At 48.1% G+C, this 137687-nt stretch overlaps 13 protein-coding genes, 2 long non-coding RNA genes and 2 pseudogenes across 62 annotated transcripts; 10 read left to right on the top strand and 7 right to left on the bottom strand.

Moving 5' to 3' along the window:
• The first annotated feature begins 38310 nt into the window (after positions 1-38310).
• LOC120702387 lies at positions 38311-39234 on the top strand. Of its 2 annotated transcripts, none has more exons than XR_005686392.1 (2): positions 38311-38485; positions 39213-39234. It is a non-coding gene; the product is annotated as an uncharacterized LOC120702387 (long non-coding RNA). The 2 variants fall into 2 exon arrangements; XR_005686391.1 differs by lacking the exon at positions 39213-39234 and adding an exon at positions 38777-39096.
• A 1103-nt stretch (positions 39235-40337) lies between these two features.
• On the bottom strand, positions 40338-42438 carry LOC120704707. Its single transcript, XM_039989190.1, has 2 exons — positions 40778-42438; positions 40338-40704 (listed from the first exon to the last, which is right to left on the bottom strand). Exons 1-2 carry the CDS (start codon positions 42253-42255, stop codon positions 40338-40340), a joined length of 1845 nt encoding a protein of 614 aa, XP_039845124.1. The 5' UTR covers positions 42256-42438.
• Positions 42439-42465: 27 nt separating this feature from the next.
• Positions 42466-48465, bottom strand: LOC120702386. Its single transcript, XR_005686390.1, has 2 exons — positions 47491-48465; positions 42466-43865 (listed from the first exon to the last, which is right to left on the bottom strand). It is a non-coding gene; the product is annotated as an uncharacterized LOC120702386 (long non-coding RNA).
• LOC120702385 lies at positions 43327-46773 on the top strand. The gene is made up of 2 exons (XM_039986171.1): positions 43327-43479; positions 45315-46773. Exon 2 carries the CDS (start codon positions 45334-45336, stop codon positions 46537-46539), a length of 1206 nt encoding a protein of 401 aa, XP_039842105.1. The 5' UTR covers positions 43327-43479; positions 45315-45333; the 3' UTR covers positions 46540-46773.
• Positions 48466-52933: 4468 nt separating the features above from the next.
• On the top strand, positions 52934-54150 carry LOC120704975 (putative protein phosphatase 2C 23). Its single transcript, XM_039989524.1, has one exon. The coding sequence runs from the start codon at positions 53089-53091 to the stop codon at positions 54004-54006; it is 918 nt and encodes a 305-aa protein (XP_039845458.1). The 5' UTR covers positions 52934-53088; the 3' UTR covers positions 54007-54150.
• Positions 54151-62033: 7883 nt separating this feature from the next.
• LOC120704974 lies at positions 62034-63689 on the top strand. The gene has a single exon (XM_039989523.1). It carries the CDS (start codon positions 62775-62777, stop codon positions 63546-63548), a length of 774 nt encoding a protein of 257 aa, XP_039845457.1. The 5' UTR covers positions 62034-62774; the 3' UTR covers positions 63549-63689.
• A 5628-nt stretch (positions 63690-69317) lies between these two features.
• On the bottom strand, positions 69318-72508 carry LOC120702383. 23 transcript variants are annotated; one of them, XR_005686386.1, is made up of 4 exons: positions 71832-72508; positions 71658-71755; positions 71425-71503; positions 69318-70392 (listed from the first exon to the last, which is right to left on the bottom strand). XR_005686386.1 is itself a non-coding variant. In XM_039986168.1 (4 exons), the coding sequence occupies exons 1-4, from the start codon at positions 72072-72074 to the stop codon at positions 70339-70341; spliced, it is 432 nt and encodes a 143-aa protein (XP_039842102.1). In that variant the 5' UTR covers positions 72075-72508; the 3' UTR covers positions 69318-70338. The 23 variants fall into 23 exon arrangements, 5 of the variants coding, with proteins under 5 accessions (XP_039842102.1, XP_039842099.1, XP_039842100.1 ...); XR_005686388.1 differs by having other exon boundaries at positions 71436-71503; XM_039986168.1 differs by having other exon boundaries at positions 71700-71755.
• A 778-nt stretch (positions 72509-73286) lies between these two features.
• On the bottom strand, positions 73287-80367 carry LOC120702382. 6 transcript variants are annotated; one of them, XR_005686369.1, is made up of 13 exons: positions 79994-80326; positions 79788-79853; positions 78710-79075; positions 78529-78618; positions 77406-77659; positions 76750-76838; positions 76556-76659; positions 76234-76339; positions 76065-76140; positions 75854-75965; positions 74738-75269; positions 73905-74083; positions 73288-73797 (listed from the first exon to the last, which is right to left on the bottom strand). XR_005686369.1 is itself a non-coding variant. In XM_039986164.1 (12 exons), the coding sequence occupies exons 3-12, from the start codon at positions 78945-78947 to the stop codon at positions 73975-73977; spliced, it is 1710 nt and encodes a 569-aa protein (XP_039842098.1). In that variant the 5' UTR covers positions 78948-79075; positions 79788-79865; positions 79994-80253; the 3' UTR covers positions 73287-73974. The 6 variants fall into 6 exon arrangements, 1 of the variants encoding a protein (XP_039842098.1); XR_005686367.1 differs by having other exon boundaries at positions 79788-79865; positions 79994-80266; XR_005686370.1 differs by having other exon boundaries at positions 73288-73822; positions 79788-79865; positions 79994-80258.
• Positions 80368-83440: 3073 nt separating this feature from the next.
• LOC120702380 (pentatricopeptide repeat-containing protein At5g27270-like) lies at positions 83441-87461 on the bottom strand. 2 transcript variants are annotated; one of them, XM_039986158.1, is made up of 8 exons: positions 86956-87461; positions 85502-86864; positions 85093-85404; positions 84895-84999; positions 84715-84802; positions 84468-84589; positions 84300-84364; positions 83441-84183 (listed from the first exon to the last, which is right to left on the bottom strand). In XM_039986158.1, exons 1-8 carry the CDS (start codon positions 87424-87426, stop codon positions 83629-83631), a joined length of 3081 nt encoding a protein of 1026 aa, XP_039842092.1. In that variant the 5' UTR covers positions 87427-87461; the 3' UTR covers positions 83441-83628. The 2 variants fall into 2 exon arrangements, with proteins under 2 accessions (XP_039842092.1, XP_039842093.1); XM_039986159.1 differs by having other exon boundaries at positions 84463-84589; positions 86956-87436.
• Positions 87462-87599: 138 nt separating this feature from the next.
• LOC120702381 (extra-large guanine nucleotide-binding protein 3-like) lies at positions 87600-93089 on the bottom strand. Of its 3 annotated transcripts, XM_039986160.1 has the most exons (11): positions 92890-93089; positions 92288-92778; positions 90916-91943; positions 90682-90819; positions 90453-90557; positions 90172-90354; positions 89602-89779; positions 89278-89522; positions 88709-88881; positions 88411-88608; positions 87600-88184 (listed from the first exon to the last, which is right to left on the bottom strand). In XM_039986160.1, exons 3-11 carry the CDS (start codon positions 91840-91842, stop codon positions 87791-87793), a joined length of 2541 nt encoding a protein of 846 aa, XP_039842094.1. In that variant the 5' UTR covers positions 91843-91943; positions 92288-92778; positions 92890-93089; the 3' UTR covers positions 87600-87790. The 3 variants fall into 3 exon arrangements, with proteins under 3 accessions (XP_039842094.1, XP_039842096.1, XP_039842095.1); XM_039986162.1 differs by lacking the exon at positions 92890-93089 and having other exon boundaries at positions 87613-88184; positions 90916-91892; positions 92288-92865; XM_039986161.1 differs by lacking the exon at positions 92890-93089 and having other exon boundaries at positions 87613-88184; positions 90916-91968; positions 92228-92835.
• Positions 93090-94584: 1495 nt separating this feature from the next.
• LOC120702378 (6-phosphogluconate dehydrogenase, decarboxylating 1-like) lies at positions 94585-102925 on the top strand. Its single transcript, XM_039986156.1, has 2 exons — positions 94585-94791; positions 101179-102925. The coding sequence occupies exon 2, from the start codon at positions 101182-101184 to the stop codon at positions 102625-102627; it is 1446 nt and encodes a 481-aa protein (XP_039842090.1). The 5' UTR covers positions 94585-94791; positions 101179-101181; the 3' UTR covers positions 102628-102925.
• Positions 102926-103017: 92 nt separating this feature from the next.
• On the top strand, positions 103018-106408 carry LOC120702379. The gene is made up of 8 exons (XM_039986157.1): positions 103018-103780; positions 103900-103980; positions 104058-104117; positions 104583-104626; positions 104761-104803; positions 105685-105756; positions 105848-105949; positions 106025-106408. The coding sequence occupies exons 1-8, from the start codon at positions 103439-103441 to the stop codon at positions 106142-106144; spliced, it is 864 nt and encodes a 287-aa protein (XP_039842091.1). The 5' UTR covers positions 103018-103438; the 3' UTR covers positions 106145-106408.
• A 261-nt stretch (positions 106409-106669) lies between these two features.
• On the top strand, positions 106670-119974 carry LOC120702377 (putative acyl-activating enzyme 19). Of its 17 annotated transcripts, none has more exons than XM_039986151.1 (18): positions 106671-106968; positions 107069-107467; positions 107920-108116; positions 108587-108787; positions 109148-109550; positions 109752-109858; positions 110004-110731; positions 110920-110995; positions 111080-111166; positions 111432-111475; positions 116652-116760; positions 116843-116902; positions 117095-117179; positions 117681-117745; positions 118055-118114; positions 118344-118388; positions 118771-118874; positions 118963-119974. In XM_039986151.1, exons 1-18 carry the CDS (start codon positions 106719-106721, stop codon positions 119186-119188), a joined length of 3246 nt encoding a protein of 1081 aa, XP_039842085.1. In that variant the 5' UTR covers positions 106671-106718; the 3' UTR covers positions 119189-119974. The 17 variants fall into 17 exon arrangements, 8 of the variants coding, with proteins under 8 accessions (XP_039842082.1, XP_039842084.1, XP_039842086.1 ...); XM_039986147.1 differs by having other exon boundaries at positions 109148-109858; positions 118963-119217; positions 119300-119974; XR_005686358.1 differs by having other exon boundaries at positions 106670-106968; positions 109148-109858; positions 117512-117745.
• A 2040-nt stretch (positions 119975-122014) lies between these two features.
• LOC120702372 lies at positions 122015-123777 on the top strand. The gene has a single exon (XM_039986144.1). It carries the CDS (start codon positions 122054-122056, stop codon positions 123473-123475), a length of 1422 nt encoding a protein of 473 aa, XP_039842078.1. The 5' UTR covers positions 122015-122053; the 3' UTR covers positions 123476-123777.
• A 278-nt stretch (positions 123778-124055) lies between these two features.
• On the top strand, positions 124056-126901 carry LOC120702373 (annotated as a pseudogene).
• Positions 126902-127144: 243 nt separating this feature from the next.
• Positions 127145-128571, top strand: LOC120702374 (annotated as a pseudogene).
• Positions 128572-129282: 711 nt separating this feature from the next.
• On the bottom strand, positions 129283-131270 carry LOC120702376 (dolichyl-diphosphooligosaccharide--protein glycosyltransferase subunit DAD1-like). The gene is made up of 6 exons (XM_039986145.1): positions 131116-131270; positions 130933-131026; positions 130792-130839; positions 129851-129938; positions 129709-129752; positions 129283-129619 (listed from the first exon to the last, which is right to left on the bottom strand). The coding sequence occupies exons 2-6, from the start codon at positions 131011-131013 to the stop codon at positions 129536-129538; spliced, it is 345 nt and encodes a 114-aa protein (XP_039842079.1). The 5' UTR covers positions 131014-131026; positions 131116-131270; the 3' UTR covers positions 129283-129535.
• Between the last annotated feature and the right edge of the window lie 6417 nt (positions 131271-137687).

The following is a 137687-nucleotide window of genomic DNA, read 5'->3' as shown; positions in this document are numbered from 1 at the left end:
TGGGCCGAGTCAGAGGTGCCAGGGCCACCAGGGCCACTACACAGCAGACTGAGGGTGATACATCTGAGGGGGAGCCGACAGCTGCAGAGTCAGATCACTCAGCTTCAGATTTAGATGCAGCGTAGTCTGAGCAGTCGCAGGGGCAGGGCACACAGGAGTCACCGACTCTACGACGGTCTAGCCGCACTCGACAGATGTCCCCAGCAGCAGAGACTTCGCCAGCGACCGAGCGTCGCACTGGACCGAGGACGCGAGGAGGTCACCAGCCACAGGAGCCTCGCAGGTCCGCAGCAGCAGCAGCAGCTCGTAGAGCCAAGGCCCTAGAGGCCGAGCGCGCATTGTTCCGTATGGACACTGTTGTGCGTCTGGAGCCAGGTGTGCTGCTCCAGAACTTGACCAAGGCCAATGCGGCGAAGGTCAAGAGGCTCAGGTGGAGTGTTCAGGAGGAGGACTGGTTCCCCGTGACTCATGACAGCAGGGTCGACCGTAGGTTCTGGACGCTTCTTCAGGCCAGTTTCTACGAGACCTACCAGAGGCGGGGCCACAGGATCTTCCCGCACAGAGTATTTGACTGGGTGTCTCTGAGGACAGCCGCAGGGGGAGCAGATGTCAGAGAGCACTTCGCTCACTTCAGGGGCCTGCCCAGGTTACTCCAGATTGAGCAGAACAGATATATCGAGGACTGGGTCAGAGTCTTCTATGCCACGGCCTGGATTGCTCCCGAGCGTCGAGCAGTACACTTTGTTTTTGGAGGCCAGGTCTTTGGTTTGTCGAGAGCGACGATAGCAGGGATACTTGGAGTTGACTTGGTTGACATATCCTTGCACGAGATGGTTTACGGAGATGCAGATCCACCGCGCAGAGCCATGATTGGCGGGATTGCACCTTCTCACGAGGCGATCTCTAAGTGCTTCCGCCAGCCGTTCCCAGCTTCCTATGCCAGAGTGCCCAGCTTGCTGACCCCGGAGGCGTACGCAGTTCACATGGCCCTCCGAAGGACTTTGCTACCGAGGAGTGGCTACCCAGAGGGGTTTACAGGTTTGCAGCAGCTGCTACTACTTCACATCCTCACTCACGAGCCGTTCGATATTGTTGACTTTTTACTGGCTGAGATCGAGGATGTGATCACTGACGGGATGGGGGTCGTGAGGCAGTTCCCCTATGCACACTGGATCAGCTATATCTGCTCGATGATTGTACCAGCAGAGTCACCCGTCAGCAGTGTGTACCGTCAGGACGAGGCTCCCCGGTTCCCAGTTTACCGTCCGACAGCACCACAGGACCGGAGGAGGGGCAGACAGGCAGAGAGAGCTGCCATGGCACAGTTGTCACCAGAGGCACAGGCCCGTGTGGCATAGGAGGACGAGGCACTGCTTGCCGCCGAGGCACAGCTTCCCGGAGGAGAGGATGAGATACACTAGTCTGAGCTTGAGTCAGACTCCTCCGAGGACGTAGAGTACTTCCCTGCAGTAGCCCCAGCTAGTCACGACCACGAGGCAGGGGGGTCTAGAGAGCCAGCTCCAGAGTCACCAGCACCTGCTACAGTATCTGAGTCCCAGGTGTCTCAGCCGTCCGAGCTCACCGCACTTCTACAGCAGCTCGTGACTCAGCAGAGAGAAGACCGGCTCGCACAGGAGGAGGCCAGGAGAGCCCATGAGGCTTAGCTTGCTGCTATACAGAGGGAGGCTGCCCGAGAGAGGGCTGCGACGGAGGAGCGTTTTGTCGGGCTTATTGATAGAGTCTCTCAGAGGACAGACGCTCAGTTCCAGCAGATGCAGCAGGGCAAGATGGCGATGTTCGGGATGATCTCACAGCTTTACTCTCACACCGGACTCGCCCCGCAGCAGCCAGGACAGCCAGGCCTTCAGGGTGTTGGAGCACCTCAGCTTGCCGTTACACCAGCTCCAGCTCCTACTGCAGCTCCAGCCACCTCAGCGACACCGGAGACCACGTTCTCGATGTCCGCACTACTTGGGTCTGCCGGTCGTCCACTGTTCTCACCACTGCCAGCAACTTCACTCTTCCAGGAGTCTCCTTCAGCAGTCCAGTCAGTCGCCCTCCCCGTCGTACTACAGACACTACCTTTAGGGGGAGGAGGAGAGGGGTCCTTACTTCAGCAGTCGACACAGCCGGCAGCTTCAGCACTCACTACGTCAGACGTTGACACTTCTTCTGCTGAGCCGGTTACTACGTCTACGGATCCTCTCCCAGGCAGTGCTAGCAAGAGAGCCTCTACCACAGCTACACCCCCAGTCAGTTCAGATCCAGGAGGCAGTACTGACCAGCAGCTCCCGTCTGTTACCGAGGGTACACCGTCCGACGACGACGACGACGATGATGACCCGGACCGCTTCCTCGCAGTGCCACGACAGCCGGACCAGTAGCTCACCTTTTTGGTGCTTTGACGCCAAAGGGGGAGAGAGTTAGGGGGAGGGTAGAGTTAGAGAGAGCTCGTAGTTATCAGGACCTTGATGTTTTATTATCTCATTTGGTGTTAGTTCATGGATATGTACATTTGTCATTTGAGTATGCTGTGGTTTGAGACATATCTATGGATTTCGTTTGAGCCGTTGAGCTCTTTGGTCCTTTTTCGAGTTTGCTTGTGTTAATCTTGCTTTATCTTTCTCGCTCTCTCGTTATTTATGTTTGTGTTGTCATCAATCAACAAAAAGGGGGAGATTGTAAGCATCTAGGCCCTCAAGGTATGTTTCGGTGATTAATGACAACTATTATTGTGACTAATGAGTTTGTGCAGTTTAATAGATCATTATCGCTCATTTGGTCATATGTCAAAACAGGCCCCTCAATTTCATTATTCAAAAAGGCGATCTAGGTATTCAACTCAAGATTATGTCAAGACTAAGGATCTTTCTAGTCCTAAGTGTCATAAGGTTGAGAAGGACACTTAGGTTAGTATAGGTTTTTTAGTTTTATAGTGATCGCACTATTAAGAGGGGTTAAGGCTAAGTAACTTGAGCATGGACATGGTCATTTAAAAATAGATGCACACTATGGTCACTCAGGTTTCTAGAAGTTCAAATAAGTGGTTCTCAACTTATATCTCAAGAATATTTGGATTTCATTCAAGACTCAAATCAGAAAAGGCAAAATCAGAAAAAGTCTTTAACACCGGTTTAACCGACGACCTCAATTTTCTATACGTCGGTTAAACGAAGTCAGCAGAGTCTGGACAAGTCAATACATCGGTTAAACCGACGTGTTTGAATTTAACGTCGGTGCATTAGTCCAGAGTTGGTTTTTCCAGGGTATTTCAAGTTCTATACACCGGTTAAACCGACGATGTTTGAAATGGGACGTCGGTGCAATTGACCAGTGAGATGGTTTTTCCAAGGACTTCCGAAGTTGTACTCACCGGTTAAACCGACGATAGGTTTGAGTTAACGTCGGTGCAGTTGTCCAGAGACTTGGTTTTTCAGTTGATCAGTGGACAACTACACTCACCGGTTAAACCGATGATACGTCGGTTAATCTGCCCAAGTTGTAACGGCTAGTTTTCAGAAGGGGCAGTTTACATTCATCGGTTAAACCGACGATGACTATTGGAGGTACGTCGGATTAACCGGCGCTATGCAGTTTTCTGGCAGCTTTTCTCCAACGGCTCTATTCGTGTGAGCTGCCTATATATACCCCTCCAATGGGTCATTTTGCCACTCTTGACACCAGGCAACATCCAAACACTCATACTAGGCGATGTTACTCTTGGTGATTGGCATCACCTAGGCGATCTTGGTGATCGAGGTGTTTCTCGCGGAGCTTGCCAAGGATTGTGGGAGCCCGGAGAAGAAGATTGTACGTGGCTTGATCTCCACCACGCCGGGATGGTGAACGGAGACTCTTAGTGAGCGCCCTCGTCTCGGTGACTTGGGAGGTGACAAGACTCTTTATGAGTGTCACAACGTGGATTAGGGGTGTGTGCCAACACATCGATACCACGGGAAAAAATCCGGTCGTCTCTTGTCCACTCTCTTTATTCAAGCATTTTCTTTCATGCAATTTATTCATGTGCTTGACTTAGAGATCATAACTTAGCTCTACCTTGCTAGGCTTTACTTATCGCTTTATCTCTTATAGCTTGTGTAGGTAGCTTAGTTATTCGGTAGGTGAATTGGTGCCTTACTAGCATTGCATAGGTTAAGTTTGCTTAATTGTGTTTTAGAAATTGAAAAAGGCCCAATTCACCCCGCTCTTGGTCCATCGATCCTTTCAGCGCCGCCATGGGAAAGGTTTCCCCGGCGAGCTCCGCCGCCGCCCTCACGCAGATCTGATCTGGGACGTCAGATCTGAGTTGAATGGCCCTGATTAGATCCGGATCCCACCAAACCAGAGCCACGCGATCGAGATCCAACGACCGACATGCAAAGATACCGGTTCGGCCTGGTTCATTTGCTAAAGAGCCCCTGCACTTTAGTAGATTCAACCCGCACTCCAAGTCTGTTCAGAAGTATTTACAGTTCGGCCCAGAAACTTGCACGGACCCCCCTGGCTTTTCTCAGAATAGAACCCGCCATCCAGGCTTAGTCTTTTTGCGAGTTAGACCCTAGAGTTTTGGTTTAATTACGTTTTAGTCCTCAGTTTAGCCCAGAAACCCCCCTGGAACTTAGTTTTTCTCGCAGATAAGCCCCTAGAACTTGTTTTTGGCCTAGATTATGCGTTTTAGCTCCGTTTTATGCGTTCTTTAGATCCACAAGATCATTGTAACGCGTAGAATAGTTTTAGACTAGTTTAGTGTGCTGTTTTTTATGTATTGATGTACTGTTTCTTAGTGTTAGCATTTGTTTGCATGTATGTTTATATTGTTGCCTTGTTTTTGGCCATGTGTTCGTGAGTAGACGTTGAGCTACCGGAGGAGCCCCAGTACCAGTACCCAGAGCAGCCGTCTTCCGACTAGTTTGAGTAGCAGCAGGAGCAGTACGAGGAAGGAAAGTATAACATGAACAACCTATCACTTTTAAATACACTTTCATACTGTATTTTAATACTGTATGCCTATAAGGACTTTCCTAGCCACTTTATACCCTTTATATATATCCTTTGGGTTGTATTTTGGTTAGATGTGCTAGGTGCCGCGTTATAACACGCTTGGTCCTTTTTAATTAATTTGATTAATGGTATATGCAACTTAATTCTGAGAGTGGCCCTCTGTGTGGCTTGAGTGGCTCACGTCTCGTTAAAATTGGTTTTTGTTAGAAACATGGTTTAGGGGGCCAGCACGGTGCTTACTGCCTAGTTGGTCACTCTCCATAAGGACCAGTTCATAGAGCGACAACCTGGGACAACAGCGCTACCACAAGACTGGAATGGGACGGTCTTGTCTTACTAATTAGGTCTTTTTGGTTTGGAGTAACTTACCTACGGATCAAAGGGTGGTAAGCTTCAATGGTCCCTGCTCCTCCGGCTTGGTCTGTGCTTGGTTTGCGCACCTGTGCCCAGAGATGGGCCCCATCGTCGCCGATCTATCTCTTCGTGGTTACGCCTTACCAACGAGATTCTTTGTAATGGCCTCGTAGTGTGTTTGCTAGTCATCTCACCTAAGGAAGTGTGATGAACAACTAGCGTAGCCCACGACTTGTGGGTAAAGAAGTGCAACCTCTGTAGAGTGTAAAATTGGTATACTAGCCATGCTCACGGTCATGAGCGGCCCAGATCCTCCTTTTGATTAGTGGGTTTATCTCCTTCCGACGAGGGGGGTGCCTCTCGGGGTTACCTTGGTGGTTTCGGTTTGGTTCTCAGTAGTAACATGATTAGTTTTGATTAATTACTATGTAACTGGGTTTATGGTAATTCAACAACTTGTAGTAAATAGCTTTAATAAAATTTTGCCAAGACTTAAAAGCTAATGCAGTTGAGTCAGCCAACCTTAGAGCCTCATAGTTTGTGTTATACTTGTTGAGTACAAGTTGTGTACTCACCCTTGCCTACTCTACTCTTTTTCCTCTTGGGGATACTCTACTGCTGCTCAGTTCCTGCCGACACGAGGGAGTTCGCTCAGCGCTACCAGGACTACGAGGACTTCTAGGTGTTCGTCTCCCAGTCGACGTCCCTGTGGCCCCCAGCTTCCGAGAGACTTCGTATTTGTACTTCGCTTCCGCTGTATCAGACATTTTTTCATTAATATAATAAATAATATCCGTACTCGCTTTATTATATCTTTTTACGTGATATGTGCTGTGATACACTGTTCATTCTGTTGTATATAAATGTGACTTGATCCTGGCACGTATATAATTGCTCGGTTTATGTCCTTTTATAAACCGGGTGTTACAGAGTGGTATCAGAGCCGTATCGACTGTAGGACGAAGCCTAGATAAAACTGGTCGAGTTTTAGGACTTGTTTTCTCCAATCCTTGTCTGCTGAAACTATTTTACTATTATACCCCTTGAATTCTATGACTTTTACCCGTCTTGCCTTGATTTCTCTCTCTAAAGAATAGTTTTCGTAGATTTTGGCCTGAACCAGTCATCTGACCACCATGAGTATAAGCTAGATTACCCCTTTATAATAATACAATAGCATGTTCCGCGATGCGTTGTGGTTAGTCGAGTCGGATGTTAAACTCGGCTAAGTTGTGAAAATTGTCTACTTGTTATTATGCCACATGTTTGATTTGGATTTTTGGATGATTGCATAGCTTAGTAGATTAAATTTGTTTAATGAAAATCAGTTTTAAGTTAAAGTTAAAATAATTAATAAACCAAGTTAGATCGTTGGGGGTAAAACCGTCCACTCTATCCTGTCTACTTTATCATGTCTAAGTCTTTCTTGCAGAAAATATCGTATCCATCTGAATTTATTTCTGCAATATCCTTACTCATGAAATCTTTTGTCCAAATCAGATGGTGAACACCAGGCGCGGTTCTGACCAGCAGGGGCAGAACAACCAGGGTACTGGGATCCCGATGCCTCCGCCTCTGACCCCGGAGCAGTACTTCCAGCTCCAGATGCAGATGATGGCTACCCTGAACAACACTGTTCAGGCACTTCAGCAGGCTCACACTCAGCCCCCGCCTCCTCCACCCCCGCAGCCCCGCGACAGGCGTGCCGAGTTCCTGAGGGGTCACCCGCCGACGTTCTCTCACACGTCCGACCCTCTTCAGGCTGACGACTGGCTCCGTGCAGTGGAGCGCCAGCTGGACATCGCCCAGTGCGATGATCGTGAGCGCGTCTTGTATGCAGCAGGACAGCTGCGAGGGGCAGCTTTGGACTGGTGGGAGTCCGACCCAGTTCAGGACCGCGAGGCTCTTACCTGGCTCCAGTTCCGGGAGCGGTTCCGCAGCCACAATGTCCTCGCGGGCGTTATGAAGATGAAGCAGAAGGAGTTCCTTGCACTGAAGTAGGTAATCTCAGAAATAATCATTCAGTGTTTCCTTTTGAGCTAATACCCCCCTTGTTCTATCTTTCTGAGTTATGAATTAATCCTTCGATATGTATATCTGTCTTTTTCACTTCAGGGGACTATGACGGTCACGGAGTATCGTGATCGTTTTCTGCAGCTTGCTCGCTACGCCCCTGCCGATGTTGCGGATGACCGCAAGAAGCAGGAGCACTTCATGGAGGGTCTTGAGGACTACCTCTAGTACGCGCTGCTCAACCTCCGCTTCGACGACTTCAACCATCTGGTTGACAGCGCGCTCAACACTGAGCGCAAGCAGTTGGAGATGGAGGACAAGAAGAGGAAGATTGTCCCCGTTGCTTCCGGCAGCAACACTCGTCCTCGCCTCCAGCCGCCTCAGCAGAGGCCGCAGCAGTACCCGCCTCGACAGCAGCAGAAGGCAGGTTAGGGCCCGAGGTTACCGGCACCTCCGGCTCGTACTGCTCCACCAGCTCCGCCGGCACCTCAGGCTCCACAGCAGGCAGCTCCTCCTGCCGGACAGCAGGCTCAGGGACCCCCTCGCACTTGCTATCACTGCGGCCAGCCGGGGCACTACGCCAACTCTTGCCCCCGGAAGGCGCAGGCGGGACAGCAGGGGCGCCCAGCTCAGCCCAGGGCGCCACTTCAGGGCAGAGTGAACCACGTGACGGCCGAGTCAGCGGCCGAGGCTCCCAACGTGGTTATTGGTACGTTCATGGTCAATTCATATCCAGCTACAGTGCTTTTCGATACTGGTGCTACGCATTCCTTCATTACTCAGTCTTTTGTCGAGCAACATGGTATTCGTACTAGCACATTAAAGAGGTGCCTATTAGTATCTTCGCCGGGAGGACAGATGAGATCTCATACTTTCTGCCCCAGAGTTAGTGTATCCTTGAAGGGAGTGGAGTTCAGTACAGATCTGATGGTGCTAGACACCAAGGGCATTGATGTCATTCTGGGGATGGAGACTCTTGCTAAGTGGGGAGTCCGGATAGATTGTGCTCAGAGGATAGTCTTATTGTCAGCTTCCAGTGGTCAGGAGGTTACTATCAGCGCAGTGGAACCTTCTAGATTTCTTCATCAGATGGAGGCTAGACCCACGGATGGTATTCGCGTGGTGTCTGAATTCCCGGATGTCTTTCCGGATGATTTACCAGGTATGCCGCCTGAACGCGACATCGAGTTTTCTATTGATCTCTTGCCTGGCACAGCTCCTATTGCAAAGCGGCCCTACCGCATGGCACCTATAGAGCATGAGGAAGTCAAGAAGACTATTGATGAGTTGCTAGCCAAGGGCTATATCCGTCGCAGCTTCTCTCCTTAGGCTTTTCCATTGTTGCTAGTAGATAAGAAGGATGGCTCGAAGAGGATGTGTGTCGATTATCGGGAGCTGAATGCAGTTACCATCAAGAACAAGCATCCACTGCCCCGTATTGAGGATCTCTTTGATTTGCTTCGAGGTGCTCGTATATTCTCGAAGATTGATCTTCGCTCGGGTTATTTTCAGCTGAGGATCCGTCCTAGGGATATTCCAAAGACGGCATTCACCTGCAAGTATGGGCTATATGAGTACACGGTCATGTCCTTCGGCTTGACTAATGCCCCGGCTTTCTTCATGCACTTGATGAACATGGTTTTCATGGATTATCTGGATGTCTTCGTGGTGATCTTCATTGATGATATTCTGATCTTCTCCAAGACAGAGGAAGAGCATGAAGAGCATCTGAGACTCGTGTTGCAGAGATTGAGAGAGCATCAGCTGTATGCTAAGTTCAGCAAGTGCGAGTTCTGGATTGACGAGGTTCCATTCCTCGGTCATATCATCTCCAAGGGGGTATTGCAGTTGATCCGAGCAAGGTGAAGGATGTGCTCGAGTGGGAGACACCGCAGACAGTAAAGGAAGTCAGGTCATTCTTGGGCTTAGCTGGATATTATCGGAGGTTCATTGAGAATTTCTCCAAGATCGCGAAGCCTTTGACTTCCTTGCTAGAGAAGAATGTGGCATTCATATGGACAGATGAGCGTCAGATGGCCTTTGATGAGCTGAAGAAGAGGTTGACTACGGCGCCAGTCCTTACTCTGCCAGACTAGAGCAAGAGGTTCACGGTGTACTGTGATGCTTCGAAGGATGGTCTTGGGTGTGTTCTGATGCAGGAGGGCAGAGTGATTGCTTATGCTTCACGGCAGTTGCGTCGGCATGAGCTGAATTATCCCACTCATGATCTTGAGTTAGCCGCAGTCGTGCATGCTCTGAAGATTTGGAGCCATTACTTGTATGGGCAGCAGTGTGATATCTACACTGATCACAAGAGCCTCAAGTACATTTTCACGCAGAATGAGCTGAACATGCGGCAGAGGAGATGGTTAGAGTTGGTCAAGGATTATGACCTGGAGATTCACTATCATCCGGGTAAGGCCAATGTTATAGCAGATGCTTTGAGCAGGAGAAGTTATGTCAACATGGCCGTGGCTTTCCAGATGCCTCCAGAGTTATGCGAGGAGTTCGAGCAGTTGAGTCTGGGCTTCTTGCATCATACCTCTAGTGTAGCATTTGAGGCAGTACCGACTCTAGAGTCAGAGATCAGACAGCATCAGAAAGAAGATGAGAAGCTGCAGGAGATCCGTGAGTTGCTCAAGAAGGGCAAGGCCCCACACTTCAGAGAGGATGATCAGGGTACTTTGTGGTACAAGAACCGGATCTGTGTGCCAGATGTGAATGATCTCCGGAAGTTGATTCTGAGTGAGGCCCATGATACAGCTTACTCTATTCATCCGGGCAGCACGAAGATGTATTATGATCTGAAGGAACATTTCTGGTGGTATGGGATGAAGCGTTCAGTGGCAGAGTACGTGGCTATTTGTGACACCTGTCAGCGTGTCAAGGCTGAGCATTAGAGGCCAGCAGGTCTGTTACAGCCTTTGAAGATTCCAGAGTGGAAATGGGAGGAAATCACTATGGACTTCATTGTTGGATTGCCTCGTACTCAGAAAGGGTACAACTCTATATGGGTAATAGTGGATTGTCTGACGAAGGTTGCTCACTTCATTCCAGTGAACACTACTTACTCCAGTGCTAGACTTGCAGAGTTGTACATCTCTCGGATTGTCTACTTGCATGGTGTGCCCAAGAAGATTATATCTGACAGAGGATCTCAGTTCACTTCACGGTTCTGGGAGCAGCTTCATGATTCGCTGGATACGAAGCTTCGTTTCAGTACGGCTTATCACCCTCAAACAGATGGGCAGACAGAGAGAACCAACCAAGTATTGGAGGATATGCTGAGAGCTTGTGCCATTCAGTACGGTACTAGTTGGTATAAGTGCATGTCTTATGCTGAGTTCTCATATAACAACAGCTATCAGCCCAGTCTGAAGAAGTCCCCCTTCGAGGCATTGTATGGCAGAAAGTGCAGAACTCCTCTCTATTGGGATCAGATTGGTGAGAAGCAGCTCTTTGGCCCTGAGATCATAGATGATGCAGAGCAGATGGTTCAGGCTGTGCGAGAAAATCTGAGGATTGCACAGAGCAGACAGAAGAGCTATGCTGATGGCAAACGGAGAAACCTGACTTTCAGTGTTGATGATCATGTATACCTGAAGGTGTCTCCGATGAGAGGAATACGCGGGTTTAATGTCAAGGGGAAGTTAGCACCTCGGTATGTTGGACCATTCAAGGTGCTAGAGAGGAAGGGCGAAGTTGCTTATCGCCTGGAGTTACCTCTCAGCCTCTCAGGAGTTCACGATGTCTTCCATATATCTCAGCTGAAGAGGTGTCTGCGAGTACCCGAGGAGCAGGCACCACTGGATGGAGTAGATGTGCAGGAAGATCTGACTTATACTGAGCATCCGGTGAAAATCCTGGAGACATCAGAAAGGGTTACCCGGAACAAGCGCATCAAGATGTGCAGAGTTCAGTGGAGTCACCACAGTGAAGCTGAGGGTACTTGGGAGCGAGAAGATGAGTTGAAGAAGACATATCCAGATCTCTTTGCTAGCCAGCCCAGCTAAATCTCGAGGACGAGATTTCTTTAAGGGGTAGGGTCTGTAACACCCTAGTTTAAATTTCAGCATTTAATAATAAATTTAATTGGCTTTATTTAAATTTCTAAGGTTTATTGTGTTTAGCATGGCATATAATCCCTTTTTGTTTCTCAAGTAATTAAAATTTTATCTAGGTTTAAATCTTGTCGTTGCATTCATGCTGATGCATAGTTTTTAATTGAGTGAGTGTGGTTTGAATTCAAACTTGTATTTGAATTCAAACATGTTTGTTTGTTTTAGAATTAGAAAGAGAGAAATAGAAAGAAAAACCAAGAGAAGAAACCAGACCCAACCCAGAAAACCAGCCCTTCAGCCCAAACCGGCCCAACCCAAGCCCCCACACGGCCCAGGCCATTTTCCCCTTCTTTCCTTCCCGCACGGCCCAGCGCGGCCCAGCTTTTTCCCACCTCCCCGCGGCCAGGCTCGCTTCGGCCCAGCAGACCCAACCCGAGCGCAGCGCGCTAGCAGCCCAGCCAGCTTCTCCCCCGCGCCCCGCTCTCCACGCGCATCCCAGCCAGCGCCGCACGCCACGTCTCGCTGACAGCCGCGACCGCACTCGTCAGTTTCCCCTTCCTCCTCACGCCCGCGCTCAACGACCCCCGGATCACGCCCGGGAATCTCACCGGGATCCCTATCCGGGGCGGACGCCGAGATCTCTGGCGCCCCTCCTTTTAAACCACCCTGCGCCCCCCCCTTGCATCCTATCTTTTCCGTAGCCGCCGTCTCTAGCCCTAACCGCAGCCTCCGCGCCGCCCTGCCTCGCCGCGCCTCTGCTCCGCCGCGAGCACACCGCCCCGCTGCACCGAGAGCCCCCACAGCCCGCGCAGCGTCTTCGCCGTGTGCCCAGGGACCAAACCCGAGCACGCTACCCTCGATCCCGGCCTGCACTTCCCGAATTTTGAGCCCGGACGCCATCTCAGGTAGGATCGTTTGCCGCCACAATTTCACGCCGCCGGCGCGTTTCAGCACTCCCTAACCTCCGTGAGATCTTCGCAGGAGCACCACTAGCCGATCCGTGCAGCCTGGAAGCCTGGATCAGCGCTGCGTCGACCTCCTCCGCGAACTCCACTCCACCTCCGCCGCCGGTCTTTGCCGTCGGTGCCTCTGCGCCGGTCCTCCCTTCGAACCCGAGCCTAGGTGAGCACCCGAATCTTCTCCTGGCCCCTCTACGCTAGCTAGCTTAGGCTGTAGCCCAACTCCGAGGCCAAGACATCGTCGCTGGTGTTCTGCCGCCATTGCTCTGCCATGGCGAAACCCTCCTGCACAGCACAGCTGCGCGCGACCCCGGTGTAGTCTTGCCTTAGCCTCGCACACGCATGCGCAACCAAATGCCACATTCCAGTGCCCAGAACTGAGCGAACGCGAGCTCATCGGCGTTCCCTGCCGCCGCAGCGCCGCCGCCACCGCCACACACGCTGCCCCGAGCCTCCCCGCCCCGCGCACGAGGTCCAGGTGGATTACGCATGCCGCGTACCCCATCCCAGGCCAAAGCCCCGCTCGGATTGACCCCCGGAGTGCCGGATTGAGCATCTCCGGCGAGCTCCCAAGCCGCGCCGCGCCGCCGCGGGAAAGGTTTCCCCGGTGAGCTCCGCCGCCGCCCTCACGTAGATCTGATCTGGGCCGTCAGAGTGAAAAGGAAGGGAGTCAGCCAAAAGCACAAGGTTGTATGGACCGATTTAGGGAGGCTCTTGATGATTGTTCTCTCACGGATTTAGGTTTCGTCGGGGACCCTTTAACCTGGCGGAATAATTGTCACAATAGCGACAATTATATTAGGGAGTGTCTGGATCGGGCAGTGATGGATGATGCTTGGTGCAGCAGGTTCTCACAATCGTCCTATTATTGTGGAGGTGAATTTGGAGATGCGAAGCAATGTGCGGCCAGGTGGGAAAGCTTTCCGGTTCGAGGCAGGTTGGATACAGGAGGAGCATTGCAAAACTATTATGGAAAATGCTTGGAACCTGACGATGGGTGTGCGGGCGGGCAGTGTCATTGAGGCTGTTCGAGAAGTGGGAGAAGATCTGTTGGATTGGAGCCGGAATATCCTGGGTGACTTGGAAAAGAATATAAAATGTGAAAAAAGAATCTGGAGGCGTGCAGAAAGCTGGAGATAAATAGGAGGAATATTGCTCGAGAGGAAATTCTAAAGTACAAATTGGAGAAGTTAGAGGCCCGAAGGGAGTTTTATTGGCGCCAGAGAGCGCAAACCCATTGGCTAAAAAATGGGGATCGAAACATAAAGTTCTATCATGCTTTTGCATCGGAGAGAAGGAGAAGAAATGGAATTAAAAAACTTGTGAGGGATGATGGGGGAACCGTGGAGGATGAGCAGGGGATCCACAACCTTATAACTAACTTTTATAAAGATTTATTTTGCAGTTGTGCTGGGAACCGATATGATGAATTGTTGTCCCAAGTTGAACCTAAAGTCGCTCCTCTGATGAACCAGATTCTGATGAAGGATTTCACTAATGATGAGATCAAAGCAGCCCTGGACAGCATGGGGGACCTTAAGGCGCCGGGCATGGATGGCACGCCGGCCCTTTTTTTCAAGCAATACTGGGACACGATTGGTGATGATGTAACACGTGAGGTAAAGAAATTGTTGCTAGGAGGAGAGATGCAGAAGGGCTGGAATGAAACTGTGGTGGTGCTGATCCCAAAGGTCTCAAATCCTGAGCGATTGAAGGACATCCGCCCAATCAGTTTATGCAATGTTGTTGTCGGTACACTTAGACAGGGGTGCCCTCTCCTAAAAGACAAGGACGAAGGCGCTCAGGAGTGGCAACCACGGACCACGGGTCCGGACCCCCGCGGACAGGTCCTGAACCTCCGCGGGCCGGACATGGGCCTCTACAAGTGGAAGACGGACCTCCGCTCCCCGCTCGGGCAAGGGTCCGGAGCCGCCACATGCCCCTGTGGGCGCGGCCGCCGACCCCCGGGCCCGGTGCCGCCACGTGTCCCATAGGCGCGGACCTCCGCTCCCCGCTCGGGCAGGGGTCCGGAGCCGCCATGTCCCCCTGTGGGCGCGGCGGCCGACCCCCGGGTCCGGTGCCGCCACGTGTCCCACAGGCGTGAGTCTTCTGCCAGAAGCCAGCCCTCCTGCCGCATTAAATGCTGGTGATTGAGGCGTACGCTGCCAGAGCAGGGCATCGGTTGCCCTCTCGCGGGTTGGACAGGCGTGACATGACAAAATGGCAAGCCCTCCTGTTTCCAAGGCGGCTCGTCTGTTACCGAGGCACGCAACAGTGTCTCAGCGCCACGCGCGTGGGCGACGAGTCATGATGACCAGCTACTAACTGGAGCAACAGTGCACGCTGGTACAGCGGACTGAGTCAGTAGTTCGGCGCTTCATCATGACCTCAACGCGCGGCTGCAGAGGCTAGACTCTACTCCGGCAGGACAGCTCAAGACCATCCCTGGTTAGAAGCTACGCACGGAGGCCGATGACAAGATCTCCGAATCTGAGGCATTGAAGGCCGAAGTGTAGTTTATTATACATCGCCGGGCCCACCTGTCGAGGTCCCTCTCAGTGTACTGCTCCCCTTGGGCTTATAAAAGGGATAGCATGCACGGTAGAAAGACAAGTTCACACAGACACAAGTTCTCGGGACTTCTTCCAGGTCTCTCTCCTCCTCCACACTCTCGCTCAAGCCCAGGGCTCTAGCAAGCTCTCATACAGCACTCTCTAAGCTCTGACAATACAACTCATAGTGGACATAGGGTATTACGCTCCGGCGGCCCGAACCACTCTAAATCCTTTTGTGCTTTTCCTGTTCATACGCCTCTAGATCGAGCATTCCTTGGCTATCCCCAAGCTCATCCTGCACTTAGGATTAGGAGGGTGTAATCCGCCACCCGGCTGGAGAAATCCTCAGACATTAGGCCCCCGGGCCCACCTGCGGGTGACGTATGAACCCGCAGGTGGGGACAAATCCATATCATGGTTGACGCCTGCTTGGACAGACCGCGCCGGTGTTCTTTGCGGGGGAATTCGTCCCCTTCAACACTTGCAACGCCAGTAGCTGGCGCTGTCGGTCTCCAGGTACTCTGGCCCCCCGTCATGTACACAACTTAGGACTGGCGTTTAATAACTTGCTCACGTGGTCCCGGATCCCGTTGGCAGAGGTCCTTTGAGATACGCAGCCGGACCTGCGGAACAGAGCTTAGGAGGCCAGACCTCAAGCTAGAATGAGGTCCGGACCTCTAGGTACACAGTTCCGGGTACTATGGCACCTGTTACAGAGTGGTGGAGTGCGCGAGCTTTGGGTACGGAACCAGGCTAAGCGGCTACATGGCTCCTGACCTCCCCGGAGGGTGAGTATGCTTCCGTGAACCTAGTTTGCCGAGGTCCGGACCCCTCCATGGGGGAGGCTCACCGGACTGGACCACACGGAAGTACTACCTAGTTACAAAGGAAAAGGTTTTATTCCCTGCTAGGCCTCTAAGGGTAGGACTTACAGAGATGTAGAGCCGGGGGTGCGACCGGAGTCGGATTGCTGCCGGAGCGAGCTTGGTACGACCGGAGTCGGCTTTCCGCCAGAGCGGGCTTCCTCACATGAGTGAGGTATGCTGCGAGCTGGGATTTGTTGAAGCTGTGCTCCCCCCAGACCTGCTTGATGACGAGCTAGGAGAGCATGACCCGCTGTCGCCGTCCTGCTGATGCGGGCGCTTGCCGCGCGAGTTCTGGCCACCGGGCGCTCGCCACCTGGAAGATGGTGATGACGAGCCGATGATCAAGCGAAAGCCAAGCAGTCCCCTACCTGGCGCGCCAAATGTCGGAGGATTTCTCCAGCCGGGTGGCGGATTGCACCCGCCTAATCCTAAGTGCAGGATGAGCTTGGGGACAGCCAAGGAATGCTCGATCTAGAGGCGTATGAACACGAACAGCACACAAGGATTTAGAGTGGTTCGGGCCGCCGGAGCGTAATACCCTACGTCCACTGTGAGTTGTATTGCCAGAGCTTAGAGAGTGTTGTATGAGAGCTTGCTAGAGCCCTGGGCCTGAGCGAGAGTGTGGAGGAGGAGAGAGACCTGGAAGAAGTCCTGAGAACTTGTGTCTATGTGAACTTGAACTTGTCTTTTTACCGTGCGTGCTCTCCCTTTTATAAGCCCAAGGGGAGCAGTACACTGAGCGGGACCCCGACAGGTGGGCCCGGCGATGTATTCTAAACAACACTTTGGCCTTCAATGTCTCAGATTCGGAGATCTTGTCATCGGCCTCCGTGCGTAGCTTCTGACCAGGGATGGTCTTGAGCTGTCCTGTCGGAGTAGAGTCTAGCCTCTGCAGCCGCACGTCGAGGTCATGATGAAGCGCCGAACTACTGACTCAGTCCGCTGTAGCAGCATGCACTGTTGCTCCAGTTAGTAGCTGGTCATCATGACTCGTCGCCCACGCGCGCGGCGCTGAGACACTACTGCGTGCCTCGGTAACAGACGAGCCGCCTTGGAAATAGGCGGGCTTACTGTATTGTCATGTCACCCCTATCCAACCCGTGAGAGAGCATCCGATGCCCTGCTCTGGCAGCGCACACCTCAACCACTAGCATTTAATGCGGCAGGAGGGCTGGCTTTAGGCAGAAGACTCACGCCTGTGGGACACGTGGCGGCACCGGACCCGGGGGTCGGCGGCCGCGCCCACAGGGGGACGTGGCGGCTCCGGACCCCTACCTGAGCAGGGAGCGGAGGTCCGGAGGTCCGCGCCTGTGGGACACGTGGCGGCACCGGACCCAGGGGTCAGCGGCCGCGCCCACAGGGGCACGTGGCAGCTCCGGACCCCTGTCCGAGCAGGGAGCGGAGGTCCTGAGGCTTGATGACTCAGGCCTCCTGGAGATCCAGCTTCCACTTGTAGAGGCCCAGGTCCGGCCCGCGGAGGTTCGGGACCTGTCCGCGGGGGTCCGGACCCGTGGTCCATGGTTGCCGCTCCTGAGCGCCTTCGTCCTTGTCTTGTAAGAGAGGGCACCCTGTCTAAGTGTACCGACAGAGGCCACCGGGCCCACCTGCGGGTGAGGTATGAACCCGCAGGTGGGGCAAAATCCATGTCGTGGTTGACACCTGCTTGGACAGACCGCGCCGGTGTTCTCCGCGGGGGAATTCATCCCCATCAACACCTGCAACGCCAGTAGTTGGCACTGTCGGTCTCCAGGTACTCTGGACCCCCATCCTGTACACAACTTAGGACTGGCATTTAATAACTTGCCCACGTGGTCCCAGATCCCGTTGGCAGAGGTCCTTTGAGATACGCAGCCGGACCTGCAGAACAGAGCTTAGGAGGCCAGGCCTCAAGCTAGAATGAGGTCCGGACCTCTAGGTACGCAGTTCCGGGTACTAGGGCACATGTTATAGAGTGGTGGAGTGCGCAGGCTTAGGGTACGGAACCAGGCTAAGCGGCTGCACAGGGCTCCGGACCATCCCCGGGAACAAGTACCTCTTCCCCGAAGCAGGTTCCTAAGGACCCGGACCCCCCTCTAGCAGTGAGGGGGTCCCCATCTGAACCACATGCCGGCCAACTCAATTCGGACACAGGAGTGGGAACCACGCGGGGGTTAGCACAAACAGAATGCATAGATTGAAATTGGAATGTAACATCCTTAGAGGCGAACTGAGATTAAACTTTTCCTTTATTACTAGATGTACATGAGATGTGCGATGTAAGCCAGAACACGGGTTTACGAGGCCGGAGCTATCCGGACCTCCGGGCCCCCAGTCTTAGCTACTACGGTACTCGCCCTAGGGAGGAAGAGTATGCAGGCTTAGGGTACGGAACCAGGCTAAGCGGCTGCACGGCTCCGGACCTCCCCGGAGGGTGAGTACGCTTCCCTGAACCTAGTTTGCAGAGGTTCGGACCCCTCTATGGGGAGGCTCACCGGACTGGACCACACAGAAGTACTACCTAGTTACAAAGGAAAATGTTTTATTCCCTGCTGAGCCTCTAAGGGTAGGACTTACAGAGATGTAGAGTCGAGGGTGCGACCGGAGTCGGCTTAACGTCGGAGAGAGTCACCAGAGTCGGCTTAGTGCGACCGCAGTGGGCTTTCCGCCGGAGCGGGCTTGGTGCGACCGGAGTTGGCTTTCCGCCGGAGCGGACTTCCTCACATCAGTGAGGTATGCTACGAGCTGGGATTTGTTGAAGCTGTGCTCCCCCCAGACCTGCTTCATGACGAGCTGGGAGAGCAGGACCCGTTGTCGCCGTCCTGCTGACGCGGGCGCTTGCCGCGCGAGTTCTGGCCTCCGGGCGCTCACCACCTGAAACATGGTGATGCCGAGCTGATGATCAAGTGAAAGCCAAGCAGTCCCCTACCTGGCACACCAAATGTCGGAGGATTTCTCCAGCCGGGTGGCGGATTGCACCCGCCTAATCCTAAGTGCAGGATGAGCTTGGGGATAGCCAAGGAATGCTCGATCTAGAGGCGTATGAACACGAACAACACACAAGGATTTAGAGTGGTTCGGACCGCCGGAGCGTAATACCCTACGTCCACTGTGAGTTGTATTGCCAGAGCTTAGAGAGTGCTGTATGAGAGCTTGCTAGAGCCCTGGGCTTGAGCCAGAGTGTGGAGGAGGAGAGAGACTTGGAAGAAGTCCCGAGAACTTGTGTCTATGTGAACTTGAACTTCTTCCGTGCGTGCTCTCCCTTTTATATGACCAAGGGGAGCACGTACACTGAGCGGGGCCCCGACATATGGACCCGGCGATATATTATCTTACAACATACGAATCTTCTGACCAGGCATGGTCTTGAGCTGTCCTGTCGGAGTAGAGCCTAGCCTCTGCAGCCTCGCGTCGAGGTCATGATATAGCGTCGAACTACTGACTCAGTCGGCTGTAGAAGCGTGCATTGTTGCTCTAGTTAGTAGCTGGTCATCATGACTCGTCGCCCACACGCGCGGCGCTGAGACACTATTGCATGCCTCGGTAACAGACGAGCCGCCTTGGAAACAGGCGGGCTTACCGTGTTGTCATGTCACGCCCGTCCAACCCGCGAGAGGGCATCCGATGCCCTGCTCTGGCAGCGCACGCCTCAACCACCAGCATTTAATGCGGTAGGAGGGCTGGCTTCAGGCAGAAGACTGGCGCATGTGGGACACGTGGCGGCACCAGACCCAGGGGTTGGCGGCCGCGCCCACAGGGGGGCGTGGCGGCTCCGGACCCCTACCCGAGCGGGGATCGGAGGTCCGGAGGTCCGCGCCTGTGGGACACGAGGCGGCACCGGACCCGGGGGTCGGCATCCGCGCCCACAAGGGCACGTGGCGGCTTCGGACCCCTGCCCAAGCGGGGAGCGGAGGTCCTAAGGCTTGATGACTCAGGCCTCCTGGATGTCCGGCTTCCACTTGTAGAGGCCCAGGTCCGGCCCGCGGAGGTTCGGGACCTGTCCGCGGGGGTCCGGACCCGTGCTCCGTAGTCGCCGCTCCTGAGCGCCTTCGTCCTTGTCTTGTAGGAGAGGGCACCCCTGTCTGAGTGTACCGACATCTGTATACAAGATCGCATCCAAGGTACTATCAAATCGTCTAAAGTTTATTCTACCAGAGATTATTGCATTGAATCAGAGTGCCTTTGTCCCTGGGCGTATGATTACGGACAATGTTCTACTTGCCTATGAAATGACACACTATATGCAGACAAAAAGAAGTGGAAAACAAAGCTATGCTGCTGTCAAACTAGATATGAGCAAAGCTTATGATCGCGTGGAGTGGTCTTTCCTTGAGAAGATGATGATCAAGCTGGGTTTTCATGAACGATGGGTTGATACGATTATGAAATGCGTGACCACAGTGACATATCTCATTAAAGTGAATGGCCAGCTCACTGATGAGATTGCGCCGTAGCGTGGTTTGCGACAGGGGGATCCCCTTTCTCCATATTTATTTTTGCTGTGTACAGAGGCTTTCTCGTGTTTACTCCTTGCTACAGAAAGATGGGGAGAATTAGAAGGAGTGAAATTGTGCCAAGATGCACCGAGCATTAACCACCTTTTGTTTGCTGATGACTCATTGCTACTCCTGAAAAATGATGTGAGGAGTGCAAATCATCTGCAAGATATACTTCCATTGTATGAGAATTGCTCGGGGCAAACGATAAATAAAGTCCTCAATTATGTTCAGTCAAAATGCAAAGACTGTTGATAAGGAGCAAATGATGACTGCTCTGGATATTAGAGTTGAAGCACGAAATGATAAATACTTGGGCCTACCAGTATATATGGGGAAATAAAAAGAGAAGACTTTTGCTTACCTGAAGGACAGGGTTTGGAAACGAGTGCAAGGGTGGAAAGAAAAATTACTCTCCAGGGTAGGAAAGGAGATCCTTATTAAAGCAGTAGCCCAAACAATTCCTAGCTACGCTATGTCCTATTTTGATCTTACAAAGAGTTTGTGTGATGACATTAGCAGAATGATCTGCCGATTCTGGTGAGCTCAGCAGAGTAATGAGCATAAGATGCATTGGCTTTCCAAGGAGACACTGTTGAAAGTGATCTAGGCCCCTAAGTGGGTTTTGGTGGTTAATGACAAAACACATGTGCATTTAATCGTGTAATTTAGCATGTGTGCAGGTGGTGAATTTGTATAAGTGAATCAAGTGACGATGTACGACCCCTCAAAAAGGAAATGAAAAAGCGGAGTTCAAGTTTACTCAAGAAATTAGATTTTATATTTGAAATTTGAGTATAGGAACGCCGTACTATGAAGAGGGACTTGATTCAAAGGTGTTGACTTAAAACTAGTGCTCAAGAGAACCTAGACAAACCTTTGTAAGACACAAATACCACTCAAAAGAGCGAAATGAGAAATTGTATCCTGCCTAACCTGGATACTCCGGACCCCTTTGCCCGGAGTGTCCGGGTGATTGTTCCCGGGCTGAAATTTAGGTTTGCCCGGAGTCTCCGGGCTTATACCCGGAGTCTCCGGGTAACCTTTCGCCCAACGGCTATTTTCTGGCTGAGGAGTATAAATACCCCCTCTATACCCCTTCAGCACTCTCTCTTGCACATTTGACGAGCTGAACTCATTCCAAAGCCAAAAAGAGCTCTCTCACTCCCCTCTCTCCATTCTTGAGTGATTCCATTGAGGGATTTGAGTGAGAAGCAAGCAAGAGCAAGGATTCGTGCTAGTGAGCCTCATTCCCACCTCTTGAGCACTTGGTTTTGGTCAAGCCCGCAGATTCAAGTTTGTTACTCTTGGAGCCTCGTGCTCCTAGACGGCTAGGCGTTCTTGTGACTGCTCAATCAAGATTGTGAGCTGCACAAAAAGTTTGTAAGCTCCATTCCTCGCCGAGGAATCCATAGTAAGTGATCTTGGGCTTGATAGGTGATCTCGCCCTTGGGAGAGGAGTATAGGGGTTCTTGAGCACCGTCTCTTGAATCCTTCCTCAACGGAGACGTAGCACCTTCGGGTGTGAACTTCGGGAAACAAATCACTGTCTCTTTCTTGTTGTATTACTTGCCTTCTTTCTATTTGGTTGTGTGACTTCATTTCTAGGGTTTGAGTTCGATCTACTCACATACTAGTTTCTAGTGAGATTTGTCTGTTGGATATCAACCTTAAGGAACTCCTAGTACTCATTCTATAGCTCGATCTATTTTTCATACACTGATTCCTGCAGTTTTCATTCACGTTGTTTCATACCCGGAGACTCTGGATATATCTCCGGATACTCCGGATACAAAACCCGGAGTATCCGGGCTTATACCCGGAGTATCCGGGCTAAGTCTGCGTCTGACAAGTTTTAAGTGTTTTTAAGCTGCAGATTGCCTATTCACACCCCCCTCTAGGCATCTTAAGGTTCTTTCAATTGGTATCAGAGCTTGGCTCTCCATTCAAAGGACTTAACCGTCCGGAGAGGTCAAGATGTCAAGTGATGAGAAGGAACCCAAGAATCCGGTTGATGAAGGCAGAAAAGGAGATTCGGGTGATGAAAAAGGAAATGACAAGAATACAGGGCCATCCAACAAAGATACGAAAGAAAATAACAAAAATGATGGAGAAGAGAGTGAAGTAGAGACATCCGATGATGAGATGTCTTATGAGAAGTGGAAGGCTTGGAAGAAGAAGAAGAAGAAGAAGGAGCAAAAGAAGAAAAAGTCTAGCTCCCGTATTATCATTGATTCAAGTGATGACTCCGGTACCGACTCCAAGAGAAGAGCCTCACGCTCCTCTAACAAAGGAAGTTCATCAAAATCTAAAGGAAAAGGTGATTATCGAAGAGTTGCTCATGACTATACCTTTTCTTTACCTAGTGAGCATAATGCATCAATTCACATGGGCAAGCCACCCTTCTTTGATGGCACCGGATATAATTAATGGAAGACAAAGATGTTCGATTACATGAATGCAATCCACAAGGATCTTTGGAAGATTGTGGAAGTTGGGTGTGAAATTCCGGATGAAGATGAAACTCTAACACTGGTTCAAGCATATGTGCTACAAAGAAACTTTGAAGCTTTGAATATCCTACACACATCCGTGAGTCCCGAAGAGTTTGACGAGATAGAGGATGCACCAACCGCCGAAGATGCTTGGGACACTCTCCAAGTAAATCATCAAGGATCAAGGAAAGTCTGTGAATCAAGAATCAAGACATTGGAAGATGAATTGAGCCTATTGTCTATGAAGAAAGATGAAAGTGTCAAAGAAATGTACAACCGCATGAAGAAGATCACAAATCAAATAAAATCACTTGGTGGTGACAAGTGGGGTGACCGTGAGATCGTGGACAAGCTCTTGACCGTGTATATGGCTAGGGATGTTACTCTACCTAGTTTGATTAGAGCCGAAAGAGGATTCAAGCACTTCACCGCCGAGAATGTCCTTGGAAGAATTGAGGCTCACCATGGTCAATTGAAGAGAGTCAAGATTAACTAAGATCTAGCCGAGCTTCAAGAACAAGCGGCCAAGAACAATGAGTTGGCACTTCAACCTAAGTCAAAAGGCAAAGAAAAGGCAAACCAATCCTCAAAGAATGAAGGCACTAGTAGTGATGATGACGATGAGCTTGATGATGAGCAAATGGTCTTCTTTATCAAGAACTTCACAAGAGTATTGAAGAAAAGCAACTTTAGAAACTTTGACAAAACAAGAAGTATGAGCCAAGAAGAAGATCTAATAGGCCATGCTTTGGGTGTAACAAAGTTGGGCATTTCATTGCGGATTGTCCGGAAGAGAAGAAGAACAAAAACACCAAAGAAAGCACATCTAAGAGAGATAGATCAAGATACAAGAAGCAAGCTAGAGAAGCTCATCTTGTTCAAGAATGGGATTCACAATAAGAAAGTGAGTCCGAGAAGGAGGATGTTGCAACAATGGCATTCAAAGCATAATCTCCACATTCTACAAGCTTATTTGAAGATCTCACCGACGATGAGGATGAAGACTCTATCATGTGCTTCATGGCTAAAAATTCCAAGGTAACATCTCCAAACTCATCGGACGATGAAATAGATAATGAAGTAGTAGCTACCAAGTTAGTCAAGAAATATGGAAAAGGATCCGCAACTAAAATGATGGAATTAATAATGAAACTAGATGAAGCGGATGAGACACTTGAAACACAAGAAGAGTTGCTTAGACTTGAGAGAGAAAAATTCAAGGCTCTTGAAAAGGACCTAGCCAAGAAAAGGGAGGAAAACAAGATGCTTGTGAACTCAATCAAACTAAAATATGGCACTCTCCTTGAGTTGAAAGAGTCACTCTCTAGTGAAAAAGAAAAAGTGGATGACTTGACTAGGAAATTTTCTTTTGTCAATGACACTAACACTTTCTTGAGTAAGGATAATGAGAAACTTCAAGAAAGCATGACAAGCTTGCGAGCTAATCACACGGCACTTGAAGTTCAATTTAATACTCTTTGGGAAAGTACTTCTAAGACATTGATAGTCAAACTTGTGCTACTAACCATACTGAGATGAATGCAATGAAGAAAGAAATCAATAGACTCACTCAATTGTTGCAAGAAGAAGCTCCATCTCATATGCAAGTCCCAAAGAAAAATCCCTCAATAAGGGTAGGTGAGTTTGAGAAGCATACCAAAGGATTTGGGTCAAAATACATGAGCAAATTTGGGTTTGAAAAAGGTAAGGGACTTGGTAGGAATGGGCAAGGTACTCCACATGCCATTCCATTTGTCAAGAACAAGAAGAAGACCGCCTTGGGTGCTCAAGGCGGTCTAGTGAATATGACCACTCCCATCCACAAGACAAATGATGGGATTCAAGAAAGTGATCATGTCAAATTTATCAAGAGAGGCACAACATGTGATGAGGGTGCTAAGATTGTTGCATCCTCATTCAAAAAAGATAAGTTCAAGGCCTCAAACCCAACCAAGATCAAGGCACAAGAATCACCTCATGTATCCTTTTATGCAGATTATGTTTTGACAAGGAACCACCATGGTAAAGTGGTTGCCAAGTTTGTAGGACACCGTACATGGAACACGAAAGTGAAAAGCCATGTATGGGTGGCCAAAGTGCTTGTGACTAACATTAGAGGACCCAAGTATTGTTGGGTACCTAAAAGAAAAGAGTAACATTGTTTTGTAGGGATACTCCTCCGGTGGCTCAACATGGGTGATTGATAGTGGATGTACAAATTCTATGACTGGAGAATGGAGTATGTTCGAAATAATAACCGCATCAAGTGGAGATCATTTCATTACCTTTGCGGAAAATCAAAAGGGAAAAGTGCTTGGTACTGGTAACATCAATCTAAACTCAAAGTTCACTCTCTCAAAAGTTCTTTTAGTTGAGTCACTTGGTTACAATTTGTTGTCCATCTAACAACTTTGTGATTCGGGCTTCAATTGTTTGTTCACTAACGAGGGTGTGACCGTCATTAGAAGAAGCGATGACCCCGTTGCTTTCAAGGGGGTGCTCAAGGGAAAGCTCTATCTTGTGGATTTCTCTCAAGAGAGGGCTCAACTTGACGCTTGCTTGATAGCAAAGTCTAGCTTGGGTTGGCTATGGCATCGCCGACTAGCTCACATTGGGATGAGAAATCTCAACAAGCTTCTAAATGGTGATCACATCCTAGGACTAACAAATGTTTCTTTTGAGAAAAATCGTGTTTGTAGTGCATGCCAAGCCGGAAAGCATGTTGGTGTTCCACATCCATCAAAGAGCATTGTCACCACCGTCAAGCCATTTGAACTTCTACATATGGATCTTTTTGGCCCGATGGCGTATATTAGCATTGGTGGTAATAAATATGGTCTTGTCATTGTTGATGATTATTCTCGTTTCACTTGGGTATTCTTTTTGCATGACAAAAGTGAAGTGCAAGAAACTTTCAAGAAGTTTGCAAAAAGAGCTCAAAAAGAATTTGAGACCAAGATCAAGAAAGTGAGAAGTGACAATGATACCGAATTCAAGAACACCAATATAGAAGAATATCTTGATGAAGAAGGAATTGGTCACGGGTTCTCAGTTCCATATACTCCTCAACAAAATGGAATTGTTGAGAGGAAGAATAGAACTCTCATTGAAGTCGTAAGAATAATGCTTGATGAGTACAAGATCTCGGATCAATTTTGGGCGGAAGCAATCAACACGGCATGTCATGCTATCAACCGCTTATATCTTCACAAGATCTTGAACAAGACGGCATATGAACTCCTACTCGGTAAAAAGCCTAACGTGTCTTACTTTAGAGTTTTTGGAAGTAAGTGCTTCATCCTAAACAAGAAGCCCAAGAACTCTAAGTTTGCACCTAAAGTTGATGAAGGTTTCCTTCTTGGTTATGCCTCAAATGCTCATGGCTATCGTGTTTTCAACAAAACCTCCGGTTGTGTTGAAATAGCGTGTGACGTGACATTTGATGAATCTAATGGCTCTCAAGGGGAGCAAGTTGGTAATGTTGTAGGAATGGATGAATCGTCAAGTCAAGCTATCAAAAAGTTGGCAATTGGTGAAATAAAGCCTAAAAAACAAGTGGAAAATGAAGATGATGATGAGTTGATATTTCAAGGGCCATCTACATCCACATCCGCTGCACAATTCGGAAACTCCGGATATGAAGCCGGAGACTCCGGACATCATGACCGGAGTATCCGGACTCCAGGCCGGAGTATCCGGGAAACTCAAGCTGAAATGACAACTCAACATCAAGATCAACCCCATGATGATAGACAAGCTGAACCAATCCAACGTCAATCTTCCATTCCACATCCAAGAGTTCATCACATAATTCAAAAGGATCATCCCGTGGATAATATCCTTGGAAGCATAAGTAAAGGGGTAACCACTCGATCTCGTTTGGCTACCTTTTGTGAACATTACTCATTTATTTCTTCCTTGGAATCTTTAAAGGTAGATGAAGCATTGGATGATCCGGATTGGGTGATGGCAATACAAGAAGAATTGAACAACTTCACTCGGAATGAAGTCTGGTCCTTGGTGGAAAGACCCAAACAAAATGTTATAGGCACGAAATGGGTCTTTCGAAACAAACAAGATGAACATGGCGTGGTGACAAGAAACAAAGCTAGGTTGGTTGCTTAAGGCTACACACAAATTAAAGGTTTGGATTTTAGTGAGACTTATGCACCCGTAGCTAGGCTTGAATCAATTCGTATTTTGCTTGCCTATGCTACTCACCATGATTTCAAGCTATATCGAATGGACGTGAAGAGTGCTTTTCTTAATGGACAATCTCCGAATTGGTATATGTTGAGCAACCACCGGGTTTTGATGACCCCAAGTTTCCAAACCACGTCTACAAGCTCCATAAGGTGCTCTATGGGCTCAAGCAAGCCCCTAGAGCATGGTACGAATGTCTTAAGGATTTTCTCTTAAGGAAAGGCTTTGAAATAGGCAAAGCTGATCCTACTCTCTTCACTCGCAAAGTTGATAAAGATATATTTGTGTGCCAAATATATGTCGATGACATTATATTTGGATCTACTAACAAAACTTGGTGTGATGAGTTTAGCAAGATTATAACAAAGAGATTTAAGATGTCGATGATGGGTGAGTTGACCTTCTTTCTCGGATTTCAAATCAAGCAACTCAAGGATGGCACTTTCATTAGTCAAACCAAGTACATTAAGGATATGCTCAAGAAGTTTGACATGGAAAATGCCAAGCCCATCAAGACTCCAATGCCAACAAATGGGCATCTCGATCTCAATGAAGATGGCATGGCCGTGGATCAAAAGGTATATCGCTCCATGATCGGATCCCTTCTTTACCTTTGTGCAGCTAGGCCCGATATCATGCTTAGTGTGTGCATGTGTGCAAGATTTCAAGCTAATCCGAAAGAATGTCATTTGATGGCGGTTAAGAGAATCCTAAGATATTTAGTCTTCACTCCTAACTTTGGTTTATGGTATCCCAAGGGATTTCGACTTACTTGGCTATTCCGATTCGGATTATGCCGGTTGCAAAGTAGATCGAAAGAGCACTACGGGGACTTGTCAATTCCTTGGTCGGTCCTTAGTAGCTTGGAGCTCTAAGAAGCAAAATTCGGTTGGCTTGTCCACGGCGGAGGCCGAGTATGTCGCCGCTGGTGCGTGTTGTGCACAACTCTTGTGGATGAGACAAATGTTGAGTGACTTTGGTTGTCATTTTGATGCAATTCCTCTATTTTGTGACAATGAGAGTGCAATCAAGCTAGCAAACAACCCGGTACAACACTCCCGAACAAAGCACATAGATATTCGTCATCACTTCTTATAGGATCATGAGGCTAAGGGAGATATTGCTTTACAACATATAAGCACCGATGGGCAACTTGCCGATATCTTTACTAAGCCTCTAGATGAGTCAAGGTTTTGTGCTTTGAGAAGTGAACTAAACGTATTGGATTCTCGTAACCTAGCTTGAATTATTGCATACACTTGGATGATTATAGATTAAATGTTTCTCAAAATAAAAGGATCTTGAAAACTTTCAAAAAATGTGATATTTGTTTTATGAAAGGTTTGGATCTTGACTTTACTTGCTTGAGATCATTGTTCTCCTTGATTGATTGTTGGCTGATCTCAAGTCAAGTAATGTCTCTCACACCATTAGATCTCTCTATATCTATTCTTTTCATTTCATCTAGATCAAGCTCAAAGTCTGCCATATCTTTTCTGAGTCAGGGGGAGCCGGAGTCTCCGGCCCAGGGCCTGGATTCTCCGGACTGTCTGGATACTCTGGTCCTGAGGCCGGATACTCCGGGTGGTAATGTTTTGGCATATATACCGCGAAGGGGGTCGGGTAAACGGTTACTTCTTCTCTTTTCACTGCCGCCGCCGCCTCTTCTCTCCTCCTCATCTCCTCTCACGCCCTAGGGGCGATTTCAACCTTCCCTCCACTCAAATCTCACAAAACTTTGAAGGAAGGTCGATCTCCCCTCCAAAAACTCCGAGAAGGCTTTGGATTCGAAGTTCCCGTGCTCTCAACGGTCACAAAGGTACTTTGAACTTCGGATCGCCCGATCTCCCAATGCCGTAGGTTTCTTTGAAAGATCTTTAGGGCATCTCTTCCTAGCATGTGTAGGAACCTTTGGCTCAAGTTTCATGCAATCCCCATGGCTAAATCCTCAGTTTTTGAAACCTAGGGTTTCGGGTGCTCGAGCCCGGATACTCCGGATATACACCCGGATACTCCGGACCCTCTGGGTCAGATTCTCCGGGGGTATACCCGGAGTCTCCGGACTGAACCACCCCATGCACATCTCTCCTTCCAAATCCTATCTAGCTTTGGTCTTAATCTTGTACACCTTTATCTAGGCATGGTGAGACAACGTCCCGGAGAGACTATGGATGATGTGGTGCAAAGGAGGCAAAAGCGCCGCCATGACCCTCGCAATCAAAGAGAGGTTCCTCCTCCAAATCCATCAAGGGAACTTCGTCCTCGTCAATGTGCCGGCAAGGAACCTGCTGGAAGCAGCTCACGAAAGGAGCCAAGGAAAGCTCCTTACATCATGCAAGGCCAACCCATGCATCCTCCATCTCGTGCGAATCCAACGAGGAGGGGCATTGCTCATGACATATGTCCTCATACACCCCCTCGACTGCAAGTTGAATACTCTTCTGAGCAGCGCACCTATCCACACATTCCAAGGCTTAAGAGACCCGGAATTGTTCATGGATTCGAGATTGAGATGGGAAGAAACTATAATAAGCAGGATGTGGCTCTTAGGGAGGCTCGCAAGGAAGAAGTATACAAATATCAGAATAGTGAGGGGCTTGAGAAACGCTTTTGGTGCAAGCTTCATGAAGACTTTTATTCATCCGTTGTGATGCGTAAGTCTCGTGCACCTATTGTCCCTTGTAAGTATGTGGATTGGACGTACTATGAGAATATGAATGATCCATTCTTCAATGAAGCCATGAACAAGTGCAAGGAGATGGGATTATATGACATCATGGGTTTTAGATATGATTGGAATGAGGAGATCTTAGGCCAGTTTCATTGCTCTCTTTACTATGATGAAAAAGAGATTGCCTTCTATTGGTCCACCGAGTAGATTACATGACCTTCTCTCGGATTCTTGGACTTGGCTCTGAGGATGAGAAACGAGATCCCATTCATATTGAGGAACAACTCAATCCATATCAAGTGCCTACCTTGTTTTTCAATCCTATTTGCACTCAGGAAGGAAAGGCAAACTATCTCCTACCGGTCTACTATGTTTTGAATCAATTCATTAGAGCCACCATTGATGCAAAGGATGGTGATTCGGCGGCACTTCGATACTATGCCGTCAATCTTCTAGCCCGCACCTTGCCCGGTGGGAAACCTTTTTGTATCATGGACTTCATTTGGAATGAGCTGAGAAGGACCATGAGTGAGGCCAAGAAGTCACTCCCTGCTGCTCCATACATCATGTATATGATTGAGAGGGTGACAAAGGTCACATTTCCTAAGACCGTCAAGCATGAGCCTCTTCATTTGCGTGCCCGCTCTGGAGATGCACCACCACCTCCTCCATCTCATGCCGAGGCAACAAGAAACCCAAGATTTGATCCTGCTCCAACTTCTTTGGGTGCCTCTTCATCGTCTCGTCACCATCATCATGACTCATTTGTGAAGAGAGCTCTCCGCAGCTTGTTTGGGATGTGCAGGAACATTGCACAGGATGTCCATGAGAATGCTAGATCAATTAATGAGATTCGGGGTCATATGGGGCTTCCTTTGGATCCACACCGCGAGTTACCAGCTTTTGATGATCCTTTCGCCGAGTGGGATGCTGCCGATGAGGCCGCTATTGCTGCTGCTCATGCTCCACTTCCTCGTGCTCGTCGTCAAACTCGTTCTCCTCGTCGCCGTGCTTCTACTTCCTCTCGCCGTGCCCCTCCACGTGGCCAAGAGATCTTTGATGAGGATGAAGAGACCGAGGAAGACGCACCCCTCGACTACCGCGAGCACCCCGACTCCGCTGAAGATGAGAACACCTCCGAGGACGCCGCCCAAGATGAAGATGATGAGTAAATGGACTTCATGCTTCTTTTCATTCCCTTTTTGGCACTTGATGACAAAGGGGGAGTGAAAATGCCATTTATGTACTCATTTGGGCATGTATCAACTTGTATCGAACTTATGTCGTTTCTAGGCGCTTGTAAGGACTATGTGGTGTGAGAACTCATGTATTGTATGCTACTCTGTGCTTAGATGTTGAACTTAATGTTTTTCTAAGAAAGTTGTGCTAGTTTGTGATATATTTGACTTGTTGTGATGGTTGTTTTATGTGTTCTGGCATGGGGAAGCCGGATGCTCCGGGATACAGGCCGAATTCTCCGGATTTTCTGTCCGGAGTCTCCGGGCTTCTACCCGAAGTATCCGGGTCCTGCTGCCAAAATATATTTTTATTGAGTGGATAACATGTCAGCATCACACATGTTTTGCACACACCTACTCACCCCACTGTAAAAGATATAAGGGCTTATGTGGTTCTCTTGTGTATTTTGCCATTTTTGACGTTTGTAAAGTCAAATTTGAAATTCAAATTCATGACATACATTTAGGAGGAGCTCTTATGTGCTAGCTGTTTATCGCTTTATGATTATCAAATGAGCTACATGTGAGTTGCCATCTGTGCGATTGTATCAGGCCAGGGCTGTCACAGCAGCAACTGAAAACTGCAGAGGGCCTGCCACGGTTCCCTTCTGATGCACACCACAACTAAGACCAAAGACATTTTAGACCTGTTGCAATATGCATTTGGCCTCATGGTAAGGAAACTTCTTATGCTAATTCTTCTTTGATTTGACCATATTATGTCGTATCTTCTGCTAATATCTCTGCTGCATTCTTCTTGTTGTTTTAAAGAAAATGCAGCATTAACGGTGGCACATCATCATACTCTTGCTTAGCCTACGATGCATGTTCCCATTCGTATGGACATTTCAGCAACGCACCTGTTCAATCAAGCTCCCAGCCGAGGCCTGAAGATCTCTCCCTCATCCTGGCTGGAAACAAAGCAAATAAGCAGACATGGAAGGCCTCATATATATCCGCATCAATTATACGTCATTCCTTGGATTAGTGAGGGTTGTTGCTTACTTTATCTGAACGAGTTAGCAAGGATTATTCGGTTTGAGCAGGAAACAGCCTATGTACATGATTGCCTCGATTATTTGGACACCAATCATGTGGACAATGAAAGAGGTACGTACACTGTGCAGTATAGACGTGCCAACGTAGTAACCTGATGGAACATGGGCACATGTTGAGCTGCTGGTAGTGCTATCTATCTATCATGCACAAATTAATAAAAATTTCTACTCTAACAGGTAGATCATGATTTTAGAAGAATTATAAAACTGATTTCATAATTTTTTGAGCTACGGTTGATTAATTATAATTTTTTATAATATTAAAAGCATTTCTAAAATTAATAAAAGTATTTTGAAAACAGAAATAAAAAATTAGTGACACGTGGCGGCCACTGGACGTGTCACATGGCATGCTGACGTCAGCGTTGAATAGGTCAACGGTCCATGGTCAAACGAGCCCACGTGTCAGCCTCTGTCAGATGTAGGCCCAGGCCGACTAACACCTGTGTTAGTGATGGGCGCAGGGGTACTCGTATCCCACAAGATAGATTTGAAAGTTTTTTCTAGAGATGATTATATATTAGGAAAAAGTTCAAATTACTCCTCTCAACTATAGTCAAAGTCTGGATAAGCTCTTAAACTATTGTTTGATTTATTTTTACCCTTCAAACCTTTGGTTCAAATTACCCCTAATATAATTTTTATTTTTCATTTCTCCATGCATAGGTAGAGTTTGAATTTAAAAATTTTCAAGTTAACAGTACACATCATAATGCATGTTTAAAAAATATATCATAATTTTTTAATCATTATTTTGATAGATTATGATATTTAATAATAAACTAATCATTGAAGTTTAAAATTATATGAAAATTAATGAAGAAAAATTATAATATTTTTATAAATATGCATTTTGATTTCGGCTACTGCTCTGCAAAATTTGAAACTAAAATTCAATTTGTGTACGAAGAAACAAAAAAGACAGATTGTATTGTGGGATAAAGTGAACAAATGGCATAGTTTATGGGGGTAAATTGAAACAAGTTATAGTTTATAGGGTTATCCATAGTTTGTCTATAGTTGAGGGGAGTAAATTGAATTTTTTTATATATATTAAAAAGAAAGAGTACACAAATCACCGGATAAATATAGAAATAAAAAAATCGATGGAAAATAAAAGATTCACGGGCCTCGGCCCGTTGTGCCGGATGGGCCTTAGGTTTACTCGCCGCAAGTTAAGTCTGTTCAAGGGAAGTTTGGTTGGCGTGTAGTCCAGTCCAGTTCCCTAGTCCTAAAGATCTCGTCGAACAATACATGCTTTCTTCCAAAGAATATCCCACTTTATTGGCTGGCCTAGAAAATCTTCTTAGCCCTGATTGTCGTTGCGTTTAACAAGCTTAACATCCAACCAACACCTACCGGGCGCATGGAGACGGTTCAGATACCTACGTCTGTTCGTCTGGCCCCTGGAGGCGATTCAAGAATTTTATCCACCAATCGACAAAATCCATCCCTAGAAACCCGATGAAGCTGATGGGGTCATTTTTAAAGCTCGGTCGTTAACTCAACATGTTCAGCAAGATGAAGCTGGCAGAAGCGCGATGGTTGTAAGGGCAAATGATCAGAGATGGGTTCCACCACTGCCTGATGTTTGGAAGATTAATGTTGATGCTGCGTTTTGGGAGAAGGAGGCGTTGGGAACCTGGGGTTTTGTCGTCCGCGATGATCAGTGTGCTGCGGTGATGGCAGGTGCAGGAAAGTTGGCAGTGGTGACAGACGCGTTATGCGCAGAGGCCCACGCCTGTGTTGCAGCGCTCCAAGCAGCAGCAGCCCAGGGAATGCAAAAAATTGTTCTGGAGTCTGACTCTCAGACTTTGGTTAAAGCTTTGCAGACGACGGGGTATGATATGATTTGGCGCCGGGAGGTGTGCTCTTCAGGGAGGCTAAGTTCATGCTGGCAACTATGTTTAGTTCGACGTCGATTGTCCATGCTTATCGCTCTTGTAATTCTGTGGCACATGCACTAGCTCGTTTTGGTCGTGAACGGGACCCGGATCATCCAATCATTTGGATGCATCCCCTCCCAAGTATTGTAAACAATCTTTTGGTCTGTGATTCCACAGCAGGTTAAATAAAGTAGCGAGCATTGCCATAAAAAAAACACCTACCGGGCGCTGCTCGGGGGTCACCGTGTGACCCCACACCAAACCTGTCACAATAACCTCATTCACCTCAGATTTTATATCTTCGGTCTAAAGTAGCCTAACAAATCGGCCCATATGTGTGATCCATTCAAATTTGTTGCAGGATAATTTTTTTGTTCCGATACAATTTTTAAATTGTTCCAGCAATACAACAAATTTGTTCGAGAAAAAAATTATTCTGAAACAAAAAAGTAGTTATTAGACCTTATGTGATGGTATGACTGCCCGAACAACTTCTAATATTTGCGCACCTACCTGGGTCTGCAAGCAAGGATTGGTTGGGCTGCAAGGAAGAGAGTGCCAGCCCAACAAATACTCACGCCGGACCCAAGGCCCCAAGCCCATTTTGTGGCCCAGACCGAGCCAAACTCCCTTTCATCTTTGGGCCGTCAGCCAGTGATCAGCTCCCGCCTTTTTTCATTTTTATATTTAAAAAAACAAAATTTCAAAAATATATGTTGAATAAGAAAATTTTTAAAAATAAGTGACTGTCGCCCCCCTAATGGGCTCGCCGGGGGAGCAAACCGGCGGCGCGCGCGGCGTGTCCGGGTGCGGAGGTGAGCTGCATGAGCAGCGCATGGAGAGAAGGTTGAAGGAGGAAGGAGGTTGAAGAAGAAGCTGACATATGGGGCCCACACGTCAGTGAGTGTAGGGAGAAAAGCAGCAGGGGTATTTTGGGCCATACGAAAATACGAGGGTCTGCAAGTGGGTCCAAGGGCATCAAAGACGTATAAAATGGCAGGATTCAAAGAAACGAAGAATTGTAATGACAAGTTTCAAAATAAGTGAATTGTAATGGCATATTTCAGAAGTTGGAAAATTGTAATGGCATGAATAAAAAAATCCAATTTCAAAACCGAGACTCCGCCGCGGCGACAACCCATGCTCCGGCGAGCCGCCGCCGCGGCGCGGGAGATGCGCCGCCGCCGATTCCTCCCCGCCCCTTCGCCGGCAGTTACGACTTCTCGCCGCTACCTCGGTTCACCTCGGCCTCCGTAACGAAAAACCCTAATCCCTTCCGCCTCGCCGCCCCCTCCTCGACGACTGACCTGTGTGCTCTCTCTCTTAGGGAGTACGGCGCCGGCCGGCGTGGTCCGGGAGGACAATGTCGCCAACATGCGGCCGCCGACATCCGCGTCTAGAACAGCATCCCCGCCCCCAACCTCCACTTCCTCCACGGCGTCCCCCGCCTCTCTCTCAGCGTGCGACTCGATCGCATCACGCCCGGCGTCCTGCGCCGTCTGGGTGCCCTTCCAATCCATTCAAAGCTGCTCTCCAAGGTATATCCTGTTTTGGAGCATCCCTGTGTGTTCATTTCGTAGCTGCTGCTTGTTATGCCTGTTTGGGAGCGAAGGTGTTGGTATCCTTTGGATTGAAAGTAACCTGCATCACATAGTGTGATTGTCCCTCAAAGATTTGAGTGCACATCCACCCTTTATCCCAGTCCCACAGTTTTATCAACATGTCATCAGATGATGACAGCACATACGGTAGAGTTGGATGGACAGCAACACATCTGATGTAATCAGACTTTAACTTTGTCCATGGTATTGTAGTTGTAGACACGAATGAACATGACATCTGCACCAGCTACAACCCATTGTTTTCTTGATACAGATTTTGCTGACCGCACTGAAATAAGTTCAAACATACACTAGCATCATGCCCATACACCATATAAGCTCTCTTTCATGTGAACATAAGAGGTCTGCATACCTGGCAGTTCTGAAACTTCAAATGATTTCACCATAGCCTGCAAAGATATGCATAAAACATATTATGTGTTCAATTCGTAGCTGTTGCTTGTTATGCCTGTTTGGGAGCATCTTGTGTGTTCAATTCGTAGCTTAATTCTGACCTGCAGATCCTCAAGCCACATCTTTCAAGTTACAAAAAGGAGCTGCGTAAGATCGTCGATGAAGAGCTCAAGCCATATCGGGACAATGTCTCCATCATTGATCGTGCTATTAGATGGGTCAGGTTTATCTCAGATCTTGCTATCATCACGGTATCCACGTGTGTAGTCGCCATTGTCTTCTACAGTCAAATGTACCCACTGAAATGGCGGGCACGCGTGGATGGCCTCGTTGATGATCTGGCGCATAGTCACAGGATTCGGGGTCGATGCCTCGTCCCTCGACCCGGGAACGTCGTTCCGATTCGAGGGTCGGGGTCGAAGAGGGTCAGTGTCCCATTCAAGGTTGGATCGTGTCCCGGTTTGAAAGGGGTCGCAGCCCCATTGCTAGCTGATTTAATTGGGATAAGGAGGTTAAGGACAGTGGATTGGTGTGGTTTTTGTTAGACAGTGAGCTGAGTACGTGTAGCATGGTCTAAATGTATTCTTTTATATGTTTCTTATATGCTTGTGCAGATTAGTTTCTTCATTATTAGCATATATATAGTTTTTGTCTTTATCGACCCGAAGATATCGACCCCGATGAATCAGGGTCGCGTCCCACATAATAATTTATCGTTCCATAGATGTATACCCCCTTCGTACCATAATTTTATAAAGTGACGACCCTCGACCCTCGACCCCGTTCCTCGACCCAATCGACCCAGGAACTTTGTGACTATGATTTGGCGCAGAGTATCAAATATAAGACTTTTGACGGATGGCTCGGGGGGGGGGGGGGGACGCTCGTCGCCAGGTATTTGAAGATCAAGGCCGAGGAGGAGGAGAAGATCAAGAAAGTTGAGGAGGAGATCAAGAAGAAGGCCGAGGAGGAGAAGAAGATGAGAGCCGAGGAGAGGCACCGGCCAGCTACACGGAGGTTGACAGTGGCAGACCTTAAGCTTGCAGGATACATTACCGCCAGGGATCCCCACAAGCTCTCGCCTCCCAAGGACGCTCGGGACAGCGCTCACGTCGGTCATTGGGATAGAAGCAACAAACTGCTTATGACTTCGCTTACCAACAGGGTCTTCTGGGGTGGCCGCCGGTTCTGATGTGCAAATTCCCGGCATTGCTAATACTGATGTTTCATTCTGCGCATTACCTTTTCCTTTAGATGTTCCGGTTGAACTGCTCTATCGAGATGTATGTCAGCTTGTATGGATGTAATGGCGCAACAAAATATGCAGCACAGACAGTACCACAAACTGATCTTTGGTCTTTGCTGTCTTCTTTTTCTCGCTGAAGATGTGGGCTGCAGTGTGTAGCCTGTTATTTTACCCCTCGTATTTAGTTTTTTTTTTCTGGATAATATTCGTATTCATGCAAATGCAAGGATTGGCGTGATCAGTGAAGATTTGAGTAATACAATAGAGCTGAAATATTGGTCCATGATCTGCGTTTTCTGCCATGGTTTGCTGGACTGATTGTGCACTCTTTTCATTTTGCCATGGTCTGCCATTCAACACCTGAAGCTATCCATGATTGTGTGAGGCAGGCCAAGTCATCAGATCATATTTAACTCCTACTGTGATTTTTTAACTGTCAGCTTTATCATATCACATCCAAAACAGCAGCTTCATCATATTGCATCCGAAACAGCATGTTCGTACTAGCAGGCCGACGTGGGAGGACAGCGATTTCTTCAAAAGAGATTGATGGTTCAATTGACAGAATAGTGGCTGGCATGGAAGGAACTGTGATGACAGATGGGAAGAGCAAAAGTCTTGTTGCTTACCATGAAGTTGGGCATGCGATTTGCGGGTAAGAGATGGCACTTTCTTTGAATCTGCCTCTTTGCATATATTTTCTCCTTTATCTTAAGTATTGGATTGGAATTGAGTTACTTTAGGTTGGTAGGTTTCGTAGATAACCTGTTGTTCATTTGAAGTATTTCAATTACTCTAGGTAGTATGCGTGTTAATGTGGTTTGTAAAGCTGGCTAGCTAATTTTCTTGTTTTAAATGGTCTGGTACTTAGAAGAACGATAGGGCAGTTATTTGGTGTTGGAATAGAGTACAACTTCTACTTGTTATTTAACTAATGGCCCGTTCCTGCTGTGTATGTACTAAGTGGCTCCTTTCCTATTTCTGTTTTTGTCCTCTGAGAAGCACAGGGTATCTTTGTGGTTTCAGTTTTGAGTTATTTGTGTGCCTTTTTTCTGTTATTTTTTTTGGTAACGTTCCATGTCAAATTTCTATGCAATCTCATTCATTTATGGAAATCTCTTTGCTGAACTTTGACACCTGGCCATGATCCTGTCAAAAAGGTTACCTTAGTTCCAAAGGGTAAGCTTACATGGTCTATCTCGATGGATGACCCGACACTTATCTCCTGGCAGCAACTCTTTGCTCCAGGAGAGCACTCCCCTCCCCCTCAAAAAAAAAAAAAGGAGAGCACTCCCCTCCCTCAATGGCGGGAAGAAGGGATCGCCGACGGAGTTGCCGGCAGGCGGGATCCACCTCCGCGGCGGCGTCGGAACGCTCCTCCTGCTGCTCCAGGTCCGTGCCCAATCAATCCCTCCTCCCGCAGTTTAAATCCTCCCGTCGAAGCTAGTAGATTGATCGATTTCCCCATAGTTTCCATCGGTGTAGGGCGTAGGTCGGATTAATCCAAGGGCCAAATCAACTGCGCCTGTTGTTGTTTCTTTTTTCTCGCTAGCTAGTTTCAGTGAAATCCGCATCCAGTCTCTTGTTTGTATGTAACGCATGAAGCCAGTTTCAGTTAAGATCCACTACGCTGTTATTTTGGCCCGTCTAGAGCCTTGATAGGGTAATACCGTCATCCTGCAGTGAGTTTTGTTGGAACTGCATGCTAATTGACATGGACAACTCAAGCCAGTTTGCAACTTGTGTATCTGTGGGCATATGTGCCATTCAACACCTGAAGCTAGCCATGATTGTGTGAGGCAGGCCAAGTCATGCTCCCCGACGGTAGAGAGTGTGGTAGAACTCTTAATTCTGGTGCTCCCTTGTTATGCTGCAGCAGCTGGTTGTTTAGTTACCTCCCTTATAAAAATTCAGGTTGCTCTTCCCATTAGTTGGAATCAGTTTTATCATGACAAGTTTATGACTGTTCAAAAAATGACAAGTTTATGAATACCCCATCATTTTATCATGATATTGAGGATGTACAGAGTCATCGTCTCACACGAAATGTTTGAAAAAATATTGCCAGCAGGCACCTAATTGTGTACAAGTGAAATGATGCAAGCAAATTAAACTGCAGGGGCATGGTGTGTGGCGCAAAATGAAGCTGTAGGTCTGATTGATAGCAAGGGAAATTTAACCACATTAGTTTTGTTCTACTCTTTTTTGATTGACCTTTGCATCTAATCTTTTGTTTAGATTGATAGACGTAGTCACCTTTCAGTTGAGATTCACTGCATTGTTATTTTGGTCCATCTAGTGCCTACCTGTATAGGGTATCAACAGCCTGCTGGAAGGTTTTATGAACCCTGCTCCCCGACGGTAGCATCTATCCTGAGTTCTTCATCGATCTTATGAACCCTGCTGCCCCACTCCGGTGTAAGTTTCCATGGGGAACTGTGGACAAGATGGACTATATAGGATACTCCCACAGCAATCTGAATAAGAAGAAGTGCCACTTGTTTGATGCTTTCACTGGTACCAGGACTAAATCTCCCCGGCTAATTATCGACAAGCGTGATCGGCCTATCTTTGGGGCACTCACGGCTCCTCTTGCATCACCTGACTCAAGTCTCCTCGTCCAAGCTGGACGCTCCCTGTATGAGTGGAAGGTTGGCAGTGAATCATGGTTGAACCAGTATCAGGTTGACCGGCCCATCGTTCAGGTTGTAAGCTTCAAAGGTGAGATAATGGCAATGAATTGTTGTGGGGATCTCTTCAGAATACGTTTGGAGCCCAGGTTCACAGTGCAGAAAATAGATGCTGTATTTGAATGGCCCATTCTGAACGCGACATGGTTGGTGGTGTGCGATGACGACACGCTTCTCTTGGTTGGCTACTGGAAAAGTTTCCAAGCCGTCCGGCTCGACCTGTCATCTGGACCGAAATGGATCAAGGTAGATAGGCTGGAGAACTGGGCTGTGTTTGTTGCCCCTGAAGTTAGGAGCCAAGCATTTGCCTGCAAGAACCCGGAAAGGTGCTGTGGAATCAGCGAAAATGTGATGCAAAGCTTGTGTACGTAGTGAAATGGCATAGAGCCTGCGAGAATAACTGGATGTTGTAATGGGTTTTATTATTACAAAACGCTGAAGCAATCGCTAGCTGACACTGAACTGCATGCAAGCAAACTGGTGCAAACACAAGGAATTCAGAGCTCCGGCATCTGAAGCTTGTCCGCAAGCAAACTGGTGCAAACACAAGGAATTCAGAGCTCCGGCATCTGAAGCTTGTCCGCCAAGCTCTTGGTGGTCCCCTTGAGCGAGAGGACGAGCCAGACGAGGGTGAGGAACTCGCCGCCTTGGTCCAGGCTCTTGGCGTGCAGGCACCCCCTGCACATGGCGGCGGAGTAGCAGAGCATGCCCACCCAGACGCGGTACATCACCTCCCAGCGCGTCTCCTCCGGCTGCACCCCCATCAGCTCGTCGGAGAGCCTGCACGCGTCGTGGATGAGAGGGCACGCCGACGACCTGCCTGCCTCCTGGACGGTCGTCGCCAGCAGGGCCGCGCCGTCGAGCCCCGGCCGCCGGACGAGGAGCTCGACGTCTTCCATGGCTTCGGTGAGCAGGTGCCGCCTGCTGCCGGTCATCAGCATCTCGGGCCGGGAGCGGAGGAGGTGGGCCATGTAGTCGGAGATCGCGCGCGCACCTCACGCCCACGTTCCCCGGCGGGCGGAAGCAGAGGTCGGTGGCGACGTGCCAGACGACGACGCTCTCGTCGAACGGCTCGCGCAGGCTGCTCTCGATCGTGCCGCCAGCGCCGCATCGCCGTTGCAGCTCCACGGCGAGGATCCAGTTGTTGGCGCCGAAGCACCGGTAGGTGGCGAGGTCGAGGCCTCCGGCAGAGGCGGCGGCGGCGCGCGCTACCGCCACGTCGAGGATGACGGATCCCGCGACGTCACCGTCCACCATGACCATGCCCTCGCCGCGCCCGCGTCTGCACTTGCGCAGCCAGCCGGCCTGCACTCTCCGGCGAGCCGAGCGCAGGAGGTTGTACTGGGGGAGGGTCTCGCACAGCGCCGGGACGCCGGCCGCGGACATGAGCTCGGGCAGCGGCCGGCGGATGACCGCGGCAAGGGCGTCGAGCCCGACCGCGGCAAGGGCGTCGAGCCCGACCGCGGCGGTCAAGACGACAAGGACGTACGTCGTGGCGACGTCCATGGCGTCGTACCGTTGCTTGTCGCTCGTTGCGAAGAGCGCGATGGCGGCGACGTGCAGGGACGGGAGGAGGAGCAGGTGGTAGGCCATGGACGCCGGAGTGGCGAGGAGCCGGGTGGCGTAGACGAGCCCGAATGCGCGGCGCAGCCATGGCTTCATCTCTGCTCCTGCGTTCGGGCTCAGAGGAGGCCTCAGGACCCCGTCTTCGTCCTCGACGTCAACCTCTCCTTGCCGCCGCCGTCTCTTCAGATGGGAGGAAGCGGCAAGCAGAGACATGTCCGAGAGTAGCATGCGGACTTTGTCCCCGTCGGACAGCACACCCGCCGCCGCCGGCGTCCTTCTCCAGCACTTGAGGAATCCATATCCATGCGCCGGCGGCCTGCTGCTGGTCGACACGGCGGCTGCGGCTCCCAGCTTGTCGATGCTGGCTCGGCGCCTGAGAGCCCGCCATGGCTTATCGCCGAGAGTGAGGATCCCGACGACGAAGAGCAGAACCCACGACGCCGTCAGCCGCCCGTCGGCGGAGCTGGGCCACGACTGGAGGAAGGTGCACAGGGCAATCGCGACCTGAGACACCATGACCATGGCGTGCCGTATCCACACCTCGCTGTCGCTGCTGTCTTGTTCGACGTTGCAGGCCGTCATGTCCAGCTGCCGGCCGCCGAGGTGGGCGAGGAGGACAGGTGCCCACAGCACCTCCAGCAGGCGGCCGCTTGAAGGCCACTGCGCCGGCCAGCTGCCGCCGCCGGTGTGGCGAAGGAAGACGACGGCGAGCACGTAGATGGCGAGAGGGTCGCTGCCGCGGCGCGCCAGCCAGATGCAGGCTCTGAACCAGAGCGGGATGGCGTACCGGCGCATGGGGCCGGCGACGAGGAGCCACTGCACGCCGAGGCTACCGAGGACGAGGACGCGAAGCTGCCACTCCTCCCACCATTGCAGCAGTGATGAAGCACCCCACACATCAGCCATCTTCAACCTCTCGATCTCCGTCCTGGGTCGGTGTTATATTTGCCGAAACGAGAAGATTATATTAAAAAGGACCGTACCGTTCGTGATTCGCTGCTGCGTTTGCGTGTCCGTGCTAACATTCCATGTCCTTAGCTTTGCGTGTTTCGTGCCATTTCGTGATGATCTCTAGCTCTCTCTCTCTCTCTCTCTCTCTCTCTCTCTCTCTCTCTCTCTCTCTCTCTCTCTCTCTCTCTCTCTCTCTCTCTCTCTCTCTCTCTCTCTCTCTCTCTCTGTATGTTCATCATGGTAAAAGCAAAAAATTAAAGACACTGGGCTGCTGATATATATCTAAACGACCAGTATCTACTTTGAACGTACGGTTCATCCAGGCTTTCAGAGATCTAATAATGCTTACGATGCATATAATTTTATAATGAAACAATAGTAATAAAAAGTAGTGTAAATAAAGATAAAATGATATGAAGAAACAAAAAAAATCCAATTCAATCTTGAAACTACATACCGAGTTGATTGAATTTATTTTTAGTTTTTGGAAGAAATCAGCTTGGTCGATCTTTTAGCTGGAAGAGAATTCAAGTCCATTCAATAAAAAAAAACACTATACGATATAGCTAGCATGGTCAAAAAAATGAAGCAGGATGCTTTGACAGTGTACCACTACTCTAACGCTATGTATCTCGTGCATGGCTGTATGTATCTACCCTTGAACACCTTTTTTAAAGAAAGAATTGGATACTTTACCGTACGTACAGATCGATAAGCACGCAGTAGTAACACACAACAGCATTCAAAAGTCAAATAAAGATCGTGGCAATGAAACCAGGTATCAAACTCTTAAAATTAGCTCCTTCCAAAATTTATCAAATAAATAGGAGTGGTATTTTTTTTAGAAACCGGGTTGCATTTTATTTATTCATCCGAAGGATTACAAGTACATCCTTACAAATACACTTCTGAGGAAGATATTTTAAAAAAATCCAATACGGAAGTGTGTTAGTTGTTGAGCGATAGCCCACGAGGCCCAAACTTGGCCCACAACGGAGATCATAACGAACAGCAGCAGAGAAGAAAACCCCTAAAAAAAAGCAGCAGAGAAGAAAAGGGTGCAACGACGAGAGGAGGAAGGCGAGAAGCGGCGGTTCCGGAAGCCGAAACGGACTCGACATCGCCGGCACCAGCCACCACCGCGGCATCCACTCCGAGGCCTCCGGATTCGGCTGCAAGGTCTCCGCTCTCCCTCTCTCTCTTGTTCTCTCACTCCAGCACCCAAATCCTTGTTTCTTTTCTTTTGTCGGCCCATTTTGCACCTGCGTTTCCTCTCCTTATCCTCGGTTTCTGAAGCCAAAGCCGAAAATTTGCGTGGCGCATTTGTTCTTCTGGTCTAGGGTGATATCGACAAGACCTATTACGGTTAGATTTCCTTTGGATTTTGGTGTATTTGTGAGATGTACGGAACGGAAGAACCCTAGAATCGATGGACCAGTGATCAAGTAGATTTAAATGGAATTACTGACCTTCCTACTGATGTGGGTAGAATAAAAGACCCGACTTTGATGGTGCGTGGTGGTCTCGAACGGGAATTTTGATGTTGTGTGTATGTCCCGGTTGATCTGCAAACGGCAAGAAATATCAATTAAATGCATTAGTGTTTCGTTTTGGTCTAATTTGGCTTTGGATCTTAATCATGCTTTATTTATTGCAAAGTAGTCTGTGGTTTCTTTTCATGTAAAGTGGGCTTTCCCACCCCATAAACCCTGTAAACGCAAAAAAAAACGTCACATCGAATGTTTCCACACATGCATGAAGTATTAAATAAAGTCTATTTACAAAACTTTTTGCATAGATGGGTTGTAAATCGCGAGACGAATCTAATGAGCCTACTTAATCTATGATTTGCAACAGTGATACTACAGTAACCATCCGCTAATTATTGATTAATCATGGATTAATTAGCATCATTAGATTCGTCTCGCGATTTACAACCCATCTGTGCAAAAAGTTTTGTAAATAGACTTCATTTAGTACTTCAAATTAGTAAGATTCCATCGCAAAATTTTTTTGCAAAACATCTAAACACGGCCTAAATGTTTTAGCTTCCTGGATGGGCCTTAACTTTGGATTTTCATTTCCATAGTCCACTTGACCCTTGCTTCTTATCTTTAATGTGGCATTCGTGTATGTTACCAGGCAGGTAAGTAGAACTGGGTACTTCAATCTTCTTTGCATTCAATCAAATTCCAATTTATATCAGTGTATATTGCGGTTTCAGATACCTGTGGCATATGGCATATATATACTAATATCAAGTAGGCACTTAGTGCCTAGATTCTTTTTTTTTTACTTTGTTCATTTCACACGACTGCGTCTTCTCTGAAGTGTTGTTTTCTTAATTCAAACCAAGACTAGCAAATTGTGTCACATAATTGTTCTTGGGGTGGGATCGAGTTTGTATGGTTGAGTTCCACTGCATCTGTTGTAACTGTATGGTATAGAGAAGAATCATAGAATAGATGCACCTGATTCAAACAGATGTATGAAGTATGCACAACTAATGTGGCTTGGATGAAAGGCCCCACTTTATGTTAGGTGGTGGTTGTGATCAGAATTTTACTTTATCTTTCTGCTTGCCATGGTTGACGTGCAAATGGTAGGACAAATAACAAAGCAATTTTCAGCAATTGATTGGACATTTGTGCGATTACAATAACAGTTTTCACCTTTGTTTCACATGTCAATTATGTGTACTGCTGGGAACACTAAATATCATGTTCTGAAAATAGGCTATAGGCTAAGGAAGTTTCAAGTAAAAGTTTAAATTGAAACTAGGCACTTGGATTAAAAGAAAAACTGTTTTTTCCTGTGACTAACTGTCTTATCCCATCTGTTCAGCCGCATTGAATTCCTTATTTGTAACAGAGTATGATAACTTAATTAAAAAGTGGCTTTGAATATGTACAGCAAATATAAATTTTTTTGTAGGGTACCTATGTCTCCTGAAATTAATCTGCCTGTTTCAAGTCATGCTTCTAATTTGTTCATCGAATTTTACATTTTTGCAGAGACTCTGTCACTGTCATCATGCAAAGCCCTAGCAAAATCTCTGGCACCTTTGCCTCCACCACAACTACTCCTGCTGTTTGTGGGGTTCAAGGGTGGGCAGATCTCCCAGAGGGCCTGCTCCAGTCTATCGTTACTCTGTTGGGTTCCTTCCTGGACCTCCTTGCATTTGCCGGCACTTGCCGTTCTTGGCGTGCCGCCTTCTCCTCATACCCTTCCAAATCTACATTCTGTGCCTTGCTCCCGCCTCTCCTCATCCAACCCAATATCCGTGTGCCAGCTCCTCATCTCCCTTCCAAAGGTGATGATGGTCGCAAGCTACGCACATGCCAGGTCACTGATCTGGCCAACCCAAACACCCCTCTTCGCTGCCAGATTCCTCAAGAGACATTTCAGAAGCTGTGTTTTGCAGGCTCTTCCTATGGTCAACTGATTTGTGGCAGTCGCAGAAATTGTCTTGTTGTCGATGTGTTCACTGGCGCCAAAGTCTCACCACCACAGCTCCCATTCAGCGAGGACACTTATTTCAACTCTGGCATGCTGACAGCTCCCATGGCATCACCAGATTCACACCTCCTTGTTTGTGTAGAATCCAACGAGGACTGCACTCAACGCTCCCTGCTTGATTGGCCGGTTGGAAGCAATTCCTGGTCAGAACTGCAGCTCAATGATTCATGGATAGGGCAGATTGTGGAGTTCAAGGGCCAGTTCATCGCGATGGACTTCCGCTACAGGCTCTACACTCTGTCCTTGGCCCCCCAGCTTAGCCTGCAGGAGATTATAACTGTGTGGTGGGATGACATGGATGAATGCCCATTTCTAAGGCCATGGCTGGTGGTATGTGGCGACATGCTTCTGATTGTTGATCACTACATCAGCCTCTTGTTTGGAGCACCTGTCAACTACAGAGCCTACCGCCTAGACATGTCAACTGAACCTGCAATTTGGGTGGAGGCAGGGAAACTAGAGAATCACGCTCTCTTTATTGGTGGTGATGTGAGGAGCCCGGCATTTTCTTGCACAAGCCCTGGACGATGGAGCGGTAGGAGCAACTGCTTGTACTATGCCCATGACACTCAACCTTGGAGCTTGCATGGGCTGGGTGATGATGCAGACGCCGTGTGGGATGATTCCACTAACCCTGACCTTGTGTTCAAGAGGAACTGGTACAGACAGCTGCAGCCGTTCTGGGTGTACCCAAGCATGCTCTACTCAGATGGCCAGTGATTGATGCCCAGCTGCTGCAAAATGCCAGCTGTCGCTTGCTGCTCCTGCGTTGCTGAAATTTCGTGTTCAAGTTCTTAAGAAACAGAGACTTTTTGCTTTCACATAGATGATGTTATTATGGTATCTAGCACTTTTAAAATGGAAGACCTTATTTAGCGTGTGCATGCTTGCCAGTTTCACCGTTGAGATCTTAGGTGCACTCTATCTGAATTAGCAGTAAACATTTTATACGCATTTGAGGTTTCGTTTGTGTGTGATTGTCATGTGTTTTCTTTACTATGATCTGCAATATGTGTGCTTTGAATAAAATATTGATCTGCTTTTGAAATATGATGCAGAAGTCTACAATGCGTATAATCAGGGGTCAGCGTTCTTTTATTTCTTCCCTTTTTCCTTCAAAATTCTAGAATTCAGATTTGTAAAGCTGGAGTGTGGAAAGTGTGTGATTCCGACTTGACCCCAAGCAAAATTTCCTCTAGGCTCTAGGCCCCGCAATGGAGTCCGAAACAACGAGCCATTGAGGCTAAGTTTAGATTCAGAAAATTTACACCAAAAAACATCACATCAAATATTTGGACACATGCATGAAGTACTAAATAAAATTTATTTATAAAACTTTTTGTATGGGTGGGTTGTAAATCGCGAGACGAATCTAATGAGCCTGTGATGCTGCAGTAATCATTCGCTAATTATGAATTAATCATAAATTAATTAGACTCATTAGATTCATCTCGCGATTTACAACCCATTCGGGTAAAAAAATTATAAATAGATTTTATTTAGTACTCCGAAATAGTAAGATTTATTTTAAAAATTTTTGCCAAATGATCTAATCATTACCTGAATAGCTGTTGGAAAATTGTTTGGACCCATGTTCACAAAGCCCAAACTGAGCCCACAACAGGAAGCATAACAAAGGAAGGGAACAGAGCGAGAGGAAGGGAACCAAACCAGAGAGGCAAGCGGCGGTTGTGGAAGAGGGAAGCGGAGGCGATCTCGCCGTCATTGCCGGCGAAGGCGCCGGCACCAACCGAAGCAGAACAGAGCCCTCCTCCAAATTCCTCTTTGATTTCTTCTCCACCGAACCAAGCAAGTCCGAGCAAGATTTCTCTTTTCCTTTTCAAGCGACGGCCACCAGAATCAGCTCTCTCTGCTCTAGATCCCCCCACGCCACCAGCACACCTCCTGCCAGAGCTTGCTGGAGTGTCGACGCCGCCAACGCGCCGCCGGCGAGATCACTGGCCGACTTGCAGCTTTTCTGAACTCTGTTGCCACCGAATATGAAGATAATTACAACCGGCTGTTGAGCTGAGATACGCGCCACAATCCTTTGACGAAGCCTGCCATCCCAAGCTTGAGAATTGCAGTAACCCGCTGAGTGCACGTTCGCGGCGAGTCATTTTTGGAATCGCAGTGCGCGAGGCGCGCTCCCGTCCGAGCGTGCGCACGTCACAGCTCCCAAACGTACGGCCAGCTAACTTAGCCATGCACATTGAACAGAATCAAAACCGAAAAAGACTCTGAAACTAGTAACTACCTGCACAAGAATTATTCAACACCTCCATCCATCCATTCTCCAATGGAATAGCAGAACACCACAGCACCTGACGCCATCTACCTGCTTATCCCATCGCTCTCTCCCTCCTCTATTCAAGCAAGCAGCAATGTTCATTCCCCTCTCCTGTGCTCTTCTCCCCCCAATCGAAGCAAACCAGATAGCGAAGCAGCACCTGCTGCTCTCTTACTCTTATACTTCTAGGGTTCAGGGGAACATTGCTGCTTTGCTTCCATTGTTCCCCACCAATACATAGGCGAAAAGACTTGGTGCTCTCTAGCATTGTTCCCCACCGGTCATCGAGCTAGAAGGAGAAGGAGCACCATGTATTGGGATAAGGCAGGGGAAATGGGTCTTTTCGCGTGCCCCTTCCATACGCCAGCTGACTTGCGTGTCATGTCGGCAAAATTAGTATTTATTAGCTTCAGGTGTAGAGAGGTGACAAAAATATAGGAGCCAAAATAAGGATGACAATTGAACGGTTGCCATCCGAAAAAATGAATAATAGTTAAATAACCCTGATTATTTAGATCTGGGAACCAAATTTAGGACTGAAAATATCGGTTTCGGTCTTGGTTATTTTGATTTGGTTTTTTATCATCGGTTAATTATACCCACCTCTAGTCGCGAGGAGCAAGAAAACTACAATAGATGCGTCGCACGGGCCGAACCATATCGACCAATTTCGTGGGAGAGGTGCGGGGGCAAGGCTCCATAATCTAAAATAAATTAATATTTCAACATAACAATACAACTTTAAAAAAAATTAGACTAACATTTGGAAATAACATAATCATCATTTTTCAAAACATATATCAATAGATTGTAGAAAGTAGTACTGTCAACATTTTCTATAGGCTACAAATGAGTAGAACAAATTCAACATTTTACAAAGCAAAGATCAAATTTTTTGGGATGCTAGTTTTTTTATTTTTTCTGCTTCCCCAAAGTTGATAGTTGTAGGGCCACCGTGGCAAGCACTAGCAGCGCGTGGTGGAGATAAACGACATCAATAGGCCACAATAATGGGCGTGGTGGGGATGAGCTCTCACAACGAGCTAGGGGAGGGGTGGCAAAGGGCTCTAAATTTTGGCCTAAAAATTTAAGGGTCGGGACCCAAAAGGGTCTTATACAATTTTTAATTAAAAAATTTAAATGCCTTGTTGGGTTGTGAAGAGGTCAGTAAGGCCATGACTCATTACTGCCCGGGATGCTGCAACAGGCATGGGTTGGTGTAGGGCGGAGGCATCGCCAATGGATGGCAACAAGGGTGGGGCATGCAACATGCACGAACGGTCCAGAAATATTTAGTCTTTTATTCTTTTAGAGTATTACCTTAACATAATATTATTGAATTATGCACAATAAGGGTGGACAATGCACAATAACATTGTCTTTCACCTCTAAAACTTTTTACCTTATAAAGAATACTTTTATAATATTATTGAAATTAAATAGATATATACTTCTTTCAAGATGGTTCTAGATAAAAATATTTTTTTCCCTTAATGATGGTTCTAGATAAAAGATTTTTAACAAAAATATCACCATTGCTATTTAAAGAAGAAAGTGAAAAAAAATTTAATATGTCATTATAAAAAACTGGTGATTTTTGTAATTTGGCTATTACAACAACACTGTGATCTATTAAATTTTCTTTCATTTATACACATATTATTTCATTTATTAAGAAAATGTAATGTTCTAAAAATGTAAGAGTCAAAAGCAGGAATAAATTTCACTCGGGAAGGCATTTCTATTTGATTCATTTATTAAGTTGATTCCATTGCTTTGCTCATTTTGGGGTTCCGAAACAAGAACAAAATTGAATGTCCATAAAAGGGACATAAATATCACTTATTCCTTGCATGAAAGAAAGAGCAACTCTTAAATGTAGGTTAGTAAGTACATGTTTAATTTAGAATTTGTCCAGATAAAAGTTATTATTTTTATTTTTACCATTTCTATGATTTTTGAATGAAACCATCACTTGTGCATTACGGTGTAATAGAGTCATCACTTGTGTATTCAACAACTCGGTGCTCATAAAACCATGGTCCTAACAACTATTCTCTTTATTGCCCAAGAAGCCTTTCTATCTGGTACATCTATTTGTTGCCTGGTACTTATTATCGTGATCCAAATCAATTTGGGAGTCACAAGGTAGCGAGTGAATCTATCTTTGATTTATGTTGTGCTTTAGAATGCTCAAGGGCGCATGTCAACATTCATGCTGCATGCAAAGGCTTATTTGCTGGGAATATTATACTAAAAATTGAAAGTGATGATATACATGGTAGATCATGCGCAAAGCTAGTGGTGAAAATACTAGATCACATTGGAAAAGTTAACAAAATATTTGGTAAAGTCAACTATATTATTGGTGTTGAGAAGCAGATTGTGTTTAACTGTGTGATACTTCCTCCATCCAACTATCCAAGGCCCATTACAAAATCTAAAAATTCCATCTATATAAGGCTTCGTTTGATCACTAGCGCAGTTACTCCCTCCCACGCGCGCCTTGGCTTCTATTCCTCAAGGATCCGATGCTCCGACCCTTGCCATATACTCCCCGTGTGTATCTATCGTTCCCACACATCCTTCCCACCAATCCTTGTTCCTTTGCTGCTCACCATCCTGAGCCCGCCCCGCGCGACGGCGACGAGGAACGGCGCGCCAGCCTTGGCGATGACAAGACCAAGGGCAATAGGGCATGGAGGAGGCCATCAGCGAGCAGCTAGTGTTCGTGCAAGATTCTGATGAAGTTGAGGAATCCATGTGCATGGACGATCCCAGCAGCGAGCAGGAGATGGCCGTTCAAGATTCAGATGAAGTTCAGTTTGTTACTCAGGTTGTTACAGGCGCATGATTTGGGAGATGTTTAGCGCTGTTTTTTGGCGACGCCGTGTGCAGCGGATCCGTGGAGAGTACTGATTAATGACGAGTTAATGATGTTTTGTGATTCACGAGGACTAGACTAAATGCCAAGTTTGCTTTGTTAATTCCTCCTTGGTCTCTGAGTCACCAAAAAATAGGCCTTGGATAGTTGGATGGAGGGAGTAGTTACTAGTTTTGGATAACCAGACGTTGCAACAAAAGTATTTACTTACAAGCTGTGGAGAAATTTTGAAGTACTTGTATACAGACTTATGGATGCGGACCCATATCTTGCTCAAATTTTCTACACATATAAGTTTGGATTAGCAAATATATCATTCGATAACCTAGAACTAGCAACTCCTGCAATGACATGGATTGGAGTAAACCTATCATTGTTGATTCCCCTGACAGATTCTGACATTTAAGAACTTGATAGTTTAAAGGACAAAAGCTATATCGAAGATTATGCTTATCTATTTACGCATATTACAAGTATGATTTCATTTAAGATGAAAGACGAGATAGAAGGCATGTATAATGAAGGGTTGAAAGCACGGTTACATCTGCAGTGGAATTGACGAATGTATAGCAAAGGCAAACTCTACAGCTTAAGGGAAGTCATGTACATAAAAAACTTGGGAAGTTGCCCAGTTCATGCACTTGTTTCTTGTATGTTCCCTAATATTTTAATCAGGTTGACAATACATGCTATGTATTCTGCATTATATTTATGCATACTTTTGTTCTTCCACCTATCTAAAATGTACAACACCTGTGATGATATTGTAATGCTTGAAAATATTGAAAATCATAATGCTTGAAAATGTGTGTTATCAATGGGAGCATGCGCCGCGAAGGCCCATCCGCGGCCCATCGCCTGGGCTCCCGGGGCGGGCGAGGGGTGGTGGGAGGTGGGCTGAGCGGCCGCCGGTGAGGCCGTTGCCGGCTGGGGTGGAGGTCGAGGCGGTGGTTAGGGTTAGAGTTTTGAGTTTCCGAAGGTGGATGATTCCATAGCCGATAGCTATAAAAGGGAGGTTGGGGCGGTGGCGGCTCGGCTGGTGCAGGAGGCGAGGCGCCGCGAGAGCGCAGCCGGCCGGCCGGAGCAAGACCCCCGGTGGGTGGTGGCCAACAGCGGGGGCAAGAAGAAGGCCAGCGGCACGCTGCGGGAGTTTCAAGCCGGGGCTGTGGATGAGGGGTCGGAGGTCGAAGGAGGAAGAAAAGGAGCGACTGGGGAGGCTTCTGTGACCCCTCAACTCCCAGCCGCACCTGCGACTGGGAATAGCGCCCGACAGCTTGAAGCCGTGGATCTTGGATACGAGCCAAGAGCCAGAACTCTAATGCTTCAGCCTAGTCCTTTCTTCACAATGCACGAGGCAGGCCCTTTCTCACGGTCTAGAAGCTGACATGGGCTGTCTAGAATCCTGCCTATCCGTCCGTGCCCAGCTCAATCTAGCCTTGTTTTTTAGGGAGTCCATATTAGGCCCGTACATACCAGCCCTTTAGCTCAAGCACCCTTATGGGCCGCAGATTTTCATGGCCCTAGCGGTGATGTCTGGCGCTGTTGCGCGCTTTGGTGCTGCCGCGTTGCTCACCAACGCTCGAGAAGAAGCTTTCAAAAGATATTGGCTGTAACTTTTTTTTAAAAAAAATGTTGGTTGATCTTTTGTAAACTGTCGGTTCATTTTTTTTTGGGAAAAATGTTGGTTCATTTTTTTTAAATACATTGTTGGTTCAACTTTTCTTGAAAAATTGTTGGTTCAACATTTTCCAAAAATGTTAGATTCAACTATTTCTTGAAAAATTGTTGGTTCAACATTTTCCAAAAATGTTAGGTTCAATATATATGTTGTATCATCTCTACAGACCAAACTCGAATTCCTTAGCATTCCTGAAGTTGAGGCTGATGCCAATCTAGACATCTGAACGTACAGTCTGAGAGTTGGTCTTGTGCATCAGAATAGTCCTCTTCTCCGAGCCTAGTAATGCTTTGCTTGGAATCCGATCCGATTGTTGCTAGCGTTGGACTAACTTTTGGCCCTACATTATCCAGTCGATCGCCGGGCCGGGACAAGAACCTATACCAGGGACACGACACGAGATAATCCTATCTATCCATGGAGAAGCTGCAACAGATCCAGCAAACCCTCGGCGAGATCGAAAGCCGCGTCCCCGCCGCCCTACGCGTTGTCTTGCGCATTGGCTACCATCTCTCTCCCGCGCCAGCTGACATCGCCAGCTTTGCCGCCTCCCTACTGCAGCCGGCGGCGGCGGAGGACGTGGTCACGGTCACCACCGGCGCCGATGAGGAGCAGCAGCTCAGCACCGCGGCGCCGCCGGCCCTGAGTCTCCGCTACGGGTCATGCTACGTGCCGCTGCGCGACCACGACGCGCACTTCGGGCGCGCCGACGCCGGCGTCCTCGGCGTGGCGGACGGCGTCGGCGCGTACGCGCGGCTGGGCGTGGACGCCGGCGCGTTCGCCCGCGGCCTCATGGCAAGCGCGAGCGCGAGCGCGCTCGCGGCCGTAGAGCCCGGCGTCTGCCCCTGCGCGCTGCTGGAGGCGGCGTACACGCGGGCAGCCGCGTCGGGCGCGCCCGGGGCGTCCACCGCGGTCATCGTCTCGCTCGCCGGCAGGGCCCTGAGGTGGGCGTACGTCGGCAACAGCGGGTTCGCCGTGCTCCGGGGCGGCAGGATCGTGTGCCGCTCCAAGCCGCAGCAGCGCTCCCTGAACTCGCCGCTCCGGCTGAGCGGCGGCGGGCCCGAGGACAGCGACGGCGTCGCGGCGGCGCGGGCGGGGCAGGCGGCGGCGAGGGACGGCGACGTCGTGGTGGTCGGAACGGACGGGCTGTTCGACAACGTCCGCGACGAGCAGCTGGAGCAGGTGGTGCGGATGGGCGCGCGGCTGGGGTTCTCGGCCAAGAACATGGCGGACGTGGTTGCCGGAGTTGCGGACGAGGCGTCAAGACGGACTCTCATGGGGAAGCCCGACGACATTACAGTCCTCGTCGCCTTCGTTGTCGACTCCGATTCATGATCCAACTGATATCCAGTCCTCGGCTTTAATTTTAATTTTAGGGAAAGCTCCATTTTTGTGTGCGTCATCTTATTCAGGGTCCAATGGAACAATCCGTACGTCTAGGGAAAATGCAACCTTGCTTCATGCCACTTCTGCACTGGAATCTTGCCGAGTCTCTTGATCACTCTGTTCTGCTGGTTGTGGCCGGTGCTAATTTGTTGTGAGAAAAAAATACAACTGACTGGCTGATAACTAGTGGATAGTGCTAATTTGATGTGAGAGAAAAGTACCAAGGCTGGTAGTTAGGAGAGGGTGAATTTAAGTCGCCATGCTAACCACAGAACAGCTAGAAGAAGAGACACGCAATCCACTGTTTTTTTTAAACGAACCGCACAAGATAGTGCGAGTTTCTATTGATATTGAAGAAAAATACAAGACTACGATCCTGGAAGACCGTAGGAAAAAAAAAGACTCACCTAGTTGGATTGGGACGTCAACATGGGTAACTCTGCAACTCAACTCTCCTAGAGAACCCACACCTCCACTCTCATCGGTTGGATTGGAGCATTAATACGGGTAAACTCTCAAAATTGCAGGGCCATGATTGCCAAGCAGGCCTTCCCCCTCCTAGTTGGCCAAGCTGCCGCGGCTACTAACTTTCTCCTATCTAGAAAGTCGTCGTCGAAACTCACGCGTCAATAAGAAATCGAGAAAAACAGACCACACCACACCGAGGAGGCCACTGTGTGTACAATGATCACTCTGCTGTCCGTCAGTTCATCTTCTACGTAACAAAATGGGGTGCCGAATTCCTGCAGAAATGTACCGCTGGAAACTGAACCTCAAAATAGCTACTGGCTGTCAGCCTTTTATTTTGTTTTTTCCCTTAAAAAGTGTACAGACAGGTCACAGGTAGTTAATTCAGCGTATAAACAGTGGATTCGGTCGTGCAGTTTATTATGTTTTTCCCAAGTCGCGTAGTCTATGAAAATTTTGCCACTTCTGATGGTAGTAGATCATACATGCAAAAACACAAGGCGAAAAAAAAAGTCTGAGCAAATCAAATGACAGGGCCCAAAGGCGCCTATGCCCATTCTGTTATAAAAAAAATTGATAGGTAGCCCAAGCCCAACACACTAGTCAGCCCATTCTGTTACCGATTGATAGGTAGCCCAAGCCAACACACTCGGAAGCGTGTTTTTTTATTTTTGTATTTTTCAAAAAAAAATTTACAGAAATATATTTTTGGTTTCAGGTTTTACAGTTCTGTACCCCTACCGCCCGGAGGGGGGGCGGTAGGGGGCCTACCGCCCGGCGGGGAGGCGGTAGAGACCTATATGTAAATAAAAATAAATTTATTTTGCGCAGAGGTCCTTGGAGGGAGCCTGCCGCCCCCCTGCCGGGCGGCAGGCCCCCTGCCGCCCCACCAGTTGGCAGCAGGGGGCCTGCCGCCCGGCAGGGGGGCGGCAGGCTCCCTCCTCAAATATAAAACTCCGCCCCTTTCCTCTGCGCCCTCATTTTCTGCCCACGAGATCCAGAGAGGGGAGAGGGAGAGAGGAGGGGTGAGGGAGGTAAAAAAACCGGCGAAGCCCTGCAGAATTTTGGATCCGAACCGCAGGTAACTAATATTTCTCAACTATTATAGACTTGTTTCTAAAATAATTATGAATTAGAATAGATTTAGTTTTTGGATAGTGAAATATAGAATAGTAAACTTAGAATGACAGTACCTTATTATTATTGCAGCATAAGGCAATGGCTGACTCCAATTCTGTTGGATTTTCATGGACTGAAGAAAAATCTAGTATATTTCTTGACATCATGACACATCTTGTAATCAGTAAGAAGTTGGATCCATTAGCGGATGGTACGATAGAGATGGTGTGGTCCAAATTAGTTGAGTTTAAAGATTTGACATTGTTTCGAAGTATTACAATGCAAGATTTAAAGAAACACCTGCTATAACGTCGGAAGATATATATGAGGGTATGTGAACTAGCGAATCATCCTTATGTTATTGGATTTTTACAAACTAATTGTAAGATATGGATGCGGCCAGAAGTGTATGAGATGCACATTAAGGTAACTCTTATTTAGTTCTAATCACGTCCGTTATTTGTAATCCATATTTATGAAATAGTAAAATTATTGCGTAATTATATGCTAGGATTACCCCGAGGACACGGAGTTGATTAACAAATCGATACCAAATTTCCGTAAATTGGTATGTATCTTTGGTGGACTTATGCCGCAAACTAGACGAAGGAGATCGATAAGATCTTCGGGTGATAGTACTTGGGATGCGCAAGAACAAATGCCCAGAGGTTCGTCGAGTCATGATGTAGCACCTCAACCACCAACTTGTGTTAACTGGGATGACGACATGGATGACTTCATGCCCCCGAAATCATGGCCTCCAACACATGATGTTCCTCCCCCTTTACATGAACCTAGAATTAGAAAAGAGACAAAGGGAAAGACAAGAGGTTCATCAAGTCATGTTGCACCACCTGCAGCACAAACTTGTGTTAACTGGGATGACGACATGGATGACTTCATGCCCCCCCAAACCATGGCCTTCAACACATGATGTTCCTCCCCCTGTACATGAACGTAAATCCAAAAAAGAGAGAAAGGGAAAGCAAGAGGTTCGTCGAGCCATACTACACCACCTGCAGCACCACCATCTGTCAACTGGGATGACGACCTAGATGATTTTATGTCATGATCTATAACATATGATGTTCATCGGTTTAAGATGTATGCGCATTTAGTATTGTTAATGTTGTATTATGCTTGTATGTATGTCTCGTACCTAACTTTGCATTCACTGGACATGTACATAATGTCGAGTTTGAATCGTACTTAGTCGTAATGGAGCATCGAAGTATAAACATATCATCTATTGTATGTAATGGAAAATACGAGAGTGATAAGAGGCGAACGTTGAAGTATATAAATAAGCGGTCCACAGCTATCTCATTACAAATAAACATCAGAGATACAAACATCAGATACAAACATCATAATACAACGATAATGAAACAGACATCACACATGCAGTGGCATGGCAGAACCCGTTGCAAACTACGGTAAACAGATTCCGGACTAACCTAACATGCCTTAGGTAATTAAAAAAAACAGAACAAACACAATGATGCAGCATGTCACTAGCACTAGGGTAGTCCTAGTAGCCGTACCCCCACGTAGCAAACTGCGTTGAGCCTTCTCCGCAGTATCCACTCATTACAGGTGGTGCAGGCGGTGGTGCCGGAGGCGTAGGGCCCTTCTTCTTGTGACAAGGGCAGTTGCAGTAAGGAATAGTGCATGGTTCCTCCTGTGAGCCGGCAGCATTGCTGGTATCATCAACTTCGTCGTCTTTGTTACCCTCGCTCACTTCCTCATAATGGTTCACCTTGCATTCCAGATCAAAGATCTTTATCTGGAGGTACTCGATGAACTCCTGAACAGAATCAATTGGTGCATGATCGACCCACCTAGTAAAACCACAGTTTTCTGGAGCATCGGAAGACTGCAAAATAAATTTCATGTAAGGTGTCTCATTGAAGAAAAAGAAATGAAACAGCCGAGTATTACCCATGCGTGTGGACATTTAAAGAAACGTCAACCGCCATCCATCCCGTCGGTGCACATCTGCACTAAGCAGTCCTCACCATGTCTGCATTTTGGCCACGGTTCTCTACGGTTATCGTATTGTCGAAGAGGAGTTTCATTGGTAAATTCACTCTTTTGCTGTGGCGGAAACTCAAACACTGGTTCCGGAAAGGAATCAAGTCCAAGAGGCCCCTCCCATATTATGGGGTCTCCCTTTCTTCCCCCTTTTCCTTTCCCAAAACTGTAGTAATTCTTCCCGCTAGACCCACCTCCAGACATTGGGTATACAATGAGTTTTGGTGTTTGAGTGGTGCTGGGAGTTCACAAACTTCGGAGTATTTATAGGCGCACAATGGTCTGATGACTACTCGATGCATCTCTGTGCATGCTGACTCACAGCACTGCATTGCTGCCGCTCGGTCGATCGCACCTAGATGCCGCCTTCCCCACTACACGCCACAGACCTTCGCTGTAGAATGACAGGTCCGTCGTCCTCGCCAGAGAGACTGCTTTGAAGGTGAGCTGGTGTGGTTGCCGTGTTGTCACATCTTTTTGAAATGGTGGAAGGGCACTGCTATTGGGTTGTCGTCTTTTGTCACGTATGTTTGGGCAAAGAATTCGACATTTGGGAAACCCGTGATCGCCGTGCTGAGCAGTGGCAACCTGTGATCTCGTACTCGCAGCTAGATACACTATGGTTCCTATTTTGAGCTATTCGAGCGTGTAGTCATCATCATCGTCGGCAGGATCTCGGCCGCTAACTCCTACCGCACCTAACTTGTCCTTCATTAAACCACATAACATATTGCATTGAAGATTTCATTCGTTACAACCAAATTCGAGACAAATACATAATATACTTAGTTTCGTACACACAAATACATTGCAAGCTGTTACGTGCACAACTAGATGCGGCGAATTCTTGTAGGTGGAGCCGATCCATCCATCGGATTCCCGGAAGGTCCAGCCTCGGCAGCAGCAGTGGGTACTGAAAGCTGTGGGCACTTCTTGTAAGTGTGACCGTCCGCTCCACACAAGTTGCAACGTTTTTTCTTCTTTCCAGCCTCGGACTCGTCCATTCCGTTCCGGATCCGACGTGTCTGCCGTCGGCCTATGCCCCGCTTCGTAGCTGCATCAGGGATGAACATTGGATGGGGATTTTTTTGAGTGAATGGGCCTAGAATACCGATGCCGTATATCTCATGACACCAAGTCTGTGCTGCGGCTTCTTTTGTGAAATATTGAGAAACATAGGACGCAGCATCTAACCCAGATACAGAACAAGCCGCGATGACATGGGAGCATGGTAAGTGATGCACCTTTGCCTTCTGACATCGGCAGAATACCCTCCCATTAATGGTTATCAAAACTTCTTGAATTACCCTTTGTCTGCGGACACCCTGTCCAGTCCTGTCCCTGCATGATACCTCAAATCTTTGCTCCTTTGTGCCCATCGATATGACTGAGTGAAATCGAGCCTTTTCAAATTTTTTCTCCATGTACTCATTGACCCTTCTGCAAAAATGCACTCCTGGATCATTAAGTAAGGGAGCGGCTGATGCGTATCGCTCCCGAAAATACCTTATACATCCATACATGATGAACTCAACAATGCCAACAAGAGGAAATACACGAACACGACGCATTACCATATTGTAACATTCAGCATGGTTGGTCGTCTCGATTCCATAACGTCTCCCATCTGTGTCATACAGAAGTGACCACTTCTCTTTAGGCGCACCATCAATCCACTGTGAAAATAGCTTAGCATGTCCAACTAATGAATCTGTAGAACGTCTCCTGCTGGATGATGAGGCCTGGCTCTTAAGCAATTCAGCGCTCATGTCATCAATTATACCCCACAAAGCATCAAACTTCCTCTGCTGATTCTGAGTGCACAATCGCTTGAACAAATTCATCGGATCCTTATTCTTGAACCGCTCATAAAAGTTAGCCTTCTCATTCTCAACAAAGGCAAAGGCGATGGGAACTATCTGCTTGTTGCAATCAATTCCGATTGCCGTCAATATTGTTCCCTTATATTTCCCTGTCAGGAAAGTGCCGTCAATACACAGAACAGGAAGGCAGTAAATGAATGCCCTCACACATGCTCCAATGCAGAAGAAAGCTCGTAGCAGAATGCTTGGCCCCCCTGACAAGCTCGGTACACTGTATGTATCAAAAGCACTTTCAGGATTTCTGTGCACAATAGCTTCAAGCATACGAGGTAGGTTGTCATATGATGCTTCATAAGTGCCAAACCTCATCTCAAATACTTTTTGTTTAGCCCGCCAAGTCTTTGCATAGCTGATCACATACTGGAAATTATGTTCAATGTCCCTAATTATCAATGCAGACTCATAATTCATTTTGTCAAGAATCACCCCATACATCTTCTTAGCCACGAAAGTTGATGTGATATTACGATGATGTCCCACAACACCTGTCAATCTACAAGTATGTGGTGTAACAATTGAACATTCCCAGTGTGTCTTGAACTTTCCCTTGTATGCATGCACTCGCCATGTACAGTCTCTATCTGCACACCTCACCTCGTATTCTTTGCTGCTAGACTTCAGTACTCTGAATTTCTTCCTCAGAGATACAGCCCAGAGCTTCACAGCATCCTTCACATCCTCAATGGTACGATACTTTGCCCCTTATATGACCTCATTCACTCTGTATTCAAACTCCGGACATCTAATATCTTGTACCACTGGATTACCAAAACCCTCTTTGCGCCATTCACCTAACACTGGGAAGCGCTCATCGTCCTCATCGTCCGATGAGTCCCCATATTGCTCTATTATTTGTGCATCCTGGTCTTCTTTCTCCATGTCCTCCACAATTCCAGGTATCCGCTCGCCTTCATCTGCTAAACCTTGTGGTTCTGGTTCTGGTTCTGGAGCTTGCATGTTCTCTTCTTCTTTATCCTCTTCCATCTCTTCATTGCAGTCAGCTGTTGTGTGTTTTGATCCTTCACCTAAATCAGCGGTCTTCTGGTGAATCTGAATTACCATTGCGAGATGCCACCCACTTTCAAGAGCTACGTGAATGTAATGTTGCCATTCTTCCGTACTACTTATATGCGTCAACTCCCATAAATCCCCATTAGCTTCCCAGTAAGTCAAGGTATGAACCGTAAGCAAATGGGTCTTTGGATTCACATTGAACATCTTGTGAAGACATTTCTGTATGGACTCAAAACTCATCTCTAGGGGTTTATCTAGACTGCACTGTCTTCTTTCCAATGCTGATAGATTTACTCCATAGGAATCATGAGTAATTCTATAGAAGTCACTGTAATGAACTTGAAATGCCACTTTGCTCGACATATCTGGCCATACAAAGACTTCATTTTAATTAATCTAATATCTACAAATATACTATGCCTTCAATTATAACCACTAATCCGAACCCTAAATGCTTACAATAATAAAAAATACTAATCATAAAATTAAACATACAAAAAAAATCTGAAATGACAAAGTTGAGAAATATTGGTTATCTACGGTTCGGATCCAAAATCCTGCAGGGCTTCGCCGGTTTTTTTACCTCCCTCACCCCTCCTCTCTCCCTCTCCCCTCTCTGGATCTCGTGGACAGAAAATGAGGGCACAGAGAAAAGGGGCGGAGTTTTATATTTAAGGAGGGAGCCTGCCGCCCCCCTGCCGCTCCCTTCAAGGACCTCTGCACAAAATAAATTTATTTTTATTTACATATAGATCCCTACCGCCTCCCCGCCGGGCGATAGGCCCCTGCCGCCCCCTACCGGGCGGTAGGGGTACAAAACTGTAAAACCTGAAACCAAAAATATATTTCTGTAAATTTTTTTTTTTGAAAAATACAAAAAAAAAACGCCTCGGAAGCTTCCAGTTTCAGTACGCAGAGGAACCACCGCCTGGAGTCATCAGACTCGAGGTCGGCGCCGGAGGAGCTCCCGCCTCCCGCCCCGCCGCTGCCACCGCCAACTACCGGTGTACCTCCGCTCCCGGTCAGCTGATCAGGCATGCACACTCGCTTCTCATCCGAACTGTTCCTTCTCCCATCCTCCCGGACTACGCCTCCATTGTTTTGTGCGGATCGCCGGATCCCCAATGCATGAACTGACTTCTGACTTGAAACATTATTAAGGGCGTCTCATGGTGACGTAGTTGATATTTTTGTGGAAAAATGGTAGTTAATCTGAGCTGAAAAGATTATCCATTAAACCGCTGGTGCCAAACGTACCAGTTTTACTGTTTGAACGGTTCTAAAATGGGTACTGTGTCCCCAATAGAGTGAGCTTTTGTCCATTAAATTATAAGTATGCCATGTTTTTGTTACTTTTCTGTGATAGAGTAATAGGGTAGCAATGATGAAAAATATTATCATGTTTTTATCCTGGCCTGTCTCTTTGATTTCTTCTCTCTGAAAAACCTGTCTCTGAAATTATTGATCAGTTTACAAAGGGGCAGTACTCAACAAGATTTTAGACTGAAAGAAGGCTGCACACATTTGTAAGCATTACTGCAATTATTAGCTAAAGCACCATAATCCATATAATCCAACCATGCCAAGATCACACTGGTTTGTTTTGCAACAAGTATTATTGTGCATGTTCTGTTCTGTTGCATTATTTGCTTACTACTGGCATTTGAGGAACCATACACTACACACTATCCACATTTCTAACAAATTTTTCAGCTTTGCAGTTTGTATGGTTCATTCTATCCACTTCAACCTGCTAATGTTGCCTTTGGGTTTACAATTTGTCACAGAGAGCTTCTTTCACCTGCAAGTTATGTCCGAGCTTCGAAATTGGGCAGACCTCCCAGATGGCTTGCTGCACACATCATTTCTTTGTTGGGCTCGTTCCGTGACCTTCTTGCCTTTGCAGCCACCTGCCACCCGTGGCGCTCCGCCTTCTCCTCTCACCCATCCAAATCTATCTTGTACACACTCTTCCCACCTCTTCTCCTCCAGCCTAATGTCCCTTTCTGCTCCCCTCGCCCTTTACCAAATGTTGCCAGAAACACTTTTATACCCAAACGGCCATGTTATGTCGCTGATTTAGCCAGCCAAGACAAGTCACTTCTTTCTCAGATTCCTGTGCTTTCTATTGATTATGGAAACAACTGCCCACCAAGTGCTTTGGATAAATTTGCCTTTCGGGGTGCTTCCTTTGGCCATATGATCTTCTCCAGCAACAGATCCTGTTTTCTTATTGATGTGTTCACTGGTATTGATGTTTCACCTCCACTACTGCCTATTGATCAGTACACTGAGATCTACTACGGTGCTGCCCTCACAGCTCCACTAGCATCTCCAAACTCACATCTCATTGTCTCCATTGGGTCGTCCAACTTCTTTTGGCGTGTTGGTAGTAACTTTTGGTTGAAACGCTCTCCTCGCAATGGAACACTCACTAAATTTGTAGGCTTCAAAGGCCAGGTCTTTGGCATGGGTTCTGATCGTAGGCTGTTCATGGTGCACTTGACGCCCCGGATCCACTTAGAGAAAATACCAGTTTCCTGGGGTGGGAGAAATAGCATGACTAAATGGCATCTTAGCACCGCTTGGCTGGTGGCATGCGGCCACATGCTTCTCATGATCGGCTGCCAAAGTTGTTATCCAGGAACAGGAAGTGTCTTTGAAGCCTACCGTCTTGACACTTCAACTGAACCTGCAAAGTGGGTGAAAGTGGAAAAGTTGGAGAATTGGGCGATATTCATCAGCAACGACAAGAGAGTCCAGCCACTATCATGCATGAACCCAGAGAGATGGGGAGGGAGGAGCAACTGTGTATACTGCTATGATTTTGGCCATTGGGTTGTGTTTGAGTTCGGCAAAAGCAAACCGCTGCATGGAGATGACGCCAAACCTGATGTCTTTATTTTCATATGTTGTGGCAGCATGGTGCAACCTATATGGCTTGTCCCCAGTATGTTTTCTTTTTGTTCTTGACGGTTGATGATTCCGCTGTGAGAAGTTTCAATAGACTTGTCTAAACTGTTGGAACTTGGATATGTTGAATTATGTTGTGGTTTCTCTAAGATTTAATTGGAGTATGATGACTTTGTGCTTTATATCTTGACCCAGCATTCATGTTCTGGGCCAGTTTTATGCTTGCCGCTCTTGTGCCGGTGTGTATGAACTAAGTAATGGAAGCACTGCTATTTCAGATCTTGATCAGAGTGTGTGATGACTTTGAGCTTGATTTATCTTTTCAGCACTGATGTGCAAGCCAGTTTTATGCTTAAAGTTCTCAAGGTTTGAAAAGTAAAAAAAAGGTATATGCAGTTATAAAATTTATGGTCAGTTTTATTCTTGAAGTTAGTTCTCAAGGACAACTCTAGTTTGAAAGTTAAGAAACTATATCTACAGCTATAAATTTACCACATCACTCACTGTCGAAGCTACTCACACATGATGTGCCACAATCTAAATGGGTTACTGTGTTTGTCATCTCTAGACTGAACTCGAATTTTCTGAGCAACTTGAAACAATATGTACTTCCCTGGTGTCCGCTGATCAATCTCCAGGACTAATTCATGTTCATTACCTGAAGTAGAAAGTTCAAAAGGCAGGTCAAAGAAGCTAGGACACGAGGACATCTAACGTCAAATTTGCTATGATGCATAGGTTAGCAAGTGAAACGTAAATCCGAAGGATTGATTTCTGGATCAGTTATGGAACAACCGATCGAATTGTTTCTCATTTCGGCTTGCTAACCTATGCATAATCTTAAGTTCTTCCAACAAATTAGATGACCAGCGAGTCAAAATGCCCCAAAACGCATACAAATAGTATTTCCGTAATACAGGAAACAGAAGAAGAAAAAAACTGTTACAAGAGCAGTTTAGGTACTGGGCGTTGGGAACTGCTTAAGCGGAAGCATTCATCCTCCAATCCCAAAAAAAAAATAAGCGTGTTCAGAGATAGTACTGTCAGACTCTCGGTGATTTGTTTCCATCCGATCCAAATGAAAATCATTCAGTCGGTGATGATACAAGCCTGCAATGCTCGCTGCTCGGCATGGCATCGGAGAGGACACTACTGGCGGCGTTGGAGAGGAGGATCTCTGCGCCTTCCGCCATATGCGTCCACGCAACACCGTCCCCAACGTCACCGCCCTCACTCAAATTCTCCATCCAGAACGTACGGCGCCTCCGGCCACCGCGGCGATGCCGGCAACTCGCTCGGAGCGAGGTCGGAGCTGTGGGCGATGCGCCTCCTGGGCTCCTGGCCTGCCGCGAGAGATGCATCGTCCTCGCACCGCGCCCGGTGGTGCCGGTGCCGCCGCCGCCACCAGGTACCTATGCTGTCGGCTCCGCCTCTTTCTGGCCTCCCTGGCCACCTCCTGCTCACCGGCGGGTGGCGCTGGCCGCCGTTCGCCGGCGCAGGGGGTGGACGCTATCTGATTTACCGTCCGGGGTGGACGGTATTTCATTTACCGTCCACCCCCTGGGCGCCTCAAAGCCGTCCGATTTAGATCCTGCGGTCGGGATTAAACAGGGGAGCCTCCACGCAAACGTTATTTCTCGAACCAGCAGGCAACAGCCGATGCAAGCGTGATGCCAGAGGCGCGCCATGGCCGGCCGGAAGCCACCGGCGACGGCGACGGCGACGGCGAGGCACGGATGCCGGCACTTTCCGGCGAACCGCGTCGTCGGGAACCACAATTATGTTCTCTCAGGTCTCCCGTCCCGCTGCCGCGACGTTTGCAGAAGCCTGCGCACCATGAGCGAGCCGTGGAGCAGGCGTTCTTCACCATCGAGGGCAAGAGAGAATTTTCACGTTTATTTCCAATGGCAACCAATTAATGCAAATTCCACGAAATTTCCAATGGCAACCAATCAATCCTCTTCACGACGATTTCACACCAGGAATCAGCTCTGAAGCAGAGCGTGGTCAAGAAAAGCTTAAATTCCACGCGATGCGACGGCGACGCGACCCACCTAAAGCTTGCCACTCGTGGTCACCTCACCAACTCTCGCTGTGACTGTGAGGGCTTCGCGTCCGGCGGCGGCCGTCCGACGTCGAAACGACGACGCCGCGGCGCGCCACGCAGAGCAACCATGATTGCGCCGCCCTGCACCACCCACGCCGTGCCTTCCGGGCTACAATGCTCGCACGGCGAAGGGTTTTTGCCGCCGTCGCGTCTGACGGGGCTGCAGGGATCTCCGCTCCTCTTCCAGGCTGGTAGTGCCGCTCGCCGTCGTGCGCCGCCGCGGCCAGAGCATGGGCAGTTGCCGTCCAGGGGTGGACGGTATTTCATTTACCGTCCACCCGGGTAGCCGGATGCCGTCCAATCCAGATCCAACGGTCAATATTAAGCACGGTCGGGCCGGGTACCCCGCGCGCCCGCCGCGGTTAAACTGGTTGCGCGCCGCGCGCCGCCGCCGGTTTGCGGAGGAAACGAACTGCACCGCCGGAATCCACCGCTGTTAGGAGAGCGAGCTAGATCCATGGCAAGGATCGGATCGAGATGTCTGTATGTTCTGAACATCTCAACTCTGAACCGAGTTGCAGTGCAAGCAGCCCAATGACGCTGGCCGTCGAGGAGCTAGCAGGGGCTCGCGTCACCCTGGCCTCAACAAGAGCACGCGTGGAAGCCAGACAGCCATGGTGGCCCTGGCTAATTGCTTCTTGCGCCAACAGCTAGCTAGCTGCTCCATTTCTAAGCTACTTGGTGTACGTCCTTCTGATTCAGTGAGTTTTTAAGCTGAATCTGACATGCGGCTAATTGCTTGCATCAACAGCCTCCGGCCACCGCGGCGACGCTGGCAACTCGCTCGGAGCCGTGGGCGATGCGCCTCCTGGCCTGCCGCGAGCGATGAATCGCACCGCGCCTGGTGGTGCCGGTGCCGCCGCCGCGCCCGTACCTTTGCTGTCGGCTCCGCCTCTTGCTGGCCTCCCTCGCCGCCTCCAGCTCACCGGCGGGTGGCGCTGGCCGCCGTTCGCCGGCACAGGGGGTGGACGCTGTCTGATTTACCGTCCGGGGTGGACGGTATTTCATTTACCGTCCACCCCCTGGGCACCTCAAACACGACACGAACCAGCAGGCAACAGCCGATGCAAGCGTAAGGTGATGCCAGAGGCGCGCCATGGCCGGCCGGAAGCCACCGGCGACGGCGACGGCGACGGCGACGCCGAGGCACGGCTGCCGGCGCTGTCCGGCGAACCGCGTCGTCGGGGACCACAATTATTATATTCTCTCAGGTCTCCCGTCCCGCTGCCGCGACGTGTGCAGAAGCCTGCGCACCATGAGCGAGCCGAGGTGCAGGCGCTCTTCACCATCGAGGGCAAGAGAGAATGTATGAATGCTAAAGCTTGGCACCTTTAGAGCGAGGACACGTACGATCGCTACTGCTTGCTCTTGATTTTCTCTGACATGTGTTCTATGTTCACCGCCAGCAGGACGATTCATGTCTCTGAAGTCTGAACTGAAGATTGGGTGGTTGAGCTGCGGGGAAACGAGAATCATCAGTTGGTTCAGCTGTTCTGTATGTGAAACCCGTCTGATTCGTGGAGCGCACTCGACTTGTGTGATGCCGCCGATGTTAGTGCTCATGACTTGCACACCTTCTTCCTCCCAGAACATGCTGTCGATCTAACCGACGAACTCCTATATCTGCCCTCCTACCTCACATATATACTTCTACACCATTTACACGGCTTGTGACTGGAATTGATCATGAGCGCTATCTATGCCTTCCCGATGCTACTTCACTAAACTCATCATGTGGTCTTGCCAAATGAGTTGAGATCTAAGAGGGAACTGACATGCGTCTTTACCAAGATTATAGAGAACTTCCCCATATGCCCCAAAGCTAGCTCTGTTCGTGTCATAGGCTATGCAGTCAAAAGAGATGCGCAGTTTGGATAGGATCAGTGACCATTCATCCTCATTCCTCGTGATTGTAGTTGGTCGCCGGGGCTATGTCCATCCCACTTACACCACGCTATACAGGGACAAAAGCGAGCTGTAAATAGTGGTGGGGTGGCAGGCTCTTTCTTATTGCAGATCTGAGTCTTTCGCTTTGAAAAATAGTGCAGAACAGTGACTCTCACTAATTTTGTACAGATCCCGATGATGATTCACATCTCCACCTTGACGCTATGGATTTCAAAATGAGTTAAAGATGTGTTTACTGTTATAGTCCAACAGTCACCATGTACATGACAAAAGAGATACACTAGCACATCAACATCTCGACAAACATCCCGCGCATGTGGTCATGTTTCCCCACATTTCGCTTTTAATTATACGCACTGCTAGAGCTGCTCCAAGCTGTTACGCATGTCCGCATAAACATATTCACTGAAACTTGACAGACCTTGCAGTCTCTGATGACATACATAGAGTCACAAAAGCAGAGGACAGATAGCAAGAATCAATCCGTCACGCATCCACACCATGCGTAGATCCTCTGCACGATTTTACACCTGACTTGGAGTGGCAACATGGTCAAGAAAAGCTTTGCCGCTCCTGGTCACCTCACCACCGTCCGCGCCGCCTCGCTGTGACTGTGAGGGCGCCGGCGGCGGCCGACGTCGAAACGACGACGCCGCGGCGCGCGTGGAGCAGCCATGGTTGCGCCGCCCACGCCGTGCCTGCCGGGCGACAATGCTCGCACGGCGAAGGGTGTCTTCCACCGCCGCCGCCTCTGACGGGGCTGCAGGGATCTCCGCACCTCTTCCTGGCTGGTGGTGGCGCTCGCCGTCGTGCGCCGCCGCGGCCAGAGCATGGACAGTTGCCGTCTAGGGGTGGATGGTATTTCATTTACCGTCCACCCGGGTAGCCGGATGCCGTCCAATCCAGATCCAACGGTTATTATTAAGCGCGGTCGGGCTGGGCACCCCCAATAAGGCGCGCGCCCGCCGCGGTTAAGCTGGTTGCGCGCCGTCGTCGGGGACAGCCGCCGCCGTACCCGAGGAAGACGGGCGCCGCCGCCGATTGCGGAGGAAAGGAACTGCACCGCCGGAATCCGACGCTGTCAGGAGCGCGAGCTAGCTCTGTGGCAAGGCCGCACGGAGCGAGATGTCTGTCTGTTCTGAACATCTCAACTCTGAACCGAGTTGCAGTGCAAGCAGCCCAATGACGCCGGCGACCGAGGACCTAGAAGAGGCTCGCGTCACCCTGGCCTCAAGAGCACGCGTGCAAGCCAGACAGCCATGGTGGCCCTGCCTAATAGTAATTGCTCGCGCCAACAGCTAGCTGCTCCATTTCTAAGCTACTAGGAGGTGCCATTTTGATTCAGCGAGTTTTTAAGCTGAATCTGACATGCGGCTAACTGCTTGCGCCAACAGCACCGCAACTGTCCATGGAGGGATGGATTCATGGTCCCCTTGCTTAGACAGTAAATATCACTGCTCACGAGTTACATATTTTAGAATCACACATACCCTATTGCTTAGACAGTTAATATCACTGCTCATGGGTTATGTATTTCAGAATCTTACATTGTCTGTTTACTGATCTGACCTAAACAGTTATGGTTTCTCTCTCCTGTCTCTTTATGTAGTCCGTGAACGCTCTTCTGTTTGAGTGTTTTCAGTTGGTCGTAGAGCTATGACAATTGTTCTTTAAATTCAAAAAAATGATAATTGTTCTTTTCACTAAACTAGTTGAATGCCCGTGCGTTGCTACGGGTGATAAAAGATTTTTTTGTACGATACACAAATAAGCAATATATGAAGTCACATATATCATGATATACAAGAATGAAATTTTTGCAAGTTTGATGTGTAACCAGCTAGAGAAATAGTATTGATCATGCTCGATTCCATACATTCATCTATATCAATGCACATACAGGAATTCAAGTAGTTCTGTGCCATACCTTGCTACAGACAAAACAAATTCCCCAGTTAACATTATTGTTAGCACTTCGGAGTTCTCTTTATTTCCTTTTTCATGCGGCTAACAAACTGCCTGAATGGAGCTCTGCCCGATGCCCGCCTGTTTGGACTTGCCCTGTTGGCTGTCGAACCAGAAGGACAAGCTGTCGAGCTGGCACGTCGAAGCTTGGAGATGAATTATTGACCTATTGACAGATGAATAGACCGCACATTCCTTGAGATATTTGATAAATGAAAACTGATGTTTGCCTTGCCCAGAAAGATAGAAACAATATATGATTTGATCATGAAACTCTAAGGGCACACAACGCATTAACTTCAAGAAATAATTGAGGATCACAGAAAGAGGAAAAAGAAACCAAAGGTTCACCTAACAATTTAGTTTCTGAAAGTTTTGAACAATTGTATCAGACAATGTTCTCAAACTGCTTGTTTGTTGTTTTCGAATATTAGAGATTCTCTTATCCCAAAAAAAAAAAGAGGAAAGTGGAAATACAATTCTACATATTCTCAAAGGATTTAGCATTTATTTTGCTTTGCAACTGATCTAACACTATTCAGTGTAGGCAAATAATACATTACATTTACCATGAAAATACTGAGCTTGTCTATCGATATCTAAAACTCAAAAGAATCGTGCTTAAAAAGCACCCAGATAAACAGAGTGACTGACGTTATCCTTGACAAGCTCTATCTACTTGATATATGTTTCAAGATGTGAGTTGTAGGTTCTAATAACTCATTGACAAGCTCTTGCTTCTATTCAAACATGGATGTAACTATATTATCAAAAAAAGGGATGCCTCAACACCAACAAAATTCCAAACCTTCTAGCAGATCAAGTGCAATAGAACTTTGAACCGGCTCCAATTCCAAGAAACTTTTTCATTCACATCAACCATAGCAAGGTAAAATCCATTGCCATATTGCAACCATTTCTTTCCTATATAGATGGTCGCAAAAAAAACTCATTAGTAGGCCATATTGATCAATATTATTTTCTGGCCAGTAGTCAATATCAGTAGCATACAAAAATCAAGGTATACTATGTTGCACTTCAAAAATAGTTGCATCTTGCATAAAAAATATACCATCAGTCTGTAACTTCAGCCAACTCATATAACTTGAAAAATGTACAGAATAAAAAGGCATCATAGTGAGCCGAATGCCTCCTGCAGAAAACCTTCTGCAGTGACTGTCCCAAAATAGCACCAGGTAGCAAATGAGTATCTATATAGTGTATTTGAAGTAGTTTTTTCATTTGTCTTCATAGAAACAACACTTGTCCCAAAAGAGCACCAGGATATTTGCATTGCTGTGCAGAAAAACAACAGTTCTCCAATTCACTTTAGCAATTGGTACAGAATATCCTAGTTTTCAATGAATATCTCAAATTAATCTATAGAGGAAAAAATTATACAAACCACAATCTGAAACTGAAGGATTATTTTGTTCTTTCAACAAGCTAATGTCAAAGAGATCAATATGATAACACGAACCGACTGAGATTTGTTAGTTGCACACTCATCTTGTGTCAGAGCACTGAACCACAACTCATGAACAAGGAAAAATTCCATCATCCCTTGACACCTCTCTGATATCATCCTCTTTTCCTACCCTGTTTATGACCTCCTTTATCTCATTCCTGGAAGTCCACAGTGCTACTAAACATGTAATACACCTTTTTACAAATTATGACAGAGAAAAATATTACCGGAGAATAGTATCCTATTATAAACATTCTATCGAACACCTGGTGGGTAGACTGTGACATTGGGGACCAGGAGGATGGTGTTACGGGGAATCTTCACTCTAGCAAGTGCACACCAATTCCGGCAACAAACGTGGTGTGCATTCAGTAATCTACACGCTAAAGGAGAGGATGCAAGAGGTTACATTAGGAATGCTCGTGCTTGAACAGAGATGCAAGACTGTGGCAGGTTAGAGGGAATCGCAGGCTAATAAAATTACTCACGAGTTCTTCACCTTGCATATCTTGTCCTTGCGGCAGCGGCAGCAGTTGGGCTCGCGCCACTTCGTCTTCTCTGACGGATCTGAAGGACAAAACAAATCGGAAAGAGGAAGCTGGTAAAGGGAGAGAAGCAAATGGAGGGGAAGTGCTCGAGATATGAAGGGGACATGACATCCTCTTGGTGTTTCGATATTTCAAGAGACCAATCAATACCCAAACTAATTTGATTATATCACCTCTCATCGACTGAGTTTGTACTCAAGGAGCAAATTCATCACCTCTCTGGAGCCATTTGGCGGCCACTGCGAGGGCGGAGGAGAGGCGCCCCGCTTGGCTGACAAATCAAATCCGGCATGACTCACCAAGGGCAAGAGGAAGAAGAATCAGCGAGGAAATCGAGGGAGACTCACCAAAGGGAACGGGCGGGACGAGCAGCCACCGGGCGAAGTCGAGGTGCAGTGGAGGGTGAGGCGCCGCTGGTGCGGCGTGGTGGAGCGTGAGGGCGCCGGAGGGGAGGGAGGCGTCCTGCCCCGGTCAGCCAAGCAGAGGCGGCGGCAGCGCGCCGTCGAGCACGCGATCCGGTGAGGGCACGGAAGGCGTGGCGGGCGGCACCGAGCGGCGATGCGAAGTCGGCGAGGAGGCGCGGCCGTCATGCCGGACCGGGGCGGGGTGACGTCGGAGCAGAGCGCCAGGACGGCCTCGGCGGAGCGAGGAGGGACGCGCGGGTCGGCTCGCCGTGTCTCAGATCAAAGGCCGCCACACCGGGTCTCCGGCGGGCCGGCGTGAGCGTGGGGCCGAGGAGCGCGGGCGCCGAGAAGAGCTGGCGGAGGAGGAGGGGCGCGCGGGACAGCTCGCCGTGTCCCTGGTCAAGGGCCGCCACACCGGGTCTCCGGCGGGCTGGCATGAGCGTGGGGCCGAGGAGCGCGGGCCGGCGGAGCGTCGGCGCCGAGAAGAGCTGGCGGAGGAGGAGGAGCGCACGGGTCAGCTCGTCGTGTCCCAGCCTCCCAGGTCAAGGGCCGCCGGTGCGAGAGCGGGGCGGCGGAGCTGCAGAGCGAGAGCGTGGCGGAGGAACCGTCGAAAGGCGTGGGGGCGGCATGGTTAACCTTACCGGTGGGAACCGGTCCGGTTTGACCGGTAACCGGTCAAACCGGTCCGGACCGGTTCCGGTTCCGACCGGTTCCCAACCGGTCCAAATTCAAATTTTGAATTTGAATTCAAAAAAATGAAAAATTCTCAAAAAATTCCTAAAAATATTTCAAGGTGTGATGAATCTAATGGTGTCAAATTTTCTCAAAAATTCGTTCATTTAGTATGGTTTGCGGAATTTATAAGTTAAATAAAAAAAACGTGCATACGAAAGTATACAAATACAATGTAAAAGTAGTATAAAAAAGAGTTGGAGGGTTCATTTAGACTAAAATATGTTGTACAAATATTTATTTAGTATACTTTGTGGGCATTTGAATTTAAAAAAAAAGAAAAAAATTTGAATTTGACCTGTACCAGTCAAACCGGCCGGTTACCATCCAAACCGGCCGGTATACCGGCCAAACCGGCCGGTATACCGGTCTAACCGACCGGCATACCGATCGGAACCGGTTGAACGGGGAAGTTTGAATTCAAATTTGAATTCCACCGGTTCCGACCGGTAACCGGCCAAACCGGACCGGTATACCGGAACCGGAGGCCGGCGGTTACCGGTCACCGGTCGGATACGTGAACCCTGGGGGGCGGACCGGGAAGGAGGGACCAAGAGAGACGGGGATGCCGTTTTTTTTTTAGCGTGGGCAGACTCACGGGGGAGCGGATTCAGCCGAGTTCTTTTTTAGGTAGTAGGAGATTTATTAGTAATAAAGAACTTTGTGATTTTAGAAGCACTTTCATTAGCAATGAATACTAAAGCTTTCCTGGTGAAAGCAACATTTAGGCTCTAGAATAACATATTCAGGTCCAACCAGTTAGCCACCTTTTGAACTCCTGCATTTCTTGGCGAAAGCAGCATTTAGGCTCTAGAATAACATATTTCATGCCCAACCAGTCAGCCAACACTCACTCTGTTCGCTGGGCTGGAGCTGGTGGCTAGAGTGGTATGAGAGAAAAATACTGTTGACCGGCTGATGGCTGGAAGCTGGTGCTGGAGCAGTATGAGAGGAAAACACTGTTGGGCTGGAGGCTGCTGGAGCTGCCGAACAGAGTGACTATTTGATTTTTGATATCAAAGATCTTCAATTAAAGATTCATTTGCTTCAATAACATTTGTCTGGTGGCCCTATGGTAGCTTTCTAAAACTTGTGTTTGCTACTTGCCACTGGTCCACATTAGGGGGTATTTGATGCTACTTTGCTTCACTGGGATAAATGAGTGACCCCCCGAGATCTGCATGGTATATCAAAAGAGAAACCTGAGATGAAAAAAAGAGTGAAGAACTAGAGTTATACATGAAAAAACCAGAAATAAAAAAGACGGAGAAACCAGAGTTATACATGAGAGACGCAGATGCGCTGAAACCAAAGAGCTCCAAAAATTTTGAGCAAGTCTTTAACGATGCAATGCCTAGTTAGCTTGCAGGGGTGAATCTACTGGGACTCGCCATCTTCGTACAGCTTTCTTGAGTGTCTCAGCTTGTTCGTGAACTTTTGCTCCTTCCTCCTCTACCCAAGTCCTGACACAAATCAGTATCAGTTTCCTTTTACCACAAGAGGACCAAGGGTGCCAGTTATGTTAGTTTGAACTTAAATGCTCCATGCTACCAAGGCTAAATAAATGTTATATAGTTGGTACACATAAGTGAGAACACATTTTAGATAAAATCAATGGCACTGAAGGTCACTGATCATGTTGAGCAATCCTTCAAGAATACTGGTGTTGGTGCTAGGGGTATTATTTTCCGCATTGAAAGTGCATCATGCCACCCTTATATCCAAATAGCATATCTATAGTTTTTGTTTCAGATTCTGTATACCTGCTTATCTATTATTGAGTTTTTAATTAAAATTAGAATCCCAAGAATAAGAATTGGGAAATTTCTAAAAATCGCAGTTATGCATTCATTGGCAGTATAACCATTGATCAGCCAAATAAGCTTAGCTTGGCTTTCCAACCTAGTGGCATCTCAACGCAGCAACAAAAAGCTGATTCTAAGGGAGTTGCAGGTTCGCAACCCAGTCAAGCATGGCCAAGTGTAAAATCAGTTGTCTACCCCTACCTAGTATTCATGCATGTTTCCTAAGTGTTCGAAACATATAAGCACATCACAAGTGTAAATATGCTGAAACATGTGATAATCAGAAAAGGACAGGTCGTATAGAAGACAAACCTTAGCATTGTAAGGGCTTCCTTTTCACCTTCAAGACGTGATTTAGCTTCATTGACAGCTTGATGCTTGCCGGTTATATCCGACAACAGGTTTTCCAAAGTCTGCTGATCAGCCATGACCTTTGCATTCTCAGTTGCCAGTCTATCATACATGCCATCAATTTCTGACCTTAGATTTATGAGTTCTTGATTCTGGCACTCTAAAGCTGCTTTTTCTTTCGACAAGTCTTCTAGTTCTCTTTCTCTGCCTATCCTCTCATTTGCAAGCTCATGCAACACATGTTGAAGATCCTTGTCAACTTCGAAAGCTCGTTGTTGCTCCTTTTTCATCTTCTCCTCCCATTGTTGTCGTATATCTCCTCTACTAATTAATTCTTCCATTATTTCAGCTATGGCAGAAAGATGGGCTTGATTTTCTGCTTCTAATCTGTTTAACTCATCCCGAATTGCCTCCTCCATTCTACCACTGGTCAATGCAGCAGCTGCTTGTGCTTTTGTTACAGGTTTCAGTGGTTGAAGGCGTCTTGTATTTCCTATTATATCCCATGATCGTGAAGGAAATTAGTAAGCACACTGAAACAGGGAATAGCTGATCTTCTCAAATATCAATTGATGTAGATTGTAAATGAGAGTCACAAGTTGACACTTGACAGAATACAGAACACAGTAAGACGCAGTATGAGCAAAATATCTAGTACTAGGTAAGTTCATATACATGTCCAAGCCAGATAAGATTCTTTTTTCTAAAAGAGTAATTAAAACTAACCAAAAATAGCTAGCATGGTTTTACAACTATCACGCAGAAAAATGCACATTTGTGTGTTGAAGCAAACACCTGAACATAGATGGCAAACCCAATGCAATATAAAATGGTAAATATTTAAAAAAAAGTTCCCAGTACTACAATTCAATCAGTTAGAGAGATGAAATTGAAACATAACTCAAAATCACCACTAACATATGCCAAAACAAGTTGTTCCTAATCACCATTGTGATCACTGATCAATCAAAATGCTAAAATAGTCTTCGGCAAGTAAGTTGCAGAAAACCACTCCTAAACAAATTAAAGATCTTGCAAACCACTGAAGAGACCAAAAAGAATATTAACAGATCATACCGAAAACTTTGCTGATGATGTTGTTCTCACCAGCCATCAGCTCTATGAGCATGGATGGAGACACATCTGGGCAATCACTAAAATGCAAAATGCGAACATTTTGATTCAGCATCTGGACAGTAACCAGAGTCAGGATTCACCAAAAAAAATGAAAGAAAAGCATCTAACTGAAACTGCAGCACAAAAATAACAAGATAAAGCATACGTTTACCTTTTGGTCTATTCCCAATGCACGTGGATGTTCCACAAGCACTTTCCAGTTGACAAGATCAAAACGAGAGAGATAACTACAGCCACAACAACAAACATAGAAATGAGAATAACATTACAACTATAAAAAAACAGTGAAAACCATCATTTTACATATGTTAGGTTTGTACCTCTCAGGCAGGAATAAAGAATTTCCCTGACAACTAGGAGAACCACTTGTCGAAGTTTCCAAGGAGTTTGATAGTTTACTCAGTACAATACCAGATTCTCCTAAAGCTTTCCATTAGCGATGCAGAAAAATAGATTACAGTGTCAGTGCTGAACTCCAATGGAGGCTAGTGCTAAGGGAAAAGGAAATACATAATTTCGTAAAAGTGGCGCTACATGTTACACTGGCAAATGCAGTGTGGAATGACTAAATAGTGAAGCTTGTCTCTAGGACAAAAAATAATTTTCTTGGCATAATGCCATACAATAAACAGTGGCACTTACATTGGATGTACAAGAAATCAGGGTCATCAACATTTACGTCATCAAAGGCACTTTGGATTGAGCCAGAAGTTAATTTATTAGGAACAATTCTTTGCATCCTTGTCCTACAAATTGCAAAAATGTATAATCAAGAAACTAATAATCAAATGCCATACAGGTTTACAGATTTTTTTAATACTGTCTTGCCTCATTACCTCTCAAACTTTGAGCACAACTTAACGAACCATCTTGCAAATTCCCTCCGAGTACAAAAATCACTGGGGCTAACATCTTTCTCAATTATCTGTGAAGGCACAGTATATGAGCTAAACATAATTAGAACTATGCTTAACTAACAAAAAGGTCTTCCAGAAGAAAATTGTATAATAAGTCAACAGACAGAACTTGCATCATACGTAATGTACAGGAAACAGCACAACCGATGAAACAAGCATACATAGTATTAAGCATATACCACTTCTAACAGCCATGCATTGTGTGTCCAAACAACTTTTAAGCAATTGTGCTAGTTGACTTTTATGCAATCACTAGTAAGAAATTCCACACAAATGGTCTAAGAAACTGAATGGTCATACATACCAAAGAAAAGGATCAATGGTCAGAATTAGAAAATCCAAGGACACAGGGAAGAAAAATTTTCCACATCAAACATTACATCAATTCAAAAGTTAACAAAAAGACAGTTTCCACAGTAGTGGCTGGTAAGCTTTTAAGGAATATAAAATGTAAGAGAGTAGCAGTTTATGCGCAAAACAAGTCATACTGAAATGCTTCCACAAATATAGAATACCACATAAGGTTGAGATCTACCAAGCTAAATCATGGTTGGCCATAGCTCAAAATTAAGTACCTGTAGCTTCTTCAATATAGAGAAAGCCTCCTCATGTACAGGATCTATAGGAGCTCTAAATAAAAAATGGCTGGGAACAGATGTATTATTTTGCATTGAATCATCAATAACTGCTTCAGCCTTATCATCTGGTGCTGTGCTGAAAACTCCATCAGGTTCTCTGTCACTTGTATCCTCATTAGGTGTCTCTGCTGACTCTGGTGACAATTTCTCTTGAACATAATGCAATGGGGCAACTATGAGTTGCTGTAAACCTGAAAATCAGCAGGATTCCACCATTCATTTTGTTCTTTTTACACAAAAGTTGGCAATTGTGTTTCCAAATAGAACTCAATATCTTCGACACAGAAACAGAGTATTCTAAAACTGTAAATTCACAAGAAAGAAAGAAAAAACTACCACCATAGATAAACTACCACCATAGATGACAACAATCTAATTTAGCATAAAGTGAATCTATTAAAAAATAAACAGTTTTCATCAAGCGAGTGCGCATTATGTTAGATTTATCAGCACAGATTTCATGTTTGTTATTTGTTTCAGATCGCAGTTAATGATTTCACACAGGTAATTCAGCCAGTTTCAGAGAAGGATTGGGCTTTTGAATGTAATTCACACAGGTGTGGACACACCAACGACCAAAGTTGTCCTAGGAATATGAACCCTGGTGGATAGTCTTATCGTATAATTTACATGAGTCTGTTCACATATCCTCTTGGTAAATGGTAATTGGAATCAGCTGCTGTGGATGTTTCTTGCTCTGTCATAGATGTATCCCACTACAAAATCTAACTAGTGATTCCATTACACACTTGTAAACCTATTTTTCAGTACAAGGATTCAGCAGGAAGAGGATTATACCATGAGAGATGTACAGAGCTCAAGCTGCTCCAGATATAGAACATGGATTCTGGCATTGCAAGAGGGTTGGGTAATACCGAATGTCATCAGTTTCGGTACTTGGTTAGACAAAAAACACAATACAAGCAAAAGTATTGCATACTTCAGAAAATCTATAGACGAAGCATATGAGCAAGAGCAACAACATTAAGCTGAAATTTCAGGGTCACATGGACGCAAATAGGGGAATCAGCAGTGGAGACCACGAATGGTATCAACTCACAGTTCCTGGACGATGGGTACTGCCATGCCAGCCCGGCCAAGGCGATCGCTGCAGAAGCTCCCAGCCCAACAGGGACAGCTATCCCAAACCCTACAAATCCACAACAATCCCCGCGGTTAGAAAAGTAGATCCGCTCGAAGGTGGAATACTTCACCATCTGCTTGTCCGGAAACTAGTTTACCAGTCTTTCTCTGCCCCTGTTCCACTGGCTTCTCGTGCTCGGGGACCCACCAGCCGCCGACCCCGTCGCTGGATTCGCTGGCGGCAGGAGCCCAGCTGCTGCCGGCAGGAGCCCAGCTGCTGCCGGCAGCAGCTACTTTGGCGGACCTGCTGCGGCGGAGGCGAGGCCGGAGCTGGGGGAGGGGAGGGGCGTCAAGCCACGGTGGGGAGAGGCAGAGTATGTAGGGGGCAATGGCCATGGTAGGGAGGAATCGAGGCTGCTAGGGTTTTGGGAGTCGCGGTTTTGGGCACCTCAAGTTCTTTTTTGAGGCTAGTAGCCTGCTAGCCTCGTCAGGCATTCAGACATGACCCCCCTTGCCCGGCCATCCTGCAATAACAAAAAAACAATAATCTTAATTAGTTACATAATATGAAAGAAACTTCTCAAGAATTGAACTAAAACTCAAGTACAGGCATTCCAGTGAATTTCGGATGGTGTTGTATATCTTTGCACATTGACCTGTGCTTTTCAGGATATGGCTGCACATTCTACCTCTGACTTTGGCAGAGCTGAAAATTAGCTATTGCTAAGTACAGGCAGGCAGCGCCAAAGCACCAGGGCCTTGGTTCGATGGGCACCTCACCAGCCGTGGCCACACGCCCAAACCGAGGCCTTCGCCCCTGCCCCTGACGGTAATCACAGCGGCGCGGCACTGAGGGGCAGTAGCAGCACAGCGGCGAATCCATCCATCTCCGAATGGATCTAGCTGCCCCGGCTGCCAAAGCACAGCTCCCAACACCACGGTAGTCCTCCACTCCGACCAATACGCCATGCAGGGGTGGGGCCTAGGATTTGGGATGTGGGTATTCGGAGTTTCAAAGGGTGCAAAAGTTGTTTTTTTTGACAGCCAAAAGTACAGATCGATAGCAAATAATTGAGCACCGACAACATAAATTGTTCATAACTTGAAATTGTTCAACCTATACTCTTATATTAGATAATAGTTGTACTAAATGATCAACATATCAAGGTGAGAACATCTGAATTAAAATGAGGATAAAATCATAAAACAGAAAACGATATTGATAAGGATGCTTACAAATTACAAGACAACTTTCCAAGAAAGATCTCAAATCAGTAGTAGCACTGCCACTCTTCCTCCTTTCTATGGTTCAGACTTGCAAAACAATCAGTCAAGTTTCAAAATATTTTTTCTCACTGCTTCGCTCTGAATTTTTCACAAATTTCGTAAATTGCAATGACAGCCTTAAAAAATATGGACAAATTTCTCAGTCCTCAGCTCACCTCGATGGTTAAGGGCTGGGTTGCCCCTTGCGCTCAGGGCGCTCGCTGGCACCTGGAGGAGCGACGGAGCCGCGCCTGCGGGCAGCCGGCTGCCGGAACGCCGCCCGCCGCTGCTCAGGCTTGGCTGCCTGGCCACCGTGCGCCAGCAGCGGGTGGTGCGGTCGTGCCTCGTGCGGACCGGGCCCTCGCCGCCGCCCGCTGGTGGCCTAGCCGCGCCGCCGCCGCCGCCTAGGCCTAGCGTTTGGTTGCCTGGCTGTGATTCGGGAGGGGGAGGGGGAGAGGGAGAGGCATCTTCCGTGCGCGATAGGAATCGCCGGAAACGCACAGCCCGTCGCGGCCCATCCACCAAAATCCGACCGAATACCAAGCAACGCACGCTGCATCACGTCACGCACGAGGACAAGACCGCCAATGTGTGGTCCACTGCTACTTCTTTTTATTATTATATTATATTTGTCGATGATTCATTTTTTGCTAAATATTTGTGATCCAATAGGTTCGTGATATCATAGAGTTTAGCTACTAGTTTCAACATCTTTTCAAGCTTAGTTCAATAATCCTAATAACAAGTTCAACATCTTATATGAAAATGTTAAAACATACATCCAATTTGTTGAAAATATATTCAAAATGTCTAAGCATACATTTCAAATGTTGATATTTTAAAAACATTAAAAATATCTCTATTGGATTTTTTTGTGTTCTATAAATTATAAATAGCATCATGTTCAAACGGCATCCAAAAACACATTTACAGTTTGAAAAAAAAAATCAAAGCCAAAGGAATCCCGTCCAACCAATCATCCACCGAAGCCGACCTCACGCTGACTCTTCACTCCACAAACTACAGTGAACCAGCGCTCTCTCTCTCCTGCTTTAATCCCATCCGTTCATCTTCCTCTAACATACAGATTTCAAATAGTAGAAGGTGGAGAAGAAAAAAAAACTTCCAAAATATATATATAGGAACCGTGGAGGAGGACGCCGGGCACTCAGGCCGTCGGATGGGCCTGTGTGGTGGGGGGTGGAGATTGGAGATTGGAGGGAGGTGGGCTGCTCTTTCTTTTTTTTCTTTTTTTTTTTTGCCCCAAGGAGAGATTGGGACTTTGAGGGTCAATTTCCGCTTTATTATTTGATCTATATGTATGGGATATACATATACTACATGGAAACTATATATATAATTTTTTTAAAAAAAATAATGGGTAGACAATAGATCTGCATCTTTAACCTGATTGATCGTCAGTTGGATCTTTATTTCCCGGGTTTATGAGCTGTTTAGATATTTCCAATTGGCATCTAAACTGCTGGTACTTGCCTTCTTTTTTTTTCCTGTCCCGATCAGTTTTCTGAAGATCACCTACTGTCATAATACTATGGTTCAGACTTCAGAGTGCCGGATGCAAGTTTTGTGTCGGCATATTTTATTTCCTTTTATCTGTTCTCTGCATTTTCAGAAATGATTGTAGCAATTCTATAACCTCCCACACTACAGTAATGATATATATATATATATAACGTGAAATAATATTTCTTTGCACAAAAAATGAGTTTTTTTTCATTCGATCCCTATCTCAAACATCTTTTCTTTCAAGTGTGAAGGTTAATTCCATTGAATTTGCTAATAATCTAGTCTTTGGCCGCATTTGTTAGAGTAATCTTGTTGGTTTTGCATTAGCAGCATGTTTAGTTTTGTGCATGTGTCAGTTTAGGATGTAACGACAGGCTAGTCCATGTGAGGAGTGTGCGTGCTGCATGGCATTATATTGTGGGCAAATCAGAAGCGAGTAGTGATCGAGCTGATTGTTGCCCGGCCAGGAGATGAGTGCATGCAGGTGTTGATGGGTCAGCCATGCAGGGAATTGCGGCCAGGAATTTGGCCAAGCGTGAAGCGTATCCAATCTAGGAGGATCGGAGGAAGAGGTCCAGCCATGCAAATAGAACTGCGTGGGCCTGCACTCCCGGAGAGGTGGCCATTGTGGCTGCCCGTGCGTGTCAGTGTCTGTCTTCCATTCAGATGCATTAGTTTAGGCATTACCTGGTAATGCATGCGTCCGGTTCCTGCGGCAAGTAGCGCAAGGAGTGACCCGGGCAAGTGAGTGGCTAGTGTGTGTGTGTGTGTGTGTGTGTGTGTGTGTGTGTGTGTGTGTGTGTGTGTGTGTGTGTGTGTGTGTGTGTGTGTGTGTGTGTGTGTGTGTGTGTGTGTGTGTGTGTGTGTGTGTGTGTGTGTGTTTAAATATCAATCCATGTTATTCAGTTTGAGTTGAGTTGAACAAGAGAAAAAGGAATAGGTGTGTGTGCTGCCGTAGCTCTGCTTGTTCCTCTTCCACTGTGAGTTCATCTTTAGATTGTGTGAGTTCCAACAGCATTTGCCTTATACTGCTTTGCATTACTGATTGCAACACGACTCGGAGTCTCCGACCTTCAACCAGCTCCATTATACGACGATCATTCCAATATGAGGGGCCATTGCTACGCCAGCCCTGTGTTTGTGATGGCCATATTCTTGCTTATCGTGCTTTTTGCATCTCCAGCGCAGTGTAAGTAGTGGTGCCTATCATCATCATCATCATCATCCTTCCATATCATCATTAGTAGCTTTAATTCTGGACACATTCATATGCATGATCGAGAGAATGATCTGACGACGACGACGACGATGAGCACAAACTAATAACCCTGTGTGTACATTGCAGCAGCTCGTCAGTATCTGCTGTCACCAACTCTGCCGGCTGCCGGAAGCTCTACCAACACAAGGGCGGCATCAGATGAGGGCAGCAAGGCCTGCGACGACCTGGTGTTCTGCAGCAAGACGATCTGCGGCGACCTCATACATGGCGTCGGCTCCGTGGACTGCTACTGCTGCGAGATCGAATATCCCAACCCCCCGTGCTTTCGCACCATGGGCGCGTGCCTAGCTAAGTGTCGTCCCTTGTGCAACAACTACTCATCTCCAAGCCCAAGGCATGCGTAGCGTAGCCCATACGACGACATACCCTTCTTCTTCCCAAATTTATGTATGCAACAACTTGGCATCAATAAAATGTTCAGGCCGGCTACTTGCCTGCCGTACGTAGTTCCCCTCAAAAAACATACGAGTTTTGGATGAGCAAGATGCAATTTGATCGATCGGCAGCAAAATTCATGAGGACAGACCAAATCATCTTGGTCATCTTGTTTCATAAGTTGAGGGTGAGGATTTCTTGTTGTAATGTTGCATGCATTTTAGTTGCAAAGATGACTGAGAATCAAATACATTTTAACTTCTAAAGCAGAAAACTAGTGACTAGTAATGTTAAGACCATTTTACCTACTATTGCTGTTGATAAACTTGAAGCTGATTTTTACTCTATTTAGATGGTCTTTATGTCCTGACTATTTAGATGGGCTTTACTAGTTTGGAGTCCGGAAACACACGAAAATAATGTTATGATTTCTAAATAGTCGGGACATAAAGCATCATTCTGATTCTGTAACAGCCTGATGTGCGTGTTCTGAATCCTGAAGCAGTTGCAAGCTTGGAAGTGCATATTCAGTTTGTGTTTTTGTAAAAGGAAATCGGGATGGGGGTAACTATTCTAGCTTTCAGCCATATATGTACAGTCTTTAAGGCATACATGTACAGCTTAAGTCCTTCAGATTGATCTAAGCTTTGATCCAACCTTCAGGTTCCTCAGGAAAGTGGTACCATTTATGCTGATTGCATCCAGGACGTCCCCCGCTTCAGACTCCCTGCCTGCATGCTCATATAGATGAAATGCTGCACTCAAGATGAAGCTGTCAGGTTTTAGAGATGCGCGCATCGCCTCAAAGAGAGAGATGCCTTCGTCGACGAGACCCTGCTCTAAATACAACCTCATCATGGCCCTGCAGCAGGCCAGATCGGGTGCCACACCTATCTCCTTCATTCGGCTGTAGATCCTCTGGGCATCACTGATCTGGCCTTCCTTCAGAAAGGCAGAAATCAAGTGGCTGAAGTGAGGGCAGGATGGGGTTATGTTACTCTTCAGCATCATCTGGATGGCTTCCTCGGCTTCCGTGTAGCATTTACCCTCTGTGTATGCTTTGATCAGTGCGAGATAGGAGAGAGAGTCGGGAGCATGACTGTCCTGCATCTCCTGGAATATATTCGTCGCCTCATTATGCAGTCCAGAAATGGCATAGGCGTTGATCATGGAATTGAAGCTGATCTGCACATTGCAAGTTCGGTCCATATTAGCCATGTTTGCTTTGACGATCATCGCAGAATATAGCATTCCTTGGTTCCCGGAGACAATTTCATAAGTTACTCTCAATAAAAGAATACCTTTCCAGGCTTGATACCATCTTCTTTCATTCTTCTGAACAGTAAAGATGCCTCCTGATGCCTACCTGAAAATATGAAAATTCATAGGCTTAGGACTGGATAGAAGGAAACACAAGTAGTGAGCAAAACAAATCAAAAAGAAGGTTTTAATTGATTTCTTTACAGCACCGGCTTTTCCATATAAGCTAAGCATGTTTGTGTATATCTTTTCATCAATCGGCAAGCCTAGATCCTGTGCAGTGTCGAACATTTCAACAGCCTTGTCCAGCTTTCCTCCTTTGCCATAAACACTGAATGAGAGGACTGAAACAAATGAGCGATGACATGGTGCTACCAACGCTAAATTCAGAAAAAAGGAAGCAATTGTGTACATTGGGTCCCATTTTCCTGGGGTATTTTCTCAACACTTATCTACCTTATCATTATATTGAATGTCTGCATGGACCGAGAAATGCCAGCGGATACCATGCAATCATATATGCTGATGGCTGAATGCAGTTTACCTGCTTCGAAACTAAAACTGCAGCAGTTAGCTATGACACGACTGGAAATTTTGCTTGCCTATCTGATGAATAGGAGAATATGTAAACCAGACCTGACTCAAGCATTGACTTGATAAAAGTATTGTACAAGACAGTGTCCAGCTGAACTTCATCGCGGAAACAGCTATGTACGATGTTTTCAACCTCTTGAAATTTCCCTGGGAGTGACCATGGCCATTTAACAAGAATGAGTTATATAGCAGGAGCAGCTGAATAAAGCGATAGAACAAGTACAGAAAGAAAATTTTTACCATGCTTAGTCAGGTGAGTGACAAGAATGCTAACAGTAACAGGATCTCTATTACTGCCTTGAACAACCATTTCCATGAAAAGATGATATGCATCCTCAGTTTTGCCACATTTACAGAATGCATCAACCATGGCATTGTAGACGTGTGCTCCTCCTGGAAACGATGCCAATGTTGATTCAAACAGTTCTTTTGCTTGCTCTAACTGCTTCGCCTGACCATATTGGACAATCAAAGTAGCAATTGCAGAATCATCAGGCTTGATTCCCATTTCAGTTAGCTGGTCATAAATAAATTTTGCCTCATCTGTACTCCCTGCAGTAGAATACATGTATAGACAGCAGTCAGAGATTGTTATGGTCAGGTGTTTAGGTGAGTGCACCATATTCAGTGTGGCTCATAGCTTGCTCACCTTCCCTGGCCAATTTGCTTATCAATTGGGACACGCTGGACAAGCCTCCAGGCATGTCCAATAAGAATTTCAATGCCATGCCAGCTGCTGAACTACCAGTTTCTTCTATCGCCTTTGACAGGCTCTGTTCTTTCTGAATACCCCTGGTTCTGTTTCTAGCATACATCTCTATAAGTGAAAGCATTGTTGGAATTTTCAAGGGTTTTCCACTTCTCTGAATCTCTTTGAATAATTTCTCTGAGTCGTCAATCATACTGCTTTTGCAATAAAGTTCCATTACTGTCATATAAAGGTCATCATCAAGCTGGAAATCATCTTGTCTCATCTTCAGTACTAGAGCCCTGGCCTTTTCTAGATGACCCAGTCTGATATACAACCTTAGCAGATCATTACAGCAAAACACGTCAGGCCGGCCATATTTGGAGAGAGCTCGGAAGCTATCTTCTGCTGCAGCCATGTCTTCCTTTGCAACATAACATCGGAGAAGAGCACTGTAGGAAAAGTGCGAAGGCTTCACATTCCTCGTCCTCATAGATTCTAACACCTCCAGTCCTCTATCGTAATGTCCAACATTCATGTGAACTTGAGCCATCGCCACATAAGTCTGCTCATCGCTCAAAAGATCTGCCTTCTCAATTTCCTCAAATGTGTGCTGCGCGTCCTCATAAAGCCCAAGCTTACCGTATATCCTAATAAGAATTCCATAGATAACTTCATCAGGAACAATCTTATTATTTTCCATCTCAGAAAAAAGGGCAAGTGCCTTTGAGTAGTCCTCATTCTTATAATACAGTGCCAAGAGAGATGCACATGTGTAGTTGCTGGGGACAATTCCCTGAGCCCTCATCTCTTCAAAAAGCCGCAACGCCTGTTCCCCTTCACCATGTTTGGAGCTCAAGCTGATCAGAAGGCTATAGGTCGCCTCCTCCGGAACAAATCTATACCGCCTCATCTCACCAAAAATACCCATGGCCTCCTCCAAGAGATCTTCCTTGACATAGGAGCTGATGACAACTGTATATGTGAACTGAGTTGGCAAAACGCCAGCCTCCAGCATCTGCTTCCAAACTTGGATAACTTTGCCGTGCAGCTTCTGCTTCTGCAGAGATGAGATCATGTAATTGTAGACCGAAATTGGGGGAACTATGTCACGGCTGCGCACCGCGGAGTAGAAGAGCATCATGTCCTTGTGCCGCCCCCACTGGGCGTATGCGCACAAGAGGGTTCCGCATGCCACTGCATCAGGCTCACAGCCAACCTCGAGCATCTCAAGAAATGTCTCTTCTGCAAGCTTGATCTTCCCCACCCGGCCATACAACCGCAGCAGAATGGTGTAGGCAACCACACTTGGCTCGTAGCACATCTGCTTGGATCAACAACCTCATGTCAGATGGCCGGGGACACAAATCAGTTGGACACTAGACAAATTTGCCGAGAATTTTGAGGTGATTCACCTGAAGCTTCATCCAGGCGAAGAAGTCGCGCGCCTGGCGCCAGCCGCGCTGCTCGCGGAGGACAACGCACATCTCGCGGAAGGTGAGCTTGGTGATGAACGACGCCATGGCCTGGCGCATGTCCGCGGAGGGGCGCGATGCCGTGGCGCGCACCGCGCGGACGGCGGCGACGACGTGGCGGCCGTAGACGTGGCCGGCGCGGTCGTCCTCGACGTACCGGGACATCTGGTCCGTGGTGCGGCGCACCCACCGTGGCGTGTCGGCGCCCGGGCCCTGGCTCCGGCGCGCGCGCCGGAGCCGCTGCGCCTCGTCGTGGAGGAGGCGCCGGTACGGCCGGCCGTGCGGGGAGGAGAGCGACCAGGAGGAGGTGGCACATTCGTCGTCCCCATAAGAGGAGCAGGTGATGGATACGTTGGCGGAGGCGGCCGCTGCGGCCATTGGAGCGTGAGGAGCAGCAGCAGCCATCGCCATGGACGCGGGAAGGGAAGACGGGATAAGGTTGGTTAGATTTTTACCCTTTTTCTCCTTAGCTCCGGGTATCTCCACTGGGGTCCACCAGTCAGCCACTCGCGACTGCACGCGATCCGCAGAACTGTCAGGAAGCAAGCATCAGCAACACTAACACCACTGCACCACATTCTGAATTTCCGAAGGTCATCACCACAAGATTTCTCCTCCACTATATTTGATTTGTTCAGAATAAGAAAATTACCAGTACAAAATGGCACTGCAACAGAGCACCAATTTCACAAGCCGCAAGTTAAATCATCAACTACACAAACACTATACAATTACTAGTGAAATTTTTCCTGCAAATTAACCACAGCTATGTCTGTCACTCCGCCGCAGCGATGAGCCGGGACGAGCTGAGCTCCGTGGTGCTGAAGAACGACTCCTCCGGGCAGTACCCGGCGCCGTCGCGCTCGTCCTCCCACCGCAGCACCTCCCGGATGTACCGGAAGGCCTCGTCGACGGTGGGCCGGTCGCGGGCGCGCGCCTGCCACACGAAGAGCTTCCGGCCGGTGCTCGCTGCGTACAGGTCCTTGAATTTCATGGCCACGTAGTAGAATGCCTGCTGCGCCAGCGACTGGTTGTTGTGGTGCGTCCGGAGCGGGCAGAAGTCGCCGAACCATTCGCATGCTGACAACGGCGAGCGCCCGATCTTCTCCTCAAACAGGTCGTACTTGTTCAGCACCAGGACGAAAGGTGTGTCGCGGAAGCACGGTTGCCTGCGAAAATGTGTATAGATCATCAGTGGATTTAGTCCTGCGAAAATCTGCAACAGTGCTCCCGATGCAATATTAGATAGCAATCAGCTTATGTAGCATGCAGCTTGCCAAGTCGTTACTTTCATTTGGAACATGACCATCAACCTCACCCAAACTATGTCTTCAAATTCTGAAATTGAGGGATTACAGAATTATTTGGAAGATGCCAATGATAAGGCTGATGTACCTGATTGTTGCTTCAAACAAATCCCTGCTTTGAATCATCTTATTCACCAGGGACCTACTGCCAACACTACCAGGGGCTGCAAGCTGATCATAGTCGCTGAGCGCTACGGAGAAGATCACCATGCGGACATCCTCAAACATTTCGACCCACTTGCAGCCCTCATTCATGCCCTTGGCGCTTACTCTAATCAGCTGGTATCTGAGAGCGTATATATTAGCAGATTAAACAACTAAGATTTCTAGGACTTATTTCACTGCAGAAAAGAATTCACCAGCAGATGAGCATGAAGAGACTTTACTTGTTTACTGGTTGCGAGTATGCCTCATGATTGTCGCCAAAGGATTCTGACATAGGGCTGCGGTCATCCAGGGTGAAATCAATGAAGGACAATCCATTCCCTTGTGTTACTCCTTCAGCATATACTACATCTTTTTCTGAAGGCTCATATTCATTACTTGATACTTCAATAGCCTGCACGGATTTGGTCATAGAATAGACAATTCAGTTCAGGTAGTCATACAAATACAGTGTAAGCACAAAACAAGTACTAGGAGTTAGTCTAGTTATGGTGGAGCTGAAGACCATTCGTTGCAAAAGAATAACAGCTGGCAAAATCTGTAAACACAAAATCTCCTTTACATGATTAACTGCCTGCAGACTACCAGTTCCGTTTTTCTCAAAATTCAAAAGACAGATACATTCTAGGCTAGCTAGGAAAATATAACTAATTGGTGAACTGATCTAGCGTAACCAACAAAATGTAAGATGTGAACACGCTAAATTAAGGGTAATTCAGTATTTGATGCATATTCTGAACAACAAAGTTAACTGCCTTATTATAATCTAAGAACATTAATTAATTTATACCCTGCTCAGGAAATACTCAGCAGCATCAGGGAGAAAATGCAATTCATCCTTTCTTTTATATGTTGCTTGTATGGCAGGATCTTTCCACAGCTCATCAACAACTGGAGCGTATTCACGTGTAGCTGCAGGGAAGAATGCATCTAGGTCTCCCATTGCAATGATATCCAGAAGCCAATCAGAGAACTTCTTCAGCTTTGCATTGATTGAGTAAATGCAAGAATTTGAACTAGTAGGCCTATTTTCATCTGCATTAAAAAGACCAACTTCAAAATACTGCAGATGCTCCTGAAAAATTAGTGGAACAAGTATCAGCTGTCCTGGTACCTTGATGAGAATCTTCATCCACTGAGCTTGTGTGATCTGATGCAGCCAAAGCCTCTTCCTCAAAGCGCTCACGGCCCTCGAGGAGAATCCCCAGGTACTTGAACATGTTGCTTTGGATCATTAGTTTGATACTCTCAAGTTCTTCATGAGTAAATCTAGAGCCGTATAGTAACTTAGCCTGTTCCAGAAAACAAACATCATGCAAATGTATGCAACATGAATAATAAGGTTGACAGCCATTGAAGTTTACTCCAGCGAATGAACTACTTGTATGGTGCCCCACAAAGGCTTCAATGCATATTGCTGATTAAATACAGATACCTAATGATGAATAAACTAGAATAGACAAACCAACATATATCAAAACACACAAACCGACACTCCAAAAGGGTCAAAACATTTCTATCTTATCAAAACAAGGGGCTAAATAAGAAAACGAATTAAGTAATAAATTCTAAGCCGGGTATTATTATAGTTGCCCTGTTGATAAATTTGGTGGAGTCCATCCCACAGGAACGTATACCAAAACTGAAAGCATTATGATTTATGAAATGTGAAAATTGGTCAGACCTGTTTAAATATGGTGCTTGTTCCAGCTCCTGGTGATCCGAGAATAAGAAGCTTTTGAACTCTTTTGTGGTCTAAGTAATTAGGAACACTTCTTGATGAATAATGACTATCATCTTTGGGCTCATCAGCGTTTACAGGAGGCACGGGTAGTGAAACCAAAGCGCACACCAAACGTGTCAAACGCTGTCAAAATTAAAAATAAGGAAACAACAAGACATGTTGATATTATAAAGCGCGATGATTTTAAAAAACAAAAAGGAATGTCTGACCAAGATACATACTGATTCCCATATTTTCCCTTTGATATTGTTTTGCCCTTCTTCCTCATAGCCGCCATCGTGATAAACCCAAAAGTGAGTATCACGGGGGCACTGAACTTTTGCAATCTGCACAGAAGATTAAGATATTGAGCTCAAACCAATTAGAGGAGCAACACAGTAATATACAATCAATAGCGATTCTCAATTTTATAATGTGGCAAACCAAGGGCTTAGCAGGCATCAGTGGTACCTTTAGAATTCTCAGTTCAATCTTTGTGATTTCCCTTCCATTAATAAAGACCTGAGCGGTGCCATTACTTGCATCAGGCTGAAGCTTTCCATTGAAGTTGAGGCTAGTGCTAATCATCCTGTCTGGCTTTTCACCTTCCTATCAGCAGAAATAAATGAGAAATAGACTGTTGTTACCATAAGCTGAGGAGGTTGCATGAATGAAACAGTGTGTTGTGCCGACGAGACTTTTTACCTTCCCCCACAATCCTGACTCCTTGTCATACCAATATCTTCCAGGCTTGAGATTTCGAGGAGGCCGTTGGCAACTAAGCAGGTTTGCCATCTCTTCGTCGTGAAGAGGGAAACCGTTCACTATGAGCTGCTCAGGCCGGAGCTGGTTCGCCTGGCACTCCTTCTCGACCTTGAGTATCTGCTTCACCTCCAAGGGGCTGAGCAGCCGGGACAGTATCCTGGATCCCTTCCCCAGCTTGGACCGCTTGGACTCATCGATCGGCTGGCCGATGCAGGTGATGCACTTGCGCCCTTCCGGCATGGAGCCCATGGCCCTGAGCAGGCAGTGGCTGCAGTACCTGGCGTCGCAGACGATGCAGGACTCCTTGCTCTCCCACTTGCTCTTCCCGCACCGGTGGCAGGTCCTCCCCTTCCGCTCCGCCATCGTCACCGCGACGTACTGCTCGGACGACACCTCGTCCAAGTCCTTGCTCTTGTCGTACTTGCTGTCGTCGGGCACCCCGAAGGTGACCACCTGAGCCCGCCTCCCCTCCGGCGCAGCAGGCCTCGCAGGAGCCCTTTGGCTCTGCAAGCTCCTAGCCGAGCGGGAGTCGGAATCGTCGGAGTACTCCTCATCGCGAGCCGGCGACGACTGCTGCGCCGCACGCTGAGCGACCCGGGGCGGCGGCGGGTCGGCGCCGCGCCGTGCAGGCCCGACGACCGGCGCCACCGGCACGGCGCCGTTGGCGAGCCCGAGGGGCCCGGAGACGGGCTCGGCGGTGGGTATGGCGGGGACGTTGACGGGGTCGATCCTTGGGAGCTCGTAGGACACCGGCGGGCCGTCGTACTCGAGCGCGATGGAGTAGTCGAGGTTGGCGGGCGGCTCCGGGATGGTGGTCCCCGGCGGGAACATGCGGCGCACCAGGTCCTCCCAGTCGCCTGCCGCCATGGCCTGCGGAGCAATTCGTCGAACACCTGCTCTGCCGCGCCGCGGTCCGCCTACTCCATCACCAGCGAGGAAACCACTAGTAGCAACTTTCCCCAACCCAACTACTCGAAACCGAGGTGTAGATTACTCCCTCCTTCCCCGTTTATAAGGCATGGTGGAACATGACACGGTCTTCTAAACAACACTTTGACCATTTATTTATCATATATTATATCACTTTTGATTATAAACTTATAATCATTGTAAAATATATTTGATTATGAATCCAATCATATGAAATTTGCATTATAAAAATAAAAATTTAATAGTCAAATTATTGGTCAAAGATGAGAAGGTTTGAATCTTGATATACGTGTATGCCTTATAAACAGGGAAGGAGGGAGTAGCAGACAATTTCCGATGAACTGGTGCCGGGTCAAAGAGAAGAGAAGAGAAGAAAGGCAACCTCTCCAGTCCAGCGGCGGCGGTCACCACCAACCCAGAAGAGACGTCGGCGCTGCTGGCTCGGTTCCCACGCAGGGCCAGCCCACGACTCCTCGGCCGGGTCAGTCAAGAGCGCAACAAGTCGTCTTTGAATGGAAATGGAGTTGGAGGACCAGCGAGGCAACCGCCGGCGCTGGAATTGCAGTCCCCGGGCAAGCGCACCCAGAACCGCCGCCCTCTTATCTCGCAACGCAAGGAATAATTATTGGACTGGAAGGAAGTGGTGGTGAAGGGGCGCGACTTTTCCTCCGGGTTGTTTGACCGGGGAGGGCAGGGGAGGGGAATAGCCAATAGGGGATGGATGGTGGGAACGGTGGAGGGACTGGTGCGGCGGAGGGAGGGGAGGAAGAAGGGGACGACGACGATGACGATGACCCAGCCAACGGCAGAGGTCGGGCTTTTCTGCCTGGTTATTGCCCACCCAGCGGCTTCCCGCTTCCCTTCTTTTCTTCTCTGCCCGCCTCACGTACAACGACAAGGGAAACAAAGAATTCAAAAAAGAAGGGAAAAAAGGTTAGATTTTGTGGAGCAGAGCTGAAGAGGGAGGAGGAAAGCGGAACTGACGTTTTGGATCGTGCTTGCTGCTGTTGCGCGTGCGGGCGTGCGGGCGTCCACTGCGTCCGTCAAGTGAGTGAATCTTGAGCCTGCCTGCCACATCTGCGAAAGCCTCAACACTCACTCACTTTCTGTTGCGCAAAAGCAAACAGAAAGGAAATGGGACCTTTTTCAGTGAACTTTTGGGGTTCTCAGCTCTCAACTTTGCTAGTTTTTTTTTTCTCTTATGGAGTATGCGAAGTTTGTGGTTTATTCAGGGGCCGTTTAGTTGCAAACAAAAAAAATTTGGATGTCACGTCAATAGTTTGACCAGATGTCGGGAGGGGTTTTCGGACACTAATTAAAAAACTAATTTCAGAACTCACTTAGAAACCACGAGACGAATCTTTTGAGGTCTTTGACCGCATCATTATCACATGTGGGTTACTGTAGCACTTATGACTAATCATGCACTAATTAGGCTTAAAAAATTCGTCTCGTCGTGTAAATCCAAACTGTGTAATTAGTTTTGTTATTTAATTACATTTAGTACTTTATACATGTGTTTAAAGGGGAGGTGAAAATTTTTGAGCGAAAATTTTTGGTAACTAAACGACCCCTCAGTAACACATACACATGAACGAATTGGGCAGCGCTGTGCTTGCCCAATGTAGCAAAGTACTACGGTCCGCGCGCAGTAATTTTGTTGCAGTAGTGCTCAGTACAGCAGCGGCAGCATCAATTGAATGGCAATCCTCCAAACACAAGTGGCACAACAAGTGTCTCACGTGATGGGTCGGCCCTGCGGACGTACACCGTGACGTGCTGGTGTGTTTTTTACAGCTCCGCGTGAAAGAATTACAGTATAGGAATGAGCCTCAACCATGTGAAACTGAATTACAAGAGCCCTGTTCTTGGCTCTCAACATCTTGAAACGTACACTTCAGAAAAAAAAAACATCTTGAAACGTATGAGCGCCAGCAAGGGCGGCCCAATGTAAAAGCAAGCGGCAGCAGGCAGGACTAGCCATGGGCCCGTGGGCCGGCCATGGGAAAGGCCGTTGTGGGGCCGGCCTGTTGAAGGAACGACGATGGGTTGACGTTGATAATTCACCAAGTAGGCGTTCAGAATTCAGACTGACCAACGATGTGAAATTGAAAAGACTCCAACTCGAGGGGAGCACGCACCATCAGATTCAGACCGAGGAGGAACAGCCAGCACGTATCGTATGCGTTTCCTCGAGATTTGGCTGCTAGGGTTTCATCTGATTTTTCGTTGGCATCATTGGGTTCAAATCTTCAAATGATGCAATCCAAACATGTGTAGATTTTCTTTTACAATTAACTAGTCACATCTAATACTCTTCCATTACTTGCAAACCGAACAAGCTCAAATCTGAGATTAGCTCTCAACCTGCATGTGTGGCTGTCAATACTAGTAGGCTGCGCGTGGGGCTCACCCTCGTTCATTTCATCATCATTATTTTATTTCAAAAAATTTACGGATGACACGTGTATGACGTCATGGCGATGGTGGGATTGGGATTTTGGAAGGTCAGGTGGGCCTCGCGCGCGTCAGCCCGCGGCGGTCTGGTCTGGCATCACGGGCTGGGCCGCCGGCTGCGGCGGCCGAAGAGGACCGCGCGGGACCCACCTGTCGGTTGCAGTGAGAGGTGGTTGGTTGATCGAAGCGGCCGACGGCGGCTATTCCTCCTTCCACCTGCTGCTTGGGAGCGCAGCCGCGAGGGGTAGGCAGGTGCGGCGAAACGCCCTGATATTTCCGAGCTATTTAAGCCCCGCGCGGGGGGAGGAGGAGGCAGGTGCGCAACTGCTGTGGTGTGGTGGTGGCCTCCCTCCTCTGCATCCGCGGCGCGATTCACACCCCACCGGCGATCCTTCCCCATCCCCGGCGCAGGTCAAACGAGGCGCCCAGGTACTTCCATCTCCCCCCTCCGATCTCTCGCGCGAAACCTCTCCCTTGTTCTCATCGCCTCTACTTCGATCCATCTCTCTGCTTATTACGGAGTAGATTCTCTTTTTTTTTTTACCCCCGAAAATTTTTCTCTCGAGATCGCGCTTGCTCGCCTGTGGGGCTGGATCGCTCGGCTCGATCCGTCCTTGGTGGCCTGGTGGGAGCCTTGACGGCTGCCGAACGCTAGTTCCGATCGATCGCCGAGCTAGTCCGCCGGCGGTCCGGATCCACCCGGGGCAACTTGACCAACTCAGACAGGGGACAAACACGCGTTGCCTTTTCGCCCTTTTTGCTCTCCCCCTCGAACGTAACCGGTAGTCGGGGCACCTAGCGGGCGAGCGCTCGCTGGGATGGAGTAGCGACTAATGAGCGTTGCAATATACTAGCGGCGCACGAGCACAGCAACTAACTACTACATGTATTAGTTAATACCATATATGTAACGCATATACAACTTGCCTAGAGCTGGTACATATTAATTAGGTAGTTTCCGTTTTTCTATATATAAATTTTGGTCTCTCATGTCTAGTTTTTTTTTTGCACCTTTTAGTTCCCATTCGGGACACTGGGCGGGGATTACTTTGACAGCTATATAGATATAGAAGCGCTTAATATTTCTCCCTTATATCATAGTAATTATTCAAGAAAAAAATTGATATATGAATATATGTAAATTTCGTGAAAAAAAATCAATCTAAATATTTAACCTTCTACGTTCCAAATTTTCGAAGTCACTTTTGTCAGAAACTTTACATTCCAAACTTAGTAACTTTGCACTTTGAATTTAGAAACTTTCGTGTCACTAGTCAAAAACTTTTTACAAAAACTGACACAAAACTCTACACTCCAAATTTAATAAACTCTACTAACATGTTTCAAACATTATACTACCAAAAACTTCGTGTTCCACGCCTTGACTCCAAATTTATAAACTTTCTACTAGCACATTATAAACTTTGTACATCTAGATCAAAAACTTTGCTGTTCCAAACTTTGTACTCTCATGTCTACAAATTTTGTACTAGCACTTTACAAACTTTAGACTCCTATATACAAAACTTTATAAAGAACATATTAGAAACTTTTAACTATTTTTTCTTTCAATGAATTGAAAACTTCATATAAATAATTGTGTACATTTCAAACTTTCAAGTAAACATTATAAAATCTTTAAGACTGAACATGAAAAAGTTCAAACTATATATTCAAAATGTTTAAATGTCCAGGTTTTAACATCACATCAAAAAAGTTTGTCTTCAGAGTTTGGTAATTTTGCACTTTAAATTCAGGAACTTTGAAGACAGTAGTTACAATTTTTTTTAAAAAAAACTAACTCCAAACATTGCAAATTAAATTAAAGAGTATATATTAACATATTTCAAATATTTCAAGGCTAAAAAACTTTGTAATTCTAAACTCTTATATTATAAACTTTGTATAGCCAGTTCCAAAACTTTATAGTTCTAAACTTTGCTGTCATAGTTGTAGGAACTTTGTATTAGCACATTTTAAATCTTTTTCTCCATAGGTCCAAAACTTTATAAGAACATGTTAATAACTTTTAACTAAATTTTATCTGAGGGTGAATCGAAACTTTATATATATTTATTATATACCTATCTATATCTCTAAATTTAAAATCATAAATATTGTCGTGGTGCTGCAAACCACGGCCGGGTGGCGGAAGGCACCCGCCCTAGCCCAGAGGGTGTGTACTCAGGGGGTAGCTAGTCTTAGATCGATCTCCCTTCAGAACACAAGAAACACAGCAGGATTTAGAGTGGTTCGGGCCGCCGGAGCGTAATACCCTACATCCACTGTGTGTTGTATTGCCTTCCCACGAGAGTGAGGAGGTGCGAGAGCTTGAGTCTGTCTGGAGAGCCTGTGTTCTAGCGGGCGTGCTCTCCCTTTTATATGTCCAAGGGGAGCACGTACACTGAGCGGGGCCCCGACATATGGACCCGGCGATGTATTATAAACTACATTTTGGCCTTCAATGCCTCAGATCCGGAGATCTTGTCGTCGGCTTCCGTGCGTAGCTTCTGACCAGGGATGGTCTTGAGCTGTCCTGTCAGAGTAGAGTCTAGTCTTTGCAGTCGCGCGTCGAGGTCATGATGAAGCGCCGAACTACTGACTCAGTCCACTGTAGCAGCGTGCACTGTTGCTTCAGTTAATAGCTGGTCATCATGACTCGTCGCCCACGCGCGCGGCGCTGAGACACTGCTGCGTGCCTCGGTAACAGACGAGCCGCAGTGTGGACTGACAAAAGCTGCCCCGTGCCTAGAGGCAGCAGAGCCCGCTTCAACCACTCGCACTTAATGCGGGTGGGTGAGGGAGCTTCCAGCGGAAGGCTTGCGCCTGCGCCCGCGTCTGCGTGACACGTGGAGGCTCCGGACCCCTCCCGAGCTGCTAGCTGAGCCGAGAGCTCACGGGATCCGGATAGGCACGTGGAGGTCCCGGACCCACCTGCGGGGGTCCGGGTCCACGGTCACAGGTGCAGAGCATTTTCACCTCTAAGACACGTGGTGACACCGGACCTGTCCCCGAGCGGGAAGCGGGTCCGGGACCGTTGGTCCGGTGAGATGGAGTCGGACCCCAGGGGTCCGGCTGCTCAGCTCCTTAGGGCGTAGTTACGGATAACTACGCGAGTCTTGGCACAGTAGGAGTGGGTACCCCAGTTGCAGGGTACCGACAGAGGCCCCCGGGCCTGCCTCGGGAGAGGCGACGAACCCGCAGGTGGGGCCACTACTGTGAGCAACTTGGCTGCTTCTGGCGCTCAGCGGTGCGCGCCGCAAGGGTCTTGTCCTGCATCGTCCATCCTTTGGGTCACCTGCTGCATCATCACGTTTGGACCTGCACATGACTCAAGGTAGATGCTTAGTAGCGTGCCCACGGGTCCCAAATCCTGTTGGCTGTAATCCTTTGACATAGACAGCTAGGTTCAGTGAACGGAGCTCAAGGGGCCGGCCTTTAGGTTAAGAGAAAGTCCGGACCTCCAGGTTCCCAGTCCTAGGTACTACGGCACTCATTCACAGGAGGTGGTGCGTGCAGGCTTAGGGTACGGAACCAGGCTAAGCGGCTACACGGCTCCGGACCTCCCCGGAGAATGAGTGCGCTTCCCTGAACCTGCAGGTTCCCAGGGGTCCGAACCCCTCTCTTCCATGAGGGGTCTCGAGCTAAGTCACTAACTAGCCAACTCAATTCGGACCACAATCACCGCACAAGAGTAAGAAGCCACGTGGGGGTTAGCGCAACAGAATGCGTAAATTAAAATTGGAATGTAACATCCTTAGAGGCGAACTGAGAATAAACTTTTCCTTTATAACTAGATGTACATGAGATGTGCGATGTAAGCCAGAACACGGGTTTATGAGGCCGGAGCTGTCCGGACCTCCGGGCCCCCAGTCTTAGGTACTACGGTACTCGCCCTAGGGAGGTAGAGCATGCAGGCTTAGGGTACGGAACCAGGCTAAGCGGCTACACGGCTCCGGACCTCCCCGGAGGGTGAGTACGCTTCCCTGAACCTGGTTCGCAGAGGTCCGGACCCCTCCACGGGGGAGGCTCACCGGACTGGACCACACGGAAGTACTACCTAGTTACAAAGGAAAATGTTTTATTCCCTGCTGGGCCTCTAAGGGTAGGACTTACAGAGATGTAGAGTCGGGGGTGCGACCGGAGTCGGCTTTCCGCCGGAGAGAGCCACCAGAGTCGGCTTAGTGCGACCGGAGTGGGCTTTCCGCCGGAGCGGGCTTGGTGCGACCGGAGTCGGCTTTCCGCCGGAGCGGGCTTGGTGCGACCGGAGTCGGCTTTCCGCCGGAGCGGGCTTGGTGCGACCGGAGTCGGCTTTCCGCCGGAGCGGGCTTCCTCTCATGAGTGAGGTATGCTGCGAGCTGGGATTTGTCGCTCCGCCGCTCGCAGCTTGTGAGGGGGCCCTTGACGGGCGCCCTGACTCTTGCCGACGTGCAGCGCGCGCCGCTGCCGACGGTGGCTGCTCCACGGGCACGGTTGCCCCTGGCGCAGGAAGGCGAGAGGCGTGTGGCGCGGATGACGCCACACCCTCCGTCATCTCCACGTCGTCGTGGTGGTGGGAGTGCTCAACCACCCGAGCCATGGAGATGGGCAAGAGATGAGCTAAAACTAGCTAAAGCCCCCCTACCTGGCGCGCCAAATGTCGTGGTGCTGCAAACCACGGCCGGGTGGCGGAAGGCACCCGCCCTAGCCCAGAGGGTGTGTACTCAGGGGGTAGCTAGTCTTAGATCGATCTCCCTTCAGAACACAAGAAACACAGCAGGATTTAGAGTGGTTCGGGCCGCCGGAGCGTAATACCCTACATCCACTGTGTGTTGTATTGCCTTCCCACGAGAGTGAGGAGGTGCGAGAGCTTGAGTCTGTCTGGAGAGCCTGTGTTCTAGCGGGCGTGCTCTCCCTTTTATATGTCCAAGGGGAGCACGTACACTGAGCGGGGCCCCGACATATGGACCCGGCGATGTATTATAAACTACATTTTGGCCTTCAATGCCTCAGATCCGGAGATCTTGTCGTCGGCTTCCGTGCGTAGCTTCTGACCAGGGATGGTCTTGAGCTGTCCTGTCAGAGTAGAGTCTAGTCTTTGCAGTCGCGCGTCGAGGTCATGATGAAGCGCCGAACTACTGACTCAGTCCACTGTAGCAGCGTGCACTGTTGCTTCAGTTAATAGCTGGTCATCATGACTCGTCGCCCACGCGCGCGGCGCTGAGACACTGCTGCGTGCCTCGGTAACAGACGAGCCGCAGTGTGGACTGACTAAAGCTGCCCCGTGCCTAGAGGCAGCAGAGCCCGCTTCAACCACTCGCACTTAATGCGGGTGGGTGAGGGAGCTTCCAGCGGAAGGCTTGCGCCTGCGCCCGCGTCTGCGTGACACGTGGAGGCTCCGGACCCCTCCCGAGCTGCTAGCTGAGCCGAGAGCTCACGGGATCCGGATAGGCACGTGGAGGTCCCGGACCCACCTGCGGGGGTCCGGGTCCACGGTCACAGGTGCAGAGCATTTTCACCTCTAAGACACGTGGTGACACCGGACCTGTCCCCGAGCGGGAAGCGGGTCCGGGACCGTTGGTCCGGTGAGATGGAGTCGGACCCCAGGGGTCCGGCTGCTCAGCTCCTTAGGGCGTAGTTACGGATAACTACGCGAGTCTTGGCACAGTAGGAGTGGGTACCCCAGTTGCAGGGTACCGACAAATATATAAACTACAAACCCACAATTTCAAACTTGGAAAACATATATTCAAAGCATTTTGACTACATACATAAAAGAATACGAACAAAGAAAGCTTGTGGTATTAGAAATTTGAAATGTACGTGCATGTAAATATAGGTACGCAGAAGCTCACGGAGACATTCCAGCATTTTTATAAAAATACACCCACGGTGCCTCACTCATGTCGCAGAAAAAAAAAGATTTAAAATGGGAAACAGAAAAACAGAAGGCTCATAAATAAGAGGACATCAGAAGTCCACGTGGTTCCAGTTAAAGTAGAGTCCCCATTCGCTGCTATTGCTGCTGGCGAATGCGCGCCCAATAAGAATTTGGTACCAAGGGTCTGATTCTACAGCTGTCCCTACCATCCCCGTTGTTGCCATTTACTTGCCGTGTCGAGTGTTGACTCTGACGCCCACATGTTTTCAGCATTATTCAAATCTTGCTAAGCACGTGTGAGTGCTTAGAGAGTAATTATTTAGCAGCCCCAGATACGGAGGTTTCGCTTCCTCAGCCCACTCTGCACTGCATTTGACCAAACAAGCCCAGACGCTTTGTTCTGTTATTCTTGTTATGTGTGCCTGCGAACGTTGCCTTGGATTCTCTAGTATTTGTAGCTAACATGAATGAACAAGCATACTCGTGCCAGATGGTTAAGTTGTACTATGAAATTGTGTATGTTTGGTGGAAAAGAAATCACCTCCTGATTGTGCATTCTCTACTCCTATGTAGCTTGTAACTCACAGGTGGCCCGTACGACTATTATTCCTTTATGCAGTGACCACATCGATAGGTGTTTCATAAATAGAAAAAATATATTTTTTATAGGATTTTTATAAATTTCCTGTCATTTGCATGTGGGTTGCTAAAAATTCAAAATGTATGCAATTTTGTTACCTGATGATGTGTGTAGGGCTGTGAATTTGCCAGCACAATCACAATGTGTTCAAATGCTTAAGAATAAACAAACAAAATGTGGCTCTTCCAAAAAATGAGCATTCAAGCTTCTTCATCAATGTCGTTTAGAATTTTATATGTACAGTCAACATCACTGGATCTATAGATTAGATTTTACAAACCCTGTTGTGCTCACTGCATTTTATTTTTCCATGTAGGAGATGGCGCTCACAAGAATCGGTCTTGCTGGCCTTGCTGTCATGGGGCAGAACCTTGCCCTCAACATTGCAGAGAAAGGCTTCCCCATCTCCGTCTACAACAGGACGGCCTCCAAGGTTGATGAGACCGTGCAGCGTGCCAAGGCAGAAGGAAACCTTCCCCTTTACGGTTTCCATGACCCTGCATCTTTTGTCAACTCCATTCAGAAGCCACGTGTTGTCATCATGCTTGTCAAGGCTGGTGCGCCAGTTGACCAGACCATTGCAACACTCGCAGCTCACTTGGAGCAGGGTGACTGTATCATTGATGGAGGAAATGAGTGGTACGAGAACACAGACAGGAGGGAGAAGGCCATGGAGGAGCGTGGCCTCCTCTATCTTGGCATGGGTGTATCTGGAGGAGAGGAGGGTGCCCGCAACGGCCCTTCCTTGATGCCTGGAGGCTCATTTGAGGCGTACAAGTACATCGATGATATTCTTCTCAAGGTGGCTGCTCAGGTCCCTGACAGTGGCCCGTGTGTCACATATATTGGCAAAGGTGGATCTGGCAACTTTGTCAAGATGGTTCACAATGGGATTGAATACGGTGATATGCAGCTGATTGCTGAGGCATATGATGTCCTCAAGTCGGTTGGCAAGCTCACCAACAGTGAGCTGCAGCAGGTGTTCTCTGAATGGAACAAGGGAGAGCTCCTCAGTTTCTTGATTGAGATCACTGCAGACATATTTGGCATCAAGGATGACCAGGGTGATGGCTACTTGGTCGACAAAGTCCTGGACAAGACTGGGATGAAAGGAACTGGGAAATGGACAGTGCAGCAGGCTGCTGAACTCTCTGTGGCTGCTCCTACAATCGAGGCATCCTTGGACTCCAGGTTCCTGAGCGGTCTGAAGGACGAGCGTGTCGAGGCTTCCAAAATCTTCCAAGGTGACTACTCCACTGGCCTACCAGTGGACAAGGCACAGCTGATCGAAGATGTGAGGCAAGCCCTCTACGCTTCCAAGATCTGCAGCTACGCACAGGGCATGAACATCATCAAGGCCAAGAGCTCGGAGAAAGGATGGGGCCTTAACCTTGGCGAGCTGGCGAGGATCTGGAAGGGAGGGTGCATCATCCGCGCCATCTTCCTCGACCGCATCAAGAAGGCCTACGACAGGAACCCCGACCTCGCCAACCTCCTCGTGGACCCAGAATTCGCCCAGGAGATCATGGACAGGCAAGCGGCGTGGCGCAGGGTCGTCTGCCTCGCCATCAACAACGGCGTCAGCACCCCGGGCATGTCTGCTAGCCTGGCCTACTTCGACTCATACAGGAGGGACAGGCTTTCTGCCAACCTGGTGCAGGCGCAGAGGGACTACTTCGGAGCTCACACCTACGAGAGGGTCGACATGCCAGGTTCTTTCCACACCGAGTGGTTCAAGACCGCGCGCAGCAACTCCCAGAACTGAGCTGCTCCAGAGGTGGCACGCCAACGCCATGGCACGATGTTGACATGGTTCTCGTATTTTATCATCGTTTATTGCTGCGCGGTGTTGAGTAATCGGTAATGTAGGGGAGGGAGGTGTTGTGGTTAAATTTGATTTTTCAGGCGCGGTGCTTAATTTGAGTCAGGAAGTTGTAGTTGTCTTCCATGCTTTCCATTGTAAGCGGTCTGGGATGGAGAACAATGGTACTTCTTGGAACTTCTATGTTTGTAAGTTTGTTCTATGAATAAGAGCATTTTGACATGCTTTGGTTGTTGCTCAATCGCTCCATGTGTCCTTTGTTTGATGAGAGCATCTGAACAACCGTGTCTATTCTGGGTGAATATTCTTTGCAATCGTTTCACTCTATCTGTTTGTGTCTAAACTTGAAGATAATAATCTACCAAACACAGTTCTTTGATTCTATTATGAATTTGTTTCGCTGCTGCCTGTTCTGTTATTCGCGTTGTGCGCGAAGGATAATTTGCAAATTTGGCCAAATTCAGATTCCGTAGGAAGTAGATGACCAAATTTGGTCTGAATAAGGCCAAATTTAGATTCCGTAGGAAGTAGATGACCAAATTTGGTCTGAATAATTTCCATATTACCGCGTCGTCCAGGCTCGCTGCCTGGTGGGCCCTTCACCCCATCCCCCCTCATCTCTCTTTCCCCCGTTCCCCTCTCTTCTCACTTCGTCGTCCTTCCCTGCTCCCCGCCGGCGAGGACTGTGCGAGCAGCGGCGCCCTTCGCCACGTCTTCGCCGGGCCCTTTGCCGGCGACGAGCACCCCACCAGGTATGCCCGCCCCTTGCCTACCCTTACTCCACCGCTGCCCCCAGCTTCCCCTACCACGGCCACAGCCCGCCGCTTGCCGCCAGTTGGCCATCGCCTCTTCGCCGGGACTCAGGAGCACCGTCGCCTTCTCCGTCTCCGGGGCTCGCGCCCGAGATCCTCCGCGGCGGGCTGCGGTGAGCAGCCGCGCGGTGCGTGAAGAATCACAGCAGTGGGGGCACGCGGGTAATGATGGCGGGGAGGACCTGGGGGAGGCGCTCGACAGGACGCGGCAGCTCGTGGAGTGCGCCATGTTCGCGGCCGTCGCTGGACTCGCCTACTTCCTCAGCAATTCTCTCGCCATTGAGGTCTGCTTCCTTCCTTCTGCCCATTGTCTGTCTATTTTGTTGAACCCATTTATGTATGGGAATGCTGGTACTTGCCTCTTCAAAGAGTCAAATTTAATGTTTTTTCTTTGCTGATGCAGAACTATTTCAGTTGCTTTTTTCCATTGCCGATAGTCATCTCCTCCTTAAGATGGGGACTAGAAGCCGGCAGGAAAACTGTGGTAAGTCCAATTATATTGTTCACTTAATCTATTCTTTTGCCAAATTTATATAGCTGTTTCTTGAAATGCATCACCAGGTGGCTACTGTTTTACTGCTATTCACATTATCTGGCCCTGTAAAAGCATCTACTTATCTGGTACGTAAAATTCTTCCTTATGAGTTAGCAGGTGCAGTGGCAACTGTGTGGCTAAAACATCAAAAACTAACTATTGCCATATTACCTTAAAGTCAAGCATCAGGTCTGCTGTTGACTTGGGTGCTTTATTGGCAAAGCCAACAATGAAATGAATAATATGCATACCCTTCAAGGAGAACAGTTAGCAACACTTGTTACCAAAAAGTATACATTGTTTGCCATAAAAGATCTCCTAGATTAACACCTTCAAGCAGCAACAGTTGGGTTTGTCTATCATCTAGCGGAAGTATCTCTTGTATTATTCCAGTTATGATTTTGTATATGACTAATTGACTATCAATTTTCTCCTTAATGTATGTTACATTTTAACTACTTATATGTGTGAGATTAAAGAATACAATGATTCTGCATTCAGGTGGAATTGCACTTTTATTCCTCTCACACATTCCTTGCACTTTTGTGCAGCTTATGCATGGAGTAGTTGGTCTCATCATGGGTACTGTTTGGAGGTGAGAAGTATTATGGTTAAATATTGAAGCTTCTGCTTTCACCATTGGCTTCCTTCACCAGCTATATCTACTTGTAGATTTGTGCACTGGTGTCTGCATGCAAGTGATAACATTCTTTCCTTTTCTGTCATCAGATTGGAGACCAATTGGATTGTTTCCATCATCCTCTGCTCCATTGTAAATTCTCCCATCTTTGTTTTAGTTATCTTTTTGACCCATATGGATTGTACATGACATCTTCGTAAACAACTAAACATCGTGAGCTTTGGGTCTGAACCTGTAGCCTCACTATGATACAAAGTTTTTCTATAGAGTTATTCAGGCATAAACCTACATTTCTACATATAACTAAATCAAATTAGTCAAGCTTACTTGCAAATATTATTAATCTTGGTGCTAGTTCTTGTGATAAATATACGGAGCCTTTTAAAATGAGGTGTAAATTGCACAGATGGTCCTTAAACTTGTCCCAGGATGTTATCAAGGTCCCTAAACTTGTTATTTATGCCACACGAGGTCTGAATGTTGATCTTACCTACCCAGCATGGGTCAAGAACTGTCAAATCATCATAAACATATGAATTTAAATGCTAATTGTGGAGATTTAGACCTCACACTTAACAACTTTAGGGGACCAAGTCTGCATTTTAATTTTTAAGATCTTTTGGAATTTGAATGATACTTTGGGAGAAGTTTAAGAACCACGTGGATTTTACTCTTTAAATCAGAGCCAACCCTGTAGCTTTTGTCAGGATGAGAACATGAACGAGTGAAACTTCAACATTGTGTAAGAGGCATGGTGACCTGGTGGATACTGTTTATTGGTGCTGGTCAAAATTATATCAAAATTGCTGAGATTAAGTAGAAACAAACTGCTACTTTTTTAAAGGGTAAGAAGTAAACTAATATTACCAGTCACTTTTCCTTACCAGTTTCATAAGATTGAATTCTGAATTTCTTTGGAAATTTAGTCAAGTGATCTCCGAAATTGCATCGATCTATGTTATTATTTTAGAGCATGGAACAAACTGAGTCTAATGCTACAATTTGTGTTATAGGTCCGTGCCCTGGGAGCTTGTGGTTATGTGCTAGTGTCATCATTTCTAATAAGAGAGAATATTCTCGCATTGGTACATATACTCATTTCTACTTCCTATTCAGCATTAAGAGTAGATGGGACAAAAAGAATTGGTTTGTTCAGTAACTTGTACTCTTTTTCAGATAACGGTTAATATCCATGCTTCCTTGACATATATCCTGGCAGCAGCTGGTGTGAACACAATTCCTTCCATGGATGCAATATATGTATTATTTGGGACACTGGTAATTCCTGACCTGATAAGCTGCACTTGTTAAACAAGCTATTTCCAATTTTAACTTTTGCTTTTTCTATTGCAGCTTCTACTTAATTGCGGATTCTTCGTCTTCCTCCTGCATGTATTGTATACAGTATTCCTGACGAAGCTTGGCATAAAGCCGGCACTGAGGCCACCGAGATGGCTGGACAAAGCAATGTGAATTTAGGAGCTAGGAACAGAAGGTCACCGTAGTGACTCTTTTACTAATCTTTGGAAGTGTGGATGGGAGCTTGCACTCGGACAGAACCTGTAAAATGAGTTCTCTTGTCTAACCTTCTGGGTGCATGATTCTTGTTGGCCCAACATATATTTCTAGTAGATCTGTAACAAACCATAGAATACATGTATGTCATTTCCTATGTTTTAAGTCAGGTCAGAGTTACCAACAAGATTTTCTCTTGACGCTGATATCTCATTGATTCTATTGACTGATTGCTCTACCTAATTCAGTTGTCAAGAGCTGTGGTGCAAATGCAACAGGCAAGAAGATATGGATGGGATTATGGGTGTCACTTGTCCATTAGGATCTTGTTCAGCATTAGTACGTCAACTCGTGTAGAAGGCGTATTTTCCACGTCAGGCCCCGGACCCAGCGCTACGCGAACCAAACTCGAAAACGTAAAAGCAGCAGGGGCAGGCGCGCGTAATTGCTCCGCTTCGTTCAGGCAGTAGCGGCTTTTCGAATCGCTTCGGCTCTTCTCCCCCGCCGCCGGCTCGAATCCTTCAGCCTTTGAATGGCGGAGGCGGAGGCGGAGGCGGAGGCGGGGACGGGGGCGGCGGAGCTGTGCTGCATCTCGCACGAGTTCGACCGCGCCGCTCGCCGGAACTCCGCTCGCCTCGCCGTCATCCACGCGGCGGCCTCCGGCGGCGACGGCGAGGAGCGCCGCTTCACCTGCGGGGACCTCCTCGCCGCCGTTGCCTCGCTGTCCCGCCGCATCGCGGCCGCGCTCGCCGGCCCTTCCTCCGACCCCCGCGAGCGCTCAGGTGCGTCGACCGTGGTGCCCGCTCGGTCGTTTGTGCTGCTTGTTCGTCCCCCCTTCTGTAACTTCATGTCTGATGCTGACGAATTCGGAACGAACCCTAGGATCTCGCGGCGGCGCCGCGGTGCCGAGGGTCGTCGGGGTGCACGCCTTGCCGTCAGTGGAGTACGTCGCCGCCGTCCTCGCCGTGCTCAGGTGCGGCGAGGCGTTCCTGCCGCTGGACCCGGCGTGGCCGGAGGAGAGGGTGTTGTCGGCCGTCTCCGAGTCCAACGCGGCGCTCCTCGTGTCGTCGGTTGGGTCGCGAGGAGCCTGTCCTGTGTTTGAGAGCTGCCCTTGCCCTGTTCTGCACTTGGGCGCTGACATCCGGCAATGGTCTCGGGACGAAAATGGTGGAGAGGACCTTGCCTGGCCGTGCGAGCGCGAAAGGCCCCGGAAGTTCTGCTACGTGATGTTCACCTCTGGCTCATCTGGGAAGCCCAAGGGCGTTTGTGGCACCGAGAAAGGTAAGCTGTGCCCTTGTTGGAGCTTGGTTGCTTCAGCTCTGTTGAGTGCATAATCTTGTGCAGATGTTGATAAACCTTATCCCTTTTCTTTCTCGTTGTTCTTACTTTGACATTTTGAATGAATAGGTCCCAGCCTTGTTTCTAATTGTTAAGTGTAACCCTTGAAACAATTAGTCTACTATTTGTTCACCGTTATGATTGTCTTATGGTAATGTGATGTCTTGTTCAGTCAATTCTAGTTGCCCTATTGTTTAGTACTCTAGTTGGACCAGTTACGCAGATGCATACCTGAAATTTAGAATATTTGTGACCAGTGGTGAAGCAGTATGTCCCATAGTATAGGGTTTATTTGTTTGCCATGGCATGATCTTTTGCCATTTCAGATTGTATTTCTAGGTTCACTTTGAGCAGCCATCTTATGGACACTTGTTTCTTTTGCTACCATGTCATAGGTCTTCTCAATCGCTTTTTGTGGATGCAAAGAAGGAATCCTTTGTGTTCAGATGATGTGTTGTTGTTTAAGACATCTATCAGCTTTGTTGACCATCTACAGGAGTTCCTTTCTGCGGTGTTGACTTGCACAACACTTGTCATTCCTCCTCCCAGTGAGTGGAGAGCTAATCCAGCATCCTTGGCTAACTTGATTAAGGTTGCATGGATCTTTTCCCTAAAGAAACACTGATACACTTATTTTGGTGGAAATAGCAGGGAATACAAAAACATATACTGCTTTCGCGCCAATTAGGCTTATCACAAAATGTTTCACCCAATGTTTAGCATGCCTGCTTGTCTTTGACACGTACAGTGGGAGAGTCTTCTACAGGAACTTTGCTAATATATGCATATTCTAAATTTGACTACAAGTTAGTTTTCATGTATTGAGTTATGTTTGGGAATGATAAGCTAGATTTGTCTTGAAGAATAATTTCATAAAGTGTACCTTTTCTATATTAGTATACATATATTAGAAAAAAGTATAGTCAAAGTTGTGGTTTGTAGACCATATAGACATCTGGAATGTCACTTATTTGAAACTGGAGGGAGTACAATGCCTACTAGTCCCTTTATTCGTTTTTGCATTGCACTGATATTTTCCTCCATCTTACTTGGTCATCGTAGGTTTACCGGATATCAAGGATGACTTTGGTTCCATCACTTATGGAGATAATACTACCTGACCTGGCAAAAATACTTTCTGGTAGTTGTAACCCACTTAGGATCCTAATATTTAGCGGGGAACTTCTGTCCGTCTTGTTGTGGAAGAGGGTCTATGAAGTTCTGCCAGAGACTACTATCATAAATCTGTACGGAACAACGGAGGTGATGATATTTCTATTGTTTCAGATGAAATTGAGGCAATTTTTTGGGCTGGCATGCAGTTGTGGCTAGATATTCTTAACATCACTATGAAAAGTTTTTTTGTAATATCTTCTTGTAGTGTTAGGCTTGTGGCCAGGAGTGCTTTGGTCACTTCTTTGGTTTTACTGCATTTATTCTATACTGCTATTTTCCACTAATATTCTAATATGAGAGCATGTCTAGATTGACCAACGAAGTCAAGTCAATTATAAATATTGTCATTAAAAACTCTAGTATCTAATTTCCGTTAAATGTATTTTCGTGGTTCTGTTTGACGATATATTCACAGTGTGATAACATCATACTGCACTTATGTTTCAGGTTTCTGGTGACTGTACATTCTTTGATTGCAAAGATTTGCCTATGATTTTGGAGCGAGAAGAACTAAGCAGTGTACCAATTGGATTTCCTATTTCAAATTGTGAGGTTTCTCTTGTCACTGAAGATGGACTAGCAGATGAAGGTGAAATATCTGTCAGTGGAGCATGCTTGTTTTCTGGATATTTATCTGATCCCACGACAAGTAACTGCCCTGGCAACGATGAATTTTTAGCATACTACAAAACAGGTGACTTTGCTCGACGCCTAAAGACAGGTCAACTTATTTTCCTTGGGAGAAAGGACCGTACTGTTAAGACTTATGGGCAGCGTTTCTCACTGGAGGAGGTAGAATCCATCTTAAGGGAACATCCTGATGTCAATGGCGCCGCTGTTACTTTTCAAGGTAATGGATCTCTGGATTTTAAGGCATACCTGATACTGAAGAGTAACAATGAATTTTCAAAATATACTCAACGTTGTAGTCGATTAAATTCTTCTCACGATATCATGGCACCACTTCGAAGTTGGCTCATAACGAAGCTTCCACTAGTTATGGTTCCAAGGCTCTTTATCCCCGTGAAATCATTACCTTTGACTTTATCAGGAAAGATTGACTATGCAAAGTTATGTAGCTTGGAGTGTGCCTTGGAACCTTGTGAAATTGAGTCAGAAAGCAGTCCAGATGATGCTCATATGCAAGTTATCAAAAGGGTCTGTCCTTATCCTCAACTATTGTTGCTATATTCTTACCCTTTCTCCTAAGAAACAAATTGTTAATTTTTCCATTTAATTTCCGTGATTATTTTGTGTATACTATTATCCATGAGTTATTGATATCAATTATAATCTGAAATAGGCATTTTCTGATGCCCTACACGTTGATGAAGTTTCCGAGTATGATGACTTCTTTGCCTTGGGCGGTAATTCAATTTCCGCTGCACATGTGGCTCACAAGTTGAAGATCGACATGAGACTGCTTTATATCTATACCACCCCTTCTAAGCTTTTGCATGCTTTATTTGTGGAGAGCAGTCATGTAGTTTCTCCTACTCATGAGTTTCACAACAAGAAGAGGTTCAAAGTATCCGCAAGCATATCAGGCTCCTTTGATCCAGTTTCTGCAAATTTGGATAATAACTTTCATGGCAAAGGGAATACAAATGAAGAGGGCACACACGATCACTTTGTGGGGAATAATGTAAATAAAACAGCTGGCCAGCTTAATAAAAATATGACTTATGATAGATATCAGGCAAAAGATGAAAACCTCTGCTCAGGTACATGCTCGAATGATGGAATTTTCAGTGGCACCCCATCATCACCATGGATCCTAAATTTTTCTTTACAAAAGAAATGGTCTTTTGGTCGTTGCAATAGATTTATGCATGGTTCTGAAGGGCTCCTACAAGTTGAAGATATTTGCACATCTATGTCATACAACAAAAGAGATTACCTCATGAAGCTTTGGGACGTTCCTCTGGATTCATGTGTTGATGCCTCACCTTTGCTTGTCGTGAACAATGGGATGATGAACATTTTTATTGGTTCTCATTCTCAATTGTTTCTCTGCGTTGATGGTTGTAGGTGAGAAGTTACATGAAATATAATGTTTCCTTCAATCGGGATCCAGTGTACCTCATCTACTGTAAAGCCTTTCTTTCTTTTAGCTTATGCTACTCATCATTTGATTCATTTAAATTTGATTTGATGAGAAAATTGTCCATCTGCTTTGTGATCACTGACTTTTGGTAGAACTTCCTCAACTTTTGCAGCGGTTCAGTGAGGTGGAGTGTCAAATTGGAAGGTCGTATTGAGTGTTCTGCCACTGTAACTGGTGATTTCTCAGAGGTAACCTAACTCTTGAACTTCACCCTCAGAAATATTGTCCAATTTATCAAGCATTGTGACAGTTCATGCATATATTTTGTACAGGTTGTTGTTGGATGTTATAATGGGAAAATTTACTTCATTGATATGTCTACAGGAAAACTATCCTGGACCTATCAAACTGATGGGGAGGTACTTTGACCTGGAAAACTTTTCTTTTTTTCATAGAATATTTAGTTTCAGTGTGTTTCAGTTCTCCAATTGCTGTAAAATGTTTAGTCTCAGTGTGTTGATAACACAGTTGACATGCTGTGAAGGTTATGTAATGACCATTTTGATATTATCATAAAATATGTAATGATACCTATTCTGAAAAGGAGCACCTTAAACAATGTTCATTTTACAACGAACGATACTGTTACCATCTCATGTTTCAAATTAGGGAATCTTTTTTCAGGTAAAAATGCAACCAGTTGTGGACAGGATGAGGAACTTAATATGGTACTTCAATAACCTTTTCCTTTTCACTTTCATCCACTATGCATGAGTATTCAGCGTGTTTCCTGCTATATGTATTCTTGGTGAAAACATATTTATTTGCACAATATAAATGTCTAGTTTTCTGTGGATATCAATGATCTATCCAGTTTAACCTCTTCTATCAGGCACGTAGCATATGTTAGAGTAGTGTAGATGTATATTCTGGCCCATGTAGGCCTTTTGGCTTATAGGCCCAACCTGTGTATATGTAACCCTAACACTGAGCAATCCATCCATCTGGTCATTCTTCCCTAACATGGTAACAGAGCCAGCCATGGTTCTCTCCCCCGACGCCGCCGCCGTTTCTTCTGCCGCCGGTGATTCCTTCGCTGTCCGCCGGCGGACCTGACCGGATCCGGTGCTACGGTGTCATACTCATACCTCCCTCCCCTACCCTGCTTCGCGCCGCCGGTTGGGGCAGCGTCACGCTCCTCTGCTTCAGGCCGCCGTCCTCTCCGTCGCACGGTCCCTGCCTGTCGCGCGGCCTGCGTCCGTGCCATCTGCGCTCGTCGAGCGGCGCTCGTCCGCGCCGTCCGCGGCCGTCACCGCCCGTCGCGGCCCGTGGCGGCGCCCGTCCTCTTCGCGCTGCCGGTTGGGGCGGCGCCCGTCTGCTCCGGGTCGTCGGCGCCCTCTCCTTCTTCTGTGTTGCTGCCATGGGGTCCTCTGCTGCTCCGTTCAGCGCCCTTTCGTTTGGGTCTCCCGGTCTGGATGTGAAGCTAGATGGCTCCAACTACAGAGAATGGGCCTTCTCCCTCAAGATGCTGCTGAAATGGGGTGGTTCTGCTTCTCGTCTCACCGATGCTCCTCCTGCAGCTACTGCTACCAATGAGGAGATACAAGCTTGGAATCTTAGTGATGACCGTGTGATGGCCATCATCTGCATGAGTACTGATCTCAGTATTCGCTCTTGTCTTGAGGATCACAAGACTGCCAAAGAAATGTGGGATTACTTGCAGAGTCGCTACCAACAAAGCAGCTCAGCCCTTCGCTATTCACTTCGTCAGAATCTTCAGCATCTTCAGCAGCAGAACATGTCAATTGAGGAGTACTATGCTGCCTTCAACAAGATATCAAGTCAAATTGCCTCCATGGTACCTAAGCCTTCTTCCTTGTGCACCACTTGTACTCCAGTCTGGACTGCCAGGGAGACATATGATGCGCAGGACACTATGTTTGATTTTGTGATGGGTCTGCGATCTGATTTTAAACCTATCCGTGTTCAACTTTTGGGGCGACCAACCCTTCCCACTCTCTCTGAGACGTTATCTGCTCTCATGGCTGAGGAAACCCGGCTTAAGTCTCTTGCTGCACACTCCATGGTGTCTGAGCAGCACTTTGTTCTGGCTGTTCCTCCTTTACCTGTTGAAGTTGAAATTGCCGCAGCAACCTCCTCTAAGAAGGTTTCTCAGAAGACTCCCTGTAGTCACTGTGGGAAGACCACTCATCCAGATTCCAGGTGTTTCAAAAAGTATCCTCACCTCCTTGCTGAAATGAGAGACAAACGTGCTGCTTCCCGTAGAGGATCACATGCAGCACCTTCGAGCACACCGGGGCCTTCACTTCAGTTCTTAGCACCAGCTGCAATGCCTCAGTGTCTACAACAATCAGCCCCCCAATACCAGCTGTTCCCCCAACACTTAGTGCCACAACAATCAGCAGTTAGTGCTCCTCAGTTCCAACAGCAACCCAGCAGTACTATGCCTGCTCCACTCAGTGCTTATACGTCCCAAGCATCCTTGTCATCGACATCACAGTCAGGTACTAATTTTTGGGTGTTGGATTCGGGCGCCTCTTTTCACATGACTTCAAATTCCTCTGTCTTGGATTCTTGTCGGCCTCTTTCACATTCTCGTCCTGTTCAGACTGCTGATGGTAACCTTTGCCATGTTACCCATCAAGGCAATCTGAATAGCTCTCAGTTTTCTGTCTCTGATGTTTCTCTTGCGCCAAAACTTTCCATGAATCTAATCTCAGTTGGCCAACTTGCTGATCTGAACTATGTCGTTGTTTTTTATGACACTTCTTGTTGTGTTCAGGATCGGCGCACCCGAGCTCTTCTTGGTACTGGCCGTCGCCATAAGAGCTCATCCGGTCTCTACATCCTTGATCATCTTCAGCTGCCACCTTCTGCATTGCCACCAGCGTCTTCTCCACCATCATCCTTCGCTTCTGCTGCAGCCACCTTTCCTCAATGGCATCACCGTTTAGGTCACTTGTGTGGTTCACGTCTGTCTACCTTCGTTAAGCAGGGGGTCCTTGGTCATGTATCTGTGGATTCTTCTTTTGAATGTACTGCCTGTAAACTTGGGAAACAGATTCAACTCCCATATCCATCTAGTGATTCTAAGACTACTTAGCCTTTTGCTCTTGTACATTCTGATGTATGGGGCCCTGCTCCTTTTGTTTTCAAAGGTGGTCACAAGTATGTCATTTTCATTGATGATTATTCTCGCTATACTTGGATTTATTTCATGAAGCATCGTTCTGAGCTGTTGTCTATTTATAAATCCTTCGCTCAAATGGTTCATACTCAGTTTACCTCTTCTATTCGCATTTTTCGATCTGATTCAGGGGGGGTATCTATCCACTGCTTTTCGTGAATTTCTTTCTTCTGAAGGAACTTTGCCTCAGCTCTCTTGTCCTGATGCTCATGCTCAAAATGGAGTGGCTGAGCGTAAACATCGCCATATTCTTGAAACTGCACGGACTCTTCTCCTTTCTTCTTTTGTGCCAACTCACTTTTGGGCTGAAGCTGTTTCTACTGCTGTTATCTCATCAACCTTCAGCCCTCCATTCGTCTTCAAGGGAAAAGTCCTGGAGAAATCTTGCATGGGTCACCTCCTAAATATGCTCATCTTCGTGTTTTTGGTTGCACATGTTATGTTCTTCTTCCTTCTACTCAGTCCACAAAATTGATAGCTCAGTCTGTTGAGTGTGTTTTTCTTGGTTATAGTCTTGAACATAAGGGCTACCGCTGTTATGACCCCTCCGCTTGCCGTATTCGCTTCTCTCGTGATGTCACCTTTCTTGAAAACAAACCCTACTTTCATTCATCCACTCCTCCGTCATCATGTAATGCACCTCCGTCCTTTCTTTTTCTACCACCTTATGACTTTGTCAATCCACATGAACCAACTCCACGTCCTGTTTCCACACCATCAAGTCCACCTGAATCAACACCACCACCTCCACTTCCCTCTGTTACTCCTTTTCCTTTTCATTATCGTCGTCGTCCCCGTGCACCTTCTTCTACCACCACTCCTCTCTTAGCTGATGATTCTTCTTCTGGCTCACATTATAATCTCAGGGATCATTCTGCTATTCAAATCCCTAATCGGTATGGTTTTCCCACTGCTGGTGTAGTCTGTGAGCCATCTTCTTATCAGGAAGCTCTTCAACTTCCTGCTTGGCGTGATGCTATGTCTGCTGAATTACAAGCTTTGCACCGCACTGGTACTTGGGAGATTGTTCCATTACCTTCTCATGTCGTTCCCATCACCTGTAAATGGGTGTACGTTTTAAGACCAAAGCTGATGGCTCCATTGAAAGGTACAAAGCCTGTCTGGTTGCTCGAGGTTTTCAGCAATCCCATGGTCGCGATTATGAGGAGACATTTGCTCCTGTTGCCCACATGACCACAGTCCGTACTCATTGCTGTGGCTGCCAGTCGTTCATGGAAAATCTCTCAAATGGATGTTAAGAATGCTTTTCTTCATGATGATTTGCAAGAAGATGTCTATATGCATCCACCACCAGGGGTTCAACTTCCTTCTGGCTATGTTTGTCATCTGCGGCGTGCTCTTTATGGTCTCAAGCAAGCCCCTCGTGCATGGTTTGCACGTTTCAGTTCAGTGGTTATTGCTGCAGGTTTCACTCCCAGTGACCATGATCCTGCTCTCTTTGTTCACACCTCTTCTCGTGGACGTACCTTAATTCTGCTTTATGTTGATGATATGCTGATCACTGGAGATGATCCGGACTACATTGCTTTTGTCAAAGCACGCCTTTGTGACCAGTTCATGATGTCTGACTTGGGCCCTCTTAGCTATTTTCTGGGCCTTGAGGTTGAATCAACTGCTGCTGGTTATTATCTTTCTTAGGCCAAGTACATTCGAGATCTTCTTACTCGTTCTGGCCTCACTGATACTCGGACTGTTGCTACTCCTATGGAACTTCATCTTCATTTGAAGTCATCAGATGGTTCTCCTCTGGATGATCCGACAAGGTACCGTCATCTAGTTGGCAGTCTTGTCTATCTCACTGCTACCAGACCGGATATTGCCTATGCAGTCCACATTCTCACTCAGTTTGTGAGTTGTCCTACCACAGTTCACTATGCTCATTTGCTTAGGGTATTGCGGTACTTGAGAGGTACAGCTTCTCATCGTCTTTTTTATGCCACATCCAGTCCACCAACACTGCATGCTTATTCAGATGCTACTTGGGCAAGTGATCCTGTTGATCGACGATCTGTCACTGGTTATAGTATTTTTCTTGGTGGCTCGCCAGTGGCATGTAAGTCCAAGCGGCAAACTGCAGTTTCTCGGTCTAGTGCTGAGTCTGAACTACGAGCCCTTGCCACAACAACTGCAGAAATTATTTGGCTTCGTTGGCTGTTGGCTGATTTTGGTGTTGATTCTGCTCATCCTACTATTCTCCGCTGTGACAACACTAGTGCTATTCAAATTGCCAACAATCCAGTCAAGCATGAACTCACTAAACATATCGTTGTTGATGCCTCCTTCATAAGATCACATTGTCAGTTGTCTACTGTTGATCTTCAGTACACACCTTCTGAACTTCAGCTTGCTGATTTCTTCACCAAGGCTCAGACTAGGGATCAACATCAATTTCATGTATTCAAACTAAATACATCAATTTCATGTATTCAAACTAAATGTATCTGACTCTGTAATTTCACAGCCACCTTTAGTTTGAAGGGGGGTGTTAGAGTAGTGTAGATGTATATTCTGGCCCATGTAGGCCTTTTGGCCTATAGGCCCAACCTGTGTATATGTAACCCTAACACTGAGCAATCCATCCATCTGGTCATTCTTCCCTGACAGCATAAAATGTGCACAGAATACCACAGCTGAAATCTTTTTTATTTAATAACAGTGCCGTGAATATTTCACAGGTGTGGCTCCTATGACCATTACTTATATGCATTAAATTACAAAGACCATTGCTGCACTTACAAAATTTCTTGTGGTGGAAGCATTTATGGTTCTCCTGCTATAGACATGGTACTGGTTCACAGTAAGTGTATTTATTGAATATATGCTGATGGGCTCTATTAATCTTGTGTCATCTATTGCCTCCTTGCAGGCACAAAACATAATCTATGTCGCATGTACGAGTGGCCTTGTGACTGCAGTATCATTTGAGGTGATTTAAGATATACTTTTGTAACTTTATAAGGCACAAGCACACTTGTTTCTTTTTCCCTCCTCACTAGTATGTTGTTGGTTCATGGGATGTCTTCACGATTCAGCAAAACATGATAATACAAAGGAGTAGATTAATAACATTTCAACATTAAATGTTTGGAATTTTCACCGATTTCTTTTTATGGAGCAGGAACCATCATTCAAGATGGTTTGGCAATACGAAGCTGGTGCACCAATTTTTGGTTCCCTCGCCTTAGATCATCAAAGTGGAAAAGGTATTTCAACAAACATTTGACATTCATATCATGGAATATATCCAGACATACTATTATACTTTATTTCACAGTAAACAAGTCATTAGTATGCAATACCTTAGCATCAATAAGAACTACATTGCATTGAATGTTGTAGTTCTACTCTGTGCCGATCAAGCATCTTTTACTGGTTATATGCCATCATATATAAGGGTGGCAGGGTAAATCCTTGTAGGATGCTGTTGCTGACTTGCTGTTTCCTCCCATTGCACCATATTAACTGAGCCTCTATATATTTCACAACAAAAGGTCATTTGTATGCAATGAGAACTATATTGCATCTAATGTTGTAGGGCAACTATGCGTTGATCAAGCTTCATTTATATATCAAGATTTGAATATAGATGCCATCTTTTTCATACCTCCTGCCAACACAGGGTGTGCTATACTTCTATATATTTTTATGTTCTATGTGCAGACATGTCTTTTTTTTTTGCTGGTTACTACACTTGCAACATGCAGTTATTTGCTGCTTGGTGAATGGCCTAGTTATCGCATTGAACTCACAAGGCATTATTATTTGGAAGGTAACTCCCCCCCCCCCCCCCCCCCCGCTACCTTGCTGTGTTTTTGTAGCCAGAGGAAATACATATGTACAGTTGACTATGAAAAAGGAGCTACTGAAGCCACACATATCAACTATGTCACATTGAACTAATTTGGCCGTATATCGCACGGCTTCAATGAGAAAGAGGAAAAATTATTCACTCTGATATTGCCACATTTCATCTTATTTTCATTCACTGATATTGCCTCAGTTCATCTGATTTTCTTGTGTTGTGCGGTCTCAACATATTTATTTGTGTCCAAAGTCATAACTTGCTATTAAAATCTAGGCAACTGTTGGCGGTCCTATTTTTGCTGGTGCATGTTTGTCGTCCACCCTCCCCTATCAGGTGTGGTATCTGTTTATATGCACTTTGAACAATCACTTCATTTATAGTATGGATCTTTTATCTTATGTTCGTATAGTTCTTTCAGTCTTAAGTGTGTATTATTCAGATTGTAATTTTTAAAGAAAACATTTGTTTTGACACTACAGGATTGAGGTTACTGCATTGACAATTTTATGTGTTCCCAGTTTGAATGAAACTAAGCAATTCTTTTGCATTATGTCACTGATAGGTGCTCATACCTTCCCGGGATGGCAGTTTATACTCTTTTGATGTTGTAAGTTTTGATTTCCTTGTACCTTTTAATTTAGTAACTAATGAATCATGCATGTTAAAGAGTTTGCTTCATATTTTTCAACTTGTCAATCTATATATTTTTTTAAAAACACTTGTCTGAGCCAATTAAGTGGTTCTTATGGTGTTTTTCGAATAACAGGTAGAGTAAAGGTTATCTTCACAGTAAGTGTTACCTAGAAATTTAAGATAATTTTGTTTTAGCATCCATAAATCCATAAGATGGAAGTTTTTCATGCATTTTGGTACAAGTTCTTTTGGGCTTCTTGTTCGTTTCATTTAGTATTGTAGGGGGTTTCCCCTACCTTTTTCCTGTTAAAAAGATCCATTATGTGAAGTGTTTTTTCATTTACAACTTGTTGCAGACTTCCGGTGCTCTTCTTTGGGTATACAATGTTGGGGATCCAATTACTGCATCTGCCTTTGTTGATGAGATGTTAACATCAGAGTCATCCGGGCAATCTGAGAGGTACTGAACTTACTGGTTGGGTAGTCATTAGCTCAGCTATTCAATGCAATTATGCAAATGAAATGACATGTCTGCCTTTTCTTTTCAGATATGCTTGTGTCTGCACGAGTTCTGGGAGGGTCCATGTCATCAGGATTAGAGCTGATGCTAAGCAGGAGCAAGCTGGTGAAGGTGTTAAGTATGAGGAGTTGGTCCAAGGATTGGCGTCCATTGATCTTCCAGGCGACATATTTTCATCACCCTTGATGATCGGTGGACGCATCTTTGTTGGATGCAGAGATGATCGGTTGCATTGTCTCACGGTCACCACGTAGCTTCAAGTGGATTTTGTTGGAGTTCTGAGGTGATCTAATTTGCCTGCCTGTCTGACCGACATCATGTCTTCTGCGACGAGCCTTTTCTTACTGACAAGGCATCCGGCGCAGCACCGTGCAGGACATGATATGCCCCAACGTGAGTGGCCTGATCATTGGACAATCGATTTAGGGGTGAGTTGAGGCCCCTGCCTCCTGGTGGTTGGATCTCCAATGGTAGCTTTGCATGTCAGCACATGTGACCGGAATGGCCTGCTCGCGATAGAAGTGCAACCTGAAAAGGTCATGGATGAAGTGAGTGCTTGTCGTCCAACCTCACAGTCTCACTGTCATCACGGGACTTGCATTCATCGCTGGGGTCCTGCAGTGCTGTTGAGTCATGCTTTTGTCCCCTGGGTTCTCCAACTTCACCAGTGGTGACGGAATGGAAGTTGACTCTTGCCGGCAGCAATAGGCAGAGGCTGTACAGTTGCTCAGACGACCGGCCTTGTTTGGTTCACACTTGAATTCCTAGTACACACAAGCCGAGAAAAGAATCTGGCATGCATGGAGTGCTAAATGAAGTCTATTTGTAAAACTTTTTCAGAGATGGGTATAATTTTTCACGACGAATCTAATGACGGTAATTAATCAATAAGTGGCTACAGTGATGCTACCGTAATTATTCTCTAATCACGCGTTAAAGGCCTCATTAGATTCTTTAGGGTTTCTAGCGTAGAGTTCTGTAGTTAGTTTTGTAAAATAATTTTGTTTAACATTATAATTAGCGGTTAAAGTTTACTAGTACTCCCTGGCGCGGGTAATCAAACAGGGCCCATGTCCGCTGATAGGCAGAACTGCAGTGTTGTAGCTGTCACCTGGCAGTTTCCTGCTACATCTACTATTTCCTCACAATGTTTTTCTAGTACAATACAATGACCCCTCGAGAAAATGCACGAGTCAAATCACACCCCAAATATAATATGTTCCAGCTTAGATTAGAATTCTGTATATGTTCCCTTGGGAAGGGGTCTGTAAGAAAGTATTGACAGATGTGTTAAGAAACCCCTTATGTCTTGTGCCATTTACTACCTTGGAATGGTGCCAAGATATTATTTTTATTTCTTGGGCGAATTAGAAAACGTTAGTTGCACTCCACATGGGAGGAATAACAGTACGGCTTTATTTTTTGAGAAAAAAATACGGTCTTATTTTCTTTCTTGGTTGGTTAACCAAGTGGTTTCTTGAGGCTTTATAAAGGCTCCTCAAGGCCCAACCAAACATCAGGCCCATTTTCTGTTGTCCAAGCTCACTGAACGAACACCCAACCATCCATCCATCCCCAAAACTAGGGGATTTTAACTTTATACCATTATAACGATCGTCAACTCCTGAGATATTATCTTTGTTTTTACCATTATAGAATCAGCACGGGAGAGAAAAAATCTTTATATTTTTATCACTCTTGCTCGCGTGGCACGCCAGGTCGTCGCTCCAGTGTGGATCCGAGTCAGCACGAGATGGAAAATGACCGTCGATACCACTACCTCCCTCTTTCTTCTCCACCCTGCGCGTCCTGGCCCACAAGCCGTGCTCCTTCGCGGCGGACCTTGTGCCCTGTTGCCCGGCTGGCGCCAGCGCCGACGACGCCGAGTTCGCCCGGTTCAAGATCCACGGCGACTCGGCAAAGTAGGCAGCCACGTGGTGCGTCAGCGTGGGCCCCGCCGACGATCCACGAGGCCATCTCGCCGAGCCGCGCCACGTAGTAGTTCAGCCAGCAACATGCTGCTCCAGCTCCTCCACCCGCGCCTTGAGCATTTCGTTCTCCTCCATCAGCGCCGCCGCTCGCGCCTCCGCCGTCGGCGCCGCGCGGTTGGCGATGGCGTCCTCGATCAGCTTCAGAATCAGCGCCGCGCGGCCCCTGGCGTCCGCGACGTCGGCCGCCGGGGACATCTGCTCCACCAAGACGCCCGCGCACTCCTCCATGCCGCCGCCGTCGGCCCGCGCCGCGGCGCTCGCGCCCCGGGCCGCCGCCGCCTCCCTCTCCCTCGCATGGTGCCGCCGGGCGCGGCACGCCTCCACGGTCGTGTGCACGTCGCGGCCGGACGCGGCAAAGCAGGACTCGAGCTCGCTCGGGCCAAAGTCCGGGAAGACGCGGCGGAGGGCGTCCAGCGGGTCGAAGGCCAGGCACGGCGGCCGCTGCGCCGCCGCGGCGCCCGAGCACGGAGAGAAGCGGCCGTGCTTTGGCGAGGTGGGGTGGCACCGGGAGCACCTCGTCGAGGACGGCAAGCTACGGCGGCGGCCACCACGTCGGAGCTCCACGGGCTGGGGTCGGCGTCCCCCGAGATCATCCCCTCCATGACGCGGCGGCCGAGCGCGTACGTGGAGCGCAGCTTCCTGGTGGAGTCCCTCCGCGGCGAGTTGACGCCTCGTGGCAGCAGCAGGCGGGGATGGGTTCGTGGTGTGCATGCTGGACGAGTGCGGCGAGACGTGGGAGGATACGGAGGACATCGGCGACGCGGCAGTGCTCGTGGACGCAGCAGGCAACGTGGTCGCGTCCACCATGGAGTGCTCTCTGGCTTCTCTTCCTCTTCGTCTTCCCTGCTGCAGGCCGCGCGGTTCCAGGCCCGAGTGGAGAAGAAAGAGGGAGGCAGAGGTATCGACGGTCATTTTCCCTCTGGTGTTGACTCGGATCCACGCTGGAGCGACGACCTGGCGTACCATGCGAGTAAGAGTGGTAAAAATGTAAAGATTTTCTCTCTCCCACTGATTCTGTAATTACAGAATAAAGATGCTATCTCAGGAGGTGGTGACCCATTATATAAAGTTAAAATCCACCCGAAACCACAACCCCAAACCCCCTGCCGGCGATCTCCCCACCCACCGATGGCCGGCGAGCCTGCCCCCACGCCCGCCGGCCCCTCAGCGGAGCCCGAAACCGAGGCTGAGCGCCTCCTTGCGCTGGCCGAGTCCGAGATCTCCGAGGGGCGCCTCCGCGCGGCCCGCAAGCACGCCCGCCGCGCCGCCCTCCTCGACCCGGCCTCCTCGCGAGCCGCCACCCTCGCCACCGCCGCCAACGTCCTCGTCGCCGAAGACTCCTCCCACCACGCCGTCCTCCTGCTCCCGGACGACAAGTCCTCCTCGCCGCTCTCCGCCTCCGCCCTCCGCCGCCACTTCAGGTCCCTCGTCAAATCCCTCCGCTTCAGCCCCGACGACTTCGCCGCCTCCCCCGCCGTCGCCGCGGCCGTCGAGGAAGCGCTCGGCCGCGCCGCCGGGGCTTACGAGGCGCTCACTGCCCCGCCCCCGCCCCCGCCCCCCGCCCCGGCCACCTTCTGGACGGCCTGCGCCGGCTGCCGCCTCCTCCACGAGTTCGAGCGCAAGTATGTGGGCTACCGCCTCGTGTGCCCCTCCTGCCACCGGACCTTCCTCGCCACCGAGATTCCGCCTCCGCCGGAGGCGGGGTCGGAATCCCCTACACCTGCGCCGCCGCCGGCCAAGAAGCCCAAGACCGAGAAACCGGAGATGACGCTCGCCGAGATAAAGCTCAAGCTCGCCAAGAAGAGAGGGGCAAAGGCTCCCAAGAGGTCATCCAGAGGCGAGGTGGAGCAGGAAGACGGCGAGGAGGTTGAGGCGGGGAACATTCTTGGGAATTCCGACCCCATGGCTATGGTGGACTCTGACTTCTACAACTTCGACGCCGACCGCGGCGAGCGGTGCTTCAAGAAAGGCCAGCTCTGGGCTTTGTACAGCGATGATGATGGCATGCCGCGCTACTACGCATTGGTAGAGGGGGTGCTGCGAGGCAGCCGATTCCGCATCCAGATACGGTGGCTTGATGGCGAGGAGGGGAAACCATGTGGGCAGTTCAAGGTTGGGAGTGCAGAGACACTGCATTCAGTCAATGTCTTCTCACATCTTCTCACCTGCGAGAGGGTGGCGAGGGAGGTGTACCGGGTTTACCCCAGGAAGGCCTCGGTTTGGGCATTCCATGGTGACCAGGCAAGCAGCACAGGGAGGGGAAGGTATGAAATTGTGGTGTTTCTCAGTGGTTGCAGTGAGCAGTATGGTGCTACCTTCGGCTATCTGGAGAAGGTGGAAGGTTTCAGAAGCATCTTCAAACGCCGGGATGTTGGTGCTCATGCTGTGCAATCCCTTCAGAAAGGTGATATTGGGGTGCTTTCGCATCAGATACCAGCGAAGAAGGTGTCCAAGGATGAGGGATCAGTGCTGCCTCCTGGGGACTGCTGGGAGCTTGATCCTGCATCCTTGCCTCCTGAGCTTCTGCATCTTGAACGACCAAGGAAATGACGAAGGTTGGATGTGTTGTGTAGGATTGACTGTGCATAGCATACGAATCGCAGAGAAAGGCTGTTGCTTTGGTCTGCCACGCCAAATGGTGTCTTGGTGTGGGGATGCATCTGCTTTGCCAACTCTACCTGGGCATTTGCTCCATGTTTATGATCCTTCTTCTGGTAGCAGGGGCGGAGCGCCCGGTACGGCGACGTATGGCGCTCGCCATACCTCGCTCCGGCCACCAAAACCCATAGACACTATGTAGCTGCCGTTGTGGTTTCTGATTTGAAGGAAAGAAGTTGCTGTTTTGGTCGCCAGATGCAATATTTTTAGCCACGATCCCAATGACATGTCACACCGTCTCTCTCCCACGCTCGCACTCCTTGATTCCAGCCGGTGACATGAACCATCACCACTCACGACGAAAATAAAGTATGCCATTGTCAGTCTATGACACGAATTGCTAATAAACGATGAGCATAGATGGAGGCGGCGATGGCCAGCGGGCGACGCTGCACTTAAGGACGACAGTGGCTTTTGGTTCTTATAATTTCGCCATACCTTAATCTTTTTCCGTCCTCCGCCACTGTCTGGTAGGTGCTTAAATAGCATGATGATACTTGTGGGTGTTTTGAGTATTCACTTCTGCTACCCGCTATGTATGAAGTCATTGAAATGAATGATCTTTCGGTATTGATGGTGGACAAAACACTAATATGGTATATGAATGATTCATACAAACTATCACTCTGTTCGCTGCATCTTCGTTGCATCCAGCCAATAGTGTCTCTCTCACACAAAACCAGCACCAGCCAGCCAGCAGGTACTTTTCTCTCACAAAAAATCAGCACCAGCCACCAGCACCAGCCAGCCGAACACAGCCATATATTTCTGCAATATTAGTACTAATCGTCTATTTTTCAGGAAAGCATATTTTTAATATTTTGTATCCAGATTCTCTTCAGCTGTTTGAGCCTTGAGGGAGGAGAGCAGGAGGGGCTACTAATTTTCCTGTCAGGTTGGTCTGGAATCAGCAAGATAAATTTGTTCATGGTTGGGCAGTAAATACTATTGTGCAAATGTTGCTGGACTGGATCTCACGGCAATTAAAAGAAATGCTTAGCCCGACTGGTGTTAGATTGCTTTCAATGATAACTTGCAAACGAAATGAAGTGAATTTGGAGTTATTTTGATTCAATAGAAGTAGTTCTGGCTGTTCTGAGCTGACTAAATTGAAGCGGATAGTAAGATGGGAAAACAGTTCGATTGATTTGACTCTCATTTATCACGGCATTCAGAATTCTTCTTTACGTAAGGCAAGTTTTCTGCTGTTTCTCTTCCAAGTGGCTTTGACTTTTCGCAAGGACTTCTCTTTTGCAAGTGTTTTCTCCGTCCTAAAACACAAGTATGTTTAGTTTGTCTAAAGTCAAACCATTTTCAATTTGACAGAAAGAAATAACAACATTTACGATATTACATTAGTATTCTTGGACCCATTATGAAACAATTGTCATTGTCAACTCCCAAGGATAAACAGAAGGTAGTCGAGAAGTTCATGTGTGTCGACAACTCTCTTAAATGATGCGGCAGTGTTGCTGCCTTCTTTCAAAAAAAAAATATGATGAGGTAGTGCAAAATATTGGACTGTAATGTGCAAAATGAGAAATAATAATCCTGCAAAACCCGAGAAAAGCATGACAAGATACGAACTACTGTATTCTTACTCCAGGCTGTAGAATTCAGTTTATTAGTAACTCCAGGAGTAGTTTGTATAGGCATCCTGATCCATGCTTCACAACAAACAAACACACAAACAAATTGTGTAATAGAGCAAACATACAAACAAGCAATGTGATAATATTTCGAGAACAGTGCGTGTTGTCTTTTGCACAAACTGACCAATTAAGTATTTTTTCTTTGAAACGAACATGTCAGGAAAGCTGCCTATTTTACCGATAACTGCTCCAGCCTCTAATCAAAAGACGGCAGGTACTAGCAAACCATGCCGTCGCCGCCGGTGAGCGTGGCATCTCGGCGCACGGTGAGGCCGCCGCCCCGGCCACGCGAGCGCATCCCGCTCACCGCCTGGGACCTCGCCTTGCTCCCCGCCGACTACCTCCAGTACGGCTTCCTCTTCGCGCCGCCGCCTGTCTCCACCGCCCAACTCGTCGACAACCTCGAGGCCGCCCTCGCCGCCGCGCTGGCCGTTTACTACCCCGTCGCCGGCCGCCTCGCCACCGAGCAGCACCGCGACGACAAAGGGCCAGCAGGTCGTGGGCTGCTCCGTCTCCGTCGACTGCGCCAGCCAGGGCGTCGAGATCCTCCACGCCGTCGCCGACGGCGTCGCCCTCGCCGACGTCGTCCCTCCCGACGCCGACGTTCCGGCCTTCGTCCGGTCCTTCTTCCCGCTCGACGGCGCTGTCAACCACGAGGGCCACGAGCTTCCCCTCTTCGTCGTCCAGATCACCGAGCTCGCCGACGGCGTCTCCGTCGGCTTCGCGCACAACCACGCGCTTTCCGACGGCGCGGCCCTCTGGGACTTCCTCAACGCATGGGCCGAGATCGCGCCTCCGGAAGCCCCTGGCGCGGCGACGTCGCGCGCGCCCATGTTCGAACGATGGTCGCCGGACGGCGGCGGCGCGCCGCCGATCGTGCTCCCCTGCACTGACCTGCCATGGCTGACCAAGACGCAGTACTCGCCAGCGACGCCACCACAGCTGCGCGAAAGGATGCTGCATTTCTCGGCAGGGTCCTTGATGGCGCTCAAGGAGCGGGCGCGACAGGAGCTCCTGGCGGCCGGGGACGAGGTCGGCGCAGCTGCCGTGACCAAGTTCCAGGCTCTGAGCTCGCTCCTGTGGCGGTGCGTCGCCCGTCCCGGCGGCTGGAACCGGACCAGGACACCGTGTGCCGCTTCGCCATCGACAACCGCGAGCAGCTCCGGCCGCCGCTCCGGGCGGGGTACTTCGGCAACAGCGTGTACGCCACCTCGACGGAGGCCATGGGCGCGTCGGAGCTGCTGGCGCGCGGGCATGGGTGGGTGGCGGCGGCGGGGCGTGCGGTGGCCGCGCACACGGACGCCGCCATCCGCGCGCGCGTGGCGGCGTGGACGGCGAAGCCGGCATTGGTGTCGGCGCCGGCGCCGCCGAGGCCGCTCCACGGGAACGGCGTGGTGATCGCGGGCTCGCCACGGTTCGACGTGTACGGCTGCGACTTCGGGTGGGGGAGGCCGCTGGCGGCGCGGAGCGGCAGTCCGGCCAAGTACGACGGGAGGGTGTCGCTGTTTCCAGGGTGCGAGGGCGGCGGCAGCGTCGACGTGGAGGTGGTGTTGGCGCCGGAGCACATGGCGGCGCTGGAGCGAGACGGTGAGTTCTGGGACGCCGTGTCTCCGGACGCGGCCAAGAATTCAAGAAATTAGATCGTTGAAGCCATTGTTGCTCTTTGTTATTGGTCAAGTACTCTCATCAGGGATAATAAAGCTGATCATTGCAGCAGCGAAACCGAGACAATGCCCCGAACGATCATCGAGTCCGAAGCTTCAGACGATCTCGTCTGTTCAATGTCATGCATCTGATGATCACGATCGCTCCTACCAGGATCCCACTCCCTTGTGTAAATGGGTAGATGAAATAAGAGGTAAGGATCATACTAGCTTGATACTCCGGTAGTAGGAGCACTCCTGTCCTGCACGACGATAACGATGCCGGTGCCGGCGGTGCTCGTGGTGTCTCGGCGCACGGTGAAGCCGCCGCCGCCTCCTCGGCCTCGCGAGCGCCTCCCACTCGGCTCCTGGGATGTCTGCATTCTCGACGGCGACTACCAGCAGAGGGGCCTCCTCTACGCCGCGCCGCACTTCTCCACCGCCCACCTTGTCGACCACCTCGGCGCCACCCTCGCCGACGCGCTCGCCATCTACTACCCTGTCGCCGGCCGCCTCGCCATCCAGCAACACTGCGACAGCGACGGCATCGTCGGCTGGTCCGTCTTCATCGACTGCGCCGGCCAGGGCGTCGAGATCCTCCACGCCGCCGCGGGCGGCGTCTCCGTGGCCGACGTCGTCCCTCCCGACGCCGACGTCCCGGCCATCGTCCGCTCGACGGCGCCACCAACTACGACGGGCACGAGCTTCCCATCCTCGCCGTCCAGGCCACCGAGCTCGCCGACGGCGCATTCCTCGGGTTCTCGTACAACCACGCGCTCTGCGACGCCACGTCCTGGTGGGCCTTCCTCAACGCGTGCGCCCAGATCGCGCGCCTCAGGCTCTCGCCTCCGGGAGCCCCCGGCGCGGCAACGCCGCCGCCGCGCACACCCATTTTCCAGCGCTGGTTGGCCCCGGCCTTGCTTCCGTACGCTGACCTGGCCGGGCTCATCGAGAAGCCATCGCCGCCGCCGCCGCTGCGGGAAAGGATGCTGCGCTTCTCGGCGGAGTCCCTGGCGGCGCTCAAGGGGCGGGCGCGGCAGGAGCTCCTGGCGGCCGGGGACGAGGCCAGCGCGGCCGCCGTGACCAAGTTCCAGGCGTTGAGCTCGCTCCTGTGGTGGTGCGTCACCCGCGCCCGGCGGCAGGCACTGGACCAGGACACTGTGTGCCGCTTCGCCATTAGCAACCGCGAGTGCCTGCGGCCGCCGCTGCCGGCGGTGTACTTCGGCAACAGCGTGTACGCCATCTCGACGGAGGCCGTGGGCGCGTCGGAGCTGCAGGCGCGCGGGCACGGGTGGGCGGCGGAGGCGGTGGGGCGCACGGTGGCCGCGCACACGGACGAGGCCATCCGGGCGCGCGTGGCGGCGTGGACGGCGAGGCCGACGGTGTCGCTGCCCAGGCTGTTCGACGCCCGCGGCGTGGTGATCACGAGCACGCCACGGGTCGACGTGTACGGCTTCGACTTCGGGTGGGGGAAGCCGCTAGCGGTGAGGACCGGCAGGGCCAACAAGTACGACGGGAAGGTGTCGCTGTTTCCCAGCCGGGACAGCGGCAGCGGCGACATCGACGTCGAGGTGGCGCTTGCGCCGGAGCACATGGCGGCGCTGGAGCAGGACCCTGAGTTCTGGGCTGCCGTGTCGCCGGACGCCAGGAAATTAGATCACTAGTCCACATTATTATTGTTCCAACAAAAAAAAATGATCACCAGTCCACGCCAGGGTTAACCTTACCGGTGAACCGGTCCGGTTTGACCGGTTACCGGTCAAACCGGTCCGGACCGGTTCTGGTTTCGGCCGATACCCAACCAGCCAAAATTCAAATTTTAAATTTAAATTCAAAAAATGAAAAATTCCCAAAAAATTCCTAAAAATACTTCAAGTTGCGATGAATCTAATGGTATCAAATTTTTTCAAAAATTCATTCATTTAGTATAGTTTGCGGGGATTTAAAGTTAAATCAAAAAAGAAAGAAAAAATGGGCCGGCCCATTAAGACCCACCAGTCAAACCGGTCAAACCAGCCGGTAAACCGGTTGCACGGGAGCTTTTGAATTTGGATTTGAATTCAAACCGGTCAAACCAACCGGTAAACCGGTCAAACCGGTTGCACGGGAGCTTTTGAATTTATTTGAATTTGGATTTGAATTCAACCGGTTCCGACCGGTAACCGGTCAACCGGTCCGGTAAACCGGAACCGGAGCCCGGCGGTTACCGGTCGGGAAATAAAACCCTAGTCCACGCTCCGTTCCTGGGTGTCACGTCACCTTGGTATCGTGAGGTGTTGGCAACATCCATGCCACGACCTCGACGCCGGCATCCAACATAGATGTACACTTTTGTTTCTCAGTAAGTATCAATAAAAGCAAAATTTCCATCATGGGGAACAACAATTCCTCATCCGTGTAATGCTTCAGCTAAAATGATGTAACATAGCCATTTCACTTCCTTGAAATTACGCAAATGCTCGCAGTATAACATTGTCAATACTGGATCAACACTGTCCATTCGACTAACAGTTCCTCGAGAATTCTAGCTTTACATAGGTAATATGTGAGAGATCATATGGATACTCGGTATTATGACAGTTCCAAACTTTAAAACACTGATCAGCGACCAAAATCTGGGGCTGCAAAATCTTAACCACTCGGTGTACGGCAGTTGCTTATCCAAGGAAGTTCATGATCACCAGGTGGAGCACCAGGTTGCACAGAACAAAGTCAGCAAAGGCCCTTTCTGGGGGTAGATCCTGCAGGAAGTTTTTTTTCCGGCAAATAGAGTTATGCCATATTTTGAAAGTAAAATGATCCTAGCAAATCAAGATGAAACAAGAGTTACCTTAAATTCCTTGTTGTCTTTGTTCACTTGAATGCGGAGACAAACTGAAAAAAAAAATAATGAAAGGTGGAGGCCATCTACTAGGCAACGAAAAGTAAAAAGGATAACCAGAGCTAACTGACAAGGGATAAGAAGTTGCTACCAGCAAGCACTGCAGTTCCTATGCATGAAAGTACACCTGAGAGGAAGGAGTTGAAAGGGAATGACCCAACCAATCCCATGTATGCAACCTGTTTTAGCCACACAAAACAGCATGATGGTAAGTCTCTGAAGGCATTTGCCAATTATCATGCTACCCAGCTAGGTTGACAAAACGATTGAAGAGAAGAGTTGCAAACTTAATAACAAGGTTCAGTTGGTAAAACAAGTGCGTATTGAAAAGCTGCACTTAACCTTCGAACTTTGGTCGAGCTAAATCAATTCCAGATTTAAAAGGCAACAACTAGTAATTCATCTAAAGAATCAAAGAAACTACGCAGCAATTTGGTTACTAGTTCCAGGCACAAGTACAGTGCTACACTACACACCCACACAATCTGGAGGCCAGCAGATAGGTAGAGCAAAAATTTGCAAAAGTTGCAACTTGATTGATAGCTTGTTGTAATCAAAGAAATTACACAGCATCAGCCTTTTAGAAAATCAGCATATTAACAATTTTTGTGCAAGCATCTGGTGCGCTCTTGCCTACCCACTGTTATATTACAAAAAATGACTACCAGATTTTCAACAATTTCCATATTAAGTTTAGTGAAAATCCACAACAGGAAACATCTCTAGATATAAGATAGTATACACCACAAGTTGTTCTTTTGAAACACCTCCGGACACTACACTTAGATAGTGAAAATCCGGAACAGGAAATATCTCTAGATACATTATAGTATACACGATAAGCTGATCAGGTAGAATTTTTAAATATCACCAGACGCTAGATTTATTGTGCTATCTAGGTGTGAAAATCTGCAACAGGAACATCTCTAGATACTAGGGTAAGCACTAGTAATTGTTGAGGTAAATTCTTGAGCCTTCATTTTGAGACTTCAGATCTGTCTTAACAGCAAAGACAGAAATGTTAAAACTTGCCTGAATCACGGCGGTAGCGAGAGCACAAATCACGTACAAGTCGATAATCTGCAGAAAAATCAGCACGAGGAGTTAAAAGGGTCAGAACAAGCTAGTAATAACTGAACCCGCAGGTGACAGTGGAGGTCAAGTGGGGCAAACCTTAAGATTTGTCGGTGTGGCAGCATACGCCTTGTTGAGGGACTGGATCAGAAGCTTTGCGTCGCTCGTGGCCCTCGGCATCTCGAAGAAGTGGCTGGATTCAGATCCGAACACAGATAGTTTTGTTAGGGTTCGGGGTGCTCCGTCTCGCGCAGCAGAAGGAAAGAGAAGGGGCGGGCATACCTGGAGGATGCGCTCGTCGCCGGCAAAGGGCTGGGCGAAGACGTGACAAATGGCGCCGCCGCTCGCCCAGTCGTCGCCGCCAGGGAAGGAAGAGATGAGGAGAGAGTCCGAGAGAAGGGAAAAGAGATGAACCCTGAGCCGTGAGCCGTGAGCCGTGAGCCGCGAGCCCCGAGCCATCCGCGGGAGGGCTGTCATTGAGCCGAGCGCGACCGAGCCTGCCACCTCAAGCTGCATCCAGAGCCGAGGTCGATCCGAGCCTGAGATGTTCTTAATTATTTAGAGACGATTTTACGGTAGCAGCTTTAACGATAGATGAGAGGACGTGTGTATAATCATAGATGGATTTAATTCGATAAGCAAATAGAAAAATAAATGGAGAAGAAAAGTATATCTGAATATTTGTTATTATTATAATTTTGTATCTATTTTATCTTGTACCACACAGTAGCTCGCTAGCCGACGGAAGACTCTAGCCTCCAGGTGTATTATTTCAACTTTGGAACGTTGGATATCTAATAGAGTTTTTTTTTGGTAATTGGATATCTAATAGAGCTAGCACGGTGCTGCACATACCATGCAAACAGAAATATTTGAGCTTCATCAAATCGCTCGATCTTGGATTGTTGGAGCTCGCAAGCTCCAGGTTAGAACAAACCTTGGTTTGATTCTTTATAGTCCAGCTTGAATTGAGTTTTTGGCAAACTAAATTTAAATAAGCTCGCGAGGCTGGAGCTTCTCTGGTAGCCCCAATGAGGGATAGGGATGAACCATGAATACTCAGCAAGTCAGCATGTATAAACCAGCTAGTCGTGACGTGTGTCTCTTTCTTTCTTTTTTATACTCCTATATTTTTTAATATAATTGATAAAAGGAACATATCAGGTGCAAACTAATTTTTTCGTGGAAACTATGAAAACTTCAATCTGAATCATCGGATTAACATAGTTAAAATATATTATATCAATTAAATTGGCTCTCCTGTAATCGTAATCATTATCATACTGGGCTAATCTTTTCAATATTGGATATATATATATATTGATCTAAATATATCTGGTGGAAACCACAACTTTCATGAAAACCCATGCAAATCACGGCAAAAAAGTCATCTAAATTCAAGAAAAAAATCACATGTAGATGATATGATGATACACAATCTTGTAAAATATCCTGTCCAAACTCAATTTTATTTGTGAGGTATAAAAATAACAAATTTCAAGCCAAGAAGTTGTCCAGATGATTTGTTAGAAATTTGTTATTTTTATATCTCACAAATGAAGTCGAGTTTGGACAGGATATTTTACAAGATTGTGTATCATCATATCATCTACATTTGTGATTTTTTTGTGAATTTAGATGACTTTTTTTATCGTGGTTTGCACGAGTTTTCACAAAAGTTAAGTTTCCACCAGATATGATCCCATCTTAAACGGGTACACATAGCATAAAATTTTTAGCAAATAAAGCGAGAAAATAGCATTCCATACCACAAACAAATCAACAAAATTCTAACAAGCAAAACATCACATATATGCTACGTATATCTAACAAATAAGATACGGAACCATCTATCTTCGACTCGACTTTAGACGGTAGCTTAAGAAACGCCACTAAGAAAACAATGATACGATGCTTAGAGCAACTATCTAAAAATAATATTGGAAAGGTTGATGTCTTATGATCCACCATTTGAAACATCTTGTTGTTATTTTTAGCATAGTGCTTTGCAATAAAAAGAATGTTTTCTTAAAATGGACTGCAGAAAGTTACATTATATTAATTATTATCAATATAATTTTATTAAATACTAGCTCATAATATTTTAAATGATATCTCTACCTATTTCTAAAGATCGGGCTACTTTTTTAGTTCATTATTGGTTTTGGTCATTAAACTTCTCATCAGATACAAAATTTAAAGTGGACGTCGTTCGTGTCTGGATTGTAGTATTCTCCGTGGAATCGGGACCACCTTATATTTATGGGTTTTTTGAATGGATGCCATTGTAATTATTGAAGTTTGGAGAAGTACCATTATTATTCACATATTCTGAAGTTTACCATTATAATTCTTCCTCCATTTGAAATATGCCACGGTATACATCTAAAGACGCTATGGTATACGTTTGGAGAAGTCTGAGCCCAACTGCAGCGTAGCGTCACCGTCGTATTTTTGTATGGATATAACTACCCCTTCCACCTTTCTCTCCCTATATCACTTACGTGTGGACCCTACTAGTTATCTTCTTCCTCCTTCCCCATCGTCTCCATGACAGCTTTCCCAACTCCTTTAAACGAAGTGGATGCCGGCCGCCGTCATGCCGCGCAGCCATGGCTCCATGGCGCCAAACTGCGGAGGAGACCCCCATCTTCGAGCCTTCGAGGGCTGAGGGCGAGGGCCTCGCAGAAGACATGGCGCAAGAGGCGCCAGCGGTAGAAGGAGCCCCCATCTCGGAGCCCACCGAGGCCCGGGACGAGGGTACCGTCGTGATAGTGCCCGTGCCCACGGCGCAGGAGGGCGCAACGACGGTGGTGGAGCTGCCATACAGCAGCGAGGAGTACGGGGACTCGATGGATATCGACCCCGCTGCTGCGGCGAGCGCCGCCGCACATATTGCCGAGTTCGCGTCGGCCAGCGGGGGCGTCGGAGGGGAGCCACCTCGGGGTTATCGTCCCGTCCGGTGTCCCCTCAGAGTTCCTTCGCAAGGAGCAGGAGGAGGAGGAGGCCTGGAACAAGCAGATGGGCGTTGGGCGCGAGATCTTGCAGGCCCTCGACCGCGCTTATCAGCTTCATCAGAACACGGATTACCAGGTCAGCCAGGTAAATATTTCCCGCCGAAAATTAATCACATTTGGTTTTAGTTTTTTGCGTGTCTTCACCCACGCCGTCCCCCTTTGCAGCAGCTGAGAGAAATCTCGCGCGAGAAGAGCGCCGAGATGAACCGGCTGTACTCCCAGATGAGCCAGCTCGGGCAACACAACGCCGAGCTGGTGCTCAAAAATATCGATGCCAACACAAAAATGGCCGATCTGGGAGCGCGTCAGCAGGCGCTGGATGAAGAACTGGCCCGGGTCACCGATGAGCGGGACGCCCAGAGGGCGGCAGCGGAGCAGAAGGCCCGGGAGGCCGAGGCGCAAGCCACCGAGCTGCAGCGCCTTCGGACGGCGCTCGAGGATAGTGCTCGAGAGGCTGAGGTGCAGAGCGCCGAGCTGCAACGCCTCAGCGCCACTCTCGAGCAGCAGAAGGCCGAGCTCCTCCACAAAGAGGTGGCCATGGTTGCGCTCGCTGGGACCCTCCAGGAACAGGGTGTGGCCCTCGAAGAGAGGGAGGTGGCCCTCCAGAACATGGGGGCTACACTTAAGGAAAAAGAAGCCTCCTTGTCCTCACTCGAGGAGGCCGCCCGTACCCAGAGGGAGGAGGCGCAGAAGAACATGGCGGGTGAGTACCTTCGATTTTCCGTTGATTTGTTTCTTTTCGTAGCTAATGTTGATTTCCTTTACTCAGAGCTGAGGCAAAAGGTGGCGGACGAGACCGCGGCGAAGGAAGCGGTTCACACCACGCTCAAGGCGGCACAGATGGAGTTTGCTGAGCTGGAGAAGACCGCCGTGAGTGTGTGTCAAGAGCTCGAGGGGGATGGTGCCGTCTCGGGCAGTTCGGTGATCAGCCGCCTGCGCGCGTTAGGCAGCCGGATTGCCAAACACGCCAAGAGTACCTTCCGCCTCGGTGTCCTGCGGGCTCTCGCCGTGGCCTCGACGCATTACCTCATGGATCTCCAGAGGGTGTCGTCGGGGTACGTCGTGCCCGATGATGCTGACGCGGACGCCGCATCGGCCATCATGGATGAAGCCGACGCGGCCGCGGAGGAGTTCGCCACCGTCCTTGCCGAGAAGCTCGAGACGGACATCCCTCCCATCGCCGAATTCGATGCCCCTGAAGACCCGCAAGGGGGGATGGTAGCCTGTAGAACAGTTGGGCCTCGAAGCCCATGTAAATAGATTAGTGTTTATGCCATAGTCGCACTTTGTTATCGCATCCTATGAGTATAAGAGATTTCATAATTTGAATGTGTTGCCCGTCGAGGCCTTGTGTGTTCGAGCCTGTGTTTCTTTACTTTATTTCCGTGTTCTTCGTATGCGACTTAGATAAACATCTGCGAGGAAGTTCATGTTCATAAGCAACGTAGGCGTAGGGTGGTGAGGGGGGTGCCGTATCCCGGAGGCGTAGGCGGCCCCTCGACTCGGCCTGCCCCGTACCGTAGTTGCTTACGCCTCGCGTCCGTTTTTTCCAAGGATACGAGAAACTTAGGGTCGAGACGGAAATATTTCGAAAAACATTGGCGACTTTTTGGGGACGTTCGGGGGTTCCCCCCGTAATAGCCCCCGAGGGAGGCTCGGCTTTGCCGAGGGTAAAGCCGGGCGTACCTCAGTGTTAACGCGCATCCTAGCCTTCGAGGGCCCGGACGGTTCCCAAAAATAAGCCAGTAAAGCATACTTTATTATTTCGGGAAATTGAAGATACAAGTACGAGCAAATGCACAAAAAACTTGAAATTCTAGGGATAGAAACGACGTAGCTGTTGTATATTCCAAGCGTTGGTGAGGACTTCGCCTTTTTCGTTGGCCAGCTTGTACGTGCCGGGCTTGAGCACCTTGGCGATTATGTACGGTCCTTCCCATGGAGGTGAGAGCTTGTGGCGGCCCCTATTGTCTTGTCAAAGCCTTAGCACCAAGTCCCCTTCGTTGAGGTCTCGGCGCCGAACCCTCTGCACTTGATACCTTCGCAAGGACTGCTGGTAGCGCGCAGAGTGGAGGAGCGCCATGTCTCGAGCCTCGTCCACTTGGTCCAGCGAGTCTTCGCGAGCTCGCTGGTTTCGTTGCTCTTGATATGCCTTGAGCCTCGGCGATCCGTACTCCAAGTCAGTGGGGAGGATAGCCTCGGCACCATAGACCAGGAAGAACGGAGAAAAGCCCGTGGCTCTGCTCGGGGTCGTCCTCAGGCTCCAGATGACCGAGGGTAGCTCCGTGAGCCACCTCCGGCCAAACTTGTTCAGCTTGTTGAAGATTCTTGGCTTTAGTCCTTGGAGGATCATGCCGTTGGCACGCTCCACTTGCCCGGTCGTCTGCGGGTGTGCCACAGCCGACCAGTCCACACGTATGTGGAAGCTGTCGCAGAACGCTAAGAACTTCTTGCCTGTGAACTGGGTGCCGTTGTCGGTGATGATCGAGTTCGGGACCCCGAACCTGAAGACGATGTCAGTGAAGAATTGGACTGCTTGCTCGGATTTGATCTTGCCGATGGGTCGAGCCTCGATCCACTTCGAGAATTTGTCGACCGCCACCAGCAAGTGGGTGAAGCCCCCGGGCGCCTTTTTTAGCGGACCGACGAGGTCCAGTCCCCACACAGCAAACGGCCATGTGATGGGGATCGTCTGCAGGGCATGGGCCGGGAGGTGTGTTTTTCGAGCGTAGAATTGGCAACCCTCGCAAGTCCGTACGACGTCAGTGGCGTCGGCGACCGCGGTGGGCCAGTAAAAGCCTTGCCGAAACGCGTTACCCACGAGGGTGCGTGGCGCGGCGTGGTGGCCGCAGACGCCAGCATGGATCTCGCGGATCAGCTCCTTGCCCTCGGGGATGGGGATGCATCGTTGCAGGACACTCGAGGGGCCACGCTTGTGTAGCTCATTGTCGATTAGGACGAAGGACTTGGCCCGCTTGGCGAGGCGTCGCGCCTGAGCGTGGTCCGAAGGTAAGATCCCTCGAACTATCCAGTCAAGGTACTGGACGCGCCAGTCTTGCGAAGTGGGGGCCTCGTCAACTTCCATTGCTTCGGCCTCGTCCGAGGAGGTGGTCCCGAGGTCAAAGTCCATGGGCTCGACCCCGTCCGCCGGGGGGTTCCCGCCGGAGGGCCCGGTGGACGAGGGGCTTGGCTCCGTCGGTTGATTGAACTCGACGGAGGGCTTGGAGATGTCGCGAGCGAAGACGTTCGGGGGGACGGTGGTCCGCCCTGAAGCTATCTTGGCCAGTTCGTCGGCGTCCTTGTTATACTTGCGCGGGACATGATTGAGCTCAAGGCCGTCGAACTTGTCCTCGAGGCGGCGTACTGCGTTGCAGTACGCCTCCATCTTCGGGTTGTGACAGCTAGACTCCTTCATGACTTGATCGACGACAAGTTGAGAGTCCCCGCGTATGTCGAGGCATTTGATGCCAAGTTCGATGGCAATGCGGAGGCCACCAAGGAGGGCCTCATACTCCGCCATGTTGTTCGAATCAGGGAAATGCAAACGGATTACGTACCGTATGTGTTCGCCGAGGGGTGAGATGAAGAGGAGGCCGGCACCGGCGCCGGTTTTCATCACCGACCCGTCGAAGTACATAGTCCAGCATTCGCCCTGGATTTGCGATGGGGGTAGCTGAGTGTCCGTCCACTCAGCCACGAAGTCAGCCAAGATTTGGGACTTGATTGCCTTGCGAGGGGCGTAAGTGAGTGTTTCTCCCATCAGCTCCACAGACCATTTGGCAATTCTACCCTCGGCTTCCCGGTTGCGAGCTCCCAAGGGGAAAGATGAGACCACGG

Source organism: Panicum virgatum, chromosome 4K (genome assembly GCF_016808335.1).
Source record: "Panicum virgatum strain AP13 chromosome 4K, P.virgatum_v5, whole genome shotgun sequence".
In the NCBI taxonomy this organism is placed as follows: Eukaryota; Viridiplantae; Streptophyta; class Magnoliopsida; order Poales; family Poaceae; genus Panicum; species Panicum virgatum.
The sequence above is the reverse complement of the archived record's forward strand: the minus strand, read 5'-3'. Positions and strand labels throughout refer to the sequence as shown.

What these genes read in the sequence shown, in the direction of transcription:
- LOC120704975 (XM_039989524.1), top strand. Translation starts at nt 53,089, where the DNA reads ATGGAGAAGCTGCAACAGATCCAGCAAACCCTCGGCGAGATCGAAAGC.
- LOC120704974 (XM_039989523.1), top strand. Translation starts at nt 62,775, where the DNA reads ATGATCTTCTCCAGCAACAGATCCTGTTTTCTTATTGATGTGTTCACT.
- LOC120702377 (XM_039986147.1), top strand. Translation starts at nt 106,719, where the DNA reads ATGGCGGAGGCGGAGGCGGAGGCGGAGGCGGGGACGGGGGCGGCGGAG. An exon ending in CGTCCACCCTCCCCTATCAG is followed by an intron (nt 118,115 to 118,343) that starts GTGTGGTATCTG and finishes TGTCACTGATAG; the next exon opens with GTGCTCATACCTTCCCGGGA. An exon ending in TCATCCGGGCAATCTGAGAG is followed by an intron (nt 118,875 to 118,962) that starts GTACTGAACTTA and finishes TTTTCTTTTCAG; the next exon opens with ATATGCTTGTGTCTGCACGA.
- LOC120702379 (XM_039986157.1), top strand. Translation starts at nt 103,439, where the DNA reads ATGCCCGCCCCTTGCCTACCCTTACTCCACCGCTGCCCCCAGCTTCCC. An exon ending in CCATCATCCTCTGCTCCATT is followed by an intron (nt 104,804 to 105,684) that starts GTAAATTCTCCC and finishes TTTGTGTTATAG; the next exon opens with GTCCGTGCCCTGGGAGCTTG. An exon ending in ATGTATTATTTGGGACACTG is followed by an intron (nt 105,950 to 106,024) that starts GTAATTCCTGAC and finishes TTTCTATTGCAG; the next exon opens with CTTCTACTTAATTGCGGATT.
- LOC120702376 (XM_039986145.1), bottom strand. Translation starts at nt 131,013, where the DNA reads ATGCCGAGGGCCACGAGCGACGCAAAGCTTCTGATCCAGTCCCTCAAC. An exon ending in AGGAACTGCAGTGCTTGCTG is followed by an intron (nt 129,753 to 129,850) that starts GTAGCAACTTCT and finishes TTTTTTTTTCAG; the next exon opens with TTTGTCTCCGCATTCAAGTG. An exon ending in AAGACAACAAGGAATTTAAG is followed by an intron (nt 129,620 to 129,708) that starts GTAACTCTTGTT and finishes AACTTCCTGCAG; the next exon opens with GATCTACCCCCAGAAAGGGC.
- LOC120702378 (XM_039986156.1), top strand. Translation starts at nt 101,182, where the DNA reads ATGGCGCTCACAAGAATCGGTCTTGCTGGCCTTGCTGTCATGGGGCAG.
- LOC120702381 (XM_039986160.1), bottom strand. Translation starts at nt 91,842, where the DNA reads ATGGCGGCAGGCGACTGGGAGGACCTGGTGCGCCGCATGTTCCCGCCG. An exon ending in TTGAACTGAGAATTCTAAAG is followed by an intron (nt 90,558 to 90,681) that starts GTACCACTGATG and finishes TCTTCTGTGCAG; the next exon opens with ATTGCAAAAGTTCAGTGCCC. An exon ending in CAAGCACCATATTTAAACAG is followed by an intron (nt 89,780 to 90,171) that starts GTCTGACCAATT and finishes TTTCTGGAACAG; the next exon opens with GCTAAGTTACTATACGGCTC.
- LOC120702385 (XM_039986171.1), top strand. Translation starts at nt 45,334, where the DNA reads ATGCAAAGCCCTAGCAAAATCTCTGGCACCTTTGCCTCCACCACAACT.
- LOC120702383 (XM_039986165.1), bottom strand. Translation starts at nt 72,074, where the DNA reads ATGACGGCCGCGCCTCCTCGCCGACTTCGCATCGCCGCTCGGTGCCGC. An exon ending in CGCCAAATGGCTCCAGAGAG is followed by an intron (nt 71,504 to 71,699) that starts GTGATGAATTTG and finishes TTTGTCCTTCAG; the next exon opens with ATCCGTCAGAGAAGACGAAG. An exon ending in ATATGCAAGGTGAAGAACTC is followed by an intron (nt 69,635 to 71,424) that starts GTGAGTAATTTT and finishes ATCTGTCAATAG; the next exon opens with GTCAATAATTCATCTCCAAG.
- LOC120702380 (XM_039986158.1), bottom strand. Translation starts at nt 87,426, where the DNA reads ATGGCGATGGCTGCTGCTGCTCCTCACGCTCCAATGGCCGCAGCGGCC. An exon ending in TAGCTTATATGGAAAAGCCG is followed by an intron (nt 84,365 to 84,467) that starts GTGCTGTAAAGA and finishes TCATATTTTCAG; the next exon opens with GTAGGCATCAGGAGGCATCT. An exon ending in ATGGTATCAAGCCTGGAAAG is followed by an intron (nt 84,184 to 84,299) that starts GTATTCTTTTAT and finishes TGCAATGTGCAG; the next exon opens with ATCAGCTTCAATTCCATGAT.
- LOC120702382 (XM_039986164.1), bottom strand. Translation starts at nt 78,947, where the DNA reads ATGGCCATTGCCCCCTACATACTCTGCCTCTCCCCACCGTGGCTTGAC. An exon ending in TTGTGCTCAAAGTTTGAGAG is followed by an intron (nt 76,660 to 76,749) that starts GTAATGAGGCAA and finishes TGCAATTTGTAG; the next exon opens with GACAAGGATGCAAAGAATTG. An exon ending in TGATTTCTTGTACATCCAAT is followed by an intron (nt 76,340 to 76,555) that starts GTAAGTGCCACT and finishes GCTAATGGAAAG; the next exon opens with CTTTAGGAGAATCTGGTATT.
- LOC120704707 (XM_039989190.1), bottom strand. Translation starts at nt 42,255, where the DNA reads ATGGCTGATGTGTGGGGTGCTTCATCACTGCTGCAATGGTGGGAGGAG. An exon ending in CCGGGGAACGTGGGCGTGAG is followed by an intron (nt 40,705 to 40,777) that starts GTGCGCGCGCGA and finishes GACCGGCAGCAG; the next exon opens with GCGGCACCTGCTCACCGAAG.
- LOC120702372 (XM_039986144.1), top strand. Translation starts at nt 122,054, where the DNA reads ATGGCCGGCGAGCCTGCCCCCACGCCCGCCGGCCCCTCAGCGGAGCCC.